At 36.1% G+C, this 130,855-nt stretch overlaps 5 protein-coding genes across 10 annotated transcripts; 3 read left to right on the top strand and 2 right to left on the bottom strand.

The window, feature by feature from the left end:
* The first annotated feature begins 4,068 nt into the window (after window positions 1-4,068).
* LOC131438850 (uncharacterized) lies at window positions 4,069-15,448 on the top strand. The gene is made up of 4 exons (XM_058609187.1): window positions 4,069-4,458; window positions 14,277-14,513; window positions 14,571-14,827; window positions 14,890-15,448. Exons 1-4 carry the CDS (start codon window positions 4,069-4,071, stop codon window positions 15,446-15,448), a joined length of 1,443 nt encoding a protein of 480 aa, XP_058465170.1.
* A 173-nt stretch (window positions 15,449-15,621) lies between these two features.
* On the top strand, window positions 15,622-17,081 carry LOC131439591 (uncharacterized). The gene is made up of 4 exons (XM_058610794.1): window positions 15,622-16,086; window positions 16,145-16,390; window positions 16,455-16,693; window positions 16,759-17,081. Exons 1-4 carry the CDS (start codon window positions 15,691-15,693, stop codon window positions 16,934-16,936), a joined length of 1,059 nt encoding a protein of 352 aa, XP_058466777.1. The 5' UTR covers window positions 15,622-15,690; the 3' UTR covers window positions 16,937-17,081.
* Window positions 17,082-17,335: 254 nt separating this feature from the next.
* On the bottom strand, window positions 17,336-19,752 carry LOC131438989 (uncharacterized). The gene is made up of 4 exons (XM_058609444.1): window positions 19,607-19,752; window positions 18,845-19,545; window positions 18,480-18,787; window positions 17,336-18,415 (listed from the first exon to the last, which is right to left on the bottom strand). The coding sequence occupies exons 1-4, from the start codon at window positions 19,680-19,682 to the stop codon at window positions 17,611-17,613; spliced, it is 1,890 nt and encodes a 629-aa protein (XP_058465427.1). The 5' UTR covers window positions 19,683-19,752; the 3' UTR covers window positions 17,336-17,610.
* Window positions 19,753-32,671: 12,919 nt separating this feature from the next.
* On the top strand, window positions 32,672-33,952 carry LOC131438365 (uncharacterized). Of its 2 annotated transcripts, XM_058608363.1 has the most exons (4): window positions 32,672-32,734; window positions 32,799-33,079; window positions 33,213-33,377; window positions 33,519-33,952. In XM_058608363.1, exons 2-4 carry the CDS (start codon window positions 32,861-32,863, stop codon window positions 33,780-33,782), a joined length of 648 nt encoding a protein of 215 aa, XP_058464346.1. In that variant the 5' UTR covers window positions 32,672-32,734; window positions 32,799-32,860; the 3' UTR covers window positions 33,783-33,952. The 2 variants fall into 2 exon arrangements, with proteins under 2 accessions (XP_058464346.1, XP_058464347.1); XM_058608364.1 differs by lacking the exon at window positions 32,672-32,734 and having other exon boundaries at window positions 32,751-33,079; window positions 33,213-33,365; window positions 33,519-33,950.
* Window positions 33,953-38,684: 4,732 nt separating this feature from the next.
* On the bottom strand, window positions 38,685-92,571 carry LOC131434991 (uncharacterized). Of its 5 annotated transcripts, none has more exons than XM_058602396.1 (8): window positions 92,002-92,571; window positions 91,363-91,834; window positions 54,354-55,215; window positions 44,242-44,329; window positions 44,019-44,104; window positions 42,335-42,442; window positions 39,729-39,788; window positions 38,685-39,628 (listed from the first exon to the last, which is right to left on the bottom strand). In XM_058602396.1, the coding sequence occupies exons 3-8, from the start codon at window positions 54,456-54,458 to the stop codon at window positions 39,542-39,544; spliced, it is 534 nt and encodes a 177-aa protein (XP_058458379.1). In that variant the 5' UTR covers window positions 54,459-55,215; window positions 91,363-91,834; window positions 92,002-92,571; the 3' UTR covers window positions 38,685-39,541. The 5 variants fall into 5 exon arrangements, with proteins under 5 accessions (XP_058458379.1, XP_058458382.1, XP_058458381.1 ...); XM_058602399.1 differs by having other exon boundaries at window positions 91,363-91,668; XM_058602398.1 differs by having other exon boundaries at window positions 92,009-92,571.
* Between the last annotated feature and the right edge of the window lie 38,284 nt (window positions 92,572-130,855).

Genomic DNA, 130,855 nt, shown 5'->3' with positions numbered 1-130,855 from the left:
AATGACCTTTGCCTTTACTTTCTGACATATCAGAGACTCGGATAACTCGTATCGCTAAGATGCCTAAGTTCGACTCCTCTGGTAGAAGGTAAAAGTTTAGATACGAGAAGCCTTCTGCTTACTTAAATGACCCTTGTCACGTCTCACTTTTCCGCACTTTATTCTTCACATCCTTGCTCTTCCTTGAGTACTATGGCTCTATGATTTCATATTCTTTCTCCTCTTATAATCTCCAGTTAGTTTGATATCGTTAAAAAACCGAAAAAAGTTATTTCCAAATATTATTCTATTTACGACGTCATTGTGGAACCAGAGAACCAACAGTTTTACTTATATTCTCGATGTATGGGAGCTGTCAAGTTGTCCACTGGTTGGGTCTGCCGCCACTTAATTTCGGGTGAAACTACCAACACAAAAAAAAATAGTCTAGATGAACAACGTTGAGTCAAATAAATGGTTACCTTCCAACATCGCGAAAATGTTAAATATATTATCAACGTAATCCAATATTTTATTGTGACGATTCATTTTCAAATATTTTGATGAAATCAGGCATCCCTGCAAGCAGCTGATCGGTGTTGACAAACGAGGGGAATCCAACTAGTAAAAAAAACTTTTACATAATACAAGGGGTGTACAGATAGTAAATAGTTCGCGCAGTACAATATAGGTGGAACTAGTGCATCACGAAAAATTATTTTTATAAGATTTTATTCATACTGTCATGTCTGTTAGTCTGTGGTGCGATGGCATTACTAATCTGAAGATTGATTTCGCTCCAATCTGACAGGGTCTACTTAGCATAGAACCGCTAGATAATTACTATACTAAAGACTTCGCTGATTACATTTTCTACTGAATCGTGCAAAAATTAATTTTTGACAAATTTTGACGGAAGAGAAATTTTTATTCCGGAGTAAGATTTTTGAAAATCAATTTTTGCTGTAAATCTGTAATCCGTGGTTCGATAAGTTTTAAAAGTCCATGAATGGTACTTTACTGTACTTTTATTAAAACTTTGAAGCTACTGCATTAAATGACGGTCCAGTTACGATGTCCAGGAAGATGCTTCAAGTTGAGCTTGACGTACGTCGTCAATCAAAGTGCGTCACCAGTTTTTCGTCGGTACACGATCAGTGTTTACTGGCTTTGCGCGACTTGTATCCTTCCTTGGCAAAGATGTCCCAGTTGTTCTCTATAGAAGTGTAAAAAAAACACATTTGAAGATGTTCGATTCCCAGTACTAGAGGCATGCCAATTTACTTTTAGCCAGCCTTTTCATAAAAATTGGGAATTCGTGAAAGGCGAGCATAGCGAAATTGGTAAGATCCAGTAAAACTTTTTCTCATCAGAGAGGTAAATGGCAAAATGTGAGAAAACCTGTATTTAAAAAAAATGGATGTCTGTTTGTCCTACAAGCAAGTTTTAGGCTCTTTTTGATTATGATATCATTATTGTTGGTAGTTGGAATTGCCCATTGCTGAATCCCCTTAAAAACTTTGTAGTTTCAAGTCAATCCACAAATCGACATAATTTTTCAATTCTTCGTATGAAGCAAAGACATTGCATCATATTATAAAGATATCCAGCTCTCACATTTCGAAAAAGGTGTCCTAAGACAAGACCTGACAACTGGCTTTTTATTCTTCCTTCCGAATCATCCTTCTCGTCATTTTCTATCTGTAGAATAAATACCAACGTATCGGCTACAGTGTAGCCATATTTACAGATTTTTTAATAACTTTATGCTAAGAAAAAAGTATTTATTAAATTTAAATTTTAGACTCGGTTTTTGATTAGAAATAAACATGAAAAATGTGTTGGTTTTTTTTCGAATCCATTGTTGACGTATTACCGGATCTTTTGTAAACCGGAAAAAGTCAAGTTTGGATAGAAATGCTTAGTGCGACCACAGTGTGGAACACAACAGTTCATTTTTCTCGTAAAATTAAACACACTTTCGAGTTTACACTAATTTAACAAATCTTTTGTCGTGAATACGACTTACTTTACTATGGGGAGCCTTTTCAAAATTTACCCTCTGAGAGAGTGATAAGTTTTTGATCGTGAATATCTCTTGTTGTATCCAACGAATCAACATAATTCTTGCTACATGCCATCGGAAATATGATCACAATTTTATGATAAAATTTTCAGTTGTATGACATAATCTCAAATAATTCAAAATTAAACTTTTCTGAAATGTTTGGTATAAACGAGTATCAAAGAGGATAGTTCAGTGATCTGTGAAAGTATTTATATAATCTAACTACCAATAGAATCGAAATTTTTCAACTTAAACGTGTATAGCAAAAGCATTGAAGTATTTCAATAGTACACTATTGAAAAACCTGTCTCATTTGACCCATGTCAACACCAGCCAATCAGAACGCGTTCTGAGGAAGAGAACAAAATATCTGCTGTTGTACAACAAATCGTTCGAGAAAAATGCTCCGAAGAGTGCTTAATATCGTAGTGAGTTCCACAATTTGGTCCTTCTGAAAGGCAGGAATGAATCCCGTACAACATCCTGATAGTTTCTTTCAATGAAATGCAAATCCGAAATGAAATAATCGACATTAAAATTCTGTATGCGGTAAAAAGAAACCTGCTAACAAAAATCGGATCAGTTTGGATTCTATCGCCAATGCGAGCAAATGTATTGTGTCGTTTGCAAAGCTAGTTTCGCTGCCGACAAGAGCGATTACGTCACAGCCGCCAGTTCTTTGCATTGGTGAAAAAACAACGGAAAGAAGACAACGGTGGAGAGCATCACACAAAATCAGCCGTTCTAATGGCTCTAAAAGTTTTTTAAAGAACTATTAGGATTTCTTCTTCGCAAATCGAAGGTAAAAAACCTCAGCTTAGTGCAAATCTAGAACTGTTTGATAAGATTTGTGCACTTTTTGCTGTGAGAAATTCACAGTAATCGAGATCAAGTGTAGCCTTCTTTGTTTTTGCGAAAAATGTTAAAAAGGGAAATGCTTGCATAATTCATACAATTGATCAACTAATTGATATTTGGAAGTGTTAAGGAACATGTCAGTTGTTTTCGTATTCACGACATCCAGTTATGTCTCTGACATTACCCACACGCCTTTTCTGGTTGCACTTTAATTCACTAAAAAGAAAAACGGTTTGATGCTGATTTTAATTACACAGTGCTGCCACTACAAACATTTATTACAAATGAGATTGAAAAAAGTGAAACATTCTCTGAAAAATTTCATTTCCATTGATGAGCTTAAATTATACATTTTAATCACTTGGCATCATTGCTCGCGTACCCTGCAAAAGTTTTTTCTTTTCACAATGTGCGGGTAGCAACATCTAATTAATTATGTAGATTAATTATAAGCCCCCTGCTGAATGACCACAAAGGTTAAGGTTGGGGTAAATAAAAAAATAGAAGGAAACTTCACCACATTCAATCTTGAACCTTTGACAAAAAAATTAAATATTTCAGAAAGGAAGTCAATTGCTAACACTAAACATAAAATAATTAGTTAAAGTTGTTGATTTCATTGCCACATGCAACAGCTTCTACTGAAACTTTCTTTTGTACCTAAGCAATTCATCCCAAGCGAACCATGACTTTCTATTTCAATACTTTTTGCAGCTTTATTGTTTAATTGCTTGGTATTCTACTTATACTAAAAGCTACTCTCGATTTGGAGCTAAAGAATACGACGACTGACCTTTGGGACTTTCAACTGTAGTGTATGATTTTAACAGTTCAATTCCGTTTTTGAACACTGATTTTTTTTAAAGCGGATGTTAATCACTTTTTATGAAGTGCAAATTGTACAAGCAGTAGGCCTGGTAAGCAAGTAAGTACTTAAAAAACTAAGCATTTAGTTTGCGGAATCGAGGAACGTGGTTCTAGTTCATAACAGCTGCAATTTATAGTCGTTTTTAGAACTAGGTCAGTTTCCATTAGGTAAAGTTTTTGCAGCTTTCGAGTTATTAAAAGAGATATACTCTGCAGTACCTCACCTATAAATGCAGTTTCACCACATGATGTTCTAATAGTGTTTATGCTGTCGTTTGCCAAGGAAATCTATTAAAATGCTTTGGAATAGAATAGTGCTGTTGTTAGTGACCGCGATCGGATTGAGTGAGAGTGCAAAATGCGTTACTGTGTGCCGAGTGAAAGACCCTTCGATAACGCAAAACTCTAACGTTCTCAGTAGTTGTCGATATGTCGTGTATCCAGTGCAGTTTACTCAAGATGTCATCAATTCCGAAAACGCCATGCTAAGCAGAAAAAGATTCGATGGCAATAATAAACTGTTTTCGTTGTACGGTGATGCAAGCTCATGCAGTCATTTCGAAGAACTTATAAGCACCCGCGGACGCCGCTGGTTACTGATCGAATCGATAGGGAATCAACTTCATGAAAGTGGATTCCAAGGAATAGATTTGCGATGTGAACCAGCGAATACAAAGGAATCACAGGTGAATCATTGTTAGCCTAAAGAGGTTCAATGCGTAGGGCGCTGGTCTTACAAACCAGTTGTCGTATGTTCGAGCCCCGACCTGGAAGGATTCGTAGTGTCAGTAGAATCGTAGCACCAGTCATGCAATGGTTCTGTACTCTCTGAATCGGCTGCGAAGTCTGTTGAAACAGAAGGTCAAATTCCACTACAGGAATATAATACTAAGGCTTTGCTTTGCTAAAGAGATAATTCACAATAAATTAGTAACCTTCACTGTATTTACTTTCATGTTTCCTTTAGTCTCCGGTTCCGGAAGTACTGGAAATAGTGATCAAAAACTTCAAAATCTAACTCTTTTCATGTTTTTGGCTGATGACTGGTTCGTTTTTCGATTCAGATGGAAGGTCCTATGATCCATAATTACAATTCGGATACAGCTACCGGCTCCGAAAATTTAGGGTAATGGGTGTTCGACATTTTTAACCTTCTTTGAAAGGGACGATGAAAAAACTGTGAAAACTGTTCCAAATTGTTTTTTTTTGCCGATTTTCACAAACTCAAACAAACGTATCCGGCTATAATATAATATCTTATATATATATATATATATATATATATATATATATATATATATATATATATATATATATATATATATATATATATATATATATATATATATATATATATATATATATATATATATATATATATATATATATATATATATATATATATATATATATATATATATATATATATATATATATATATATATATATATATATATATATATATATATATATATATATATATATATATATATATATATATATATATATATATATATATATATATATATATATATATATATATATGCTGAGGTTTTAGGCTATATTACATAAGGAAAATCCTTCGGAAAGTAGAGAAAATTTCGAAAAATGTTTTGTATGGACTTGGAAATTTTCCACTCAATGCATACTAGATCTTCGATGATTGTTTGGCGCGTATCGAGTTGTGCAACGCTTGACCGCTGGAGAGCAAAATACGAAATACTAGATTATTATAAAAATTATTTGGCGCCAAATGAGCTGATTTGTTTTCCAATTTTATTGAGCCTACTTGATTCACGTGTTTCTTTATTTCGAACCACATGTTCAATCAAAACCGTTTTCGTTTATTTATCAGAGCAGCCAGAAAGCTGACCAAGAGTCGTCCAAACAACTTTTGAAATGTATGTTTTATGTCGTTTTCGTTTTTAAATTGCACTACATCGGTGTAGCGAAAGCTGCACTGAAACCGTTCGTTATTACCAATTGCACTACACCAGTGCTACACTTTTTCTGCACCAATACCACTGGTGTAGCACTCATCAAAAGTTCGGTGTACCTCTGTGCAATGGAATCGTTTCTTGTAGTCAAGGGTTACTGTATAACATATGTTTTCAGGCAGGGTGTAGGGCAGTTTAAAAACGAAAACGATATTAGTAACCTGGGGTCACTCTAGATCGGACTCCAATCGCGTAGTTTCGCTCTGAAAATTTTTTCGGGCACCACGACATCCATGCGAGTTTGTTTATTTTTTTTCATGAGTTGTTTCTTAGGGCGGGTATTATGTGTTCGTTTTACTCGGAGTCAGAGTCGCCCGCGTGTAGGTTCAAAAACAAAAACGGCATAAGTATGGGCGTCAAATGAAATGCGCACAGGTTTCCATTTTTCACTGTGCGCGATAAAACAACTTTCACTGTTTTTATACGTATACTAATTTCTACCATTTTATACGTGTACTAATTTCTACCACTGGTCACGAAGAATCATGAGCACGTTCTTCTAAACCGACTTTTACATAGGTCTTTTGATTGTTCTAATTTCATGAGTTCTTGAAATAATTTCTATCCAAAGATGATTTTTGAGCAATTCGAAGTTCGCTGGGACTACAGGTACAAAACAAGGGGAGCAAGAGCAGAAAGTACATGGAAAACGCGCTGGAATCGTTGTATAGTTACACAAAGAGACTACTTCGACGGGTATGGTAGAGTTGCGATAAAATTTTAAAATATACGGTTTTTATGGAATCAGTCTCATTACTTAGTTGTCACACTTTGCATAATCATATATATGGTATAAACTGGTATACGTATTCCAATTAAAAGATCCCTTGTTGGTCATATAAATACTAAACTGAGCATCAAACAGCTTGTTTAGTAGGAAAATATGTGTGCTCGATTGGTATCACCCTTACAATGCCATTACTTTCACGTACATACGATATAGGGGACGCGGACGAAGTGCTCTCACCACCACCATTATCCCAAGTAACAATTTTTGTTATGCTAGCTTATTTGTGACTAGTTTGCAACCAGATATTTGAGTTATTGTTACTAACATCTAACCACTTGCGTGACTCAAAAAGCGCAGTTTCTACTAGTTTCTATGTCGGTTGAAAATAAGTTGTCGTTAGGTTGTAATGCCATACTGAAATAACTTATTTTCCATAACTTGAATATAACTTATTTTCAAGTAAACTAGTTGAAACTTTGTTACCATCGACATTATAAACATTGAATGAATCCATAATGTTTTCCTATCAACAAGACAGTATAGCACTTGAAATAAAAAATTTAATACAAGGTACAAATTTCACAACGATTATAAAACTGTCGAGCGGAATTCAAGTTTAATTAACTGTTTTTTATGCGCCATCAATCAAAATCTGTTTATAAAAATATAAAGAATGAACAACAAAATAATTCTATGTTCAAAATGCTCAAAATTGTTCCAAGTAGAGTGATTTCTCATCATTTTAAATTCATATATCATGAGAATTATAATATTATCAGAATCGATGTTTCTATATTGTTTTCTTCGAGTTTATAATAGTGTATAGAAAAAAAATTATTTGCGTCAAAAAGTAGTTTTAGAAAAAGTAATATCCTGGTTTTATTTACGTTTCATACACTTTTTGAGACTCCACATTGTGTTCGCCATATTCAAGCCAATAAAAGTTTTTTTGGTTACATTTTCGTTATCATAACGTTGCGAAAACCTACCGATAACTATCTGAATCAATGCAGAAATTATATGTTATAATCTTATAATATCAAAGTTATTGCTACATCACTTAACCGTAACGATTTACATATACGCTTACGTATTTATAATGGTTTCGCAACCTTTTTTTAACTAGTAGCTAAAACCAGAGCTGTGATTAAAGATATGTTAGAATCAAGTAACGATAACTTACAAATGATTGCTAGTTCAATGTTTACGTTATAAAGAAACACTGCCGTCACCTTGTTTCAACCAGCATAACATAAAAAACATATTCGTGCTCTTGTTGCAACATAGTTTGGACTTAGTCGCATCAGAACTAGTTACGGATTGCTACTCGGGATGTCATGTTCGAACGAATGTGATGACAAAAACAAACCATTCTACATTCAAAACGTGGTAAAACTGTTCCAATACATATGTCTTGTTGTCCAAGCCTATTGGATTAGGTTATAATGGTGCCCTGAGTCCAATTTCGGGAATACCGATAATAGTGATCAAAAACCTGTTTTAATCCACCTAGTTGTGTAATGATGCCTTTCTCATATAAATCATACTATCATATATAATACTGTGGTATTCTACAAAATAATTTTCTTCGATTCTTAAAAGAATAACCGAAATCGGTTTGTTTGACCGTCTACTGATAAAAACTATCAATTGGAAAAGAATTGAGGTCGATTTAGAAAACTTTTTACGGTTTTTCGCTCTTTTCAGTGATGGTATAAAATTTTTAACACACTTTACCTTATATTTCCGGATCCGGAAGTAGGATCTGGTTGAAATTCAGGAATTACGTATGGGACCACAGGACCTTTCTTTTGAATCTAAGTTTGTGAAAATCGGTCGCGCCATCTATGAGAAAAGTTAGAACACATATTTTGATTTTTTTTGCACATTTTACCCCATAACTCCGGAACCGGAAGTCGAATCCAAATAATATTCAGGAATTTTGTATAGGACCACAAGACCTTTCATTTGAATCTTAGTTTGTGAAAATCGGTTCAGCCATCTATGAGAAAAGTTAGTGCACTTATTTTCACAATTTTTTGCACATTTTACCCCATAATTACGGAATCGGAAGTCGGTTCCAAATAATACCACGAGACCTTTCATTAGAATCAAAGTTTGTGAAAATCGGATCAGCCATCTCCGAGAAAAGTTAGTGCAAAAAAACGTTACATACACACATACACACACCCACACACCCACACACACACACCCACACACACACACACACACACACACACACACACACACACACACACACACACACACACACACACACACACACACACACACACACACACACACACACACACACACACACACACACACACACACACACACACACACACACACACAGAGAGAGAGAGAGAGAATTTGCGTACTCAACGAACTGAGTCGAATGGTATATGACACTCGGCCCTCCGGACCTCGGTTCAAAAGTCGGTTTTCACAGTGATTGTATAACTTTTCTATATAAGAAAAGCAAAACTGAAAAAAATGGATCAAAAACTCAAAAAAAAATCAATTCGATTTCTCTGGTTTAGTTCAACCGGATTTGACAAATGTAGATTAAAAAAAAAGGTTTCATGGTTTCATAGGCGGCAGAGATTTTTTTTTCGAATCCGGCTTTGTCCGATGTAAAGAGTGCTCGTCAAAATTTGAAACCAATATTTGACAAGACAGAATACGCAATAATCTTGAAATTGATCCCATAATCTAATGGCAATACAACTTGGTTATTTGGATACCGGAAATAGTATTCAAAAACTCAGAAATGGAAGTCGGATTTTTCATATTACCGGTAATGAGAAAGGCATCATTACTTCATTGGGTTGTTTGAAACAGGTTGTATTTCTGCATTTGTAATGCAACCGATGCAAGAGTTGCACATTCGGATATTAGGAAGCAAATTTAACTACTGGAGAATTTATCTGTAATAAGTTTTACAATCGGCTCTTTTTACTTATACATAACTAATATAAACGTTTTTCAAATTCAATTTTGCATAGCGAATATATTAAAGTGTGACTCTACGAGTTTCATATAAAATTTCTCCTAAGCGAATATCACTAAGCAAGTTTTCAGTAACACAATAGCTACCAGAAGAATAATATAGACTTACTTGTAAAATGGCACTGTCAGTATAAAAATATACCGTCAACTCCGTTCTAATGATAAATTGAGTTCGCGGAAGGCAAGAGATAAAAACTTGTGATCATATAGAAGATATATACTTATCTATACTTAGGCGTTATTTCGATTTTCAAAGAAAAATGACATTTTCGAGGGAAAATGATCGGATGTTTATTTCCATTGAACGAGGAAGGTGTGCCATTTATAATGGAAAACAATATCAGTCAAAAGGCTAACACGGATCACAGTTTACAGGACCATATCATTCTCATGAAAGTTTCCTTCACCAAATCGCAAAGATGCTGCTGTATGTCCTAAATAGCTTCACGAATTCCATCTTTGAAGTCTTGTCTTTCATGTGACCTTGGTCACGTGAAAGTCGCAAGATGTTAGGTCACACGATCTTGGTGGCCAATCGTGATTATCTTTTCGAGAGAAACATTTCCCGAAAAAGATCGATGGTTGTGTGGCACGTAGCACCGTCTTGTTGAAAGTAAACGTTGTCGATATCAATAGTATCCAATTCCGGCCAAAACAAAAATCATTAAATTATCTCTCGATAGCGCAATCCATTCACCGTAACTGTTGCTCCAGTCTCATTTTCGGAAAAGTAAGGGACTATGACTTCGCCGGATCATGAACTGGACCGCACACGTTGAGGAGGGAGAGGCTTTTCAACAGTAAATCTTGGGTTTTTCGAGCCCAGATGCGACAATTTTCACGTAGTCTAGGTCTCATCAGTCTATTTGATTTTTCGATGAAATTCCGGATCATTTTCATGCATTTCAAGGATTCGATTAGCAAAGACATTACAGTGGTATCATATCATAGTATTGGAAAAGTCAAATTTGTGCATATTTTCCATTGAATAAAAAGAAGTTCTAACATTTGAAAATGTGTATTGTAACTGATAATTTTCATTCTTATTATTACATTGTGACATTCTGTAATTCGATCTAGTTTTACATATTGAATTGAAGTTTCGCATTGTGTGGTGCGACAGATTAGAACGGCTTCGGTTTGTGATTAGCATTAGCTGCACCATGTATCAATGATTAAATTACTCAATTCTTACACACACTATAAACAACATAAGTAATTACGGCGAATTGTACGTCTTATACTCGTCTGTAATCAACAACTTCGCAACATATATGAAAGACTCTAATGAGTCATCATACTTCCGTAAAGTACGCGAAGCATCATCATATTGTTTCTTTAATGTGCTTTATCCTTCCATTAGAACGCTGGAGATGGATGTAGTCAACAATGACGGTGACTATTGTGCTGGTGAGATGTTCGATCTGAGTTGGAATGTTCAATTCCCCATATCAGTGGTGAATGTCCTCTAAGACCATAGTCTCAACACAACGCAACACAATGGAACTGGAATTCGATTCAGTTTCGAATCTGATCTGATTTGCTCACATACCCGTTGTTAAGTTGTGGAAATTGTTGAACTGAAGATTCAGAAAAAAAACTCCTAAAACCAAAGTAATGAGTAACGTTCTTTGCTACACTATAGTTGTTTCAATTTGAACTGCTACGCTCTAACAAGTGAAAGACGAAACATGAAGAAAACGATACACATGGTGGGGTAAAGATGCTTTTTTTGTTAACCTTTCACATTCGGATTTTTTTTGTTTCGTTTATAGAGATATTAATGATAATGTAATAATTCACCATTTCGGGCCAGAATCATTTTCTGACCCTATGTGCAAGGTTGGGTATCGAACCCAGATGGGCAGCGTGGAAGGCATCGACTTACCTATCACACTATACCCATCTTCCGAGTTTTTTACTTCTACTTCTGGCTATACAAAATCCATAAATTACCAAGTAAAAAGATCTACATTATTGAATGTAAAAAGATCCATATGTTTGTAAACTTGCGTACCATTTTTTGCTTCATCACATATATGACAGTTTGAAATATAATAATAGATAAGTAGTTTGAAATATTATAACAGATAAGTGGCATGTAATTCCGAATTGGAAGTCGGATTCGGAGATAATTTAATTGCACTCAGAAGGACGCAGTTTACAAATTGGATCAGCCATAAATATGAGAAACCGGTGTGAGTTCTGCTTCGAAGTATTTTACCCATTACTTCCGGAACTTCCAAAACAGGAAATCATGTTTATTTAGTCATCATGAATAAATTTCAGCTACTAGAAAAGTTACTGATCAATATTAAGGAATACGCTCGGTTTTGCATCTTTACTTTAAAAAACACTATTGAAGTTGAAATTGCACCTCCCAGGTGTGTACCCAGAAAAATTGGGGAGGGGGATGGAGGTGCTTAATTTAAGAACATGTTGATCAATTTCCATGCGTATTTAAATGTATATAACTTGACAAATTTTTAGTTAAGAAGCCGTTTGTTGAGCAATATCGATTTCATGATTGACCTAAGTATAAAAATATATAATATAGGGGAGACCGGGGCTAAAGTAGATACATTTTGGGAATTAAAAAAAATACACTGAAGTCTTTTTTTATGCGAGTTTACGTACCGCATAAAAAAACCGCATAACTTTGAAAATTTACATAAAAAACCGCATAACTTTGAAACTTCGCATAAAAACGCATAACTCTGAAACTTCGCATAAAAAAAACCCGCAGAAAGGAAACCGCCTAACTCTGAAAATTCGCATAAAAAAAACCGCATAACTTTAAAACTTCGCATAAAAAACCGCATAACTCTGAAAATTCGCATAAAAAGACCTTAGTGTATATATCACAACAAGCTTGTTAACCAAGTTATCTATACCGTTGTGTAGCTTCAACCTTCAGCTGCAATTCCCAATTTGTGATTTGAAAAATTATGCATTAGATTTCGCGCCTGGACCACCACCCAATATTTCCGGAATGAGAAGTCTGATTTTTTTAACTCTTCCCGAGGGTGAGTACTTCCTGAACCAGAAGAATGATTCGAATAAAATTTAAGTTATTTAATTTAAGTTATGAATAAATTAAGTGACATTATTTATTATTTGGAGTTTTTCAACATATCATTCAATTTTAGAATCGGAAATCGGATCCAGATCATATTGAAAAGAAGTTCTATGGGACCCTCAGATGTTAAATTTTATTCTAGTCTCGTAAAAATCGGTTTAGTCGTGCTTGTGAAAATCAAGTATCATTATATGTTACACACACTGATCTAATTTATACGCGGTTTTTATGTGTTTTGTTTACGCGATTTTGTTTGCGTTGTTTTCCGAAATTACGTGGTTTTCGTTACGCGGATAACCGAAGCTGTTTTTTAAATCGAATTTTCAAAGTTATTATTTTGTCTCAGAAATGCACGAAGCTTCGAGATCTGGTGTTATTGGCTGTCACTGTTAGTATCGAAGATATAATGGTATAAGTGACGTAACCGACAAAACGTAATTTTTCCCCTTTCCGCTTGATTTTCTCGGAAAATACTGAGCCGATTTCAACAAAGTAAGGCTCGTTCGAGACGAATATTAAGTTGTAGAGATCAAGTTCGAAGAACATATGGCTACCTCTTCGAATTCAAGAGATAAAATCGTAGAAATGACGTAACCGACAAAACACATTTTTTCTTTACCCCCACAATTTTGTTCAGAAACTGACCATTTATTTGGAATGTTTTCTTCTTCCATGTAATTGATTGTCTTCCAGGATTATAAATTGAATGATAAACATCAACTATTGCGCAAGTCCGTTGATATTACGAAGTTAATAACAGAGATAACATGTATCGGTATATTGAATACATAGTAAAAAACACTTGATATTAATATTTCAAACAACAAATTAATATTTTTCTCGGTAGCCGGCTGCCCAGATCAACCAATATAACCAATTAATAATTTTAATAAATAATTAAAATAATAAAGCGGAAATAATACAGAATCAAAACGCGCGTGAAATCTTTGGACCTTTGTTTGGTGATTTAAAATGATTTTATAACAACTGTTTAGAATATGTCAATGCAATGAACTACTATTTTGTCTTAATCCTTTTCACTCGTTTATTTTGTATCACGTAATTTCATTTACAAAAAATAGGAAAGTTTTTATTCTTTACGCGATAGTATTGCAAATTTTTCTTCTGTTTCCTCGAATAAGAGCTGTGAATCAAGACTTCCCGGGACTTGAATATAGGATATTGTTGAAACGTTCACTCGGGAAGTCAGTGGGTTTAGTGGTGCGTCCGAGCATTTTGAAACCGGAACATACTGAGTCGCGCGCGAATAATACCAATACTGAAATTTTCACTAACAAATATCCTTCTCCCGTGACACTTGTGGAGTGCGCAGTAGTATATACGGCCTCTAGTAACAACAAGTGTAGGATTAACATCCCTTCCCATTCCTTAGACGATCTACGTTCGGGCCTGGCCGGCGCCGGTACTGATCAATGAGCTCTGGGATTACCAGAAGATGTACATTGAAGGATGATTTAACAGTCCCAGGTAGGATCATCTAGAAACTCCCTGAACAAGCTAATCCCGATCAGTAACGGAGTAGCCACCAGAGGTGGTCGCTCAAGCTCAAGCTCAAATTCCAAAACATTACAGTTTCAAATGTGACATCTGCCGAAATAACGGGCTATTTAAAAATACATCTCTTATTGGAAAACCCTGTATTAATTCTCAATTTTTTATCTCTAGCAAAATTATGCTGATTTCCTGCAAAAACTGCGAGGCCATTTGGGCGATAAGTACACAATTTCAGTTAGTATACATAGCACTAATCTTGAGCCTTATTCGGTAAACACTATAAACGAAGTGGTCGATCTGGTTCATATACCGCTACCTGATACCCAACTCCACTCAATTCAATCGTTCATTTCACTGGGATTGAATCGGCGAAAATTAGTACTCGATGTGTCCTTGCCAGTATCTGTGGTAGGTTGACTGAAGCTGCAAATTAAAGATCTAAAGAATTGTTGGAGTCGTTTACAGAATTGTCCGCTAGATAACCAATTAACAGTGATTCAAGCGGCCGCGAATCTGATTGACTACAAAAAATTGAACGGCGCAGCAATTCAGCTGGATCGGGATGATGTATCCGGTGTTTGTGGAACCGGTGTCTTTCCATTACTCAGTACGTTATGCACGGCGCAGAGTAGTTCCCGCGTAGGTTGTACCAAAGGCTCGAGTGATGATTGTAGTGCTGACGACCACGTTCGCGACATCCGAAACGCAGGAAATATTGCAGTGTGAGTGAGAAATGGAATATGCAGTTATTATAGTTAACTAATCGATTCATTATCCTTTTTAGGGAACATCCGATACAATGCCCTCAGGGTAATTTGTCCAATCTTTGCAACAGCACTTTTCAACCAATTATACAAGTTGCATGTAATGATACTGCCTGTACCTGGGTTGGAGCTATAGACAAATGCAACTGTATTCCGTTTCCCAATTTTGGAGGAAATAATGGTGGAATCAATAGCAGTACTAATAGAACCTCAGCAGAGGGCAACCTTGCTAGGAATGTAACTTCCGCATTGTTGGCTCTCTTAAACAATCTCAACGTAGAGATAATCATAGCCGATCTGAACGGAGTGATGCATTCGTTGAAAAACGTAATTAATAAGCTATTACCACTTCTAGAGCTAAGCAATGAAGATTCTCAGAGCATTAGCCAACTAAATGGTCTGCAGAGGACGTTAGCCAAAATATTAAACATAGAGACTATTAATAATGGTGTTCTCAACGATAAACTCGACTTAGGACTACTGAGCAGTCCAAATCGTTTCCTCTCAAATGGCTCTGATGCTGGATTACTCAGTGGTGGAAATGGTTCTCTTCTGGCTGGTATCGATGCTGTAATTTAACGTGAGATTAATAACTGGTCTGTTATTAAACTTTATTTAATAAAACAGTTATATAGTTGATAATAGTTTGAATAATAAAGCGTTCTGCCGAATAGTCATTTGCGGTATTATCTGTCTAGAATCCAAGCAACCAATCGCAGTTTACGTGCCGTATCGTAAAAAGTTTGAAAGAACTTCGCTATAAATATGTTTAAAAAACCAAACCGGTCATTGGTGGTAGAGTGAGAGTTGACATAACAACAATGTGTAGGTTACTATCGCGTTCGGCACAATTCCTAGCATGGATTGTTTGGATACAGTGCGTTTCTGCGTTCGGCCAAGTCAAGCATTTGCTCTGTCGCATCGACAGCCCATCAAAAGTTAGAGACTGTAGTGTGTTGAAAGATTGTATTTATCGTGTCTATCCACCAGAAGCATTCAGAAATTCAGAAGATCTTGCATGGATGAAGGGATGCAATGGCTTGAATAATTTGTTATCCGCCTATAGTGGTGAGATGGGTTGTAAATATTTTGCAAAATTAATTAGTACTAGTCAAGGAAGGGAGGATTTTGTGACCATTGTTGAACGACAATTGATGAAAAGTTCTTTTCGTGGCTTGGACCTGAGATGTGATCCAACAGTATACGGTGCAATTCAGGTATGATCGAACAAGCAGTAACATGTGAATGCAATCATTAACTACCACTCATACGCAGATACATTTCAATAGTTGTTTACGTTTACTCCGTAAACGTCTAAGAGATGGTTACATAATCGTGGTGCATATTGAAAACACTGTTCTAGACCCGATGCTAATAGACACTCTCAACACTGAGGTTGATCTTGTAAGTTGTTCACCGCAGAACTATAACTTCTTCCAAGGATCAAATATCGTGCCGGAATTGATTTCCCGAGGATGCGATCCACAAAAGATAATCGTCGATATACCCTTTCCTACTATTGTAAGTCCAAATGTGTATGATTAATTTCAGTAGGTCCATTGGTATCATTACTGTTGAATTTCAGACCTGCCCGCTTAACATCGAACAACTTCTTTCAGCTACGAACTCCATAAAAAAATCAAACCTTTTTGGTGTTGTGGCCCAAATAGATCGTGACGATGTGAGCAATGCTTGTGGGAACGGAACTTTCCCATTGCTTAGAAGACTGTCAACTTCGCTCACTGGTTATCATTCTTGTGAATTTGAAGGATTCAAGCCAGACCCGAGAAATCGATCCCGGTTTTACAGTTGTTTTGATGGAGTGTAAGTTATCGCAAATGAAATATTGTTTAAATTGGTCTATTCATGGTTCTCATTTCCATTTTCAGTCTAAATCTGCATCAGTGTCCACGGGGTCAACTGTTCGACCCAGTAAATAACACGTGCATCGCCTTTGTCAGGGTTAACTGCAATGCGGAAAGTTGTTCGATTCTGGGCCCTGTTCACATCACAAACGATACGAACTTTGTCCCGATTATGATCCCCGTACCGAAACCTTGTCAATAGAAACCCACTAGAAATAGTGCTGCTGGATTCAAACTGCCTAAATCAATCGACGGATCAACGGTATTGGAGAATGGATTGCCACAAGTTGTCGGGTAGAACATACGACTGCCATATCATTACATTCGCAACATATGTTACTTACAGATGCACTGATTTAATATAACCTTTTTTTTATTTATTGAACTATATTATAGATAAATTGAACTCTGGTGTTCATTTTCTTTCTTGAAAGTCCATTCTCAAGTAACCAAAATTTTTACAATTAAGGAAAACATTCACTTTCTTGCTGCTTAAAAGTACACGCGGAACTTTAAGCAACTTGGAAGTACCGAACTAGTTCAGCGTGAAGCTGAACAATGTACTCTAGAAGCTGCTTGAAAGTTCGTTCTTTTGCTTCCATTGAACTTTCAAGTTTGGATAGCTACTTTAAAAAACGAACTACTTAGATTGCTTTTCGTGATTTTAGTAAGCTACTTAAGCCAATCCCTTTTGTCCGAACGATTGGTTAATTGAGTGTTTTTTCAATTTCTGATTCAAAAACCAATACTCAGAGAGAACTTTTTTTTTACAAATTAGTGATTGTGACGGTGATTATAGAATTGGACTTGAATCATCCTATGATTCGTGATGAATGCATTTTTTTGTTGACATGTCTCTTTGTTTGGGCACTGTAGCTAGCCTAATAAATCATGAACGCCAATATTGATATCACTATCTTGATTGACAAAAAGTAGACTGTTTTCCATACTTTCCTTGACAGAATCATCTGGAATAATATCAACTGCTTCCTCTGGCAACGATCTGATCACTTCGTCATTCACAGGATCATATACAATTATCGTATCGTCATTATTATTATTTTGGTTTTCTGAAACAGTATCAATTGTCTCTACTGGCGACAATCTGATCACTTCTTCATTTGCAGGACCATTTTCAGTTATCGTTTCGTCAATATTATTTTTATTCTGGTTTTCTGAAACAGTATCAATTTTCTCTACTGGCAACAATCTGATGACTTCGTCATTCACAGGACCATCTTCAGTTATCGTTTCGTCAATACTATGGTTATCTATTGGTTTCAAATCAGATTTAGCACTGGTGTTGAATGATTCATTGCGGTTTTGGTTCGGTCTAATGTTTTCATTTAGAATCGTGACCTCATCCTCTTCTGGAAAAAGTTTAGCGGCATCCAACGCTTCCTCATTCGATTTTGGCATGCTTTCATTTTCCGTGTCTTCCAAAATGCTAATGATATCTTCAATTCCTATGGATTCGTTCGAAGTCGCCCCTGGTGGTTTTACGCTGTAGATATTATTGTAATTTACAAAGGAAGCGATTAATTTGACAGACTCGCGTATGGTTTCCAGCATGGTATCCGCAAGTTTTGTAACCATCGACGAAACCATCTTTGTATTTTCGATGGCATCATTCAAACGTGCTATTGGATCTTCATGAGTAGAGTAGTTCTGGAAGTGTTTCCTTGAAATAATATGAAAAAAATTCCTATTAGTATTACCTAATACCTCCTAGTAAATATCATTACATTCTGTCTGTGTTGATATTTCCGGTTGCAGACAATTCATGCCGGACGCCAACAATCTTCGGTTCATTGAATGGGTTAAGTACTGATTTGAACAATGAAAATTCACCATCACCACATAATCCAGTTGAATCATCATAGTTCAACAGTATTGAGACGCCTTTCAGTCGTCGTCTGATACTTTGCTGTGCGCGTTCACTTACAGTTCCAGGATCATCGTAAATTATTTTAGACGAACTATTGAAGAAGTTAGGACAATTTTCGTTCTTTCCAAAACAAAGTTGATTGTGCTGTTCGTGCAGTTGACAAACCTACCAAGGCTGGAAAGATTAATATTTGATATTACCAATGATATCCACTAGACCTACATGCCCGTAAGATATAAATCCTATTTTCGAGTTTTTCAACAGGACAGTGTCCACCTTCGCAGATGAAGAGTGAATGATAATGCCGGCAGTTTGAACTCCGAGAATGATTTTATCTCTCCGAAAACCGGATTCTAAGGCACAATTTATAGACGACTCAGAATATTGTCGATGAATGAATACTTCATCTTTTCGGAAATTGCAAAGGGCCTCACTCATCGGCAGTAATACTATTATGTCTAGATACTCATTCATTGTACGAACCAATGACCTAGAAATATTTGGTTTGCAGTCGATAGCGGTGGCGATTACCGCCGATGAACCTAAACGAACAGCTAACATTTTCAAGAATCGAGCGAAATGAAGTTGATCAAACAGTTCCAAATTCGTGGGGTCGAAGTCCAAGTCGATTCCGTCGAATAAACCTGTGCCAAGATTAGCGCGAGTTTGTTGAATTAACTGGTCACAGCCAGCTTGTGAGTGAATCTTGCTCAGATCCTTGGCCAAAGGCATCGATAATAATATTTCAGCATGCGCTGCTACACCACGGATGCTAGTTATAACATTTCTACCCACGAGAATCCAAGACGCTCGATCTAAAAAAAAATTGTCACAGCTAACTATGATGTAACTACAATTTGGCAGTTGTCCCAGAATCCTGTCATTCACATCGGACTGCATGTTCACATAGCACACAATTTCCACTGCAAATAGAAACATGGATTCGTAACCTAAGACACTAGTAAAACATGAACCATCACTTACAAGGATTGAGAAATCTTTGAGACGCGGTGAAACTAGCATATAATGCTACTAATAACCACTTCACTGATGCAACCATTGCTCACGGTAATTGCAAATAACCCGAATAAACGTTCGAAAGCACATCAATGACTATATAGAGCTTCTTCGAGTAATGCTGGTGGATTTATCTGGGCGAAACATGTCATGTAGACTAGAGAAAAATCATGTGCACTGCGGAGCTCTGGTCACGCTTAATGATAAATAAACATAGATGGGTGACGCGTTCTATAACTAATTTCACGGAATTATCGGAATAGTTGAGTTTTAAATTGTTTCGAATCTCACTTCTGTTGGATGTGCAACCGAACGAAAATTTTAATCAGTGTTTCGAAACGATAGTTTTAAGAGGAAAAATTACTTTAATTCTAAATACCGTACTTAGACCTAAAGATCGTGATTATCTAAAGAGGCTTTTTAGTACTCGGTCTAACAATATTACGATGATCGTTCCCTTCTCATATTGTTTTGGTAATTTAGAAGGCTTTCAAGCGAGTTTGTAAAAAACTCATGTTTTGTGAACTCGCATCAAACAAAAGCTCTAAACACTTAATTTTATCGGAGACAGACCGCAGAACCGATTCTCACAAAAGCAAAGCAAAGCACATTCCTCCTTTTGAAGAATTTGACCTTTTGTTTAAACAGACTTCGCAGCAAATACATGGCCGGTGCTACGGAACCTGCTAATGCACTAAAAATCCACCCAGGTCGGAGAGCTCGAATTCACAACATCTGTAAGACCAGCGCCCTGTGCGTTGAACCACCAGTCCGGGACAAATTTTACGAACGTAGACCCAAATAGAAGGTTAAAATAAGATGTTTATATGTAACTGTAGTTAATAATTGATGAAGTTTATTTAACTCCATATCCAGATGAAGAAATAATAGACCAAAGGGTTATAGACTTTTACAAATAGGTAGATTTGTTTTTTAATTTTTGACTTGACGCGGGAACGCTAGTAATTCGTGAATCATTTTTTTAAATTTGGCGTACTGCTACAAAATTGGGTAAAATATGATTTGTTTATAATTTAATTATTTAAATATATATATATATATATATATATATTTATTTCTGAATTGCCAATACTTTTTCAGTTTTTTGACAAAGTCGGTCACATTTCAGCTTGAAAACTGAATATGGTTGCACATTTGAATACCTTTTTTTATAAAAGATATATTTATTCAGGCCTATTTGCGTACAAGCTTTACGTGGCCGATTGAGCTGAGTTTTTAGCTAAAAATTTTGTTGTATTGGATCTCGTTGTCACCCTTTGTCTAGGGAGAGAGGAGCTTCCATTTCCCTCCTGCGAGGATTGAAGGGCAGTTTGTTCGTGATTCGTCTCGTCATCCATTGCCGTGGTATTGTTGTTGATTTCGTTTGCTAGTTGCTGTAGATGCGCCTTGTTGCACATTGTTTGCAGTTGCTGGTTGGTTGGATGGTAAGCTGTTAACTGCAGCTGGTGTACTTTGTTCTATAGGGGTTACGTTGGATGGTTTCGTTGAAGGGGATATTTCACTGTTGTTGGTGACTGTCACAGGTGTACTGGGGTTGCTTGGGGTTGGTGTGAAGGAAGCACCGTTGTCCTTTGGTGATGTTATCTCCTTGTCCGGTTTATCACATGGCTTACCGTAGTGAACAGCTTTTTGGCAATATTGACACGTGGCCATCTGATTGTCATAGGTAGCAAGTGATTTGAACGGGATTCTTGTATCCTGACCGAAAGTTACATAAGAAGGTATAGGCCTTTTTGTACGCCATTTAGAATACCGGGGAAAAAGTTCTTCCACTTTTCTTTTTCGATAGAGAGAATCTCTCCGTATTAGGACATAGTTTTGCGAATATAAGGATCGATAACGCTTGAGGGAAGATCATGCACAAGCACTTCTATAGCACTATCTTCCATATATACTAGAATGTTGTACTTAATGTTCTCGTGCTCCACATAATGCACATTATTATTGTCTTTTGCGAATTGAATCCAACTCTTTATAATACTGGATTTAAACAACATTATTTGTCTTATCGGATTGAAGTAAATGCACACGTTTAATGTCAAGATGCATTTGTTTCTTTCAAGTATCGAAGGTCGAATTTTGCACTGCCTGAAGTCAACAATAATTGCATTCTTTCGTACCAGCGGTAGCTTTTATTCGTTCGGTTCACTCATTTTCGAGGTCGTTCTATTGTTCACTACACAATACTGTACTTGGTTTCTTTCATCCCGAACGTAAGCGGTTTTGTTTTATCGACTGACTTGGATGAGATGTGATAGCGAACTGATTTGAATATCTTATCATTATAACAATCAAATGAACCGTAGTTTGTGTATCGATATTTTTGTGTTGTCCGCCATATGCCAATGGCAGGGGTTTTGACCGAAGCACGATTAAATGACGTTTGGAATCAAAGTTAGAATTGAAATTGTTCAATTGTGACGTGTTAGTAGTTTGCAACTGTCTTCAACTACAACCACCCAGAAAACGAAATTTTCATACCACTCAAAAAATACTGATGTGGAACGATAATAATTTCACTGCTAGGTAGATTAAGTACGTTTTTGAGTTATGTCTTTGAAAACTGCCAAGGAATTTTTGCTCATGCCTCTCTCAAAAGTAAAGCTGTGAACTGATCAAATTTTGTTTCGTCGCGTTTCGCTTTCGGATCATCAGTGCTGAGAGTGATCAATTGTGAATTTGTTATGCAATCTATACTTTTGACCACGCAAAATTTGAGTCAAATTTATACAAAACATCGACCTTCGAATAGAACGGAATTGCTCTAGGGTATCTTCGAGTACACAGAAAAAAAAATTTAATGAGCACCGTTTTTGAAATGATTGATTTTAAAATTTCAGCTGCAAAACAAAATAAGATTCAAGAATTGTTTTACGGTGTACACTTTTTCAATATAGCCCCACTAATTGTCTAAAACATTGTCCAAGACACCAAATCAATCGAACCAACTGTTTTTGGGTTAAATGTTTTTGACATTTTCTTTGTAAGTTTTGCTTAGGTCCTTCTCAAAAGTAATACTGTGAACTGATTGAAATTTTGAACTGATGATACGATTTGGTTTTTTCTGTCATGAAGAATTTTTAGCAAAAAAATTGAATCAAATCAAAAATTACCAAAAAACGACCTTCAAATTCGAATGTAATTGCTCTTAAATGTTTTCGAACGCACTGATTGGAATCATTAAACACAAAAACTGTGCTGGTGCTAATGTAGATTGAAAACATCTTTAGTGCCACAACCGGATAACATACTTGGAATGCAAAAACAGTGTACAAACTTAGCCGGTTTGCCTGAAGAAATTTTTTCTCTCCGGTTCTTGCACTGTAAATTTCTGAACCAACTTTTGCATCCAAATAAAATAAAGTTGTTCCACAAAAAAAAGTTCCCATTTTAAAACACATTGGAAGTTTTTTCATCCGATTCGTGCACTGAAAATGTTCAAGTCAGTTTATTTGCACCTAATGCGTTTATCCGGCTTTTGCCTTCTTTTTGTTAACAAATTTAAATTTAAATTTTTAATCATTTCCTGACATGGACCGTTCTGCTAGAAACATTTCTCATTTGCGAATCTGTATTCAAATTTATCGAAAGGTTCTGCTTTAGATATGATAAATATTAATATAGTTAGAGGTAAATGCTTTTTCCGCCAAATTTATCAGAGCAGTTCCACATCATAACGGATTATTTTCATTTTCCACCTAAATTACTCTACCTAAGGAAGGTCTAATTAATTACAAGTCCAACAAGAAAACAAAGATGTTATGTTCTCTATCCGCTGGCATTTGACAGGTCAAGTTGGTTTCTATCCTTTCCTCGGCACAACTATGAATATAGAAACGGAAAACCGGATACGAAACGTGCATATATTTATTGATTCTACCATTGCTTACAGTACCCAAATGTTGGCTAATCCGTTACTTCATACAGATCACGTGTGTTGCCCGGGATTTGTTTTTCTTTCGTATTCACCGGATCGTTCATGTAGCAGCCAGCCGACAAATTCTACATTTCGAGCACGTACCATCGCGAGAGTTGCTGTTTGTGTTTTGTCACACTTACATAATGTTTAGCAAACATTGCCAAATTGTGGCACAGTCGTCGAAAAAGTCAAACAAATATAGTAAATAAGCCTTTTGCATCGTGAATGGCTTCGAGTGGTATAAATCTAATGTTGCACCCCGTACTAATGTGGGATGTCATGTGAAAACTCAATTGAATTAGATGGGAAACAGTGTTGTTTCTAACAAAGACAATAATATAGTAAACTATATTTATGTATCGTTATGTTGCGTATCATATTTCCAAGATAGAACAATCGTGAAGTTGCGGCCCGTTTATCAATCGCCGTAGGCGGCGTGGAAAATAAAGCTTAACCATAGAACAAATACACCTAGAGATCTAGGTATAATAGTAATGTAAAGACTGTCCCAGAAAGTATGGACGCAACCAAAAACCGCTGCCATTTCGCAATGGTTCAGAATCTGTCAATTTTTATGACTGCGTCCTGTTGTTTACACTCTTCTCTAACCACTTGTGCAGTTGTTTATTCGTTTTCATTAGTTTGTTTCGAAATGCGTGGACTCTCAGCAGAACAACGTCGAAAAATTGTGTAAGAATGGTGCACAAAACGCGGACTGTCGCTAAGAAAGATAGATCTGATCTGATCTGAATTAAATTATTAGCTTTAAAGCTACTGTGAAATTTTATCCTGATCTGACCTCCGGTTCCGCAGTTACAGGGCGATGAGTGTCAAAGTGTATTCAAATCGCCATGTAGAATGACAATATGTACAACACCGGTGCGTGCTTTGTTCTATTTCGTACACGCTATAAAGAAAACGAAACGGTTACGGATGTCTGCTACTAGTGTGTGATATTAGTAAGAGACGATACATTTTTTAGCTATTTTATGATAAGCGCGACCGAAACAATAGAAGAATGTAAAGCCGGGGTAAAATAAATGATATAAAAAAAAGAATGTCAATGTCTTTTCATATTTGGTTGCTGACAAACGAACCAACTTCGGCTATTCCAGTCATCTGAATCCGGTTTCGAAACAATTTGAAATGGTTATTAAAAACTGCAAATCACCAAACTTTCTTCAAGATGGCCGAATCGATTTTCTCACACTTTTAGGTTCAAAGGAACAGTCTTACAGTTTTATACGGAATTCCTAAATTTTTTGTGGATACTATTTCCGGCTCCGGAACTACAGGGTAAACAGGATTTGTAGAGTTTGTTAGACTAAGTCCGAAAAAATTTCCTACTTCTATTTAATGAACAGTTGTTTTTGCGAATTCCATGGTAATATTTATGATGTTATGAGTAATATGAGAAAAGCATCATTACACCACTAGGTGGATTAAAACAGGTTATATAATTGTTATTATCATGTTATCTCAACAGTTTAATTACATTTGAACATTTTGCACAATTGTAACTTATTTCACTTATCTATCTGAACAGTGACGTTTAATTGCATACGTTATCTTCTAAATCCCTACCTGCGCACAGGCCTGTTGAAAAAGGGTAAATTTTGAAAAGGTGCCCCATAGTAAAGTAAGTCATATGCACGACAAAAATAAACTAGACATGATAGAAAAATTTAGCAGAAACATACACCCTTCGACACCATGTAGTCCTTATTCAACTACACAGTTGCCAGAAAAAGTGATATAAAAAAAAACTTTCTTTACTATTTCGGTTTTGCTACAAACATAGCCGACATTTTTAATCGATTCTGTCTACCATAATATAAAAATGGTCTAAAGGAAAAACCTGTTTTAATCCATCTAGTGGTGTAATGATACCTTTCTCATATCTCTCAAATCCTCATACTTAAACGTGTGGATTTTCGCAAAATAATTTTCTTCGATTATTGAAAAAAAAAACAAAAAGGTTTGTCCATCAACTAGTATAACCTACAGAGTGAAACAGTTCTCAGATCTATGAGACCATCTCTTCATTTTGAGGTCGATTATTGCATTTCGGATTTGAATATTTTAGAGAAAAAAAATCAGAATGCTGTACGGGATTCATTTCTGGCATTCAGAATTTATTCGTATTCGTTTGGGGCAAATTTTGCACTGCGAATAGTGTACAAAGCCAATCAAGTTATTCCAAATTTGCACTAAACTGATGACTTTTTTAGATAACATTTGGAGCCATGAGTAGGTCTGATTTTTGCATAATATTCCCCATCGTTGTCCACTTTTTGATGTATTTTGTTTCAATGCAAACGATCAGCAGCAGGATGGCGCAATAGATATTCTTTGAGGAAAAAAAAAGGCTCGGCGAACGTCCCGCAATTGATTCAATACGGAACTGAATTATTGATACTGGAACTGAAAATGAGATCTGGACCTGAACCAACAGGAAAGATGCACTTGATTTACTACCTGGTCAGTCAACTGCGAATTATTTGTGATTATGTCATAAAACATAAATTTTCAATGTTATTATTAATTGTTGATCATATTTCCGATGGGATGTAGCAAAAATTATGTTGATACGTTAGATACAACAAGAGATACTCAATATCAAAAACTTATCACTCTCTCAGAGGGTAAATTTTGAAAAGGCGCCTCATAGTAAAGTAAGTTGTATTCACGACAAAAGCTCAACGAATGTCATGCGATTGTTGAAACTATCTGAAGTTGGTTCTTTGGAGTTTTGCTTTGGGGAATCTATTTTTAGTTAACAGTTTTCCGACACGTTCCATGTCACGTAGTAAACCTTGGAAACGATATAATTTATTTAGGAGTTAACCAAATTTTGTGCTAGGGCACATAACCGTTTTTATTATTTTTACGTTTCGTCTTTGACTCATCAGTGCAGAACAGTTCAAATTGAACTGCTTAGTGCTAAACTCGGCAGTTCAATTTGAACCGCTAAGCAGACGTAAAGTTTCTGCTATTTACAGAACACTTTTTGTTTTGCAACGGAGTGCAATGTCTTTTCTGACGTGCCGAACGAAAACGTGTTTTCGACTATTTCTGGCCGATGCAGGTTTGGTCATTTAGGGGTTAGCCAAATTTTGTGCTAGGGCACATGACCGTAATATAATTTAAGGTCTGAGGACAAAGGGCCACGTGTTGAGTTTTAAATCGACCACGTGACTCGCTCAATTTCTATTGCGCATCGTATTTCTCTTGTACTCTCTCGTATATGAGCAAACTGTACCGGGTTGCCAGCATACATTTTATTATTTTGATGAGAAGTTTTATCACATTAATCTATCGTATGGGTTGGACATTACATGGATTCCAATGAACAATGAAAAAATATTCAACTTTCACAAAGATTGAATGTCTGTGTGTTTGGCAGCCTTGTCGAGCCAATTTTATTTCTCTTTCCTTTTTCAGAATGCTATCAATGGCGGATGCATTGAAACTGACTTTGTTTCACAGAAAAATACAAGACTTTATTTTTATCGCGATAACATATATGTTTTTATGTACTAATCGCATCTAAACTAAATTATCTAGACTTTGTCACGGTAGATTTATGATACAAGCCTTCGAAGCCGAGATATTCGATGAACAAGTAGAGGTATGCATTTCCGAGCGTTCCCATTTTCAGCAGTTCTTCAGTCAGATAAAAATACAACACGACCACTAAACTCAATGAATCATTCTGAAAATTTCACAAAATATTCTCAACTAAATTTCGAAGACATTGTCAGGTGGGTTTTTCTATATTGTGCACCGTTTCCAAGAAAATTTAATTTGAAACGGGAAAATAGCAAAAAATCTACCACTTTACGGTACTGTCCTCAGCCCTGGGGTATAGTGAATATCATAGTCTTTCGGTTGGCCCTTTTATATTATATTATTATTAGATTTATACTTTTAAATGTAAACTTTAATATTCCTTTTGTTTGTACATTACATTACATTCTTATCGTCAAACACCATGCACAGATCGAATATCTATTCAACAAACGAACGTTTCATATCGTTAGAGCAAATTCAGCAGCTGCAAGATTCATATGGGTGGTCTATAATGTAAATGAAACTGAAACAAACGTATCCCCAGCAATCCGTTTTAGTTTTATTTATTCGACCAGTTCTACTGTCAATTTTAGAACTGGTATACATTGCCGTTCTTTTAATGTGGAACACATTTTTGTTTTCTATATAGCGGTGCAAACTAGAAACTCAAGAAAAATACACGTAAAAATGTGGTCAGGTTTGGAACAATTACAGCTCAGTCAATGTTGAATCAATGATTAATATTATGTCACCATTTGATTGGAAATATTTCTACGTATTGATTTGAATGTTCATAGCCATGTATTTTTAATTTTATATCATTGAAATGTTGATTAATAGCTAGCAGTGTCCTATTTTGGCTGCAAAAAATCTCCCGCATACCGGATTTCCCTGCCATAGTCGACGGTTTTGAAGGAGTAAGCGATATATCAAAGGGAAAGCAGCGCTCTGATTGGTCAATCAAAGCAAAAGCAAAGCTGTTGGAAGCACGCGAATCTACAAATAGAAGCGAAATTATAGCTAACGTTTCATTCTTATGCGTAGCTTGCTAGAGGTAGGTTGTTACTACACAGCAAGATAAAAAGTGCCATAAACGATTTGAAGCTTTTATTGGTATGCTCTGATCTTGTGTCATGCAAGATTGGATGAAATCCCATGTTATGTCGTTTCGCCTGAGAAATTGACAACTACTCCAGGGTAAATTTTGAGTGCATAAGACCAATTTCTAATTTATATAAGATGAACGCGATTGATAATGAGAAATATTGTATCGCTTCAACCGAAATCGCAAAATGGTAGTAATGGTAGAGAAACGCTATAAAAATAACTGCTTGCATACAAAACTTGAACACAAGCTTGTTGAAGAGAAGCTTAAATATCGATATCCGTATCGCAAGCATGTACAAACATTCAATTGTATACATTTGGGCTATTGATATAATTTCGTCGGTTACGAAACAAATACAAATCACGATAAATAGAGTCTATATTCTGGGTTCGCGTGTTCGGTGTTGATTCCTAATAAGGATCTAAGCAGACTCTTGTGCATTTGCGGATTCAAAAGTGTGATGATTAATTGAAAATGTCAATCATTGGAAATTTTGGTTGCCTTGTTCCACATCAACGGCTCGAACAACCCCATGGGGCTGATCCTTGTAGTTTTTTTTTCTATATTTGAAACACAGATAAAACGCTGCTGAGGCTGTAATTTTTTTTTAAAAAAGTTAAAAAAAAGTTAAAGTAGTTTGTCTGTAACAAAACGATTTACGTTAAGTACGGGAGTATTGACTGATTAATTAGTTTTCGAATTTTCAATCTGTCGTAAATTACACGTCAATGTCTCCTTCGCTCAGTTGTGGTGTATGATATATTGTATTGCATCGTTATTGATACCATCGAGAATTTCGTAAAGTTGAAGAACTAGTCGGATTTACTAATCTCTTAAACTCTTCATCATATAGAGTAGTACAGTATTTTATACCAGTTTGAATGATAGAGCTCTAGCAGTATTATGATCTACACCGATGAAATGAGTTGCTTCAGCATGACACATACAGTCAGTTACATAAGAGCGTGGTCACGATTACTCGCTATCGGTGAAGTGGAATGGTGTGATTATTTTATTTGACGCAGAGGGCAGTATTGTCCTTCATGCAATGCGAGAATAAATCAGTTGACTATTGTTTTGAAATCGATCTTAGCATGCCGCATACGCGTCCCAAATGACCCAAGCTGCCGCTGCGAAATACATGCAAAAGTCGAAACAGTTTGTGAGTAAGTGGGTGAATCGTTTTAAAGAGGTGAAAAATGTGACTTTCCAAATCGCAGTTATTCCGGCGTATTGTCGGAAAAAGACGAAAAAGTGATTTGTGGCCTGTTTTTTGAAAAAAAAATTTATCGCGAAGGTGCTTCAAAATTGTCCAAAAAAGGTATAAATATATCGTACGGAACTGTTTGCAGACATTTGATCGCAAATAATTTGAAATTTCGAAACTTTGAAAAAATCGATGTTGAGTGAAAAACATGCACAAAAACGTCTTGATTCGGCCATGGTGTCGTGACCTTGGATTGGTCATCGCAGTCGCCCGATGCCAATCCAATCGAGAACGTTTGGGCTCAAATGAAGATGAAGCTTGGGAAGAACCGATCACACAATTTAAAGCAGCTTGTTCGTCGAATTAACATATTTTGGAGGTCACTTTCAGAAGAATACGCGCAAAATCTCGCTTAAATTATGTCTCGAAGGTGTCAAACCATTATTAACGCTAAAAGCGATTGGACTTTCTATCAATGTATTTGCATGTAAGTTTTTGATCTAATAAAACCATATTCAAAAATATTTTCTTGTTGAGTCTTTTCATTTTCTCACAACAATGACCACGCTCTTATGTAAAAGACTGTAGTAATACCTTTTCTAATTTGATCCGTATTCATATCTATGGATTATCCCCCTTCAATTCGTGCATGCGTGCATAGATCTTCATCCAATACCCATATCTTCCCACTCAGTTCAGTTAAAAATGACTATAAGGATCGTTAGTGTTTACTACACATCGCACCATTGAACTTTTTCTCAAGCTTCATTTGTAGTGATAGTGTTTATGGGCGGTGCTACTTCTTTAGTCGAACGTTCTAATTTGTATCAACGTATTATTTTTCTTTTGAGCACTCGTATTGCATTGTACAAAAGGCATCAGCCATATAGATAAATTTACCTACCAGACAATGCGTTTCCTAAGTGTTCTAGTTTTAACTTGTCATCCAATGGGTTTTATCAAAGATGACAAGACCATTTTCGTAACTTCAGGATGGTTTCTAGATTTCAGTTTTTATTATGAAGTAACAGTTGTATTTAAACAAAAAAAAAACAAAAACAAACGAATTGTCAAACCTACGGTTTTTGGAATTATTACGTCCAATTTTCTACACGGTTTATTTTTTCACGGTTTCCGCAATTAACACGGTTTTATTTTACACGTTTTTTTAAACGGTACGTAACCCCCGTGTAAAAAGAAACCTTTGTGTACGTTGTTGTCGTGTGCAGCCCACCATCTGCACTCAACACGTACCCGACAGGGGTCACGTAAACGTTAATTTTCGAGCAAAACCCATAAAAAATAACGCTTGTATGAATAATTCATTTGCAGTGCACATTTCGGCGGTATCAGCGATAAAAGTATACTCAGAAAAAAGTGCAGAAAATCAAACACGACGGAATTGATTTAATTTCCCTTGTCGACTGCAGTTGTAACTTGTGGGTGCGATTTATGACTACTATCAACATTGCACGAGCAATACGAAAAAAGTAGAAAATTTAAATAATTGCGAAAAAAACTCATTTATTTCTGTGTTTACCAATTCGATATATAAAACAGGAAGATTTTGGGTGTGTAATAGATTATGATTCTATCATAAGTTGATTCATAACACATATGGCAACTCAGTATTTTCTTAAATATTGAATTACGTTGCGTTTACACGGATAAAAATTCATTGCTGAAACCATGATTAAGAAATTATGAAGAAATCATGAAACGTGTCTTCTCATGAGTTCATACCTATTATTAATGATATTATGAGCAAAATGATTTAAATCATGAAAGTTCTTTTGGGATTTGCTCACAAAATCATCAGTAATAGGCATGGCCTCATGAGAAGTAATGTTTCATGATTTTCATGATTTTTTAATCATGGTACCGGTAATGGATTTGTATCCGTGTAGTGTTGTGTTATAAAACATGTACCCCATGAGCAGTTGATTGGGAACCACATAAGGTAACTACATATGGTAACTAAGAAATCGTCTACCGTCCCACTCCACCTTCTGTTATTTTGCCCTGCTCTTAATGAAAACATTTTTTCTACATTAAGAACGTTTTTTTAGGCGTCGGGGTAATTATGTTACGTGGAATTTCTACTGCAACTTGGTGACAAAATCATTCATCGTATGGATATAAGATGATATGGAAATGACCCTGATCCATACAGACCCACACACACGGACATTTGCTGAATCGATTGGTATATGGCATTCAGCCCTTCGGGCCTCGGAAAATGTTTCTAAAGTTTGAGCGAATTCTATACCTATTTTTTATATTCATAAAAAAGGTACAACGCCGTAAACTCTTAGTGGAAAATGTTTTTTGTACAGAATACAAAACAGTTGATATGAATGCAAATAACAATGTTTTTCACGTGGAACAGTGAAGTGAAGTCAAACGAAATTCGTTGTATCTTCCAACATGACAATATTGGAGCTGATTATGGTTTATTCAGCAGAAAGCTGCACCGAAACAAGAAGAATGATAAGTTTTCTTCTGTTAACAACATAGTTTTGAATCTAGAAAATAAGATCCCTTACAGTTTGCGGAGAATACTCGTAGTGGGCGCTTGCTTTTCTATGTAGCTCCTTGTTATTTTTGCTCGGAGTATTTGGTTCTTGCTTTCGGAGTGCAAAAAGTTTTCAGTGAGAAAGTCACTGTCGCACAATTGAATAAAGGAAATAGTGATTTTGAATAAAAATTATTACGCTGATAGCAGATTAACCACCTAATTTTTTTCTCGATACGAGCCTGGGTTGAAGTAAGGTCAACATTAAAAATTGTCAATTAGAGAAAGCGACGATGCCAAAACGTTAAAAACTCTTTAAAGTTCGGATCAAAACAGTATCAATTCGCGGGTTATGTTAGTTGCTACCAAACAAACATTTCTGTTATCTTGTGTGATATGAGAGAGGCATCATTACACTCTGAGTGGATAAAAAACAGGTCTCATCAATTCCCTTTACTTTATAATTATATTTATAATATTTGACAAATCGTTTACTGGTTTGAAATTACACTGATGGCGTTTTCCATTGAAAAACACTGGTGGCGTGGATTGCTCTGGTTTTGCACTTTCGAGCAGAAATCGCAATGAAACACCGTCAGAATGTTGCATTTCAATGAAAAACGGCATGACAAAAAATGTTTCTTCCAAACGAAAAGCTGTATCGACACCGTCTGTCACCGTCAGTCTTACTTCAGTCTTATCCAACCTCGTTTGTAATCAACGTTAATCGCAGTAAGCCGGAAATAAAAGCAGTTATGATTACATTTTTGTCATATCGAATTTTGATCTGAGTTTCTCTTGTTTCTCTTGAATCAGGCACTATATTCTCTTCTTAATTAGACTGATAAAGTCGATCGGAAGAAAACGGCAGCAGAAAAATGGTCACCTGTTATCGATCGGTGTGCTCCGGCCGTCAAAACGTGCCTACTCTGCTACATGAACCGTTAAATCAGCCCCAATTACCTCTAGCCAGTGCAGCTGGGCTGGTCGATGGCGTGGACAGCTTCCTGCGCCAGTTCGAGGCACGATTAAACAGTTCATGGCAAAACGCCCTTTTCATTAAGTGGTACGCCGTGCTGATCAACGTGGTCGAAGCGGTAAGTTGGTTTACGATACTGGTAACGGTACTGGCTCAGATACAATAGATACTAACGTAATTATTGCTTTTGTATAACTTCTCAATTAAACCGGGTGGTTGACGTTTGGTTTCTGTGCATTTTATTCATATAGTGTTTCACAATTTACGCAATAGTCAAGTTGAGACGAGACAGAGTAAACGGAACCGGAAACAGTGGATCTGGTGCAATTAGCAGATGTCTCTATTTGCTATCGAAACTGATGACAGTACTATCCAACGTGTTGGCAATTGTTGGGATATTGAAGGTAAAGCACTTGGTGTGTACTACGAATAGTGTGTTTATTCATAAGTTTACAGTTGTGCAGTGTGACGTTTAAATTGTTCACATACCAATGAAAAGTATTGAATTGTAAACTCTTTTAAACAACTTCGAATACCACTAATGTTCGTAATTTCAGGCCAAGAGTAACTACCTACTTCCATATTTCCTCATACATACGGTTGTTTTAGTTCTGGAGTTGAACTATTACGTAGTCGGCACGGCACTTCGTTTGGGTTTACGCAAACCTGTAACACAATCTTCCGGAATGGTAGACAGATCAATTTGGCGAGCTTTGTCGATGTTGGCGTTTATTGCGTTTAACTTGCTCATAATGATAGGAGCAAGATTTGCCACGGCGGGTTCCATAGCCAGTGCCGACCGAATGTGGAGCGAAACATGACATTGGAGGCACCAAACGTGCATTTTTGTGCTTACCTTTCAGTTCAAGTTCATACCGAACACAACGATTTTCCGGTCGCCGTTCGGTCAAGTTGTGGTAAATTGATTGTGGCAATATTATGCACATGTGAAATGTAATTTATCTTCTGAATACATGAAATTTGCTTGTATGGAAACGACGATTTTTCTTCTTTGTCGATTACACATGCTAGTGTTACTTCGCTCTGCTGCTCAGTTCATTAAAATAACAATGAGCTATAGTGTTCTTCTGACCAAGCAGACTAGTTGTTCCGTGGAATGAATCAAAACTTTGCTCTACAAAATCCATGGCATAGTCTCCAATCGTCTTTCTGAACACGGAACCAATTTTGGCATCAAGTTTATGGAGAAAGTTTCCCTCAAGGCTGATTGATAACGTTTCCGTCGTTTATCAGTCGATTGTTGAACAGACAAAGTATTGTCGGGTACGAATGGTGCGCGAGACAGCAAAGCCACTAAGCATGTCTAGTATTGTAAAACGCAAACTCTTTGAAGACGGTTTCCGCAATTGAGATTCATCTGTTGTTGGGGATTGAAAATGGGTGAAATCGATTGGCGTACGCTCGGGCTGAGATGGTGGAAAACCGAACACAAAAGATTCGCTTTGAACTGTTCGAGAGGAAATGTTGGAAGATGTTTACTTTGAAGATGGTGCGAGATACAGTTGGTTTGCAGTAGACGATGATGGTTATGCTTTTGACTGCAAACGAAAAGTTATCAATCGACCATAGGTCACCGGTTGTTTGCAGAAGCATGCTAAGCAATCAATTGAAGTGCATAGTTGCTGGAGAAACTTGCTCGAATGAATACTTGAAGCTATCGTTGAAAAAGTGAACCGAAACTTTGACATAACTTGACGAATGCTTCCAAATCGACTTATTGTCATTCAATGAATAAGGAATGCTCAACATCTCGGTTATAGAAATTTGTCATCAGAAGTTGTTAAGATACTCCTTATGGTGTAGGAAAATTGTACTTAAATGCAGTTCGTTTTTTTCTTTCAAACGTGTAACGACAGTCAATTTGTTTTCGCTCCTCGATTAGCATAAAAAAGCTCAAAGCAAGCTTAATACGATGGGTAAGACCTTTCGAATTGTATTTCTGATTCAAATGGTGAAAGAGAACTAAAATTACTATAATCGAAATACGAAAAACTTTCTCTAATCTACCTAGTGGTGTAATGATGCATTCCTCATATTACTTATATTTTCAAAAATATCACTAGATGATTTTGTGAAGAAATTTTTTTTCAATTTTGAGTAAAATAAGAAATATTTTTTGGGTATGGACTAACATAACCTTTCTAATTTGTAAACAGTTACGTCAAGTAATAAGAACTTTTCTTTATTTTGCATCGTCGCACTTAATGATTAAACACATTTTACCCTATGGATCTGGAACCGGAAGTCGGTCCACGATGAAATTAGGGGGTGAGGACAGTACCGTAAAGTGGTAGGTTTTTTGCTATTTTCCCGTTTCAAATTAAATTTTCTTGGAAACGGTGCAGAATATAGAAAACCCACCTGACAATGTCTTCGAAATTTAGTTGAGAACATTCTGTGAAATTTTCAGAATGATTCATTGAGTTTAGCGGTCGTGTTGTATTTTTTTCTGACTGAAGAACTGCTGAAAATGGGAACGCTCGGAAATGCATACCTCTACTTGTTAATCGAATATCTCGGCTTTGAAGGCTTGTATCATAAATCTACCGTGTCAAAGTCTAGATAATTTAGTTTAGATGCGATTAGTACATAAAAACATATATGTTATCGCGATAAAAAAAAGTCTTGTATTTTTCTGTGAAACATAGTCAGTTTCAATGCATCCGCCATTTTTTTCGCTTTGGTTTCCTGATAGCATTCTGAAAAAGGAGAGAGAAATAAAATTGGCTCGACAAGGCTGCCAAACACACAGACATTCAATCTTTGTGAAAGTTGAATATTTTTTCATTGTTCATTGGAATCCATGTAATGTCCAAACTCAACACGTGACCCTCTGTCCTCAGACCGTAAACAGCAACGAGACTATAGAAACTTTTGTTTGAGCCTGTTTGTGGAAATCGATCAAATCATCGCTGAGAAAATTGAGTGAGTCTCGTTTTAAACTATTTGACCACTACTTTGGTACTTCTGGAACCGGGAACTTGGAACCAGTATAGTCAAAGTCGGTTCGTTTAGTAAAAAGCAAAGTCCTGGCATTACATTCCTTTTGAGGAATTTGGCCTTTCTGTTTCAACAGACTTCGCAGCCGATTCATAGAGTACAGAATCATTGCATGGCTAGTACTATGGATCCTACTGACACTAAGAATCCTTCCAGGTCGGGGGCTCGAACATGCGACAACTGGCTTGTAAGACCAGCGTCCTATGCATTGAGCCGCCAACCCGGTTCGTTTAGTAAGTAACTAACATAGCCTACAAATTGAATTGATTTTAATCCAAATCTTGGAAATTCTTGCTGTTTTTTGCATCGTTGCTCAACATACATCGTTGTTTTTTGCATACATTGCTCAACTCCATAAACTGTGTCGAATGATATAGATCACTTCTATCACTAGTAAATTTTTCATTTGTCATTTTGAATATAAATGTTTTGACATTCATCGCCCTACAATTTCGGAACCGGAAGTCGGATCAGGATGGAATCGCACAGTATATTTAAAGACAATGAGAGCTTTAATTTGAATCATGATTCGTGAAAATCAAGATCTGCCAACTAGATGAATTTGGCAGTAAGATTTATAGAAATGTGCATCTCGTTTAGCCATCGCTTGTGAAAAAATACTCATGAAATCAAAAATTTTCACTAATCGCGTTGTAATACCGGAACCGGTAGTCGGATCTAGATCAACTTTTCGGGGACTTTTTAAAGAATGTTAAGACCTTTTATTTGCTTCTTAGTTTGTGAAAATCGGTGAGGAAATTTTCGGGAAAATTGATGGCGCATTTTTTCAAAAATTTTCACATATTTCGGAGCCGGAAATCGGATCCAAATGAAATTCAGAAAAATTGTATGAGGCTATATGACCTTTTATTTGAATCTAAGTTTGTGAAAATCGGTTCGGCAATCTCTGAGAAACGTGTGTGATTTTTTTTTTCGTTTTTCGGTGCATATCACTCTGTAATTACGGAACCAGAAGTCGGATCCAAATGAAATTTAGAAATATTGTGTGGGGCCATAAGACGTGATGTGAAAATGAACATACACACAGAGACACTTTGTGATCTCGACGAACTGAGTCGAATGGTATATGACACTCCGCCCTCCGGGCCACGGTTGTAAAGTCGGTTTTCACAGCGATTGCATAGCCTTTTTATATGAGAAAGGCAAAAACGTTATTGAACTGTGTATGAAAAAACACATGTCAGAGATATAACCAGTTTGTAAACTATACACCCAAACCTCCGTTTACGTTCATTTTTTTAAGTTACCTCTTTTTATGTAACTCTTATCACGAACCAAATCCCAAATAACGTAATCTCATTTTACGAACCAAATCATTATTATATTATATTATATTGTATTGTATTCTATATTTTTTATATTAATTTATATTATATTATATTATATTGTATTATGCTCAAGTATATCGACAACGGGGAGGAACAGGGAGTGCATCAGGGTACCGTACAAGTGAATGACTGGATGATGGAGTGGATTGCCAACCTGAGTCACGCGGGGGAAGCTTTGTATTTTTCCCTGAAGGTTTTTTTTTGTTTCAATTATAGAGGCATTAACATCTTAGGTCATTCGCCTCTTCGGACCAGAAAATCTTTCTGACCCTATGTGCGGGGTTGGGAATCGAACCCAGGCGGGCTGCGTGAAAGGCATCGACTATCCCATCACGCTACACACGTCCCCTCCCTGAAGGTTTGAAATGAGTAAGACGCACCCTTCTATCAAACAAACCATCAGGCGGGTTTAAGCTGGTATAGAGAAATTCTTTATTATATGCCCGGATGTTCTTGTTGGAAGGCGCCAGGTCCTCAAAACCCATTTTGGCCTTCTTAACAGCAATTATATGAAAGCTATTTGATAATCTAATTCGGATCTACTGTAAGTCTACCCGCATACACTGCCAATGCCTTGAACTGATGGTGGCTTCACACATACATACATACATACATACATACATACATACATACATACAAAAGCACATATTTTATTTCAGCTTTCTTCACGTTTCGCCTTCGGCTCATCAGTGCTTAAAGCAGTTCAAATTGAACTGCCATCTCCGCCTAACAGTTCAATTTGAACCGCTAATCGTTCTAGCCATCAGAAAGGATATTGCGTCTCGGTGCAATATTCAAAAAGTCGTTACATAAATAGTGTAAACTTTGCGTCTGCTTAGCGGTTCAAATTGAACTGTTAGGCGGAGATGGTAGTTCAATTTGAACTGCTTTAAGCACTGATGAGCCGAAGGCGAAACGTGAGGAAAGCTGTTTTATAAATGTCAAGAAATGCTAGCAAAATAAATTTTACTTATTTAAATATAAAAATTTAAACCGCAGATTGTCGAAAAACAGATACGTTACTTCCAAATGTTATTCTATTTACGATGCCATTGTGAAACCAGAGAACTAAAACCTTTACTTATATTCTCGATGTATGGGAGCTGTAAAGTTTTTTTGACGCGTCTTTCGTTAAGACTGGCTGAGACCATAGTAGGTCCCTCTCGCCGAGCTGTCAAGTTGTCCACGAGTTGATTACTACTTACGGCGACTGGATCCGTTTTACTACTACGAACACGATGGATAGTCGAAAATATCCATTGTAATTCAGAATAAGGGTGGTATACAGAAAACAAAGCATTTGGAGAGTAATTTATTGGCGTTATATTTTCGGCATAAGTAATGTATACTTCGTTTGGATTGTGTAGGTATTTGTCCATGGTAGCACATTCATTATATATTTTTTCTCCTTTTTCGGTTTGTTTTTCTTACTACTATATGTATGTAATATGTATACAAGATACAACGTTTTTTCATAGCTATAGTCTTGGTTTAACGGTAGCCATCGTGGCTCGCCAAATACAAAGCCAGGAAAATATCTAAAAATAAATACGGTTCCTTTTTTGTTCGTTCCCTGTCACATCCAAAGCCGCATTTTCGCACTCTCTTCATCCGCTCGTTCTTTTCACGTTGGAAGCAATTTGTACAGGAAACTCATTTTTCCGCCAAAGTATAACAATATGTCGTTCCTACACACACATCGTAGTCTAGAAAAATATAAAAATCTGCGCATAAACCTCAATACAAAATATAATCAAGAACAACAACACGGAACTGTCCGCCTGCCGCTGTAATTTTGCCGCGATCCGTACCAACTTTCGATATTGTCAAACGGATGCTACAGAGTTGCTGTCATATGCGACCAGGAGTGAATCGTCTTCTTCGCTCCCACTTCCGGCACTCTTTTCATGATCATCCGAGTCGCCGTCGTGTGAGAACTGCTTCGGGTAGCCAGTTTTAGGGCCCCGTCTCCCCCGGCTGCCTACGCTACCCGAAGCATCAATCATATTGTCATCAGTATCGTCCTCGCTTCTACCTTGCCCCCCATTGCCAACATCATCAACATCGTCGTCGTTGCCGTTGCCGTCATCATCGTTCCGACCTCTACTGATTCCGCCTCTACTGGTACCACTGCCGGCTCGGATCCGCACAATCAGGTGAGTTTCGTCACGGAGAGACGCCAGCGTTTTCTCCGTGTCGTTCGAGTTGTGTCATAGTTCGATCACCTCCGGTCCCTTCCAGGTTACTCCTGCCCGCAGTAGATTATAGAAACGGGTGACGGCCCACATTGCCAGTGCCTGCGGGGTGGGATTGATGTTGTTTTAATTACATCGAACAGACGCATAAAATTCAGCAACGAGTGACAGGGAACGGGTCCTTCCCAGCTGGAATACTCACGTTGATGAATGCTCGTGATATGAAGAAAGCTACCTCCGCTTTGCATAACGAGTCGAACTGCTGCGGGTGCCATGGAGATAGGAAAAAAATAGTGGAATTATAATTAGGAAAACAAGTTGCTATTATAATCAGAATTGCGGTAAGTATACCAATCTATCACATTATTTCCTAGATTATTCGGCAATGCAATCAGAGTAGAGTTTAGTTAACAGCCCTGTTTTCCGGATCAAGAAAGTCATATCACTGCGAAATTTGGTGTGAAAAATTCTCAAATAGTCTGCTGGCTCTTATCACCCATTCTAACAATTTCAAACGAACACACTTAGGAAAAAGCATTAAAAGTTACGTCTCGATAGATATATCATTTCATGCATGTCTTTAACCAGGTCCGTACCCAGGACTTCGTTTCGGGAGGAGCCAGTTAACTTTACCAGTTCCTGAAGCACCGGAAAAACCGGTCAAAAACGTCGGAATGGATGCAAAATAATACTATTCATGCGATTATTAGAGCTATCGTTCCAAAAGAAATTCAAATATTTTGCATAGTGAAAAGTAAAGAGAAATAAGGCGGTGAAGGAGTATTTTTGAGGACACTTCTTATAAATCATGATTTGCGAAGTCCACTGTAACTATTCAGAAGTCAACAAATGCAGAATAGTTGTAGTAGATGTTTTTCTAGGTCCCAAAGTTTTTTTCCTTTTTTTTAAATTTTTGAACTTTTGATGGTTGTTTAAAGTCAAAACTACGATTTTTCACCTCAGTTCGGTTTCACATCTCATCCAAGTCAGTCGATAAAACAAAATCGCTTACGTTCGGGACAGAAGAAACCAAGTACAGTATTGTGTAGTGAACAATAGAACGACCTCGAAATGAGTGAACCAAACGAACAAAAGCTACCGCCGACACGAAAGAATACAATTATAGTTGACTTCAGACAGTGCAAAATTCGACTTTCGATACGAGAACTTGAAGGTTTGCCTAAGGAGCAAATGCATTTTGACATTAAACGTGTGCATTTAAAAAACGCATTAAACGCATTGACATTAAACGTGTGCATTAAACGTGTGCATAGAAAAAAAATAACAATGTGCACTATGTGGAGCACGAGAACATTAAGTACAACATTCCAGTATATATGGAAGATAGTGCTATAGAAGTTCGTGTACACTTTTCATTTTCTCCAACTGACTCAGTGTTGGAAATAGTGAGCCATTTGTACACGATCTCTTTGCGCTTTTCTGGAGAAATGCTTCGCATTTTAGTGAAAACTAACTGCACCGGCACTTAAGACATCAGATTTACAGATTGAAAGAGGGAGGATTCAAGGGAAAGTTCAAGGGAGGGGTCAAAAGGGGGTGGGATTCAAGGGAGGGAGGGGGTTTCAAAAGGTGAGTTAGGTGCAAAACTTTGAAAGAAAGGTTAGGTTATTTGCACTTTCACATAAAAAGTACACAGTTTGTTCATGGAACATACTGTTGAAAAATTTTCTTTGGGGGGGGGGGGGGGGGGGGGTTAGTTGCTCTAAAACCAGAAATTTTAGTTTTACTCAGAAATATATTGTTCGAAAGCTACAACGTTCAGTTATAAAACGCATTTGATTTTAGGTACATATCCCAACTTATACGGGTGCAATCTGGCTCACCAATCTCATTATCAAAAATATGAAAACAAGTGCGGCGAAAATAGCCAGTCACATTTTGACGTAGAAAACAATCGAACATAACCAAATATTGTGTGTAAATGATGGCCTTGATGGCCTTGATTTATAACAACTTTTTCGTACATAGAAAATATAGTTTCATCTTAAAACTACTGATTTTGAAAAAGAAATATGAAAATTGATGAGAAAAAAATATGTAAAGTAAAATGCAATTGTTTTTCTAGAATATACAAGAAATTTAAATGAATAAAGAAATATTAAATTCATAATTTGATTCACTGTCTGGCTCAGGGAGTTGTTTTGTAGAACTAATTATTAAGTAATTTGGCTCAGTAAAGGTAGATTTTGTCCAAATCATTCGATGATTCGGAATATTCACTCAACTTTTGTGCGGCTGATGCTGAATGTGCTTTAAGCGTTTATCGATTCTATACTCGAAACTAGTGTTGAGCTTCATGAAATCAGTCAGTTGTTTTGTAAGAAACAACAATAAATTTTCGATTTGGATCGAGCCTAGTACTCGTTTCCGCCCCACCAAAAAGTAGCCATTTTCGCCCCACCGCTTTGTTTCGATTTTGCCAAGTTATAACACAAACAAAAATTATTCTATCATTAATCGCTCATCAAATATGATTTGTCTCTTGAACTTGAAAATTTTACTTTTGACGAAAAAATCGACACTTTCGCATTCACTGACTACTTAGACTCAACTGAGTGAACGGCATGTCAAATGAACATAAGCCCATTGTAGCTAATGCTCGGGCCCACATAAAGAGGGTTCAGCTGATAGAATGTGACATTTACTGTTCAAATTATTACGAGTGGCCAGTTTCGCCCCGGTCTCCCCTACTGTGTTGTGCAATATTGCTGACTTGCACGAAGCGATCTCTAACAACCCAAATTAATTCCTCTAACCTTTATCTCGTCACCTGCCGTAGCCACTTACCCGGTTTACGTGATCCCGTAAAACGTTGGAGTACACCATCGCCACGGCTTCCAGCGCCATGAAGGTAATGAATCCGATTATCCACGGAACGACCAGACCGATATTTTCCTGTAGTTATCGGTACCATGAGCGCAAGGAAATAGAGCGAAATATAAGCATTGTCTTTAATTGAAAATTAAAAGATTTAGATCGTATTTTGCTCGCACGGCACAAATAGGTAGGCTTGAATAATTCAATTAAAGTTAGCAACCCCTTTCTGCTTCCCACTGGGGAGAATGAAAACGAAATGAAAAATAAACTGATAAAGTTGTCAAAAGTTTCCTGGTCCGATTGTTTAATTTTTTGACCGACACTTTTGTTCCGGCACGGAAAGACTGAAATTAGCATTTTGGCGAAAAAATTAGTTGATTTTCTGATTTTAGTTAGTTATTTTTTGAGACAACTAAAAAAATCTTACTTTTGCTAATTTAGATTTTTTGATTCTAATTCTCTTAATAATAATAAAATATTTGTTGAAATGGCTATTTTTTTTAGTTGAATTCACCAATTAAACGTGCTGTCATTTCTTAGCTAAGGCACGCTTCATATCCATTCAACTAATTTTTTAGTTGAATTAGAGAAATAAAACGTTGTTTTCAACCAACATAAATGGTTGAATTGGTTTCTGCAATTAGCAGCTATATGGCGCTCGTTAACACCGTAATGACTACTAGCCACTAGATGGCACACTACTACCGACAAAAATTTCAGTCGCGGTTATCTTTTCTATATTTGCAGGTATAATACGATGCGATGTTGTATTGGAGAAAAAGACATAAGCGAAACATAAACTTCTTTTTGAAAAATTTTACTTCTAAATCGCTGTTTTCTTCATTCGACTTCGCGAAATCGACTCTCTCACTGAAAACTTTGAGCACTCGGAAAACAAAAACCGATTACAAGTAGCACACCGGACGGCGTAGCCCGGAATGAGAAGATACAAAAAACATCATTTGACATATACAATTAGAGTGCAACATTCGAAACTCACTTCACTGTTCCCCGTAAAAACATTATTACCCACAATCGCTTCAACTACGCACAAATTCTGAATAAATACACTTTCCACTAACAGTTTACGTCATTTTTACATATCGGTTTAGAAATTTATATAGGGATATATCGTAACACATTCGAAAAACATCTAAACAATTTGCGAGCAGTTTCAACAAGACTGTCCCTTTTAGCTTTTTAATTGATTGTTTTGCTTTGACACTGCTGTCCTTCAGTAATGACGGTGATAGATAAATAGAATCAAAGTTTCTGATTTTAATAACGAAATTAGTTGTCAATGAGAATTTCGTGTTGGATTGAAATATTGCTGGTTTGTGTCCAGAATATTCGCCAACTAAACACATTCTCTAATAATAAGAGTTTTTTCAGCACAGTAAACTCTAAATTTTAACTAATTTTATAGTTATTTTGGAAATTTTGTTGTTAAAATCAACTAATTCAAAAACAGTAATACGAATTAGGCGCAGAGCTAATTTCGGTCGTTCCGTGGGGGGTTAACTAGTTTGCAAATGAATGGCTGCGGGTCGTAATTGAAATTGACAAAGGTTGAATTTCGTACACAGCAACAGTAAATTCGTTTTATATAGCATTCATAATTCATGCTCGTCGGTGCGTTTAGAACTGTTCATACCTTGTAGATTCCGAACAGCAGAACTACGCTGAGCAGGATCATCGAGCACTGGGTTCCGATGATAGCAAAGTATGCAATTTGGACACCTGGGGTGTAAAAGTATCAACAGTAGTTGCACGAGCGTTTGTAAAAAAAAAAGAAGAGATAGAAATTAGTTCTAGTGAACACGCGCAAACCTACAATACAGGAAAAATGGCTGCAGGCAAACCAGAATCATACAAACCGTAGTAGACGTCCTCCAAATCGCTATACTTTTTTACGTTGACACTGATTCGCCACGAGTAGAGCAGCACCACCAGAATGGAGATGTTCTGAAATGGAAAAAGCGAACGTACAATGAAAAATGAGGCACAGAATAGGTGTTTTCACGACGACAAATGGGATACCCAAACTGGAAAACAGCTCAGTGGTTCACGTCAATTTCTTCAGCTGTGTCAGTAACAATCGAACACGATGTTGCCTTACGATACCCAAACTGATGGTTTCTTCGTCTGAAGATAATAAATAATACCTTTTTTTTATCAATCCGCATGTGTTTTTTGCATGAATATTCATCGGTGTTTTAGTACTCGTGACATTGTTTTAATGACCGTCGTTCTAAGCGGCAATTTGAGATTTCAATCGTAAATCGGAACGAAATTTATTCTAAGCGTGTGACAATCGATTGAACATTCCATGAGATGTTGAAGTAAGTTCCACTTTAGAGTTTTTTTGCCATTATTTACGGTACTTCCAGAGCCGGTATTCAGCAACCAGCATAACCCACAAAGATTCGTATGACCAAAAATTAATATGACGAATAAATTGCAATAGTTTTGAGTCCAACTGTCATTTTCTTAATTGGTTTGAATTTTAAGAACTCATCACCTGTAATTCCAGAATCGAAATTCAGAATTGGATAAATTCATTAATTTTGTATGGGATCCTTTAATTTGAATTTTTGTTTTTGAAATTCGATTTGACCTGATTTGAGAAAACGATTGAGCTGTGAGAAATAATTCAATACTGTAACCGGAATTCGAAAATCGGTGTAGCCGAAGTCAAATGAATTCAGCTGAGGAGCTGTATTGTTTACATTTCATTCAAAATGTTTGAAAATCAGTGTAGGCATCTTTGAGAAATCGTAGTGCGAATAAAATTTTTGGAATCGAAAAGTTGGATTCTGACTAAAAAGCAAGATGTATTATAGGAACTTAAGACCTTTCACTTGAATCTTATATGGTTCGTCTACGAGAAAAATGAGTTACATTATTTTAATTTCGTTTCACATATAGTTCAGGAACCAGATGTCGGATCCAAATGTAATTCAGGAACCTTGTTCGGAAGCATACGACTTTTCATATTAATCTGAGTTTGTAGAAAACGTTCGAGTCATCTCCGAGAAAATTGAGTGAAATTATTTGTCACACACGCATTTGCTGATCTCGACGAACTGATTCAAATGGTATATGGGTGTTATGTTCTTCCAGTATTTATTTCTTTCAATAGTTTGAATAAATATAATTATGGAATAACTTTCAACCAGTGTTGCTAAGCTCGCTCATACTGTTCAGATAATTCTCACTCGTGTGCCATCAATACATCTAAAACTCCCGTGTGAGTATGCTCCCCATGGTTATTTCCATGCTTTATTTTGTTGTCGCAGTGCTCTTCTGTGAGTGACGATGAAACACCGAGCACTCCTATCGTGCATATTCCACCGCTCATTCTTTCGCTGTTCCTCGTAAATACTCGCACTCTTACTCCCACTCACAATTTTGCTCCCGCTAGTACTCTTATACCGATTTTTCTATGCGCGGAGGATTAATATGCAATCTGATCAAGCTCGATCATGCTGTGATTAGAAGCAAATATAATGACAATAAAAAAAACAATAACAAAGCATGTTCCACAGGGCCTGTATTGTGAATCCTCAAACGAACGAAGCAACAAAAAACATCTGCTGTGAACACTTTGCTTGACATAGCGGAATGAGAGACCTATATTAGAGGAAAACTGGATGCGTGAGAGTATATGCTACTGAGCAGACCAATTCCCCTTGCCAAGTAAATTGGCTGTACTCTCAGTCTCAGTTTAACATGAACTGAGCAATCCATGACAATGTAATGAAATGAAGGGTTCGCTCTCGTTAGTATTGTACGAGAAAGAAGACCTTGCTTCACGGCGTGCTACAAGACGCGAAGCAAAGTCATATAGGCAATGTTTACGGTTTATTTTTAAAGTGTAGATTTACAAAATCATTTTTAACATAATGTTCGCATTCCAAGACCAAATTTGATCACATTTCAAATATACTTTAAACATTTCATGGCAGAAATTTTGCATTTGAGCCCATTTTCAAAACGATCAATTTGTTTCTTGGCAGTTTACACTGTGTATATATCCTAGAAACACTAAAAGCAATGTTCTTTAAATTAATATTCATCGGTACTAAAAGTTATGAATCTAGTTTCTTCATAGGCATCTTTAATATGAGAACCATTCATCAAATGCTAACCTCGTGAAGCATAGGTCTCAGATAGCGGGCATATTCATGAACTAATGAACGAACGAAGCAGCTTTCCTTGCTTGGGTTGCGCTGTGAATTCTACCTGACATACAAATGTGTGTGAATAGCACAGATGGTGAAACTCTTTTGTTAATATTCGTTGCTTCAATTTGCAAGCCCTGATGCAGCAGTTTCAAAAATATCCATACTTAACTTGAATTTCATACACAGAGGTAACAGAAACACAGTACTCGGCTAGAGAGAACACAAACAAGCTTTCAAACCAGCACGTTGGCAAGAATAGAGCGTCCTACCAAGTACTATTGTAGCCAACATTTCTGACGTTCGGCGAGCGATCAGACATAATTTTGAAACAGAGCGAGCTGACTCGCGGCACTAACCCACTCGCAGTAAGTGTTTACTCCTGCTGACTCTCACTCATCGTATTCAAAAGAAAACACGTGGGAAAACGTGTTTAAAATGCACCTTTTTGTGAGTGACTCATAAGCGTGCGTGAAATAGTGCGAGTAAGCTACAATACGCCTTGCACTCGCTCGAGAATGTGCTGCATGCACTGGGTTCTCGCTCTATTAGCAACACTGCTTTCAACTTGAAAATGCTGCCATCATCTGGTTTACATGTCATATTCGAATGAATATGTTGCCAAAAATAAACCATGTTAAAATCTATTCGAGGCAAAATGTCATGAAAAAAGATGCTGTACACAGTCTTTTTGGTACTTAGAAACAATTGTAAGTTACAGTATAAAAAATCGTGTTTCACGTCGCTCACAAGCATTGCTTTTTCATACCCGATCAGAAGGTCGAAACAAGTTTATAACAAATTGGGATATTTATTTCTCACAACAAAATTAGTTTTATATTAGGCTGGTTAGCTGTTAAAATAACAAAAATTATATCTAAAATTGGCTTAGATGACAACTAAATCGTAACAAAACTTAATATGGTAATATCAATATTATATCCAAATTTGTTATGAATTCTGTAGGTTTTTCAACTATTATAACCAATTTTATGGTGCGTAAGATTTCACCGTGCAATTCTAAAAATAAATTTTTATGTGCCATACAATTGCATACTTTTAGGCGATTTTGCTTGAAATAAAAAAAAGCATCCGGCAATCAGAACCAAATTTCAACCGGGAAGATTGCGATTGCCAACTCACACTTCGAGTACGCGAGACTGTGAAGGTTACCTATGAGTGGATGGAAATATCACCAATACATGATAAGCGGTGTTTAATAATAAAGTTGTATGTAGATAGTTTCCATCGTCGCACACTTCTTGCGTCGCTTCTTTTTTATCAGTGACTGATCATGTAAGCGGGTTTTTTTGCGTGGGGTGTGTAAACCTGAAATGTTTGAATGGCAATACGCTACAGATTGAAAGTTTGTTTGTCTGTTTTAAACTGTGTGGCATAAGTGATAAAGTATGATCGCAGATTGACTAAAATAGCTACTTTGTTTAAATTGAGTGCTGAATATTTCTCAAAGGCTATTCCTGGAACTGAATGATTTAATTGATAAAGGAAAATAGGTATTCATTCTAAATTTTGTTTTTCTTTGTACTCGCAGCAGTGAAAGTAATTATACATTATCCCTTACGATAATAATGAAATATACTCTACTAAATATAAAAGTGGCAGTTCAAAACTAAAGGAGGATCTTTTAGCGACGGAAGAGATTAAATGAAATGTAATTGTCATTTTTTCTTACATGGTTGATAACATGCCACTGATACCATGTTAGTGCATATTTTATCGATTCGATCAATTTTCTAAATCCAATTGTTGTGCGTGTTATATAGATGTGATGTACATAGAAATTATGTTTGCCTATGTATAAAAATATATTCTGTATGACTTAGTGAAAATTTTATATGGCTTTAAATCAGCCGAAACAAACGGAAATTATTTTGAATACAATACACATTAGATTCATATGGGATTAGTTTGGTCATTTTGTTTTAGATTAGGACTATCTTTCTTATACAAAAAAGCAATGCAGTCACTACGAAAACCAACCTAACATTCGATATATGAATCGAGTGAATGAGACAAGTATGTGCACATGATTTTTATGGAGTTGACTAAATCGACTAGTACGAAATATGAACTGTTTCATAGACCATGATTATTAGCTACTGGATGTTATACGGCCTCGATTTCCGGTTACGGAATAACGGATTTGTGAAATCTGTGAAAATAGCCACCAACCAAAAGTTTGCAAGTTTCCAGTTAATTCTCAAATTCAAGGCTCACAGTGATGACTACAAAATTGTTCTATAGTGACGAACGTGAAATTTGCAATATTGGTCTTATTGTTTTGGATTACACCCAAACCTCCGTTTACGAAAACTTTTTTTAAGTTACCTCTTTTTACGTAACCTTCCTACGAAGTGAATCCCAAATAACGTTAACATTTTTTACGAAGCCAATTCCAAATAACGTAAACTTTATTTACGAATACGATTTTTGCATACAAGGAAAAGGATTTGCGCCTCATTTATATTCTATGGAAACTACTACAATATAAGTATTTTTGGAAAGAGTTTGAAGAGTAGATGTCGGAAAATGATGTTAGAAGTGGTTCTGAAATCCAAGATAACGACTTCCGGTTCATTGAAATTTCATAAAAACCCTTACAATATTGGAACAGAATTGATGAGAAGATGTCGTTAAACGGGGTTTAAAGAGGTTCTGAAATCTACGATGGCGACTTCCGGTTTACTGGTATTCCTTGAAAACCCTTACAGTATAGGTATTTTCGGAACGGGACTGATGAGTAGATGTAGGAAAATGATGTTTTAGGTGGTTCTGAGATCCAAGATGACGATTTGGAATACAAGATAGCGACTTCCGGTTTATTGGTATTCCTTAAAACCCCATACAATATGTGCAATTTTCGGAACTGTTTTCATGGTATATTAAGAGCAATTCCAATATTTCAAGCTGCCATCTTTGATTTTGAAGCTATTTAGAACATCCTTTTCTTGCAAATACTGATGATTTTCGTTCCAAAATTATTCATTATATTATACATACCCAATATCACGTTTACATAAGAAAAACTTTTTTTACATTGAAAATTCCAAATAACGTAAACTTGTTTATGTCATTATTCGATTTACTAACCCCCGATTATAACGTAAATGGAGGTTTGGGTGTAATAGATCAATTTATGTTAATGAACAAATAAATTTGCTTCGCTCTAACCGGTCCCGGGTTCCGAAAATTGTAAAAAGACTACCAATTGCACTATAATAATGCAATAAACAAATCGAACGATACACATAAATTCATCACTAAAATATGTTGTTTTTATATTAGAGATAGGTGAACATTTTTTAAGCGAGTGCGATTGTTAAATGTAAGAATTATTCACGATTATTCTTTAATTCGATAATTCATACTCAAATCTTAGGATATAATGGCGGAGTGTTGCTCTTCTAGAAATTCATATAATTTTGATCAGTTGGCATAAGTGTAGAGTAACTAATTGTAATTCAAATATCTGATCTATATTGGAACAAAACTGTAAGTAGCATATACATGTTTCAAGAAATTTTTTGTGGAATCAGCTGTTTCCTAACATAACCTCAGTATTCAGAAATTTGCGTCAATATTTTGAAAAATTTTGTCGTATTTAAGAAAAAAGCGATTATGTTTGTTTATCTCAAGGTGCGTTTTATCTCATCTTTCCATGTGAGATGTCAAGACGATAAACTATAAAAAATATTTTTTTTTTCAAAGTTATATTTATTAAGGCATAATCCATTAAGGTTTACGATGCCAAGGGCTTGTCTATGTGGGTCCTCAGGAAACACTCTTGAGTCTTCGATCCGGCGGGTTGCCCTCATCGATGGAATAATAAATATATGACTTTAATAGTATACGTTGAAAGTAATTGTTACAGACTGTGTTATAATATTGATATTGTGCGTTAATATAAACCGACCAATATACTGTACAGATAATTCAACATATCACATTTAGATAAAAATAACAACTGTTAAAATAATTTTGTTATAATTTTATTATGTGCATTTGATCGGGTACAACGCTCAGAACTCCTACTACTGGAATAAGGCTTACACAAAAATATCAATATCTCCCTTAAAAATGGACGGATTTTAACAATCTATGGCTTGTTGGATAGTTATTGCCGTACGAAATCTAAGTCTGACCTGGCATCCCTGCTGGTAAGGTGAAAAAAAGATACGAGCTGAATGGATCTTCGGCTCTTGAAGAGCGAGTTATAAATGAGAAGAAATGTGTACATGAGCTTTTGTTTGTTCTTCCAAATGTGTATCTATCCTTCTTTGATAGATTGAATAAGCCACTGTAAATAAGAAATCTTACCTCTCACTCAGTAGGTTAAGGTACATTCAGGGATGTCAGGAGATATTCTCAAATATGACATAATAATAATTCGCAGACAAGTTAGTTCGCATAGCATTGTTCTTTGTGCATCAATGATTTCGATCGTGCATATGAAAGAAAAACGGAGTAAGAAAAACGGCGCAAAAAACGGCACTCAAAACAAACCTTCAGTTCAATCTAAATGAGCTGATGAGCTGACACATTGAATCAATTCCCTTTAGTGAGCTGATCGGTTCGGAGTTGCTCACCGGTATGAGCTGCTTCGCACATCTCTAAGTGAGCGTTGCACGATCAACATATCGTCTTAAAAAACATGTTGCTTCGCGATAACTCAATTTATTCACACGTTTAAAATGAAATCTCTTCGTAAAAGTTTGTACTTTTACAATACTTTTTCATATTTTGGTTGGAAAACATTTCCCATTTTTGCCTTTCTCATATAGAAAGGTTATGCAATCACTGTGAAAACCGACTTTTGAACCGAGGCCCGGAGGGCCGAGTGTCATATACCATTCGACTCAGTTCGTCGAGTACGCAAAATGTCTGTGTGTGTGTATGTGTGTGTGTGTATGTGCGTATGTGTGTATGTAACGTTTTTTTGCACTAACTTTTCTCGGAGATGGCTGAACCGATTTTCACAAACTTAGATTCAAATGAAAGGTCTTGTGTAAAATATGCAAAAAAAAGAAAATATGTGTTTTAACTTTTCTCATAGATGGCGCAACCGATTTTCACAAACTTAGGTTCAAATGAAAGGTCTTGTGGTCCGATGCGTTATTTCTGAATTTCATGCGGATCCGACTTCCGGATCCGAAAATATAGGGTAAAGTGTGTTAATAATTGTACACCATCACTGAAAATGGGGAAAAACCTTAAAAATTTTTCTAAATCGACCTCAAATCTTTTCCAATTTGATGGTTTTTATCAGTAGACGGTAAAACAAACCGATTTCGGTTATTCTTTTAAGAATCGAAGAAAAATTTTTTTTTCGCCTTTTTGCCTTTCTCATATAGAAAGGATATGCAATCACTGTGAAAACCGACTTTTGAACCGAGGCCCGGAGGGCCGAGTGTCATATACCATTCGACTCAGTTTGTCGAGTACGCAAAATGTCTGTGTGTGTATGTGTGTGTGTGTGTGTATGTGCGTATGTGTGTATGTAACATTTTTTACACTAACTTTATGGGGTAAAATGTGCAAAAAAATGAAAATATGTGTTCTAACTTTTCTCATAGATGGCGCGACCGATTTTCACAAACTTAGGTATAAATGAAAGGTCCTGTGGTTCCATACGAAATTCCTGATTTTCATCCGGATCCGACTTCCGGATCCGGAAATATAGGGTAAAGTGTGTTAAAAATTTTATACCATCACTGAAAAGAGCGAAAAACCGTAAAAAGTTTTCAAATCTTTTCCAATTGATAGTTTTTATCAGTAGATGGTCAAACAAATCTATTTCGATTATTCTTTTAAGAATGAAGAATACCACAGTATTATATAGGTATGATAGTATGATTGATATGAGAAAGGCATCATTACACCACTAGGTGGATTAAAACAGGATTTTTAATATGTGTTGAACGTTTGATAATTTTTCAGATTTTCAATATTTAAAACTAATTTTGAAAAGGTCTACAAAAAAAAAGCATCGAGTTCCGCTTAGATTTTTTCTAATATTGTTAATTGTCAAAAAGTAAACAAAATAAAAATCACAACAATTTGCTTAAGCTGCGCGTGCAAGCATGAGCTTGTTTATGCGTATTCATGCGCACTTTGTAGTAGATACTTAGGTAATAGAGGTAGATTCTACGTAGATAAAACCAAAAAACTGTTTTTAAAATAAAGTGAATATATCTCGAAAAACATTGCTTTTACATTATTTATATCTTCAGCAAAAATATTTTAAATATTTTTTTCTTCAAAATAAGAGAATAAAAATTTTTTTTGCGAAAAAAAAATTTTTTTTTTCGAAATTGGTACTACTTTCTTAATAAAAATTAAGGTGCCACTTTCAAAAGAAGCGTAATATAATCTTGTAAAACTTCTTCGAAGACACGTTAGCTCTTAAAAATCAGTGAAAGTCAGTTCAGATTTTTGACCGTCTTTTTCCAATTTTGGACCACTGTGTGACGGGGAGACCTTTCATTTGCAACTAGTTTGATCGAAATCGGTCCAGCCATCTCTGAGATTTCGAGCTCTTTGTTGACAACACACATACAGGCACACACATACAGACACACACATACAGACACACACACACATACACACACGCGGACGTTTGCTCAGTTCGTCGAGCTGAATCGATTGGTATATGATACTCGGACCTCCGGGCCTTGGAAAATTTTTCTAAAGTTTGAGCGAATTCTATACATATTTATATATATATATATATATATATATATATATATATATATATATATATATATATATATATATATATATATATATATATATATATATATATATATATATATATATATATATATATATATATATATATATATATATAATAAAAGGTAAAACTAGCACAACGCTCAAACTATGAATAACAGTGGAAGAAAAACTTTGTCTTACGCGCTTTGTAGTTCGGACTTGGTACCATCTGATTTGCCCCTCTCTAAATCGATGCAGAACACTACCGTGCTTTTAGAATTTTTATCTGGGCTTAATATATTGCCATCAGGATGAAACTAAGCTGTGGTTTCTGATTAAAAATGCTTGAATAAAATATATGTGACCAGATAATAAAAACACATTTAGATTGTGATCCTTCAATGCACATAATCTCCAACCATAAATTTTTCAACAATGCTTTTGAAAAATCCAATGGCATCAAGAATCTTTTTATTTTCGAGCACATTTCATTTGAGGATAGAAAAATGGATCGATAAACTAATTACTATCGGAACTATCAATTTGATAAAAAAAACATCAGTAGCAGTCTGTGACATACAACAATGTCAATTTCAATTGAAATTAGATTTTGGTAAAAAAGGATGTGGAGTGAAATTTCATTCTCTTACACAGGATCACAAGTTCGTGATAATTTATAGCACGGTCGTCAACCATGTCGCATAGTTTTAGTTCGTTTCATGTGAAATTCTATACACAAAAGGGCTGTACTTGTACAGCTAGGAAAACATAATTATCCTCATTAGCAGCTTGCAAAACAAACACTATATAATGTACGAAGCGTATTGTCAAATCCAATACCAAACTAGTCCATCGGTGAAAAAAAAACGACTATGCTTTTGTTTTAACATATGTCCATTCTTGATCAACTTGTTGGAATAACGGTTCCAGTCTGGGAGACACAAAGCTGGGATCATCAACATAGTTTAGAAATTATCACTCTTCTGCTGCGAACCACTGACTGGGCCAGTTGTGGGACATTGGACGCGACGTGAAAAATGGTGCGATTAAAAGTGTTTTGTAGTGCTACTTACCAATGTGTAAATTGCACTAGTCAACGCTAAATGCTTCGCATGCAGCATTCGGCAGCATCCATTTGCACGTAGTGGTCCATAGGGGTATAGGATGGCGGACTTCATGGCTGGTGAGAGGTTTTTAATGGTCCGTTTACTCGTTCACTGCTTCTCTACTCTTGTTACGGAAGGATTCGAAAGTGCTGCAGCAATTAACGGGTTTTCAAGAGTTAGATGATGGAAGAACTTATTATTGTTGTTTCCCTAATGACTCAACTCTTTACATGACAGTTATCTTATAGTTTTATGACAAAGTGGTTGTTCTTTTCCGGAGAATTTTTTCCTTCACTTATATTCTGATGAGCAACCAATTTCACTAGAAAATGTAATGTTTTCTTTTTCAACTGTATCAACTCTTGGATGTTCTCGTCGTTGTCCTGTGCTTGGGATGATTGAACACTATTTCACCACCCACCAACTGCTGGGACAAAAATAATTTTTTTTTCCGACGGTAATACAATTTTCTCACTTTAGGACGGCACGTATCACCATCAGGCTCAGATACTCCTGCGGAGATACCGACCGTCAGTGGAGAAGAGGATAACTTGATTCATGTCGACATTTCGTGGTACATCCTTCTTTGAAGCACCCGGTTCAGCTTCTTCGGTCTTCCTGCCTCGGTTTCTCATCGCTGATTCTTGACTCATTCTAAGTTTCCAACGTTTTCAGCCGATCCTGTGGCAGAATGCTAAACGAACGCCTGTTTTGTCCGTCGTTCTAGTGTTTCTCCATTTCGTTTCCCGGTTTCCGGTGATGCTGACTATAGTTGAAATGTGTTTGCCTCTAGAGTCGTGAGAAACTTTTGACTTCGGAAGTGAGCGAACTACAAGGAAAAATAAATAAATGGTTAGAAGAAAATCTCTAGAGAAAGACAGCCGACAGTTGTTGCGGGCAAACCGCTCTATCGTTGGAAACAAATTAAAATAATTGATCGAATTATGGAACTATACGCAGTGAGGAATATAGATAATGAATTTAAAACTTTTGCAAGTTGTTGGCAAATTGGTGAAAAGAATATAACGCTTTGAAACATTTTCTTGTGCGATTTTGTGAGATAAGAACGCTGCGAGTAGGATTGCCACGTATTAGCTTGATTATTTTATTGAATTTCATCCTGCATATGATGACGATTGGCACGAATTTGTTTTTATCTTGAATTCAAGGGATTTGTACGCGTTTCGATATCAAATGTCTTGCCACTAAAGCGGTAAGATGACAGGAAGTGAAGTAATTTCTCGCCTTGCAGCAATTATATTTATGGAAAAAATATTTAGCAAATGTAGAGAGATGCTGTTTCTAACTTTTCGGCACATAAAATCCTTTAACAGTTGAACTTCAAAAATTGTTTGTTCATGAATAACAATCATACAACTTTTGGTATTGAGCAAAAAATAGTGCGGGAAATAATATATTAATTTGGAATGTTACATAATATTTGAAAACTACAACGTTCAGTTACAAAACGCATTTGGATTAAGGTACATATCTCCACTCCTACGGGCGCAATCTGGCTTGGCGTACACCAACCTCAAAGTCGAAAACCTCAAAATGAATGGTGCGAAAATAACCAGTCACATTTTGACGTAGAAAACAATCGAACATAGATAAATATTGGGTGTAAATGATGGTCTTATTGATATCCTATAATTTGTTCGTACATGGAAAATATCATTTTATCTTAAAACTACTGATTTTGAAAAAAATATGTGAAATAAAATGCAATTGTTTTTGAGTTGAGATTGAAATTTGAATGAATAAAAAAACGTTTCTCTCATAATTTGATTCACTTTCTGGCTCAGGGAAGCAGCTGTTGCTTGAGCACACAATCCTGGTGGAAGCATTAAATGCTGATAAAGCTTGCTTCATTTAGAATTGGAACAAACTTTTGCTCATATTGTGGCGCTCCTGGTGGACGGATTTGGAAGCTCTTGGCGCCCACGTGTCGGGAATTTTGTCAGCTTCACGTATGATTTTTGACATTCCGCAAATCGACTGTACTTTGTACACAATCAACATGGAAGCCGAAAGAAGGGAAAAAATTGTGCACAGTTATTTGGAAAATCCATTGTGGTCTGCTTCTAGGCTAGCTCAACAGCTGAAATTGCAAAGAAATACCGTATGGCGCGTTATCAAACGGTATAAGGAAACATTGACGACGATTCGGAAGCCCCAAGCCAATCGCCGGAGTGGAACTGTCGACCGGAAACTGCGTGGTAAGATTTTGAAGACGATTAAGAGGAATCCTAATCTGCCGGACCGTGATTTCGCCAGGAAATTCGGTGCTGTCCATAGTACCGTGTGGAGAACTCGACTTCGGGAAGGAATCAAGTCGTATCGAGCTAGCAAACAACCAAATCGGACAATAAAACAGAATAGTGTGGTCAAAATTCGTGCTCGGAAACTATATGATCAGGTGCTGACCAAGTTCGACGGGTGTCTTCTGATGGACGATGAAACCTATGTTAAGGCTGACTTCGGGCAAATCCCAGGTCAAAAAATTTACTTGACAACGGCTCGTTAAATTTGTTTTTGCCGACAAAGGCTATAGCAGGATAACCATGTGAAATCTGCCCCCAAAGGGAATTCATATTGTTATACCACATTCGAAAGGTCATAGACTGGAAACAATTTTCTCAAAGTTTCAACCCTTTAACTGCCATATTGACGGAGCTAGGGTGGTTCTATTGATTTTTATTTTATTTGATTTTTGAAGAAACTGCTTCTCCGAAAAATTTGAAAAAAATCAGGCATGTTTAAGGCATTATGGGGATGCTTCACAATTTTTTTCAAAATTTTTGAGGATGTATTTCTTTTATTAAAAAATACTAGAAAATTTTGAAACATATTTTTTCCCTCTTCCAATTTTTGCACCACCCTGGATTTTTTAGTGATAAATAAAGAATTTTTGGACATGTTAAAATGGTATGTTTTCATATTTTTTAAAAATGTGGACAACCAAAATATTTAATTTTTTCTAAAAAATCAACAACAGTCGACCATGCGTTCCCATCATATTCTGAGAAAAGGAAACGCATGGTGCTTTATCTTAGCAGTTTCTAGTAGTAGTCGACCATGCGTTCCCATAAAGTTCTCTTAAAACGGAAACGCATGGTGCTTTGTTCTAGTAGTTTATGATGCAATTCAAGCGCAGGGCTTAGAAATCAAAGTAACGAAAAGAAGGAAATGAGTATCAACCTTTGCATAATACATACACGATCATACTTCGGGTACAACCTAGAAAGCTACAAAGCGAGAACTTACTGGTATGTGGTTCATATATGAATGGTAGTAATATATGAACGTTGCGAGTATCACACATATGCAGTTCGGTTACGGCAGTCAAGAACTAGAGCGAGTGACTGTATATAATTCGATGATTCGATAGTGTTTCATGAAATGGTCAAATCGATTTGCACTGTTGGGTCTCGTACAACGCGGTTTTCTTTTTGCCAGCTCTGTACATTTCACTAAATACATAGCGAGTTGAAACAGCAGTGAATATAATTTTTTCTTTTTTATATTGGTGTCAAACAAAAGTGGCCACTGATGAAGGTTGGAATTGATTTCTTAGAATTGTTTTTCCATAAATACGTTTATTTCTTAAGGCAATTTACATAAGTTGTTCTTCGCCGTAGCATCACTTTTACATAGAATTCTTATCATAATATAATACTAATATAGTCACATCAATTTGAGTTTAATAAAGCATATGAACGATGAACTGCTACAAATTTTAAAATAAGCTGAAATTTTTATACATTTTGTGGTTGATTTCATAACCCACTTGGAGTTTTTTTTTTATCAGCACATCATTTTTAATATAATTTTGCTATTGGATGAACTAATGGACGCAGTAGGAGTCAGAACTAAGACTCAAAAGGGTCAATTATTAAATTGAAACTTCAATTGTCTTTATGAAATGATTAAGAAGTTTCATGTAAGAAAGGTCACGAAAAAATTTTTGAAAATTATTGACTGTATTTTTAATTTAAATAGGAAATGGGATAAAAATGTTATAAAAAAACATTGCTGTTTCAATGCACCCATTTTCTCTCTGATTCTTTTCGTTTATTCTATAGAATTATCATCGTCACTTGGTAGCTGTTCTGATTTAAGCATTTCTGACAATATTTTCGCCGGTCTCACAATTCTGGATAAAAACCGAGCATAAGGAAAGGTAGTGAATAATAGCGGCCTCGTGTGAACAGCAACCAACAGTTCTATTGCCAATAACGCATTTACAGCAACGGCGCTGGATTCCCAAATATCCAGTCGAATTTGTAGTGTACTCGATATAGTACTTGTAAGCTTTTAAAAATGAGACTTATTACCGGCCCGAATAGCTTTTTTGTGATCTGTGTGTCTCAATTGGGTCATCTCGTGATAAAGCTTTAAATCCAAAATTACTTGGCAGAACATCCTTTTCAAAAGCTTCTATTCCAGAGCTACTATATTCCGATACTTGTTGCACTCGTTCCAATCCAAGGATTGATAATATTATCTTATTAGAACTTCCCGTTCGCAATTTGAACAAAAATACGAATAAATCTTTCTCATTTACACCAGCATATCACGAAGCTCAATGATATTTGACCATATTAAACCTGTAAAAACCTGGAAGCGTTCCTCTGAGAATGAAAATCACTTACTGAGTTAATTATGTATTCTCAGATATTTTCTGGAAAATATGGAGCTTTCTACACAATATACCCAAAAATTAAAGAGATCGATTCAGCGAATCAAGTTTTTTAATAGACATGGTCGATAAATGCTTGATTTGAAATTATGCAAAAGTTATAACTCAAAAATGAAAAATAACGCATCACTATTTTTTATATCTGTTGTTGTTTTAAATTTTCGAATAAATAAAAAAAATATACAGCGCTCTCAGTCTACAAACCATGAAAACCATCATAAAGATATTCGATTGAAGTTTTCAAACACAAAACTCCAACTTTATCTTTATTATACATTTTTCCAGAAAACTGTACACATCCCTCGATAACATATCTTTATGATCTGACACGAATGCCACAAAGATGGTAAAGTGTCATTAATAAAAAAAAAAAAAGATATCTTTATGATAACTTTTGACACTAATGAAATTTTCATTCTTTCTTTCATTATTCTTTCTTTACATCCATCAGCAACACGTAAAAAACTGACACTCGCCCTAGTTCTTGACTGCCATAACCGAATTTCATATGTGTGATACTCGCGACGTTCATGTATTACTACCATTCATATATGAACCACATACCAGTAAGTTCTCGCTTTGTAGCTTTCTAGGTTGTACCCGAAGTATGATCGTGTATGTATTATGCAAAGGTTGATACTCATTTCCTTCTTTTCGTTACTTTGATTTCTAAGCCTTGCGCTTGAGTTGCATCATAAACTACTAGAACAAAGCACCATGCGTTTCCGTTTTAAGAGAACTTTATGGGAACGCATGGTCGACTACTACTAGAAACTGCTAAGATAAAGCACCATGCGTTTCCTTCTCTCAGAATTCGATGGGGACGCATGGTCGACTGTTATTAATTTTTTAGAAAAAATCAAACATTTTGGTCGTCCACATTTTTAAAAAATATGGAAACATACCACTTTAACATGTCCAAAAATTCTTTATTTATCACTAAAAAATCCAGGGTGGTGCAAAAATTGGAAGAGGGAAAAAATATGTTTCAAAATTTTCTAGTATTTTTTAATAAAAGAAATACATCTTCAAAAATTTTGAAAAAAATTGTGAAGCATCCCCATAATGCCTTAAACATGCCTGATTTTTTTCAAATTTTTCGGAGAAGCAGTTTCTTCAAAAATCAAATAAAATAAAAATCAATAGAACCACCCTAGCTCCGTCAATATGGCAGTTAAAGGGTTGAAACTTTGAGAAAATAGTTTACAGTCTATTACCTTTCGAATGTGGTATAACAATATGAATTCCCTTTGGGGGCAGATTTTACATGCTTATCCTGCTATAGCCTTTGCAAGAAAATTTATGATTTGGCAGGGCATTTGCAGCTGTGGCAAAAAAAACGAAAGTTTTCGTTACAAATAAGACAATGACATCGGAACTATGTATACCAAAAAAAGTGTCTCCAAAAACGAATTTTGCCGTTCATTCGATCCCACGATCATCCCGTAATGTTTTGGCCAGATTTGGCAAGCTGTCATTACAGCAAAGTCGTTCAAGAATGGTATGCATAGAAAGGGGTCCAGTTTGTTCCGAAAAACCTTAACCCACTCAACTGCCCCCAGTTCCGCCCTATTGAGAAATACTGGGCAATCATGAAGAGGAGACTCAAGGCAAAGGGAAAGGTTGTCAAAGACATCAATCAGATGACGACCTGGTGGAATAAGATAGCTAAAACGATGGACGAAGAAGGTGTGCGCTGCCTAATGAGCTGTGTTACAGGAAAAATTCGAGAATTCCTTCGAAACCGTAACGAATAATTTTATCCGTATTTTTTCTTAAAAGTATGATGGAAACGCTACATTAGTATAATAAAAGATCTTGAATTCAATCATAAATAACTGAAATACAGACAATTGTCTTTGTTCCAATTCTATCTGAAGCAAGCTTTAAATAGGTAACCTGCTCGTCATTCACGTCGTTCACGTCATAAATAATATAAATGATTAGAAATCTTCGGTCATATTGCGGCCAGGTACAATTTTTGTAAGATCAGCACTCTTGCGTGAGCGGTCAAATCTCATATAATTGTTTGATAACAATCATATCACCCAACAAGATTGGAGATTGAACTGAATTGAGATAATCAAATTCGGGAAAAATGCATTATTCGGGTTCTCGACTCGATCCCACTGTTATTCTACAATTCGTAATACTGCTACTGTTATTCAACTGTCTTGGAAATGCTGTAATTTAAAATCTTCAAACCAACTCGAGCAAACAGAGCACTTCACATGTATACCGTGCCCGATCGGTGAAGCTGTATTTTTATCTTACCTGTTATGAGTGTAGCCCACATATATAATATATAGTAGGCCATAAAACTCTTCGAGATAAATTGGTTACTAATACGGATGATACAGTGTGGTCTCGTATCGCCTACTACATTTACAGTTATATACAGTCTTCGACTAACCAGAACAATTTTTTTACTCCGTTTAACTGCTTCAAAAACAAGTTGTCTCTTTACTTTTATGTAATTTTTCTGTGACTCCATAGGTTGAACTAGTTAGCAACAAAAAATAGCCACATAATTAAGATCAAGTGCATTTATACATCAGAAATATCATCTGTTTCCTTCGAGGTGTCAAAACGGGTATTTGAACTCTTGCAATTCATTATTTTCGCTTCACTTTACCACTTCAAATCGATAGGAAAATAACCGATTCTATCACTTTCGTAACGTCAGTATCATCTACCGAGAATCAAAAATAAGAATGGCAAAAATATTCCGGAATGGTAAACCGCAAACGAAACACAATCGTTGTCCTACATTTCTAGGAGTATGTCTGATACCATTATATATTTACGAGACATGTGAAAAAGGCAGGATGAGCAACTGTTACGAGGAAAGCAGACGGAAACTTTTCGTTCCGATCTGTCGTTTGCGACTTATCGTGTCAAATGTTGCTTTGTGAAATAACGGCATTGTCATTCATTTGAATCGTCGGAGTGGCAGGTCACCGACACAGTAGGCTAACAACCCAAAAGGGGAATAATGCCGAGCAAGTATGCACGTATCATTTTCATCTGATTTGGTCGTGTGTGGAAAAGCCCGATCTGAATCGTACCAAAAAAGTAAAAGGTTGAGGGTGATTTTTGCGGCCATAATCTATCCTTAAAAGCGTTCCTGTGTTGGAGCATTAAAATCGAATGCAGAAAATCCGTCACGTAGTTCATTGACTGCAGTAGAATTGATAAATCGCCGGACATGTGACAAGCATGTCAGTCCCTCATCAAACGTTAATTGTCAGCCAGACTCGGGACTCGATGCATGACATTTCGTTTGCGTGATTGAATACCAACTGCGCAATGTGTTCCAAGTGATTGATCTCGATTATTTTTTCTGTTCAGTCCTTTTCTAGCAGTTAATCGCAAAGCTATCGGCATATTTGCTTTCAACTCGACTAAACGTCAGTTCCGAACGCTTCGTGGTACTTCACCTTCGTCAATGCTTGCCAACTGCTTTCTCTGACAGAGAATGTCCAATGGAAAATTATTTTCTCAACGGGAAAGGGAAGCTTTTTCGTTCCAATGATGCAGGCATGAATACGTCTAGATTGCCTTCACATCTGATGATAGCAAATCGAAAACATTTGCAGCTGCTAACAGTAAATGCCACAAAAAAAAAATCAAACAGAAAGTGCGAGCTTTCTCGGTATTTTTACGCAGCTATAAGCTTGATGAGATTTTATGGATTTTGCAAATTACTTGCAATTTATTTGAGTGATGCTTTCAACGATATATAAAAAATTATGGTCCGCTTACTGTGCGTTGCCAAAAAAAAAAGGAATTGTGTGAATCAATGAAACCGATTTTAATAGAATCCTTACAATCAAAACTCTTGCAAATACAATAGCGAATTTGACAAATGAGAGTATACTTGAAATATAAAATACCCATATCCTGTAGTGCCGTTTATTGAAAAATGTATCTGCAATCCATTTGAATGATTTTGTAAATTAACTTTTAGTATAACAGATTTATATTTAAGGATCTGAGATAAAATATTCTACCAAATTCATAAACAATTCATGGGTTTTATATGAAATATTCAACTGGTTTGTTTGATACAAAACCTGCCCATTTTTCTATGCTAATTTCACTTGACCTCATAAGATACAAAACTATTAAGTAAAAGTTTTTCTTGTCTCAAAGCGGCATCTGACAGTGTATAACAGAATTACGACAGAATCACTTAAAGCTCACCGACAAGATCAAATGGGTTCCCATGCCAATAAAGTTTTATTTTATGGTTTGCCTTGCAGCAAAAGACTGCGCGCCGTTCAACCACTTCTACAAATACACGAGAACACGATAAAAACAATTGAATTGTAAAACGGAAATTGATCCTTATTCATTCCACTTTGTATTCACAGCCTGCCGAGCGATTCGATTTTATCTGTTTCCCACTGTTATGGGTTTAATTGAAATTTCTCCCGGTCAAGCTACTGATGTCACATCAGAAGCCAACCGACGTCAGATTCGTTAATTCAATTTCCGTTCGATCGAAGAATGAAGCACGGCAAACTTGGCGCTCGAACGAAGAATTCACCTTATAATGGTTTTATACGACCTAAATTCATGGTACTATATTTCAACTAAGAACCTAATTGTCCTTCTTGAATGAGTACAACATTTGATTCCAAGAGTAGGAAAATCAGCCGTTGTGTTGGTTGGAAGCTTTGTTTTGTTCGAAACTAATTAATACAGTTAATTACCTCGAAACATTGCTATATAGTCCGGTTTGCGTGTTGATTTGGCCGAAACGATAATACGAATAATCAAGTTTGTATATAGAAAAATATGTTGATTACTGTGCTTGGAAAAGGGACACACATTTTGCTTAAGTTAACCGGTGCCAGTTTTGAGCATGAATGCTCGTGATTCCCAAAAATCACAAATTAAGAAAAGTACATACCTAGAAATTAATCGTGTAAATTTACGTCTTTGGAGAACGACATATACGAGTGTTAAAAACAATCTATTCTTACAGTAGATCTAACACATATTTAATGCAATATGACATATTTTTAAATGCTGAAACCTGTTTACACGCACACTTAAAAAATGTTGCATCTTAGATGCACATAAAAGGAGCGTCGCGATTCACATACATTCACAATACTTAGCATGTAAAGATAAGTCATATCATTACCTTCGCAGTTAATTAAACTGAAGTTTACATCGATACAGACGCAAAATTTATATTTACATGTTAGTAGATGTAATATTGTGTCATCACCGAAGAAATTACGGCATACTTGAATTTACGTCAAGCGTAAATTTCATTTTTTCTAAGAGTTCGCCTACTTGATAGGCTGAGTATGTTACACACATGTTAAAATCAAATGTAAAATTTAGTCGTTGTACGAATTACGTTCTTACAAATTGAGTCAAATGTGGATTTGCGTCACCAGTAAATTTCATATGTTTTGCTGCGTAATTGAAGCTTTTAATAAACAAACTAAACGGCTTATTGATCCTTAAAGAGTCGCCATGTTCCTACGCAAACTTAAATAGTAATATATTTAACATATCGGAAAGGGACTCTTTGATGATTATACTTTACACAAGTATGATGTAAAAGCAAAGTCCTGGCATTACATTCCTTTTGTTGGATTTTTCCTTTCTGTTTCAACAGACTTCGCAGCCGATTCATAGTGTACAGAAACATTGCATGACTAGTACTACGATTCTATTGACATTAAGAATCCATCCAGGTCGAGACTCGAACATACGACAACTAGCTTGTAAGACCAGCACCCTATGCATTGAACCGCCATCCCGATAAGTATGATGTACGATGTTCAAATAAAAAATAACTAGATGATCAAAGCAGACGATCCAGTTAGAAGCCGCTCATTGCTTCGAGCAGAAGTTGCTTAAAGATTTACCATCACACAAAAACATTTGAAAATTTACGAAATTTCTATGATGATTTCGAGGGTGCACGGGCAAAATTCCGATTCAAGAAATGAGCAAAACGAGTCATGATTTGAGGAAAATAGTATATTTTCATGTTATGATAATACACCATGATTAAAAGTTCTCGGATCATGATCCATTTGGACTGATTTCGTTGAAATTTAGCGTAACGCATTTGACGTTGATGGGTATAACTTCAGGCGTGTAATCTTTGCAACATAAATTCAGGCGTTTTGTTTTAAAATATGAAGATTTTAAATATGAATTAAACGGAATGGTGTGAAAGTGTGTGGCGTATTGTTCATACGATCTCAACTAATGTCTCAAATAATGTACATTTGAATAGCAAAACAGTGAAAAGCACAACGAATTTCTTTTAATCTGAAGCATCAACAATTTAAATATGTTTTTGAACAACCACGACACCTAAAATAAAGTGTTTACTTGCGTTCATTGCTCCAGATTTGATTTTTTGTTTCAGAATTTGGAAAACATAAACGAACTGCATGAAAATACACGTGTCAATCAAACCTCTTAAAAAGATACTCTATGTTGAATTCTTGCAAATACCGCGGATCGATTTTTCCTTTTTTGTTTTCAAAACATCGTTTGCAATATCGTCTTATTTGAAATATTTAGGTGAATCAATACAGCTTGTGTTCTTATATCTATGAAACAAATTAATCAAACTGGTTGAACAAAAAAATCTAATTTTCGTTAGATGGTGCTCCTAATTTACAGTCGAAATTATTTTTCGGTTTACTTTATCTCTCGGAATAATATTTTAACAACAACAGTCACATCGAATATGTAAGAATACATTCAGAATGTGAAACTTATAATGTCAATTTTCGGTTCATTATCTTTATGTTGTCAATTCTCTGTCAGCCGGTGGGTAAACCAACACAATTATAAAATGAATATGCCTCAGGATCAAGTAAAAATTTTCAATAGTTCATGCTTTTCAATGTCTGCTTTTTGTCTTGCCTTTAATCTATTAAACAATCCATCACATCACTTGAGGCAGAGGGATCAAAGTGATATCCGGATAGAAAATTGGAGTTACGAGTTTTAAAAGAAATACATTCCTCAAGTAACGCATTTTCGGACCATTAATAAGTTTCATGGGAGAAGATTTTTGCTCATGGTTTCATGAGAAGTTAAAATGATTGGTTTCATGATTTTCTAATCATGACCGCAGTAACGGATTTCTTTCCGTGTGAAGATAGAAATTCTTAATCGATAATTTAATTAAAAAAAATCCATCGGGAATTTTCTGATTTGAGGTTTGACTGGAAGTTTTGTCCAATTTTGAAACATTGCTCCGAGGTATAGATAATGGTCCTTCTAATTCAAAATTCAGAAAAAATTATTGCATCGATAATAATGTAGATCAGCCATAGAATTCGTAACCACATTTATGATAACATTAACTGAGCTCAGCGTTCTAGGTTCTAGTAAGCTAGTATATAGTAAGCAGCAATCAAGCGTTCTAGGTTCTTGGAAAACGTATACAGTATCAAATAATTAATTAATAATGAAAAAGAAATAGAAATTATCCTTTGCTAAAAATTACATATCAGCTACACTGAGGTATTTTTTTTACGCGGGGGATATGAACCGTAAAAAAACCTGTTTTAATCCACCTAGTGGTGTAATGATCCCTTTCTCATATTACTAATTTTTCCAAAAATTTCACTGAAAGATTCTGTCAAGAAATTTTGTTTTCTATCTTGAGTAAAATAAGAAACTTTCTTTGGGTATAAACTAACATAACCGTTTCAATTTGTAAACAGTTATGTCAAGTTAATAAGGATTCTAATTTATTTTGCATCGTCGCACTAAATGATTGAACACACTTCGCTTAATATATCTAGATCGGAAGTCGGACCCGGATGAAATTAAACAGCAACCTATGAGACTATAGGAACTTTTACTTGAGCCTAAGTTTGTGGGAATCGATCAAATCATCTCTAAGACAATTGAGTGAATCTCGTTCTAGAGTTTTTGACGACTATTTCCATTACATGGAACCAGAATATCCGAAGTCGGTTCGTTCAGTAAGTAACTAATATAGCCTACAAATTGAATCAGTTTTGAGCCAAATCTAGAAGAATTTTACCCTTTCTTGCATCGTCGCTCTAAATGTCGGTGTGCAATTTTAAACACACTTTACCATATGAAAGCATGATGAAATATAATAGCAACCTTTGGGACTATGACATTTTTTATTTTATGAGTGATATTATTTGACACATACTCACACACACATACGCACAGACACATACATTGCTTAGCTTGATGAACTGTGTCGAATGATACAGAAAACTTAGCCTTTTGGGTTAGTTCATTTTTTCAAGAGACTGCACACTTAAAATTTCTTGCTGAATCTCGGCAAAAAAATGCCGAGATTTGCACAGCCGAGTACTCGGTAATCGTCTCGGCAAAATGTATAATTACTGAGAATCTCGGCAATCCAAAATTTGTCAACTGTCAATTATTGCCGAACTTGTCAGCAGAACTTTTGCTGTCAGTTCGGCAAAAGTTATCAGGATGGAATCATGAATTGCCGAGTCATCAGTAATCGAAAAAGGGAAAGATATTTTTTTTTATTTTTGTATGAAATTAATATCACAAAAGCTAATGTTGGTGAAAGGAGTATTTTATTGATGTTCATTTCAATTCAGCAAACCAAAAAAGCGCAAACACCATAAGAAAACATCACGGCTAAAGACAATTGTTTCTAGTGCTCCTCACGCCTTTACCTGTAAATAAGCGGATATAATATGCAAATTAAATAGTTTTCGATTTTACTTATTTTTTAACAAAATATACAAATCTTTTTCCTTCATCCAATTAGGATGTTTTCCAGTTCCACGAGGAATGGCAACGTGATGCTTGGACAATCGAAAGGAAACATTAGATGACAAGTGTTTCAGTAAAAGCTAAGTCGCTGTTCGAAATCTCGGCAAACGGTTTTGCTGATCTCGGTATATTTGTTGTTAATTGACACGTTCAGTATAATATTTTTCAGCAAAAGAACTCGCTTTACCGAGATATCGGCATAGTACTTTAACGATTTTCGGAAAAGAGCATGTTAATTACTGAATAGTCAGTAAAACTAAGTGTTGCCGATATATTTTGGCATTTCATTATGCCGAGCTCGAGAATCGGTTTTAAGTGTGAGCATAAACTTTCTATATAAGAAAAGCAATAAATGTACTTTGATAGAAAACCATCGTTATAACACTAACAAGTAAGTACAAATTGAATAAAATAATTAGAAAATTTACATTTTTTTTCACCTGAAAAAAATAAATTTTATTGTGGCAACCCTGCATGCTATACGAAATTGAACAAAGCATGCTGCGACCGGAGCAAAACTGCGCATACCGTCGCGTACTAGTTTTGCATCGTCATAACGATTTGAATGTTTTGACACTCATCTCCCTATAATTTCGGAACCGGAAGTCGGATCACGATGAAATTGCACAGCACGTTTAAAGACAATGAGAGATTCAATTTGAATCATGATTCGTGGAAATCGGCTTAACCGTTGCTGAGAAATCGAATTGAGTTCCGTTTTTTTTGGAGATTTTCTTCACTATTATCGGTGCTTTCGGAATCGGAAACCGGGGACTAGTAGTCCCAAAGTAGTTTTATATATTCACTAACTAACAAGATCTGCCAACTAGATGAGTTCAGAAGTAAATTTTATATAAATGTGCACCTCGTTTCGCCATCGCTTGTGAAAAAATACTCATAAAATTGAAAATTTTCACTAATCGTACTGTAATACCGGAACCGGAAGTCGGATCTGGATCATTTTTTTCCTTTGTCCATTTATTTGCTTCTTTGTTTGTAAAAATTGGTTGAGAAAGTTCCGAGAAAATAGAGTTCGCATTTTTAATAAATTTGCACATATTTCCTTGTAATTCCGAAACCGGAAGTTGGATCCAAATGAAATTCAGGAAAATTGTATGAGGCCATAAGACCTTTCATTTGAATCTAAGTTTGTGAAAATCGGTCACGCCATCTCTGAGAAACGTGTGTGACTATTTTTTTCCTTTTTTAGGTGCATATCACCCTGTAACTCCGGAACCGGAAGTCGGATCCAAATGAAACTCAGGAACTTTGTAAGGGACCTGAAAACCTTTGATTTGAATCTAAGTTTGTGAAAATCGGTTCAGCCATCTCTGAAAAAATTGAATGAGATTAGCTTCAATAAATTACAATAAAGAAAAAAAAACATTTGTTTCTGTATATACTGTTCATGATCTTATAACTATTTCAAGTTTGTTTGTATCACGACATCATTTTTATTCAACAGTGTGCGTTAGGCACTCGGCGTGTACGGTCGATTTCTCTGATAGCTCCGCGATTTTCGATATGTATTTGCTAGTGCTGCGCCATCCGGATTGCAATACTTGTCCGGTCTCTGCCTCTCGGTTTTCCGAAGGCTCTTCGTTGGTAGTGTGTGGTAGTGACGCGAGTGGTAGAACATGGAGAGTACGTGGCGGAGGAGTGCATTGTTGCTTTAATATAAGTGGTGTTAGAGTTCATTTCGATATTCAAACGCGCTTGCTAAAGGAGAGGAATCGCATTATAAAGCTAAACAGGTCCGCTAATGGAAGGGCCTCGGGTGCAACGTTGCAATACAGTGAGTGACAGAAAATAAAATCAAGGAAGTGGTTGGAATGTGTTAATTTGAATCGGCGATAGAACCACTACAGTGAAAATAGCGTGTACATCAGAGCATGTTTTCCTTGAAAATTCTAAATGGGTGAGAGAGTTCCATATCATTATTCATAAAGAATACAATGCTTTTTCAATAGTCATGTTCTCTGTTTTTTAATGTAAAATGTGCTTTGATCTTGAAATCTTGCAGGATATTATATTTCTGATTGTAAGTTCGTATGTATTGGTGGGAGGTGCAAAAATACGGTTCGATGTTTATATACAACACACACTATAGTAACTACGCTCAATCTGGTAAACTAATTCGATGGTCCCGCGGCGGAGGGGCCAAGCTGCGGGTGACGGTTTCTCTTTGGTTGCATTTTCTTTAACGATTTACCAGATTGATTTTATATATGACGCCTTACTTCTCGCAAAATATTTAAATTAAATCCACAAGCTTCGATACATAATCTGATTACTTCATCTAACAACATGTCAACACTGCGAAAACAATGAGCCCTGTGGTAAAAAAGAGTACAAGTTGCACCCGAGCAGCATTGCCAGGTCATTTTTCTAAATCTATTCGGCGCAAAAATCTATCTGTACCATATCGGTTTGGCGAGAAAAAGAGGGTCTCGTAGCAACCTTTTCTCCTGTCTATCTATGCTTTCAACGAAAATCGGTATTTATCTGTACGATCCGTGAATTATCGGTATTTTGGGAATACATATCTGTATTGCAACGTTGCACCTGAGACCAGACTACAAAGCCGCAATGCGAGTTGTCTCATCTTGATTAGGGTTTTTACCAGAGATGCCAGATCTGCAGATTAGTCTGTATATTTACAGATTTCATATATAGTGCTGCAGACATTTTTTACTGATTCCTGAAAATCGAGTTTCTCGTAGACTTTCAACTAAATTTACCAATACCAAAAATTGCCATAGGTTCTATATTAACATATTGATTGATATATTAGAGCCTAATGCATTCATGCAGTATTATACGACATTTCAACGAGGCGTATTATATAATAATGTACTAGATTGGATTATAAGTATTCTACTAAATTTTATTGTATTATATTATGTTATATTATATTATATTGTATTATATTGTATTATATTATATTATATTATATTATATTATAGTATATTATATTTTGTTATTTTACATTATATTATATTATATTGTATTATATTATATTATATTATATTATATTGATATAAAGTATTCATCATGGGGACGTAATGGGAGGTTGCACCAGGGCATCGGACGAATTGATGACTGGACGAGGGATTGTGGATAGCCAGCCCAAGTCACTTGAAGGAATCTCGTTTCCTTCTGAAGGTCTGACATGAGCCTGACGCGCCCTTCTCAAACAAACCATCAGGCGGGTTCAAGCATGTAAAGCGATATGCTTCACCCATGCATTGGATATTATGGCTGGAAGAGCATCTTTTATTCCCGCGGAATACGTGTAAGTGACTCTGCTGACATATTCGCCCAACCCTTTTTGTTCGCTCTTCGATAACAGCTGTAGTAAGAAGGTGAATGAGTGAACCATATCGGGGCTACTGTAAGTCTACCCGCATCCACTGGCAAGACCTTGAACTGATGGTGGCTTCATTTCACATCACATCACATCACATCACATCACGACATCATTTTTATTCAAAGTAAAATAGCTGGCTATTGGTTGAACTCATGGAAGCGGAAGGAGGTAAGCTGAAAAAAATTGAATTAAAACTCCAAAGATAAAGAAGTTTCATGGAAGAATCTTGATTAAATCCAACTTATTAGCTTATAGTACTGCATTATATACTTTCGAATGAATTTGAATTTGTGAAAATCAGCCTAACCATCTCTAAGAAATCTGAAGTGGGTTCCATTTAAGAGATTTTGACCACTATTTCTAATGCCGTTTTCGCTTGAGAAAACTGAAGCAGGGCAGTTTCATCGAACAAACACTTTTCACGAAACTGTGTTGGGTTCGCACTTAGCAACGGGGATTGGAGAAAACCTGATGGTTTGAAACTGACTCGATTTTCAGTTCAACATCGTTGAAACTAGATTTGAAACTAGAGCTTCAAACAAACGGTTTGCCAGCAGCCCAAGCAGCAAACATTGCTCTTGTATTGTATTTCTTAACTCTTCTCGCAACGATTGTGAGATTGGAAAAGCGCACTTTGCATCATACAAGCAAACAAGTTTCTTGTTTGATATGTTTCACAGTAGTAGTATTTGTTATGAAAAATCCGGATGTGGAACTGTTCAAATGAACATAGTGTACAGTCAGTAAATAAAATCGAGTTAGAACATAATGCTTTCAGGTTTTTTGTTACAAAAACACGTGAAATCACTTGTCTAACATATCCAACAAAAAAACCGTTCTGTAGCAATCGTGAAACATACCAATTTGAACATGTTTTAATTGCTACTTGGGAGTTAGGGTGGAAACTGAGTTAGATTTGGCATCAATCGAAAACGACATAATACTTCCGAAACCGGAAACTGGAATCGGTGTAACTTCAGTGAGATCATCGGTTGATAAACGGACTTACTTATGTCGTTTTTGCTTGATGTCAGACCTAACCCAGTGTCTACCCTAAGTGCTGTCAAACCATTTGTTTGAAGATAGTTTCAAACCTAGTTTTAACGTTGTTGAACTGAAAATCAAGTCAGTTTCGAACCTGGGTTTTTATCAGGTTTGCTCAAACTCCCGTTGCTAAGTGTGAAGCCAACACAGTTGTGGAAAAGTGTTTGTTTGTTGAAACTACCCTGGGCCAGTTTCAGTTTCCTCAAACGAAAACGACATTAGTGATCTGATGAATCTTGAGTCAAATCCCAGTAGCGACCATAATTTTCAGTTCGATCATATGATTCTGATATATGGGATATATGATATTTATTAAAGCTAATTCGACGAATGCAATAAAACTTAGAAACACACAATCACACACCGATCGTTATTTTCATTGCCTTGATTTTATCAAACAGAACAAAGTATTGCGACTTTCCAAAGCTTTCAATATCCATGCATGCTTATCTAATTGTCATTATAATCATTGTTTATCTACTTTTCAACCATTCTCCATAAATAATGTGTTGTGGTAAGCTTTAGGTACAGAGGTACAGAATGTTCAATTAGCTCGAGCGATGTTCCACATGTAGGGTAGTTTAGTTGGCAAAACGATTTCTATGGATAGGAAAAGATTCGGGTTCAAGTCTTATCTCTGGGCTAGTTTTTCGCAAATTTTATAATCTGTTTTTCCATTGTGTAAAAGTTTAATTTAGTTCAAGGGGCCTTTCGTCTAAACAACCAAATAAACCAATTATTAATTTCATTTCAAAGGCATATTTAAAGTCGTCTGTAGAGTTTATCAATGCTGACATTGCAAAGGAACATTTTGCAACCGACTGGCACTAATGGAGCCCACATAACGTAGTGTTAAAAAACACAGGAAGACAGTGCAACCGCACATAAGTGTTCTACTTTACTCGATAAGGGAATGATTTAAATTTTTCCGATGTGCAATGCATTGTTGAATTAAATCAAATACAAAACACTGCCCTGATAATCGAATACTTGCAGGCCGGTGGCACAAAACAAATTGTTTAAGCATTGACAACCGTACACAGAAAGAAATAATGAAATTTACACGAGATGTAAGTCAATAGTAACATGGAATAGATATGGGTTGAATCGAAATTTTGATTGATAACCGTCATAGATGCAAAACTAAATTGGATTGTATTTCAATGAATATAACTGTATCTTTCAATTAACGCTTAGTTTTGCGATTAAACTATATTGAAACCTATAGAATTGTAAAGTAATTTTATGTTTAATTACCTGCTCCAAATATGTGCACGAAAATAGATGTAAATTCACAAAATATTTTTATCTGTGTTCGCCCGTTTTTTTCTACGGGTTGAGTATTCAACACATTTCAGAATACATAAGTGTTTCCTTACCCAGTTAAGTAAAATTATGAAATAATAACATTGCTGTGATGCCTGAGAACTGGCATCCTGCCCATACTTCAAACTTAGACGATGATAGGAAATATAAAAGAATTCTTTACTCGATCGTCTAGAGCTGCTTAAAGATGAAGTGTAAAGCAGAGAATAACGATGAAAGCTTACAGCTCAAGTGGGTATTGATTGGAAAACAAGAGAGTGAGACCTGATGCAATGGGTTGTACAGCCGATTGAAGTGAAACAAGAGTATCACATAAACTATGTACTTGAAGTTGCATGAATTGAACTGAATTCTAACGCCATCGTGTTTACTCAGAATTTATATTTGAAGCAATTCTCGAGAAAGAATTAAAAATCAAAACAGTTATACTGATTACACGACATATGAAGACCAACATAGGTCAGATGGAAAATAAATAAATAACTAAAAAAAATAAAATTACAAATCAATGACACTAATTCCGCAGTACAGTTTATAACACAGCTGATTCAAATCGCGCTGTCGAACATGTACCTGCGTATCATCTTCAGCTGTCGCCAAAGCTTCCTTTCGAATGGAGTCGGCGCGCCGACAGGGTACAGAAAATATTCAAACAGCTGCAACGAAATGAGCAAATCACTCTTCCGGCTACGCTGAGGCATTGTGCATTGTTGATTTTTGTCCCAGCCAGTCCCCGTTCGTTCTCGTTCCGGTGGTAGGAACTACGAACTATGTACAATCTGTCTTGGGTGACATGCTGCAAAAGAACTCGAAGCTACTCTTTAGCGGCGAAGTGGGCTCTCGTGTCGAGATAAGATTTTCTTTTGTTAGTTTTTCTGGCACGTTTTTTTTTCCTATCGTGCCGAAGTGTTCTATTCCTTAGGGGAACCTGAACTGAATTCGAACGTTGATAGTTGTTCGGATTTATCTGAGGCGCCATTCCGAAAAACAGTGAGCGTCGAGAGACTTTTCCTAACTTGTTACTTGTCAATGGTAATAACAAGACTAGGTTTTATATTAAATTTCTTCTATTGTGTTGTATTCTAGAGGGGATGGTGATGTCCTCACTTGTGATTTGCAATTTAATAAAATTCGTAAGGACGAGGACAGCTCAGTTGATAGTGCCCAGTACATGATAAGTAAACTTCGTTATGCTGCTATACTTTTAGGTATTAGTAAATAGATAGAATGTTTAAAAAACACGAATCTTTCATACTCATCAATAGATAAACAAATTATATTAATCACTAACTTACTTTCCGCGAGCAAGATAGGAGATTTGTCGATTCGATTTGGAATTGCTTTGTACAAAAATGATCTAAAAACAATGTCAATGTCAATGTCAATGTCAATGTCAATGTCAATGTCAATGTCAATGTCAATGTCAATGTCAATGTCAATGTCAATGTCAATGTCAATGTCAATGTCAATGTCAATGTCAATGTCAATGTCAATGTCAATGTCAATGTCAATGTCAATGTCAATGTCAATGTCAATGTCAATGTCAATGTCAATGTCAATGTCAATGTCAATGTCAATGTCAATGTCAATGTCAATGTCAATGTCAATGTCAATGTCAATGTCAATGTCAATGTCAATGTCAATGTCAATGTCAATGTCAATGTCAATGTCAATGTCAATGTCAATGTCAATGTCAATGTCAATGTCAATGTCAATGTCAATGTCAATGTCAATGTCAATGTCAATGTCAATGTCAATGTCAATGTCAATGTCAATGTCAATGTCAATGTCAATGTCAATGTCAATGTCAATGTCAATGTCAATGTCAATGTCAATGTCAATGTCAATGTCAATGTCAATGTCAATGTCAATGTCAATGTCAATGTCAATGTCAATGTCAATGTCAATGTCAATGTCAATGTCAATGTCAATGTCAATGTCAATGTCAATGTCAATGTCAATGTCAATGTCAATGTCAATGTCAATGTCAATGTCAATGTCAATGTCAATGTCAATGTCAATGTCAATGTCAATGTCAATGTCAATGTCAATGTCAATGTCAATGTCAATGTCAATGTCAATGTCAATGTCAATGTCAATGTCAATGTCAATGTCAATGTCAATGTCAATGTCAATGTCAATGTCAATGTCAATGTCAATGTCAATGTCAATGTCAATGTCAATGTCAATGTCAATGTCAATGTCAATGTCAATGTCAATGTCAATGTTATGTACGTCGTTACGCTAAAGATCATTATTCTAATCATCTGAAATCATTTCTGAGTTAGTAAGAGTTTAGATTAACTTGCTCACTAATCGGAATATTTTTACTTTTTTCATAAAAAAGGCTATGCAATCACTGTGAAAACCAACTTTTGTGCCGAAGCACGTAGTACCAAGTGTCTGTGAATGTTTGCTAATATGCTCTCGATATTCTCGGAGCAGATTGGACCGTTTTTCACAAACTTAAGTTTAAATTGAAGGTCTTATTTTTCGGGGTAAAATAAACGATATAAAAAAGGTCTCAGAGCATGCTTTCTTTATCTGGACTGAACTACTAGTTCGGGAGTAACGGGATAAAGAGTGCAAATAAAATCACTCAATGTTTGGGTTCAAATGAAAGAGTCTGTAGTCATGTGACTAATATTTTTTTTCCCGAATCGAACTTCTAGTTCCGGAGTGAAGGAGTAGAATGTGCAAAAAAAATAAGAAAAATGTACTCGATTTTTTCAGAGAACGTTGATTTTCTAGATAAGTATGAAAATTTCGATTTCGTTTTTCTGTACAATGTGCTAAAAAAACGAGCACAATATTTTCATTTAGCCGTATGAATTTTTCAATTGTGTAGGTCTGGTTAGTTGATGGTAGGAAATATTGATTTCGGGTTTACTGGATCTCAGTTCCCGATTCTTGTAGTACCGGAAACAGTGGACGAATACTCCCATCATTTTCTCAGACAAGGCTTGACCAATTTTCACAAATTAAGATTCAAATGAAAACAAAAATGCGAAAAACGTAATATATCATTTAAATGTGACTCTAACTAATTCCAATTTGAGTTCATACTGGTCGATAGTCCAACGAACCGATCTCGTTCCGGAAGTACCGGAAATAGTGGGTAAAAACTACGAAAAGAAACTCATTTCATTTCAACAGTGAGAGAAACTCGCGAATGATTCTCTCATACTAAGGCTCAAAATGGAAGGTATTATGGTCTCATAGATTACTATCGAATTTCATTCGAATCCTACTTCCGGCTCCGGAGGTACAAGTTGAAATGTGTTAAACAATGTTTACCGTTATTTAATATGACGATATAAAAACCGTAGAAATTAATTAATTACTGTAATATGAGAAAGGCATTGCTTCACCATTAGGTGTATTGAGACAAGTTGTTTATATGACGATTCGTCAGTAATGTTAACATAGCTATCATTTAAAATGTTCCAGTAATGTGTGCAGCTTACCTAATTTCTTCCTACTTGCTTTTTGGAATATCTGTTATTTCGATATTAAATTCAAATATTAAGATAGTAAACAGATAAATAAGGTATGAAGACTGAATATCCGGAAAAGTTCCTACTGAAGACTACCGTAATGGTTGCTGATTGTACAAAGAATGAAGTTTTAGGACGCCTTCAATTTAGAAGTAGCTGTTAAAGTCGATATACTAAATGAATATATTTTGTGAAATTATGCTTTAATATATCTAATAAATTGACGACTTAGTAAACCTATATTGTGATTTCTTGCCAGACAATCCTGTTTTTATCCAACTTGTTGTGTAATAATGCCTTTCTCATATATAATACTGTGGTATTCTTCAAAATAAATTTCTTCGATTTTTGAAAGAATAACCGAAATCGATTTGTGGTCGATTTAGAATTTTTTTTACCAATTTTCGTTCTTTTCAGTGAGTGAATTGGGATCCGGATGAAATTTAGAAATTCCTTATGGGACCAAAGGACCTTTCATTTGAACCAAAGATTGTTATAATCGGTCGTGCCATTATGAGAAAAGTTAGAACACATATTTTCTTCACTATTTTCACTATTTTTTAAAACCGATACACTGAAGAAGGATGTAAATAACATTCCGAAATACGCTTATCTGTAAGGTAACGTTTGTTAGGCTTCATTAAAGTGTAGTGACTTTGTGAAAGTGTAATAACGTGACAGTGAAATAGTGGAATTAAATGGTACATAAATAGTGCAACTATTACAAATTTTCTTTTTTTTTTTTGCAATTTTTACCCCATAACTCCGGAACCGGAAGTCAGATCCAAATGAAATTCTGGTATTAAGTATGAGACCTAAAGAACTTTCATTTCAATCTAAGTTTGTGAAAATCAGTTCAGCTATCTCCGAAAAAAGTTGGCGCACTTATTTTTACAATTTTTTGCACATTTTACCCCATAATTCCGGAACCGGAAGTCGGATCCAAATAATATTCAGTAATTTTGTATGGGACCACAAGACCTTTCATTTGAATCTAAGTTTGTGATAATCGGTTCAGTCATCTTCGAGAAGAGTTAGTGCAGAAAACGTTACATACACACATACGCACACACACATACATACATACACACAGACAGTATATGACACTCGCGTACAGCGTACGCCTACTCTTAAATGAATTTGACACAGACAACTATCGACGCTAATAGATCGCTGAAATTTTTCACAATCTATCAATGCAATCGAATTTCATACCAAACTATTGAATTTCACCTGGATTCGGCTTTCGGTTCCGGATTAACAGGATAAAGAGTGTTGAACATGTCCGGTTTGGTCACAAACTCTAACATTGAACGAACTCACTTTTCTCAGCGATGGCATGGCCGATTTTTACAGACTACTAATGAACTACTGATTCCATACAAAACTCCTGAATTTCATCCGGATCTGATCTGATTTGAACTTTAATTAAAATAATTGTCTAATTATCCTGTTGCATGAGGTTGAATTTTATCCGGATCTGACTTTCAGGATAATAAAAGCTAAAAATGTCTAACCTTCATATAGTTGACGACACAAAAGTGTACGAAATTTTCGAAGTTGGATGTGGAACTATTCCAACTTGTAGGCCTGGCTATTTCAAGGCTCTAAAAACTTAGTGCAACTGTGACCGTCTCCCGATTCTGGTTCAGGAAACAGTTATCCAAAATGTCCAATATTTCCTTGTTCGGCAAGCTATCTGTAGATGTCACAAAATTAGTCAGCAACTCACCGCATCGAGCTCCATAACAAGATAACTTTACTAGTAAGAGTGATTCAAAATCATCTCCTCTCCTTCCTGAATACAAACGGAAATCACTCCCTTTTTTGATGCTACCTAATATTTTAAAAGATGGAATGTATTCTGATTTCATTACTGTTGCGTGACTGTTTGAATTAGTAAGACCAGGACACCTATATGCAGTCGAATGGCTTGCTACTCATTTTCAAGTATCACACTCCATCGCATATTCAATCGTTGCTCTATATTGATACCCAACTTATATTTGTTAATGAGAATAAATTAAGTTTTCCCAATGAAAATCAAAAGCATACAATCCGGGGACGGGTATAGCGTGATGTGTAAGTCGATGCCTTTCACGCAGTCTGCCTGGGTTCGATTCCCGACCATGCACATAGGCTCAGAAAGTTTTTCTGGTCCGAAGAAGCGAATGACCTTAAGGTTGAAACCTCTATAATCGAAACAAAAAATAGCATACAACAACTTTTCACTAGCCTTGTAATTAGCAACATTCTATCACTCATCACTCATTCCATCGAACATTCGTTATCACAATTCAACACTCGCATTCGTTGAAGTTTTCATTCACATCTATTTTCTCTTACTATGGACAACTGACCTTGGTTTGATTACTCGTCTTCGCCCGTACATCAACTGATTAAATTTTTGTGTAACTTTTTCTCTCTCTTTCATCACCTTTGAACGACATTCCCATGTTATTTTTACTTTCCAGAATCTACTTTCGAACGAAATATCACTATATTGAGTAAAAAATGTCCTCGGTTGTTTATTGATTTTAAAACGATTGCCGTGGAAGTCGCGAGTATGCAAGTGGAACGCATGAATCAATCCATTGCGCGAAACTCCAAAGTGAAAATTACCATATTCAAATCGACTGCTACAGCCACGGATCGGAGCACAGAGCGTTGGACTCGTTTGCTGGATCTGCCGTTTTCATCGGAGTTTTATTTTCATCCGACGATAACGTGCAAAAGTATGGCTTCCAGCATTGACAGCCGCCCTCGCAGACGTGAGCCGTGCTAAACCGCGTCTCCTCGGCATCATTTTTCTTCGTACCTTTACCTCTGCTAAATCCGTGATTGCAATGAAAAGAACGTGTTTACAGAAGCTCTTTTTTCGTCATGATTTCACTCAATGTTATCGCGATGGTAATGAAGCCGTCTTCATGCTGACTAGCTAACAAACAATATAGTAAAATTTCAGTAGACTTGGGCTATTTAGTCCCTCGAACTTCAGAACAAACAATCCAGCATGTGTACTCAAAACAAGCAGGGGCCCGTAACCAGGATTTCGTTTCGGGAGGTGCCTAAAGAGAAAAAAATAATGTAACTGAAGATTGCTGATGTACCTAATTCTCGGTGTGCCTTTTACGGGTGTTTTAACAGACACTTTAAACTATTACGCTGGAACTGTTATTGTATTACATTTCTTTATGTTTACTGTCTTGTTATTTCTGTAACACATGTCTGAGACCTTCTAAATAATTATATATCTGTTTTTGATTTCGGGAGGGGCCAGGGCCTCCCTGGGTACGTGACTGCAAGCAGACATGTGAGGGAATGATTTCAAATAAGCACAATGCCTATTGCGATCAATAAAGATAAACAGTCAGTGAGATTTTTTCGGAAACTTTTTTGTCAGAGTTAAAATTCTAGCAAAATGCTGTTATTTTCAACTAAATACCAAGTTTTTATATTGATCGTGTATTTAAAACATATATCATCTTTGGTTATCATTTAAATTGTTTACTTGACTTCTACCAGACCGAAGAGGATCAATCTTAAAAATCAGCCGGGCTGAATAAGAATTGAATTTAAAGCTTGTAGTGAGACGAACGGTTTAACTTGCTTATCTGAGCAGTCTGTGTGGATTCTGCGAAGTTTTTTGATTCATACTTCCGAAGCGTTGGAAAAATATCCATATTGTAAGGGTTTCCAAGGAATATTAATAAATCGGAAGTCGCCATATTGGATTTCCGAATGACCCCAAACATTTATGTGAACAAAGGCAGGGCCGCTGAGGAAAAAGCGGGTCCGGGGAGATTTTAATACGGGCCCCTTCGTTAATGAGCAAAAATGAGCAAAAACAAACGATCTGACTCTATTTTGGAGGATTGAATGAGCAAAACAAAAGGTCCTAAAACATGATTTGATTATGAGAAATAAGAAATATTTTTATATCTTCGAATTTCCCCTAAAAAGTCCATGCCCGGGGAAATTTCCCCCTACTACGCACCCCCATCCGTCGAAGGAGCTTGAAAATGTTTCAAAATATTCTTGGGATATAAATCGAGCGTTGGTGATCCTGCATCAAATATATTATTTGATGTTTTTTAATTCATTGCCATGAAATAATTTTCCCATTTCCTAGACTAATCGAAAGATATACTGCCCATACTTGCATAAAAGTCCCATCGGCATGTTGAGAAAAAGACGATCAAAATTTTATTTCGGATTTTTTTCATTTATTTTGATGCCTAATGCTAAAACATGGCAATTATTACATGAAATATCGCTAATCAGGCCCGTACCCAGGATTTCGTTTCGGGAGGGGCCAGGTGACTGCACCAGTTCCTGAAGCATCGGAAAAAGTGATCAAAAATGGAATGGAACTCGCACCAATTTCTCAGAAATTGCTTGGCATGTTTCACGAACTAATAATCAAATTAAAGGTGTTATTATTCCGTATGACATATTTTTCATAGAGATCCAACTTCTAGGTCCAAAATACAGGGTGATGAGTGTTGAAAATTTCAAACTAGAAGTAACGGTACAATAAAACAGAAAAATCTTCTCCACTTTATTCAAAATTGTTAGTTGCTTGTTAGTTGGTTCTTATATTAACATGGCTTAACCGGTTTTTCGGTTCTGGAAGTAGCGGCCAATTCCATTTCTTTACGTTTACTGTAATGCAATTTCTGTCACACATGTCTAAGACCTTCTAAATTAACATTTATAGAGCACAGCAATCCATAAGACTTGTGATGATGGATTTAGAGAAGTGGTCCGAGATAGTTCCCTTACTCTGATTGGTGGAGAACGGAAAACATCTTCTAAATTGGGGGACGAGTATAGCGTGATGGGTAAGTCGATGCCTTTCACGCATCCCGCCTGGGTTCTATTCCCAACCCCGCACATAGGGTCAGAAAGTTTTTCTGGCCCGAAGAGGCGAATGACAATAATGTTAAAACCTCTATAATTGAAACAAAAAAAAAAAAAAAATCTTCTAAATTTTTAGGTCATATTAGTTGATGAATATTCCTCATCAATACACGCTAATACTTGCACACTTGAGTCGAACCCGTAGCTAGCTCCTAAACGGAGAAATGACTTTACCAATTAAACTACCCTGCATATGAAAACACATGAAGAGACCGCCTAAATTACTTGCATTTCTAAAAACCTACATCATGATCTTACCGATCCATGGCGCTTTCTTTGAGGAGCTCGTGCCGCTTGGAAGAACTTGTGCTAACTTCAGTCCATTGTCGGGTAATCATTCTGCTCTGGCATATAATAATGGATCCAACCAAACATGTATTCCAAGTGCGCTTGCGTTCGTCTTTCTAGTCCTAAATAAATGTGTACGGGATCCAGCGCTAGGATATTTTTCTCATCTGTAGAATCTTTCCCAATTAGGACATGCTAGCGCATTTTCTCTTCCCGGTCATCCAGTACAATTTTACGTAATTTATATATTATTGTCATTTATTTTACCCCGATTTTATTCTCCATTTTAAGAAGTTTTGACACTATCAGTGGTAGTGAAGTTTTGACTATCACGAAACTCTGAAAACCACTATCCAAACTTTTTTATTATTTCTGTTTCAAATTTCGGGAGGGGCCAGGGCCTTTCGAACCCCCCCCCCCTCCCCTCTGGGTACGTGCCTGTCGGTAATACACCTTTGCTATTGCAATATTGCAATAAATGAAATGATTGAAATTTGCACTGAATGGGAATGATATGCGGGTACTTTGCATTTGGGACAGACATTAATTTATATTTTTTTCACATTTTACAGAACACGCCCTAAACTTTTATTGCAATTTCTGAGAGTATATTGAGGATAGATTTGATTCCTCAAACTAACTCAAAATTGGCGAAAATAGATATGGGACTGATATGTATGCCAGTATGGGCAGAATAGGCTTCCTTTCTCGATCCGAATGGTGTGCTGCCCCTTAATACCTCCACAACGTTTTTTGATCGATCATAGCATCTGTCTTGGAACTGAACTAAAATTTTTCTTTACCTGGTTTCGTCTTTGACAAAAGGGCTTCTTCTTTTTTAGAACATTCATAGAACATAAATGAACACCATAAAACAAGAGTTTCAAGTAATTTTTCATTGATTTTTAGAAGGCAGAAAAAGTTTTCTCAGGTATAAGTTGATTTGCTATAATCTGCCTGCAGTTAGTCTGATGTGATATTTATGATTGTTTGAACGCCAGAGTGATAATCATTATTATGACGTACAGTTTCTTGTGCACGACTGCGGTATTCAGTGGTAGGTAATATAAAGTAGCGATACGCGTATTCGTCTTAGATTCTCGAGTCATTCCAGTGAGAGCGATATTTTCCATCCCCATTCAAGAGAGTCCCTGGTGCCCCGGTTTCGAATTTCCGTTTCACATCGTAACAAGTATTACATGGCGAAGCAAAACAATTTGGCAGTGATATTGTTCCTTATAATGGTTTCAAATATTTCGGCAACAATTACAATTTTGAGTAGACCGAACTGTCAACTACTGCAGTTCCTCAACTAATGATATAAGTATAAGTACAATTGTCCTATAAAATGACAGTAATAATAATGCATACTACGTCAATTGGTGTCGCACCAGTTAGTCATAATCACACAGATTGGAGAGATTTCAAAGCACACACAAAAAAACATGTTGACATAAAAAGGCGTACCGTCGAAAGTAACTTTAATCATAATGCCATGAAAGCACCACCGTCAGACGCAAAGAACCCAAACTCCCAGCAGCATAAATGTGACTGACGGTAAATGAATTTTCGTTTAATCCGTCAACGTTATTTGTTTCCCACCATAGACGGACCGGAGAATGCCGACGAATGCGGAAATTCGCACCGAATGAACGTGTCAACACAGACAGGATCCGGTTCTCTTCTGCATCACCCAATTTTTAGGTAGGTAAAACTCTACGCGTGAGCTTCAACCCAAAAGTAGAAAGTGAAATTGAATAATGTGAGCTAAATTAAAACTGATGCACGGGACATACCAAGCATGGAGGGCTATTCGATGCGGTGTTCCAATTGATGATCCTGGGTTTTAAGGTAATTCAACGAAATCCAAATCCCATTTAGTGTGCTATTATTTGAGCATTGTATTCTGCCTATGGACGAATTTCATCTACATAAATTTTACATTTCTCATAATCGTTGAACAGAAACATGACAGAAACTGGCCGCAGGCATGGTTCTCGAACAATAATTAAAATACCGTTTTTGAATAAATGATATGCAAATTAACTATCAGAAAACTAGACCAGGAAGAAGCAAAAGCCAACAGAGGGTGTGATGGACAACAAGCCAACAATGAAAAACTTCGAAAAATATTAGGCAAAACGTACTGGAAACGAAAGTACTGTTGTTGAAATTTGGCCCTAAGGGCAGCGTGTCGCGTATAGACTTTGAATCGACCACGTGGCTCTTAATACCCCTTATGTATGTGTGTTCAGGAACTTGTTGAATCTCTTTTTTTTTCGAATGCTACCAGGAGATTAAAACGGATAAAATGGCGGACGCATTGAAACTTATGAAGTACTTAGAAAGTTAATCGGAAAATTATCTAGAATTATGAAGTTTACAGGAAAATAAGAGCGAATAACTTTCTTGTTAATCTCTTGTACCCATATCTGGGTAAAAAGTATTTCAATAATTTACCCAAACACTGAGTTTGTGCACTTTTGTTGAATTCTTAGTAGGATGCACCTAGGATCTAATAAAAGTGCACGAACTCTGAATTTAGGTGAATTAACTAACCAGTTATGGGAAAATGAATCGACAAGATGGTGATTTGTTCGTATTTGCTAGTACATAAATGTAATCAAATTCTCAATAATTTTTGGAATAACTTTCGCAGTATCATATAAGTATTTATTTCTAGATGCATCCAGTTTACCGTGTAGATGGTGAGCGATCCAGGGATGCCATGTTTGCAGATTTGTCTGTAAATCTTGCGATTTCTTATAATGGCTGCAGATATTTTTACGTCTGCATCCGTCGACTGTATGGAAGTTTCATAAAGAGTAGTTCGTACACGGAGCTTTTCGAGACAAATTATCGCCTGTTTCTTCGAAAAAAGAAACTGAACATATCGCCACCGGTTTCTTAAAAACAACGTAAAGTTATAAACTCAGGGTGGCTTATGATCATTTTTTGCGAAGAATTTTCAGAAAAAATAGGAAAATGAACAATCAAATAAGAATTATTCTGCAGTACGACACGAAAGTTTTGATATTTTCGATTACAAGTTTGACTACATCACATAAAATCCAATAAAGCTATCGCTTGTTTGGCAGCCTTGCTGAGCCGATTTTATTCTTCTCTCATGTTTTGTTACGTTACCAGGGAACAAAAATGGCGCCGACATAGAAATCGACTTACATTTACAAAAATAATATTCACTTCATTTTTATCGCGACAACATATATGTTTTTATGCACTAATCGCATCTAAACTAAATTACCTAGACATTGCCAGGATAGATTTTTGATCCATGCTTTTGAAGGTGAGATATTCTATAAACAAGTTGAAATTTGCCGTTTTCAGCTATGCAATTCTTCCTTCAAATAAAAGTCTTCCCCGACCGCTAAAGTCAATGAATCATTATGAAACTTTCACAGAATAATCTAAACTAATTTTCTAAGATATTGTCAGTTGTTTTTTTTATATTCGTCACCGTTTCTGAGAAAATCAGATTTGAAGCGTGAAAATAGCCCTCTAAATCACCCTAAAACACACTGGTCTCAGCCCTTAAACCATGTTGTAACAAGAGCTCGAATATGTTTTTTTATGTTATACTGGTTAAAACAAGGTGACAATGGTGTTTCTTTACCTTGTGATAAAAAAAGAACAGGAATTTTCATTTTAAAATTCCCGCGTTTGTCCAATCGGTAAACTTTTATTCTCGCGACGTTGGTAACACTTTTATAGACATTCTGTCAACGTGCGTGTATCAAATTTTGTGTTGCAAATGGGTTTAAGTGTTCCGAAACGTTGAAAATGTTAGAAAAGGCCTTTGGTGAATCGTGTCTAGGAAAAACACAGGCATACGAGTGGTATAAACGCTTCAAAGGTGGTCGTACAAGCTTGGATCATGATGAGATCCCTGGCCGCCCAACAACATCTGTTACTGAAGAAAACATTGAATCGGCGAAGCAAATCGTGTTGCAAAATCGTTCTGTACCGATTAGAGAGATTCCTGTGTTGTTGGGCATCTCTTATGGATCAGCCGAACACATTTTAACTGATGTTTTGGGTTTGAAACGCGTCGCTTCTCGGCTGGTGCCAAAAAAGCTGAAATTCATTCAAAAACAGCGTCATGTTGATGTGGCTAAAGAGATGATTTCCAACGCAGATAGTGACCCCACATTCATCGAATGCATCATAATTGGTGATGAGGTGTGGATCTATGAATATGACGTCGAAACCGCACAACAATCAACCGAATGGCGCTTCGAAGGCGAGCCGAAACCATTTTTATAAAAATCGCCACACGAAAATTTTTCAACTTCTTTATATAGACGCCAAACAAAAACTAATCGTACGATATGTGTCAAAATTTGACAGAATGTGTATAAAAGTGTTGCCAACGTTGAGAGAATAAAAGTTTACCGATTGGACAAGCTCTGGAATTTTAAAATAAAAATTTCGGTTCTTTTTTGATCATAAGGTATAACATAATCATTAAGAGTTGTAAAAATAAATTTACCTTTTTTTTCCTTATTCTTTCGCACACACACAAGAAAACAAAGTGTTTAACAAAACTCGCACGAAATCTCGCGAAAGAAATACTTTCTAACTGATATTATTTGCCAAATGCATAGTAAAATCTCTTATCTACAATCGTATGTTTTTTATTTTTCGTGAATCGGGTTAGTATTGGAGAAATTAGCAATTTCGGCGACAAATCAAGAGGAAGCTTTGGATTGTCTCGCTTCGACCTGACCACGGCGAAGCGCTACCTGAACATAGGGTTATTGTTGTTTATTTTTCATAACTTCATAAACAGATTTTTATTGAAGGCGCATAAAAAACCTGTTTTAATCCACCTAGTGGTGTAATGATGCCTTTCTCATATATCATACTGTGGTATTCTATTCAAAATATTTCTTTTCGATTTTTGAAAGAAAACAAGAGATTGTTTGTGCATTAACTAGTATAACATGATGAATGAAACAGTTCTCTGATTGCTGTCCGCTAGAAAACGAAATGGGTTCACTATTATATGTACTTCCAGCACCTGAATCCGAGAACCGGTATGTTCGAAGTCGGTTCGTACGGCCACCAACTAATATGACGTACAAACTCTACTAGTTTTTATTCAAATTTGAAGATTTTATTCCAACGTACTCTAAACGACGATTTAAATTTTCGTTGTATCCAAAAATATGCAGCAATTTTTGATAGGGCCATAAGACCTTTTATTTGACCCTAAGATTGGGAATAACGGCTTTAAGTCCAGTTTAGATTTTTTTTACGGTTTCTGTTTCGCCGGTTTAAGTGACGGTGTACAATATTAAACACACTTTACCCTAGAACTCAGGAACCGGAAGTCGGATCCAGATGAAATTCGGGAATTACGTATGGGACCGGAAGACCTTCTTAGTTTGCCAAAGATCGGTTCAGCCATCTCCAAGAAAACCTTTTGAGATTATTTGACACATACACAAAGTTTCCGGGCCAATATTTACTAGTCGGTTTTTCAAGTGATTGCATAACCTTTCTATATGAGAAAGGCAAAACAGTTAATTAAATTTGGATTCTTCTCGACAGTTTTAGAATCGTTGGTAAATTTGTACCTTGTATCAAGTTTGTGATTTCAAGTATAGCCTTTTTATTGCTGATAGAAAAGTATTTTGGATTCATTCAATTCATTATTTTCAAGTTATGGAACGATAAGTTTTTTTTGTTTCGCTTATAGAGGTTTTAACCTCAAGGTAATTCACTTCTTCGGGCCAGAAATATGAGCGAGGTTGGAAATCGCACCCAGGTGGGCAGGCTGCGTTAAAGACATCGACTTACCTACCACGCAATACCCGCCCCAATAAGTTTTTTCAGTACGGTATTACAATGTAACGACAACTTATTTCCAGCCTATTTAACAACTACTTAGTAGGTACTTCGCGTTTTGAGTCACGCGAGTGGTTAGATGTTAGTAACAATCACTCAAGTTTCTGGTTGCAAACTATTCACAAATAAGCTAGCGTTACAAAATGTGGTCACTCACATCAAAAATTGTGTTCATCTTCATGCAGAATAAATTGAAGAACAATAGAACCTTTTTATTCAACAAGTTTTAGTTTTTACTTATTTATTCAAAAACTTATCAAGAACCCTTCTTCTCAGTTCGATCATCGGCTATTTGCACTTGGTATCTAGGAATACTTTTTTCTGCAAAAGAACTGTAATCTAATTGTTCTTTAGAATTTTTACTAAATATAGTTATTATTTGATTTGAATACAATAAATGTAAAATGACTTATCAATTCATAAATAAAACCTTTAAACCGTATATTATTACCTAAATATTTGTCAATTCATTAGTTCTGATTCATGTTTCTCTCACTGGTCCTTCCTTATGAAAAATCTTTGGTAAGCCCCAAACTCAAGTTGTAGATAGAAACGCATGGTATTTAGCTCTTTTTGATTAGATTTTAGAACTAAATACCATGCGTCTCCATAGGATGATGACAATTTGATGGATACGCATGGTTTTCGAAAAAATCTATTTTTTTAAAGTCTGATATTATATCCGTTCACATTTTTGAAAAAATCTGAAAAAATTACAGCGTAATGTACTCATAAACGATTTATTTTTGATGTAAAACCTAGAGTGGTACCAAAATTGTAAGTGCAATTAAAAATAAAATCGAAAATTTTGAACATTTTTTTGAAATATTCGGAAAAAATCTGAAAGGTTTCCCATAATTCCTAAAATATTCCTGATTTTTTTTCAATTTTTTTGCTAAAGAGGTTTTTGAAAAATTTAAATAAAATGAAAATCAGAAGAACCACCCTAACTCCACCAATAAAAGGCAGTTAAAGGGTTATTATTTTGGGAAAATCATCTCCAATATAAACCCTTTCAAACACCGTATATTAATTTTTTTTCTGTTTGGGGGCAGATTTTATATGAAAACCCGGCTACACCCTTTCTTTTATTCTCTATACTATACTCGGAGCTTTTGTTATGTATAATTGTTAAGCATTTTTAACAACATGTAAGTATCCATCTCAGTTCATTTATTCATCCTAAATACTAGATTTATCAGTTGGAGTTAGATCCACTATCTACGTTTTATGCATCGTCTTAAAATATAGGATGAAAATTAGTGTTTTCGATTTTTTTGTCCACTATAATAGCCACATTTAGTATTCAGTTACAACTAATGTCGTTTTCGCTTGAGAAAACTGAAACTGACCCAGGGTAGTTTCATCAAACAAGCCCTTTTCACGAAACTGTGTTGATTTCGCACTTTGCAACGGGGGTTTGAGCAAACCTGATATAACAACCAGGTTCGAAACTGACTTGATTTTCAGTTCAACAACGTTAAAACTAGGTTCGAAAGTAGCTTCAAACAAACGGTTTGACAGCAGTTAGGGTGGAAACTGGGTTAGGTTTGGCATCAAGCGAAAACGACATAAGTTGCATCGATTGCAGCGCAATCCGCAATCAGAAATCAATAAAATGTTATTGTGTTTTAACGAATAAGAGGGATACAGGCACAAATTGCCATCCTTGTATACCCGGTTTTACTGTGTCATACCCGTTTTGTTGGCTAAGTAGGCGACGGCAGAATGCACACGGCATTTGCAACGTGTTAACATTTTTCCTGCTTGTGTAAGCTATCTTTATAGTATGACTACTCAAAAGCTAGAAGAAGAAAAATTTCTTCAATTATAGAGATTGATAACATAATTGCTCTGAAATTGGTTATGCAAATGTTTGAAAATGAATATTGCTGGCAAGTTTGAAAAATTTGTTAATACAAAAACATCATGATCAATTTTTGTGGTATGTGGTATAAGAAGAATGAGTCCATGTAAGTGAACTTGGTTGGAATGTCGAATCTTGAATTTAGTTACAATAAAATTATTATGCGAAACTATTTTTCAATATACACTCTACGGAAAGACGACGACTCACCAGATTCTTCCATAGGTGTCGTGGTGATGAGAATTGGGATTCTTCCTAAGTTAGCAATGCTACTAGTGGAATAAGTAGGTGTTTATTGTATGTTCAAGCTCAAGGGTCAATGTTTAATAATTTATGCATATCAATACACAGTGCATCCAGCTACCAATATGATAATTTAATCACAACTACCATTGATTAAATAAAGAGCATCCTAATAAACAGAAACCGATTCAATCTACCGCACGACAAAGGTTAGAAAATCCATTGCAGCAACTCCTGGTTAAATTAAGTTTTACTATAGCTCCAAATCATCACTCGGATTCTAAGCTAGCGATAGAATTTCGTATCAATCAAATTCCAATAATTAAATAACTGAAGTGAATTCCGGACAGTATTTTTATAAGAGTCTCACCCCAAAACTGTATGTTGGTCGAATCAAAACATTTTAATCGAATGCGATACTTCCATTTTGTGTGAAAAACTTGAATTCAATCAAAATATAGATACTTATACTCAATCGAACCATCCAGGCTCGATTGAAACACCGTCTCGTGGAGTTTTTTTTTATGTTTGATGTATATTTTTAAAACAACCAATGATAAAGAAAATCCGGTAGTGGTGTAAAACCCAAATACTTGGCTAGATTACGCACGCTGCCCAGTTATGCGTTGGCATCCATTTTCGTTATGAAAACAACACTACTTCATTAGGAATATTCCTATAATTTAAAATGTCGACAAGAACACATTCGACTCCCACGAATATGGTCCGTATTTCACTTTCACAGCCAAACAAGGTGTTTTCACAATGTTACACATTGATTGAAACACTCATCGTGTATTATAACTACGAAACTTCAATGAAAAAATGGAATTTTCTAAATTTTCTAAAGCGAAATAATAAACTCGAATAAACTCGAAGTTTTTATTCATTATCAATAATCCTAGGTTAGAGAACGATCTACTTTATTATAATCATGTATTGATTTTCAACGAACTTTTATAACACCCAAAAACTGTTCTAGTTTATAAATAAAAATAGGTAGTACATAGATTATACATATATGAAAGAAGCGACTGTTTTTAAATCTTACTCACCTAACGTGATTGTTTAGTACATTTCGACAGATCACATCATTTCTTAAGTGAACACTATTTCTATTAGCTCTGTTTGCACAGATATGTTGACATACTGAAAATTTTCAATTGAGCAAGTATAAAATAGATATAGTCACCGACCGACTTGTGCACATTCTAAGACGAAAATTCCAACATGAACACAATCTGCTTGCACAAAGGAACACTTTATCGTCGCCAGGTACTGGGCTATTCAGAGTTAATCAGTTTATCTAAATGCCTACTGCTCAGTATATTCACTTCCACTGCCTATTGAAAATTTGTTTCCTGTTGAAAATTTCACTCACTTTTATTCAGAAACATTGCTCTTTCGTAGTCTGTTAACAGCCATAAAGGCTGAAAGAATTGTACAATGTCTTAAAAACCAACCGAGTCAAAGTTTGCAATAATCATCATGTTCAACTTTATTATTGGCCTAAACAGATCTTCAAAACTGGTTTAGAAAAAAATCAAATTTTAGCGAGAAACTTATTTTCTTATACATTACGAGTGAAATTAGGAGCAAAAAATCAACCCAACGTTCAAAAAAGGTCTGAATAGAAGCACAACAAATCCTGCAAAGGATTAACTAATGAATAAAAATTTCTAAAGTAAACAAACTTTCCACGAAGTAAACCGTTTTAACCTTCCGGGATCACAAATCTCTACGGCAAACAGCGAATTCCGAGCACAGTTTGACGTATTACTTTCATGTTTCTGATTGGTTATCTTCCAATCGATCAATCCTGCCTCGACATTCCGGATGACTAGCTACTGCCAAACGTGGCTGATTACGATACAATGTGGCAGTTCGTTTGCGAAGGTAAAACTTTTCCCATCGTTTCCAAACAGCACACAAACTCTCCTTTTTTTCAGCTCGACAAAATCTGCGGATATCGGTTTCTCTTCCTGCCTCTGTCCAACTATGTTCAATCCAAACGGATCACAGCCACTTTCACACAATGCCAAGTCGCAAGCTTAGAAAACGTTAGAACCAACGAACAAAACGGAACCACACTCGCCCCGTACAAGCCTCTTTCCTTGGCACGCGGCTGCAATGTATCCTTCTTGTTACAGGAAATTCAGCTCCGGCGTTTGTTGTGCTGCTTTGCTTCCCATTCTGAAATTCTGCGATCAAATTTCCACCGGGTTATCTACTGATGGTTTGCCAGGCAGTACCCATTTCGGAATTCAGCTACTCACTGAAACAAACAACATCGTGTAACAGGATATTTATCTCTTAGAAGGCTTCGAACCATTCTTGTACTAAACAAGAAATGAGTGTATTGTTTTGCCTCTCAGTATGTCGCTGAGTGCCGGCAAAATCGACGAACATGCGTACTAGGTTGCAACTCTGCTCACCACTAGTACCATGTGAAAACGCGCGGAAAGTGCAGACATAGCACGCGAGTCGTCAACGTAACAACAAGTGGCATCGATGGATTGACGAGACAGCTTTTTCAATTTCACTTCTCATCGCGAATATCAGCGGCTGTCACATCGGAGTGACAAGGGTTCGTAATTTTCTGATAAGAGGTCGCTGCTTCTAATCGTGGAACATGCCCTATAAGTTTCCTGGAGACAATTTTCGTTAATCGTGAGATTAGTGGTTTGAAACTTGTTTATCTAATCACAATTATTTTCAATTAGGACTCCTTCAACTATTCTAAAGACAAGTGTAAATCGCTTCTTCCGTAGTACATGTTTCCAACGGTGAGAGCCCAACCGCGATGGCAGTATAAAATTAACCATAGTGACGATCTTCTTGTTTTCCATCATTCCGCGTTCGAGAAAATGTTTTCCTAGTCAATAGCATTACCACGACTTTTCTTGCGAGCCTCGTTGCGTTGATGTGTTTTCATGTACAGCCAACTGTAAGCTAACGCCAAATCAGAAAAGAATCAAACCGAAAGCAATTTCACTTCTCGTGCTCGAGCCATCAATCACTTTTTAATGGTGTTTTTATGCCGATGAAGGTGTCCCGTGCTTCCGGCGGCATAGAGCTGATCCAAAACCGACCGGTTCGTTAAAATTTTATCGAGCCGGCGTGATTCAATTTTGTAGTAGACGTACCGCACAAGTTTGTGGGGCCTCCCGAACCAGCACCGTTCGCTTGAATTCCAAATCAACTGTGCCGGTTCACGTAATTGTAATGAGTCGATTTGGCTGAGTATGACTAATAGATGGAATGGTATCTTAAAAATGTATGCCGGTATTTTATGAACTCTCACCGAGCCTATATAAAATAGAAATCTGATATGTTCTCTAGATGAGCCGAAAACAAAACGAGTCTAGAAATAACTTATAAAATTGAAGTATTGTACATTGTATTGGTTAAGTGTTTTGCAAATCAGTCGTGTTGAACTGTCGTTCGCACCGCACGCGAATAGCTCTTGGCTCCTGGAAAATTTATCTGCTACCAGAAGTTTCATTGATTTAAGGCTTTAGTCTTTTTCAAGGCTACCTGAATCATTAACAGTCTTTTTGAATACTAACAATTAATCAGCCTTTATTAAGGCTATACAAAAAGTGAGATTGTAATATAATCAGTATTTTTCAAGACTAAGAAATTTGTCAGCCATCCAAAGAATTATTCTTCGAACTAATCAGTTTTTATTAAAACTACCACAAATCAGTCTTTATCAAGACTTAACCATACTAGGAATCTATTCAAAGACTAATTTAGACTAGTTAATTCATATTATTCAAAAATGCTTGCGTCCAACCAGAAAGGCAACAAGCCTAAGGTTAAAAATAATACAATACGGAAGAAATCCCAATTCGCAATTACAAATTTTTCTAACAACATTGACGATCTTACAGCATCTGAATGAAAAAATAAAAGACAACGGGCGGACTCCCCTTCCGTTTATCCTATGCCGTCTAACAATATTTACGATATCCTTCCAGAATCTGATTGAAGAGAATTCTTCGAAAATTCCCAAAATGGACCCTTGTCATTCTGGGAAGAAACAACAATCTATGCCTCCAGTGACGGTGATGATCTCCGACTTCAAAGCATTCCGTACTGAGCTTTATACTTTTCTCCCGGAAGTAAAAGTATCATTTCAAATCGGACGCATTTCAAATCGGATGGCAATTTGCAAATAATATTATAATGAATTTAAAATTTAACAGTGATGTTAAATAACTATTCGAATATTTTAAATTGGAATGCTCGATCTTTAAAATCGAGTGAAGATGAATTTTATAATTTTCTCAAAGTTCACAAAATTCATATTGCTATTGTGACACAAACATGTCTGGAACCAAATGTCAAATGGAAAAGTAATCCACATTATTTTCATTACCTTAAATTCAAATGAAAGGACCAATTGCCTCATAGCCTCAGGATGAAAAGTGCTGGAGCGATAATCGCAAACTTAGATTCATATAAGAGATTTCTTAGTATGATAGCCTGTTTCTGAAGGTTATCCGTTATGAAGAAGTGCACTCTATTTCTCAGATCCCACTTAACCGATTTTCATAAACTTATATTCAAACGAAAAGTTTCGTAGTTTCATAGTCTGCTCTTGAATTTTATCCATATTCGACATCTGGCTCTAGATGGTCGAGATAAAATGTGGAAAAATGAAAAAAAAAGTACACTGGATTATCTCAGAGACTGCTCAACAGATTTCCGTAAACGTTGCTTATCCAGATCCGGGTTCCGGTTCCGGATATATGGAGTAAACGCAAAAGAAAGAAAAAAAACTGATTTTTTGAAAACTTTAGTTAAAATGCAAATGCATAATGGTCATGTAGCCTGCTTTGAAGTTTTTTCCCTGCTCGACTTTGGAAGTCTCAGTCCGGTTTCCAGTTCCGGTGTAACGGGGTGAATTGTGTAAAAAAATAAAAAAAGTTCACTCGATTTTTTCAGACACCGCTGAACTGATTTTATAAACTTTGAACCACGGTCCAACAATCGATCACATTTCACATTACGTTTATGAGAAAGGCAAAAAAACAAGTAATATAATTCTAGAACATTTACCACATTTATGCTATACCGAGCATGTCCGAAATCTCGTATTTCTTCCTAATGCAATTTCCCTTATTTCCTGATTGCGGATCGTTCAGTTGTGTAAAAGTCAGTAAATATATGACTGAGTTCAGTAAAGCAAAATAAGAGTGCAGCTCAGTTTTTCGTGGGTCATGCGATCATCTAACTATGCTATGTTAAAATTTTCTTCAACAATAGTTTAGTTACAAAAAAAACTGATCTGCTCCTCTCTTTTGATTCATATTTAACCTAAATAAAGATTCGATTCAGAGCTGTTTTTTGTTATATCTCTTCTCAATTGTGATATGGATCCCAAGCACGCAGAGAAAAAAATGCTTATTCTAACTCCTTATATTGAACATTAATCTTTGTATATCTACTGAAGCAACAAAACGATCGCTCGCAGGTCTTTAATGCAGGAAGTATGATGCATACCAATCGTAGTGCAACTGTTGTGCCGTTTGGTCCAGAGCCGAGCGATATGTTCATCATAAGAAGCACTACGTTCCGCGCATTGTCATCAAGGTCGTATCCTTTTCGGATGAAGTTCTCACTCGCGAACGGGTCACGTCTAGCTGGGTCACGTCTTATATTTGGTGTGCTCATGTTATTGGTGGTACGTGCCATCAGGTGCGGGTTCGTGATTTGGATACACCAAAATGGTTGCGGGAACTGGAAGGATGCTATATGAAAATCTTTGTCAGAGAGGTACTATTAAATGACACTGCCACTCTAATCTGCTCTGTCGCCATCGGATGTTCGTGTGGTTGATTTTATGCTCATTGCAATGAATCATTTCAAATAAAAAAAAACATTGTTGATTCTGCCCTCTGCGACAACAGTATTTGATGTTCATGAGTGAGGACCAACTACATATGTACTACGCAAAATAACATTTCAATTGATTGATTTGCAGTCGATAGTTACATAGAGGTTTAGGGATTTTAGTACAGTATGGGTACTTGTTTGTGCTTAGTGCACATGACTATTATCTATTTCTACTTTCCATCTTCGACTCATCAGTGCGTTAGCGCTAAGAAGACATAAAGTCGATGTTATTTGCATATACGCTGAATGATAAAAGTTAATGGTTTAGATTAGAAAACAGAATAGAATTTATTAGTATAATAAACTTAATTTTCTTGGGGACACTGCATTTTCATCTAGAAAAGAAAAACGGTCTTCCATTTCGTAAACTATCCCATCACTGATCAGTTTATCTTCATGGCATTTGCTTGAATTCTGCTATCAAACCTTTTTTATTACGGTTATATTCGATTATGCTTAGGTTCGAAGATCGAAATCCCCCCTTCGCACTATTTTCGGATGAAGCAAGTAGTCCAATAGACAATGACTGGTCAAAATCGGGAATGGTTTTATTAGGATCCATCAGCAGCTATGTATAAAACAGCAACACGATGAAAGAAGAACTTTTTCTCAACTGCCATTCTCCCGCAAAGCTTTTGACAGTTTTTCCTAACATTCGTTAAAACAACGCTTTTTCGAAAACATGAAATGTCTTGATTATATTCTGGAGCCGATGGTTGAAGGTAGTAGATAAGTCAGAACTTAGAAGGCATTTCGACTAGCTGATATAAGAGCAAAAAAGTTGTCGCTGATGGCTGTTGAAAGATCGAAAATTTTGCATATCTTTATCATCCGCTAATAATTAAAAAGCCGTCCCGACCAGAAGATCATAGCACGGTGTTATAAAAACTTTTGTTAGTCAGCGGAGTATTTGGGACAAGTGCACATCAAAAAATATGTTACGTATTTGAATTACACTCTATAGTCTATAATTCGACGGCCAGGAAGCCGTCACTAAGTCCTATTTTTTCGACACCTCAGTAAAGACACGGCGCTTCGGTGCAAAAGGTGTTTTACAAAGAACGTTTTCATTTAAAAAAAAGTGGACATACATTGCCGATTTTTCATAGGTTTATCTTCACCTGCACTGACGAAACTATCCATGCAGCATCAATCATAGTAACCCATGAGTCAGTAGACAATAATTTAAACAGCTCGATTAGTTGACCCGATGACACGACCAGGCACTCCGAACAAAAATCGGGATAATAAGTGTTTATGGGTGATTTACCGCCAGTTACCACAAAAATAGCGACCCCTTGAAAATGATAAAAATAATCTTTTTGAGCAACACTGTTCTGGTTGCTATGCGTTTTTTGTCAACTAACCCCAATAATATAAATAAACAAACAAATCGGAAAAGTATTCCGTTCCATTGCCAGTACCCATGAAAATGTAAGAGAAACAGGATTAAGTTCAGGATAAAACGAGCTATTTTTCTGTGAGCGGTCATGTATCTCTAAATCTCCACAAGACGGATTGACACAAACTGCATTCCAGAATACGAAAAAAAAAATGGTACAGTATCGCAAAGTTTATTTCATATGTTATGCATTCGATTAAGACTAAAAAATTCATTCAAAATTCATAATCGTAAAATTCCCGGTAAGAAAAACCTTTCAACGGAAGTCCTCCGTTGATCTAATACGTTGCGTTGATTGAATGCAATGCGACTAAGTGACGTATTGTAATGATCTATTAGATGACATTGATTACCTAATTGATTGATTAGGTTGTGAAAAGTAAAGGAAAAGTTACTTATTTAAATGTTATCTTAAATCCAAAAAATACGTAGATAAATCCAAAAAAACTGTTTTTAAATAAAGCGAATATATCTCAAATTTTTTTTTTGTATTATTTATATCTTCAGCAAAAATACAACAAATGTATTTTTCTTCAAAATGAGATAGAAAAAAAAATTTGTGGAAAAAACTATTTTTATTCGAAATCGGTACTAAACCCTTAACAAAATTAAGGTTCCACTTTCAAAAGAAGCGTTATATAATCTTGTAAAACTTCCTCGAAGACGCGTTAGCTCCTAAAAATCAGTGAAAGTCAGTACTGACTTTTGAACGTCTCTTTCCAGTTTTGGCCCACTGTGCGTTGTTGCAAACTCAATTCCATTTTGAAAATTGTTCAAATACGAGAAAACACACAATCGCAGATGTACGCAATACAGCGTAACTTTTAAAAATGTCCAGATATCAAGCTGAAAACTTGATACAGATGTGGCAATAACAGATGTGGCAACCTAAAAAAAATCTAACCGGGTGACTGAGATCACAACACGATGATGACTCCGGGAACTTTATGATCAAGGTAGTAAACAGGATGTCTTCCAATGATGCGTATTTTATGGACGCGTTGAAGGACAATTCTTCTTTAAGTTTTTTCAATTGTGGATTGAATCACAATGGAATTATACTATTATGAGGGTTTTCTTCTTCTTTTCATAGGGACAGCTTAGGAGATTGAATTGCTAAATATTGTCGTATTTATTCAACATTTCTTTCACTACTAAATATATTTCAAATCGTTAGATGCACATCTCCTTCGAATTGGACTTTCCGAGACTAATCATTGTGCTTGTGGCGAAGGTTATCGAAATATTGATCATGTCGTTTGGACATGCGTGGAGTATCGTGATGTCAGATCTCAACTAATAAATTCTTTGCGTACCCAAGGTAGACTATCCAATATCCCAGTTCGAGACATTCTTGCTTGTCGTGACCTTTCATACATGAAACTTATTTATCATTTCATAAAGAAAACTGGAGTTTCAATTTAATAAAGGCCCCTTTCAAGACTTAGTTCTGATCCCAGCTGCGTCCATGAGTTCAACCAATAGCTAAATTAGAATAAAAATAATGTAATGATACAAACAAACTCGAAACAGTTTATGAAATTATTAACAAAATGTCTGAAAATAACAGCTTATTTTATAATTTATAGAAGTTAATCGTTTGGTTCAAATAATATTTCCGAGTAGATTTCATAATTAATGACGAGTTACCTAAGATGATATTTAAGTAATAAGAGAATATGTTTTAATAAATGCAATACGTTGTGACTATGTTAGAATTAAATTAGGATAAGAATATTATGTAAAAGTGATGCTACGGCGAAGAAAAACTTATGTAAACTGCCTTAAGAAATAAACGTATTTATGAAAAAAAAAATATATTTCAAATGAATTTCTATTAGTATTTTCTGGTGGAAAATCGCTGAAAGCGAGTGTTATATTTTGGGACTATAAATTCTTTAGAGATATGCATTTATGGTAACTCATTCAAAGGATTTTGTTGGCATTAAAAATGCCTTACTAATGCCTTAGAAGGCGGGTGGGTGATGTCAGAGGCATTTTTTTTATTCAATAATATAATATATTTTTAGGCACACTGCTTAAGCTCTAAGATGCCAATAATAATAATAATAATAATAATAATAATAATAATAATAATAATAATAATAATAATAATAATAATAATAATAATAATAATAATAATAATAATAATAATAATAATAATAATAATAATAATAATAATAATAATAATAATAATAATAATAATAATAATAATAATAATAATAATAATAATAATAATAATAAAAATAAGGCCAATGTCACACAACGATAATATAGGAAATAATAGAAACAGTTCTTTGTAATTACTCATGCGCTATCCAAAACAATAAACATTTAAACGAGAGTTGTTTTACAAACCAGTGGAAACATTATGTAAAGAACATTGTTCCTTGTATTTAGAACGTAGAATCGTGACCTCTACCATAATATGTGTTTGAATTTCTGCATTTTTTATGACATCCTAATCGGTCGTGTCTTGTATACAACTGTTTAATTTTTACTTTCAGTTACAGTCTGACGGATAAATTTTTCATGTATTTTGTTCATTCTTAGCGAGCTTTTCATGCGATTGAAATTCTGACAATAAATCAGGCTTTCAATCGAATTCTGTTGAGAAAGCGAAGGTACGTTTGGATTATTAAATTACATTAACATTGTTAAGTTCTTCCTTTACTTTTTCGCTAGAGTATGTCAGTACATTTCAAACTTTGGCTGGTAGAATTGTTCTGTATTTTCACTGATGCGTTGAAAATATTGAATTCGTTGGTTTTAAAGATGCTGATACTTGGCATTCTCCTGAGCCACAGTTGAGATCAAATTTGGTCAGTTTCTTTCATCATTTAATTTATTTTGTTTCTCCTATAAATCAACCCCGAACAGAGTACTCAGTCAAGCCCACGTCTAATGTCTCCACACCGACCGCATTCATCCCGTTCCCTGTATCAATGACTGCAAAACTCGTACAGCAGCAGCGCTCAAAATCAGTCTTCTCGAACGTATCTACCTGTATCACACCGTTTTCGACAAACCTCTGCCCGCACTCCAACGAGGTTCTTGCTGGAACAAATGCCTTATCATGCAACAAAAGAAATTTATTCTACACTGGGTTGAACTTTTAATATCAAAATATTAGTGGAATGAATCGTACCCTCAATGATTATTATCTCGCTTGTTCTGATGCCGCTTACGATATCTATGTGTTTACTGAAGCCTGGCTGAACAATAGCTCACACTCAAAACAGATTTTCGACAGCTCATACTCAGTGTATCGGCAAGACCGTAATAACCAAAACAGCAGCAAGAAGAGTGGAGGTGGTGTTCTGATTGCTGTTCGCTCTAGAAAAAAATTCTCGCTTGCTGCCCCTTAATCATTGTGCCAAAGTTGAACAAATTTGGATTGCTCTCACGCTTACACATTTTACACTATATTTATGTGTTGTGTACTTTCCGCTCGATCGTATTTGATGACTTGAACTTGATTGAACAACACTTGAATCCATTCTCATTGATAACAGATTAAATGAAATTGAATGACAGAATTATTGTACTAAGTGATTTCAATCTTCCTGGAATTAAATGGATAGTAGTTCAAAACTCATAGATGACTATAATACCGCAGGCTTAGTTCAGTTATATGATACCTACAACATGTTATGGTCTCATATATTATCCTATTCTATTGAACAATTCGTACCCAAGAAAGTACTAGGCGCACCGGTGCATGGTCAAACAAAACTTTAAAACGCTATAATCGAGCCAAGCGATCGGTATTGAAAAAGCTTACAAATCGTCCCTCATACCAGCTGCGATCTTATGATCTGCACCTCAATAACCGCTACAAACGACTGAAAAAAATATTATATAACTAGCTGACCCGTCGAACTTCGTCTCGCCTGAAATTATTTTTTTAAATTTGTGTTTTCGAACAACAGAGTTGCCAAACGTTAATGTTTCTTTCCATTATTTTACTGATTACTTGGCTTACAATAAACGAATTACAACAAATTCATATCCAACACAATAACTTCGTCCCGAAGAAGAAATATCATCAAGAATTATTGTGGATATGTTCAATGCTTTTGTTACGCAAAAACTAAACAAATGCACCGTTTTCCATCTCATCCTTCGAATCAGTGTATTGAACAGAGATTGTAGATCTATCTCAAACTAAAGGTTTGACATATGGGATGATGGATTGGATTTAATCATATCTGACTGGTCGTAGTACGACCGTGAAAATTGGCGACTGCGTCACTCCATCATTCATCGTGAGCTCTGGTGTTCCTCAGGGAAGCCATCTAGGACCATTCATATTTCTGCTATATCTAAATGATCTGAATTTCGCATTGCAATGCATGAAGCTATCATTCGCCGACGATTTCAAACTGTTTCATCTCATCAAATATCTGAAAGACTCAAACTTCTTGCAGTCACAGTTGGATGTATTTTCTAACTGGTGCAATGTCAACAGAATGGTTATTAACGCCTTCAAATGCTTCGTTATCTCTTTCTCTCGTAAACGAACCACGATCATGTATGATTACACTATTTCGCAAGCTGTACTAAAACGGGAGACATCAATTAAGGATCTAGGAGTGTTATTGGATTCAAAATTTAGTTTCAAAGATCACATAGAATATACCCTCTCTAAAGCATTAAAGATGCTAGGATTCATCTTTCGCATCTCAAAAAATTTCAATAACATATACTGCCTGAAATCGTTATATTGCGCTCTAGTTCGCGAATATGCTGTTGTTGTTTGGGCACCATATTATCAAACAGATAAGCTACGCATTGAAACTGTTCAGTGCAAGTTCATTCGTTTTGCTTTGCGTCGCCTGGAGAGATCCATTTAATCTTCCAAGCTACGAAAATCGTTGTAGACATACACTTCGATTTGCTATCTGTCCGCCGTGATACACAAAAAGCTGTTTTCGTCGCGGACCTCATCCAATCTCGAATTGATAGTGCAGATCTCCTACAACAGCTAAGTTTTGACATTTTTCGGCGTAATTTGCGGTTTAATCCCTTTCTCAGAATTCCTCGTGCTAGAACTAACTATGGGTTTATTGAACCGTTTTCGAGTTTATGTCGCGTATTCAATACTTGCTCTGATGGATTTAATTTCAATTTATCTCGTAACGCCATTAAAACCCGTTTTCTCCAAATCTTTTCCCTCTAGTTTTATTAGGATAATTAGTCAATATGAATAGTTGTTAGTTAGCTTTGTAGTTTAAATAAGCGTAATTAAAGATTTCGTTATGTATCATTTGGTCAAATGTTATTTGTTGATACAAAAGATGAAAAGGTTTTATGCCTGCTGGAGAAGGACAACCAAAATCTCAGCTCCAGCAGGCTTTTCCCTTGCTCCTAAATAAACAAATAAATAAATTAACAGATGGATGAAAAAGAGATGACCAAGATAAATACTTTAAATTGACCCCACAAATTTCCAAAAGCAGCCCTCGGGGATTGTTGTTTATCATTGAATATTAAGACTTATTTGTACTGAAGACGTTTAAAATTTAATAGCAAATCCTTAGGGATTATCGAAAGTAATAAACTAATTTTGAACGGTTGTCCATAACCTACTTCACCGCTAGTGATATTACTTAGTCGTGTTTGATGAATGTTCGTAGCAGGATAATGACAGGATTAGTTTTCGATTAACGAATTAGCGATAAAATGAAAAATACTTGGACATTCGAAAGTTCAAATTACCCTTTTATCAAATATTGTGTCCATTAACTTTGACATGAACGCTATATTCGTTCAAGTCGAGCCACCACATCGGTTTGCTTAGTATTCAGTCCTGATAATCAATATTCTGTTCTAGCGGAGTGAACATGAGGAGTGATTATACCAGTATTCTTCTTATCGTTAAAGCCAATGTATAAAACAGCAGATCTCACAACTAATGGTTCTTACATGCCACGATTTCTCCTTCAGATATGATATTCACGATTCACATATGGTAATTCGTCAAGTAATCCAAAGTTCGGAAAATGAAATGATTTGGCTTAAGCAGCTTACAAATGTCATGAATACCATCCGTTTTGAAGTAAACCACTCTTGAAAACTCACTCGAATCGGCTGAACAAACGTCAGCATGCTAAATGCAAGGAAAATATTTTCATCTGAACTCATTATTTCAACAGCAGAATCCTATCATTGATACGTAAAAAAATCGTTACATAATTTGATTTGTTTAACTCACGGCCACGATGGCCAACATAATTCATCTAACTACATCTACTGGTAAATGACATTAGAACTTGTGCTTCTGTTTACGGTATAGCTAAAACAGTCATTTGGCAAGTAATGATTTTGATACCCTATTGAGCACGTGTTTCCAAATGACGAATCAATCATGCATGTAAAATCTCCACCCAAATCTACTCGTTGCGCGCCAAACGATTTTCCAAAGATCTAGTATTCTTTTCTTCAACGGCGAAATACTGAGCATCTCCTTGCGCGCCAAACATCAATTGTAGATCTAGCAATCATTGGCGACTTTTGCAGTGGAAAATTCCATTGTCCATACAAAATAACTTTATTGGTTTTTCCCACTTTTCCGGTAAGTTTTCCTAATTTTTTTGATGTACGAACCCGGTGGGAGTAAAAACTGATCAAACAAAAAAAAAGCATCTCAATCCGTCCATCCGTTCTTACGTGATGCGATTACAATGAATGATCTCTGCATTTTTATATATATATAGATAATCACTTGCTTCGCGTTGAAAACAATTTAAGAAACAACCCGAAAAGCTTCTGGAATCACGTAAACGAACAGAGGAAAGAGTCAGGACTACCAACTCACATGTTTCTAGGAGATGTCCAATCATCAACGCAACATGATATATGCAATCTCTTCCGAAAACACTTCAGCAGTGTTTTCTCCGACGAAACTCTATCGAATCATCAAATCTCTGAAGCCATCAACAATGTTCCGCACCGCTCTCCTATCGGCCCTCATCCTATCATATCGACTTCTATGATTGAGTTAGCGTGCGTCAAGCTGAAGTCATCTTCGAACGCCGGACCAGATGGTATTCCTTCAATAGTGATAAAAAAAGTGTTTTAGAAGCCTTTTAGTCCCACTCTCATTGCTATTCAACTCATCACTCACCTCAGGAACGTTTCCTGATATTTGGAAGTATATATTCAGTATATATTCAAGAAAGGAAATAAATCTGATACTTCCAAGTATCGTGGGATTGCGGCATTATGCGCAGTTTCCAAGTTACTCGAAATTATTGTCCTAGATGTTATCACTCACAATTGCAGTAACTACATCTCCGAAACGGATCAGGATTATTTCGCCGACAGCCGTTTCACCGAAAGGGTCATTTCGCCGAATGGGTCACTTCGCCGAATCCTGCAATTTTTCTAATATCGTAATTGGAATTAATTTGAAATAAAGACAAATGAAAGATGAAAGCGTTATCGCCAGGTGTATCTACCAAACAAGTGTGTGTGTGGTATTTTTCCGTTTACTTAGTGAAAATGAAAAAATATCTAATGCGGCTTCGCCACATTCGTTCTGGTTTGTGTGCTGTCCGACCTCGCTACTGCTCGTTCGGACCTAACTAAAGCAAAGAAACCTAGCTTTGAGTGGACCGGGCAAACGAGGCGGTTACAGGTTTGTATGCAAAAAGTCGCCGCTTCCGAAGGCGGGTCGGCGGTCAACTCAGCTGGCGTCGCCAAAGGCGGCTTTGTGCCACCGAGCCATCTAGGCTTCGGTTATGTGGCTGCGCCACAGCATTTATTCAGAAGACATGATAACACAAAAAATAATATGATGTATTTGAAATTACCCTTTCGGTGAAATGTTCAATTCGGCGAAATGATCCTTCCGACGAAATTACCCTTTCGGCGAAATGATCCTTTCGGCGAAACGACTTTCGGCGAAATGACCCGCTCCCCTCCGAAACTCAGCATGGTTTTATGTCCAATCGTGCAACTTCAACGAATTTACTCTGCTACACATCATTTATCATCCGTTCTCTTGAAGCACGTCTCCAAGTTGACGCAATCTATACAGATTTCTCCGCAGCCTTCGACAAGATAAATCATCAAATAACAGTAGCTAAGCTCGATATGCTAGGTTTGAATGGATCCTTACTGAGCCGGCTCCATTTATATTTAACTGGCCTCGAAATGTCTGTAAAAAATTGGAAACTGCTCGACGACACCCTTCGCTGTTAGCTCTGGAGTACCCCAGGGCCGTCATTTGGGACCATTCATATTTTTACTATACCTTAATGGTCTCAATATTTTGCTTAAATGCTGTAAGCTGTCCTTTGCCGATGGTTTCAAGTTATATCACCTGGTTAAATCTAAAGAAGACACAATATTTCTACAATCACAGCTTGTATCATTAGCCAAGTAGTGTCAAATAAACAGAATGGCATTAAACGCCTCAAAACGCTCTGTTATTTCCTTCTCTCGCAAACACTCGTTTATAAGATACGAATACAACATTACGGGAAAAGGGCTGGAATGTGAATCATTTGTAAAGGACTTAGGAATTATTCTTGATGCCAAGTTGAACTTCAAAAACCATATATAATTTCCAAGGCTTCAACGCTTCTAGGATTTATTTTTCGCATAACCAAAAACTTCGTCAATGTACACTGCCTCAAGGCATTATATTGTGCACTAGTCCGTTCGACGCTTGAGTGTGGCGCTATTATTTGGTCACCTTACTATCAAATTGACGATGAGCGCGTCGGAGCTATCCAGCGAAAATTTGTTCGGTTTGCTCTACGCAATCTACCATGGAACGCAAATCTACCTAGTTACCAAGATCGCTGTAAACTTATAGGTTTGGATCTATTATCTGTTCGTAGGAATGTCTCAAAAGCAGTTTTCATAGCCGATTTGTTACAATCAGGTATCGATTGTCCCGAACTCTTACAATTAACTAATTTCGACATTCATCGTCGTAGTCTGCGTTATAACCCCTTTTTAAGATTACCTTCCGCCAGAACAAACTATGGATTCAATGAACCATTTACTAGTATGTGTAGTTTATTCGTTAACTTGTATAATGTCTTTGATTTTCATGTATCTCGAAATGTAATCAAACGATTGTTTCTTAGTCACTTATCATGTTAGTTTTAGAATCAAAGATTGGTTCAAAGATGAGGAGGTTTTATGCCTGCTAGAGGCAGAGGCTTAAAAATTCTCAACTCCAGTGGGCTTTTCCCTGCTTCACATACATACATGCATACATACATTATTGTATTTTCGTTCAACCCCCACTCCTCTCCACCATCTCCATTGGAAACTAACTAGATTCGCTCGCCGAAATTAACCCGGTCGTCTCTTCTTCTTTCTCGCTGTCTTCAACCATGCATTCTTCGATCACTAATTAGATCTACATGCTGATTTTAAACCCGTCGTTTTCTCTGCCTTCCACCATCTTTTTGGCTACTAATTGTCGATTCTAACACAGTTGCTAGCCCACGCTCGTCTACTACCTTCTCCACCAACCCTTGTATACCATTCCCACTTTTTTCTTCTCTCTCACTTTTTAAGTAAGAGTACTATTACTATCATGTAAGGCTTGGTGTCATCAACTAGTTAAAGGGTTATAGATTTAGTTTTAATTGTTAGTGATTAGTCCAAATGTATCTGTTGGATCATTGTAATCTGTTGATACAAATAATGCCTGCTGGAGAGAGAGATTACCAAATTTCATCTCCATCGGGCTTTTCCCTTGCTCCAAAAATAAATAGAAATAAATAAATAATTTTTTTTTTTCATAAACAAATTAAGGTATCGCATAAGTAGAAAGAAATCGTACTTGAAGTAGAGTCAATGCCATTTCGTGAACTAAATGATGCGGATGAAAAATAATGGTATTCGTTGTTTTTACGGAGATTGTGCAATTTCTCTAAACAAAGATAAATATTTGCGTTGCAAAAATAAATTGTGCGATTTACATTCTACCTTCGGCAGTACTCACAGAAGACAGACCAAAAGTGCTATGCTTCACATTTCTACTAACAAGAAATACCAATTATTCTACTCCATGCCGTCTCAATTTAACGAAATACATCAAGAGAGAAATGCTTTTTTTCTAGTGCCTCGTTCTTTATTGTAAACCTACTGTTCCAAAACACTCTGTGGATTATTTCCTCCAACGCAATCATCATTATCTCCGCAAGCATCTTTCCTGAGCCTCACAGCCGGAAGGCAACATACCCCGGCCTGAAAGCTATTCCATAAATCATGCTATTTATGATATATCCCATCGGTAGGCACGTCTTGTGCCAATATTGATACTTTCTTCCTGTATGCTTTAGGTGCTATCGGCGCAACATGACATGATCAATCAAAATTCGCCCGTTACGAAGGAAATTAATTTCTTCTCGCTCCACCGCCCACATCCAACACGTTCCGGTTGGTATCTCCATGGGAAAGAGAGGATTGGAATCCTTTTCCTACTACGTCATTCAATCATTTGTTGCTTCCCTCATGGCTTCATTTGCAGTTGCTAGCTAACTTATGGTTTTTCGTTCACATTCTGCATGATAGTGATTCTGGATCAAGTTGTAATTCGATACCACTTGTATCTTTCGTTATGTCTTTTCCATTAATCTCTAGTAGAACGGCAGTAACATCATGTCGTTTGTGACCTGCACTTGAAAGCAAAAACCATCGATGAGTGTCTGTTTGGCTTCATTTAGTCACTGTAATGACCTAATCGTGGGTATCGGAAGCGAGGATTGATGCTTTTAATATTTAATGTGCACTCCCTCATACAATCACTTTCCACAAAACATTTTTTTCATTTACAAAAGTCCTTAGGATGAAAAATTCCATCACCAAAATCAACCCTGCTGCTATCTATGGTAATAAATCTTGCTTTGTTCTGCTGTCATTTATCAGAAAGTTAGCAATAATTTGAATTATTACCCTATTTGTAGCAGAAACGATTGGGATGGTTCATTCGGTGAACAAATTGGCAAATCGAAGTTACAACGCTATTTATTGGGCTATCAGTTGGCCATGTCGGATGCGAACAGGCCACGTAGATTGGTCTTACATTATTTATTGTCTCCAAGTGAAATGCTTTGATCTGTGAAATTGAGTTAGAATTTAATTTTTTTTATCAGAAGACTAGCTTCGGGGGCTGCTTCGAAACTGTTACCAGCAGCAAAAATAGCAAATATTTGCTAACGTAAACTTTCAGTAAAATGTTGAATGCTTTGTAAACGAAAAATCGCATTTAGTTTAGGTGTTTTACAAATATATTACCGTTTTCTTCACTCACCAGCTGATTCAAAACGTATTAATTAAACCAATATTACAAGAGGCCATTTGAAGTGCAAGCAGCAAAGTAGATGTTTAACGAACTAATTACGAGAAATTCATTTTAGCAACCACTTCGGAAAAGTTTATTATCAATTCACATTTCCACCTGTCGATGGCATAACTGCGGCCGCTGCTGGCCAGGAAAGTTTAGTGATTTGTATGCAAATTAGAAGATTATCCAGGCACCTACAATCATGGTATATCGCTATAGAGCAATATAATTGTGCTTGGATAACGCCTTTCGAGAATCGGACTTTTTCTTGAATCTCATTTAACAGATCACTCAACCAGGTCGATTAAATAATTAAACATGGATAAGGGTCACCAGCCTTTGTTGAAATTTTTCATAATCTTAGTTTACTCATAGCAAACTGAATCCCCGCCTGCCTGCCGGCATAATTTCATTCATAATCGTTTTTTATTAGCCTTGTTAGTGATTATGCATGCTTTTTTTGAGTGTTCAAGGCCACTTCGTACCCGATGAAAGTCGAAAGACATTTAATATTCATAAACCGGACGTCGTTCCATCTTCTATCAAAAGATTAGTTAATTAAGAATGCCTGTATTTCAGCTTAGCTTATGTGACGGGTATTAGAATGGTTATCAAAGAGGCATTGGCTGTTCAGATTAAGTACTAGGCCAAATTCAAAGACGAAATTATTACAGTTAATTTACTGTAAAAAAATCATTTATTTATCGGATGAAAAATTAAATTCTTTGATTAAATTTGTAATTATTAGCAAGTATTAGGCTCACACACGAATATCGTTTTCACTAGAGAAAACTGAAAACTGGAACTGACTCGGGTTCAGGTTCGAAGCTGACTCAAATTTCAGTTCAATAACGTAGGTTCGAAACAGGCCTCAATAAACGGTTTGAGAGCAGTTAGGGTGAAAGCTAGGTTAGCAAAAGTGACATTAGGAAAAATGAAAACTACACAAGACGTAAATCCAAGCAGGCCGCGTTTCTTAGTTGATTAATGAGTCGAAAAAAAACATAAATCTAAAGATTTTCATTGATTTAGATTCTAATGAATGGGTGAATGCAATGTTAAGATAAGGATTACTTAGTTTAAAAATCACGCTAAGTATTTTTGAATGAAAAATTCTGATAAAATGTATTGTAGATACTCTATTTTTGATTATTTTCTGATTTGTATATTTAGAGTAACACTTGACGTGTACCGAAGCTAATCGCATCAAATTACCAATTGCGGAAGGGTTTTTCGAAGATATTACAACATTTGATGGATTTTTTATACAAGGTGTGCCAAAATACCTATGTTACCCGAAAATGTAGCTCACTTCACTTTCTCACACATGATTGAATAGATTTTCACTAATTTAAATTCAAATGTAGTATATCAATGTTGCAGTATTATGCAACAGAAATCTTTAAAACTATTTTCTAAACTTTTTTAAATCATAGTATTCCGGGGAATTTCTGCTGTAATATACAGGAGAAAATGGAAATGAGAAAGGCGTCATTACACGACTAGGTGGATTAAAACAATTTTTTTTTGCGGAAAAACACTGAGAATCTCGTTGTACGCCGAATACCTATCAAAGGTCTAGAAAGTATTAGCAATATTTTTCAGCGGAAAATTCCATTTCCATTCAAACAACTTTATGGATTTTCACGAGTCTTCCAGTGAAATTTTCCTTATTGTTTATGTACAAACTCGGTTAGAGTCGAGACTGATAACATAGATGGAAAAGCATATAAATCCAGCCACCCGTTATTAAGTGATGAGATTACAAAGAATTAGAGTGCCTAAAACCAGAGTAACGACATCTCATCCGTAATGTTGGTAACCATTAAAAACGTCCATTCTATTTTGTTGACAGTTTCGTGGGTTTTTCATTGTATTTGGGAAGTCGTTTGAACGTTTGGAACAAAGCTGTCATTCCAAACGAACAGATGTCATCACTATTCTACAAAAAATGATCAGTCCACCTATCAGATCACCTATCTGTGAGGTGAGATTTTCTCATGTTACTCAGCATTAGATTTGTTGCTTTCTCATTACACAATATTTTGAAAATGAACCAAGAAATGATTCTTATTATGAGAGAAATTCAAAACATCGTACTTTTTTACCTATAAAAATATAGCGAATACATGTTCTTCGGGTGAAAACAACTGAGCATGATGTTCGAAAAGACATTTCTCGAGGAAATTGAAGTGTGGAACATTTCACTTCCGGGAATCCGGAAAAAATATACTTGTGTTTAGGATGCCAGTACCTTCTAAGGTGGTCTAGTCTACAACTAATTGTATCAGTTTAACCTTTTACCTTTTTTAATTTTTTTATATATATAAAAAATAAGTATAGAATTCGCTCAAACTTAAGAAAAATTTTCCGCGTGTGTGGGTCTGTGTGTGAGATCTCAGAGATGGCTGAATCGATTTCGATCGAGCTAGTTTCAAATGAAAGGTCTCCCCGTCACCCAGAACGCTATTGAATGGTTTTGAGATCGAATGTTTAATTTTGAGTTATACGAAGTTTTATGTCAAATTTTTGTTTACAGTATCTGTCACACTCGACCTTGAAAACAGAATATGTTTCCTGACTTAGATTCCGCACGGTAATAGCTAGCCAACAAGTCATAGATTGTTAGAATCCGCCCATGTTTAACGAAGATATTGACGTTTCTGTGCAAGCTACTTTTTCCTCTATTCCTGCAGTAGGAGTTTTGAGTGCTGTATGACAAAGCAATGTTTGGGAGCAACGTGAAGCACGATTTTTTATACTGTTACATACGATTGCTTCTAAGTACCCAAAAGACTGTGTACAGCATCCTTTTTCATGACATTTTGCCTCGGACCGATTTTAGCACGGCTCGTTTTTGGCAACATAATCGTTTGAATATGACATATCTAAACCAGATGGTGGCGAAGATGGCAGCATTTTCGAGTTGAAAGCAACTCTATAATTATTTTTATTTAAAGTACTTATAGCAATAAATGCTGCAAGAACATAACACTCATATACCATTCGAATCAGTTCGTCGAGATCAGCAAATGCGTGTGTGACAAATAATTTCACTCAATTTTCTCGGAGATGGCTAAACCGTTTTCTACAAACTCAGATTCATATGAAAAGTAGTATACTCCCACATAAAGTTCCTGAATTACGTTTGGATCCGACTTCTGATTGCGGAACCACAGGATGATATGTGAAACGAAATTAAAATAATGCAATTCATTTTTTAGTAGATGGCTGAACCGATTTAGATTCAAATGAAATCTACAAACCATAGTCGACAACCAAATAAACTTACTTCAGTTTTAGTGGTATTCAGTTTTCTATTCGGAAAGTACCTAAAAATTTCATTTGCGCTACGATTTCTCAAAGATGTCTACACTGATTTCAAAACATATTGAAACGAATGTATACTATACAGCTATTCTGGTGAATTTATCTGACTTCGGCTACACTGATTTTCGAGTTCCGGTTCCAGTATCAAATCGTTTCTCAAAGCTCAATCGTTTTCTCAAAAAAAGCCAAAAAAGCCGATTCTGGAATTACAGGATGATGAATTTTTAAAATTCAAACCGATATAGAATATGACAATCAAAACAAGATGAAGATGACAATCCCAAAAAGCAAAAATAATGACGAGAAACTCCAAAGTGGAATTTACTTCGACATCTCATTCATGTTCATTCGATTGTCACTCGTTTAGATTCAAATTAGATCAGATTTGCAAGTTTCGACACTACGGGGTAAAATCTCAAAATTGCCGATTAAAACTATTAAGTATCTCTATTTTGTTTTCTCAGAGATGGCTTAAACGATTGGAGAACTATTTCATTTTGTAACATAGGTAATACTAGTTGATGCAGTTGATTTTGTTTGAATAATCAGCTGTACGTGGATCAAAACAGATTTTTTTATGTTGATAAACTTTGAGATTATGATCTCTTAATTACTAAATGGTTCCTTCCATTCTCCGCGAAAAGTATTTTGACTGAATACAGTAATTAATGATTAAATAATCTACTATAGCTATTGTAATATTCTTCGAAATCCTCATCCATTTTTTGTTGAAGCTTCTATTTCAGTTGGGCGTCTTATGGCCGAAGCTAAAAGTGAATGATGCTTGAAGCCAAGTGGTGCGAATCCAGGTTGAAATAGCTTCCACTGTAAGTGAACGTTTTTTTTTTTCAGATCACCATAATTTGCATAAGTTCAGTGATTCTCTATGCAACTTGAATAACTGGATTCTTTCAGGCAGTGATTAACGTTCACTCTAAAAAAAAGATTACTCGTCTCTCCGAGGGCGCTCGTTGGCAAATTTAAAGAAATTAACGACAATGTCTAGAGAAGATAGCGAATACCATCGTGGCTGACGGATTCCAATATTAAAGAAATTGGAACTTTTATTTCTGAAAGCTACCGTTTCACAGTATAGAAGAAGGAATTTTCATATCACGCTGTTGAAATTCTCGCCAATTTTTGCTGGACTGGTCGGCTTTTTAGATTGGATAAAAGATTGATCGCTTTCTACTCAGCATGAGAACCCTGGTTTCATTTAGTCAATATGTTGATTTCTGGTTTCATTTCCTATGAACGTTAATTCCTGGTACCAAATAAATGATTCAACAAATTGTTTCTCTTGAATTTCAGTTTTACAGCATATTCTATTATCGTTGAATTGATTGCGCAATTAGGAGCTTTTTCAATTATTCTTGTTAAGTTTGTTTTGCACTCATGTCAAAATTTGATTCGCAATTAAATTGATTTTTATAAAATTTTACATCTTCTAGACTTTCGTGCTGGTTTTCCTGAAGTTAAGAAAATATTCGAATTGGAAATGTGATCGCCTAAATTCCTTCACAAATTATCCACTTCCACTTTCGTTACATAGATTAACGTCGAGGTTAATAAACTAATAATAGTCAGATAAGTGGAATAAAAAAATTAACAAGTGTTTAAAAATCGTGGTTAATTCAATCTATCGATAGATTGTAGTCGCTTGAAGAAGTATTAATTTAATCCTAACCACTTTTGTGTTCCATCAAACGATGTTGATATCTTGATGCGAACTGCTTCTGAAAGCATCTCAAATTGACTTAATTTCATAAAAACAGGGTAGAACTTTAATTAATTCAATCCGCTGCTACATTACGGCAGAAACAAGCAAAGACTGAAAATAGAATCGGTAGGAGCCTCTTTTCCATCACCAAGGGTAAGTCTAGAATAACAATTTTACGAGCAATTATTTTTACCAGGAGGCACGAGAATGAAATTAGTATTTACAGCGGTGGAAAACGGAAGAAAAGTTTCTTATCGATCATTAGTACCGACATTGAAAGAAATTCATGTGCCAGCACGTCGACAAAATTGAAATTTTCATCTAGTTTTCACCGCCATTGCAGAATCCGAACAAAATTTATGCGCCTCACTCAGGAAACCAAATGCGGCAAAATTCGAAATAACTGGCCGCCAGCCGGAGATAGCCGGACTTTAGCAATATTCGTGTAGATCATAGAATTGCAAATCATATCAATGAATTATTCGTCTGGTTTCCTAAAGAAAAACATTTATTTTCCAGTATCTACTCGGAATTCGCCTCGACTATGCTTACTTGCGTGTATGGAGAAGATGCTGAGTCCAACGTTTCCTACTTTTACCACGCTACTAGCATGAAAAGCAAAACGAATGTTCCTAAACGACATCGTTTAAGGGAGCATATATCACTTTCGGCTGGAATAAATTTGCCATTAATATAGTGCTCTGTATGATGGCCCTGGGCGATGATTTGTACTCGTTGGAATTACAATATTTGCAATGAAAATATAAGCAATTTTTTTATTCCACAGTATATTTAATAAGGCACACTGCTTTAGTTCTAAGATGCCGAGGACATCTTAAGGTTAGAACAATTTCTTGATTTTTTAATATTGTTTTTTTTTTATTTAAAAGATATTTTATTCAGGCCTATTTGCGTACAAGCTTTACGTGGCCGATTTAGCTGAGTTCTTAGATAATTTTTTTTTGCATTGTTGTCACCCTTTTTCTAGGGGGAGAGGAGCTTCCATTTTCCTCCTGCGAGGATTGAGGGGCAGTTTGTTCGCGGTTCGTCTCGTCATCCATTGCCGTGGTATTGTTGTTGATTTTTTTGCTAGTTGATGTAGATGCGCCTTGTTGTACATTGTATGCAGTTGCTTGTTGGTTGGATGGTAAGCTGTTGACTGCAGCTGATGTACTTTGTTCTATAGGGGATACGTTGGATGGTTTCGTTGAAGGGGATGCTTCGCTGTTGTTGGTGACTGTCACAGGTGCACTGGGGTTGCTTGGGGTTGGTGTGAAGGAAGCATCGTTGTCATTTAGTGTAGTTGCCTCCTTGTCCAGTTTATCACATGGCTTACAGGTTTTTGGCAATATTGACATGTGGCCATCTGATTGTCACAGGTAACAAGTGATTTGCCCGGAATTCTTGTATCCTGACCGAAAGTTACATATGAAGGTATAGGCATCTTCAAGCGCATGCGTAACAAACGTACGCCATTTAGAATACTGCGGAAAAAAGTTCTTCCACTTTTCTTTTTCGATAGAGAGAATCTCTCCGTATTGGGACATAGTTTTACGAATATAAGGATCTATAACGCTTGAGTGAAGATCATGCACACGCTCTTTTATAGCACTATCTTCCATATATACTGGAATGTTGTAGGGGAGAGTGGGGCTACTCGAACCACTTTTTTGTTAATTGATATATCTTTTAAACTATATGGGGTAAAATATGTTTCACCTACGATTAAACAAAACAATCTTTTCTTTTCGATATTCAATGTAATCAACAAATGTAAACTCGCTTTTTGACATAAATAGCAGCTTTTTACAATATTATGTCAGATGGTTCTTGTATCCCCATGCATGGGGATACTTGAACCACCCCATCGGGATAATTGAACCACGTTCAAGGAAAGAATAAAAATATATAGAACTATATGAAAAAAATGTTATATTTTTGTTTTAAAAAATAAATATCATATTTATTTAGTATAATGTATGAAATGACTTTGTCTGCCTTTGTTTGCGAATATGTAGCGATAATACTTTTTCCTCGAGTTTTACACTTTCTTGGTTTAGCCTTTGGGAGCCCTCGTATGTTTTCTCAGAATTGTCCTTGTAGAAATGTACACTTTTTTAGCATTCTATTGCCTCTTTTGGCACTTTGGATGCCGGAATGATGACGGATGACGGAATATTGTCAATGTTAGAGAACATGTCAGACTGAATTGAATCAATGGTAGCAACAATGATCGAATTTTCGACGATGTTCTCGTTGCTAAAGCTTCTATTGGTAAATTTACTTCCTAGAAAGTCTAATATAGAAAATGTTTGTGGATTAAAAGGAAAAATTTCTATCTTTTGAAAACCAGATTTTATATTCGTTGGAGTAATTGCAGTGTCATGCGCAGCATTCACGCATTCTGCAACCTCGTAAATTGTAAATGGATGCTGAAAAAATCTGCATGCAGAGAATGATCGTAAGCTGTTTTAAATCAACTGTAAGTGAAGTTCTATCTAATGATTGCATCTTATGAGAAGTGTGTGGTGGTAAAGTTAAAATTAAAATGCCATTTTTCTTTGCTAAATCCAAAAATCCGAATGTACAGGTGGGCTTCGTGACTATCAAAATTTAATTATTTCAGATATGTTTTCGACGCGTTCGAAAATTTAATAAAATGATTCAACACCTCTAAAAACTATTCTGCATTCATGTATCCTGTTTTATTTGCAAGGCCAAGTGTAATCGGCACACTGTTTTTCAACATTTTAGGAATTAAGTTAACCCGTGTAAATACCATCGCAGGTGGTAGAAAACCTCCAGCAGCATTGACGAAAGTGGTTCATGTAACCCCACAAATCATTATCAGATTGAAAGTGTTTTCAAGACGGCAAGAAATTTTTCATATTTTCAAACTTTTTGTGAAAATGAATGAATTTGTATGTATTCACGATAACAATTAATGTTATGTAGTTATGTACCACAGGTGGAATACAATAAACATTTTCCAGAATAAAGTGAGGTCGCGATTCGTGCAGTTTCATGCAGAGAATAACTTTTATAATTAATAACAGTAACAACAAACGTCAGAAGCGTTCACAAATATGTGTGAGGTTAGGTTACCGATAGGGTTACCAGTACATCTTATGATCGTAGAAAGGTTTCTAGTCAGTGAAGAAATATCCCTAATGGTTCATGTATCCCCGTGGTTCAACTAACTCCACTCTCCCCTACTTAATGTTTTCGTGCTCCACATAGTGCACATTGTTATTGTCTTTTGCGAATTGAATTGCATCCAACTCTTTATAAAACTGGATATAAACAACATTATTTGTCTTATTGCATTAAAGTAAATGCACACGTTTAATGTCAAGATGCATTTGCTCCTTAAACAAACCTTCAAGTTCTCGTATCGAAGGTCGAATTTTGCACTGCTTGAAGTCAACAATAATTGTATTCTTTCGTGTCGGCGGTAGCTTTTGTTCGTTTTTTTTCACTAATTTTCGAAGTCGTTCTATTGTTCACTACACAATACTGCACTTGGTATCTTTCGTCCCGAACGTAAGCGGTTTTATCAACTGACTTGGATGAGATGTGAAAGTGAACTGACGATCCTATTGACACTTATACCGTTTTCGTTTATTGATTAGAGCAGCCCGAGAGCTGGCCCAGGATTGCCAAAACAACTTTTGATGAGTTTGTTTTAGCAACCTGGGGTCGCTCTAGATTGGACTCAAATCGCGTAGTTTCGCTCTGAAAATTTTCTCGGGTCGCACAACGCATCCATGCGAGTTTGTTTATGTTTTATTTTTTATATGAGTTGTTCTTTAGGGCGCGTACCACGTGTTCGTTTTACTTGCAGTCAGAGTCGCCCGCGTGTAAACGGTATTAGAATCTTTTCAGGTCTATGCTCGAACTTCCGACAACTGACTTGTAAGACCTGTGGCCTATGCCCTATTGGTTTGTGTTTAAAGGAAGTCATTCTCCATGATGTTGAATCGTAATAATCGGCCGATAGTTTTTAAGCAAAATTGCACCTTTTAGAGTAACGTAAATCATTGTTACACCATTCTAGAACCACATCAAATAACAGTCATTTACATACATGCAAATGTTACTCGGTCGTACAAATTTCTCTGCAGCAAAAACAGAACATGTCCCACAATACCCATTCGTGCACTACTCTAACAAAACATCGATTGATACACTGCCATATGGAAAGTAATTTACATTCGCATTGGTTGGCTGCATCTGCGTCAGTTCTGCTCTTGATGGTGAGCCACAAAAAGTAGACTACTCAAAACCGAAACACAGAACTAGCTTCTTTTGGCTTGACACGAGGGACATGCTCAAAAAGCTATCAGAACAGTGCTAAATCGAAATGTTTACATGCAACATGCTCTGCACAAATGCAATCAGTGGCAATCCTCTGGGAAGCAGTCAGTGTGCAATGCGATAGATAACGGTTATTACAATTAAAAAATAAAAGCTAAAATACAATAATGAAAATATGCCATTGATGAAAGTCACAAAAAAGTTGAACAATTCGGGTTTACTCATGCCGCAGGGTGTAAAAAATTATTTTCATGGTATCGCCAAACTGAAACCCTGCTAGTATGAATAAGAAAAGTTTACTGAATCCGAACGGAAAGCAAATGGAATTAATTTCCCGTTAGGAACTTTCTTTTCGAGGGACTTTTCGTTTCTATCCGGGCGGTTGACTTTCAGTCCTTCAATAGGCGATAAATAATAACATCGTAACAGCCCGTTCAATTAACACTTTATCAAACTATTTAAATTATACGGATACATATTTCAAAAATCTCAATGGAACGTAGCTACCAGGTGACCAGGTCAAAATTATTCCCATTGTACATATCTCCTATTTAGCGGACAAAAAAAAATGTCAAATTGCACACCTTCCACAGGTGTATCACACAATGTCAAGCATTTCAACCGCTCAATTATGACGTTAATTCTCTTTGCTCGTGCACCTGTTTCACAAACAGCAACTACAACATTTCGAGAACGAAGAGCAACATAAATTACACAAATGACCATATTTCACAACTTCTCATCCAGAACCAAGTGGTCGTGAAAATGGATGAAAAACCGGTACTATTGCTGGTTTATTTTGAGTTTTCTCGACGGTAGCATCTGTTTGTCTTGGTTCAGTGACTGTAGCGGATATCCTGTTTTGAGAGAAATGAAATTTCAGATAATTTAGTATGAATACCCAACGGTGTAACACATTGTTTAGATTTCCATTTCAGGTGGAATCCAAACTTGCGAAACAACCGGTCACTTCCATCGTTGTTAGCTAACAACGAGATCCGATTCTCAAAATACACAATCTATGTCTATGCTTCATTATTAATCAGCATAACGAAATGCTAAATTCCTTTTCAAATCAGCATAACAGATTGGGTTTCCTCCAACACAAGAACGAGAGTGCGTGCCGATTTCACAAACGATCGAATATTCGTCGATAAGAAGATTCTGTCGAATGATATGCATAGGTACTCACTTACTGCACATCATCAACAATTCGATCTCACTCCACTGGTCAAAACGGTGTCCAGTTCCGAGGGTTAGATGAGGTGCCGTCATTTCGAACTAACCGGACGGCATCGCGAAGCAGATTGTGGTGGGCTTTGTTTTGAATTTGCAAAATCAAGGCCTGCTGTATTCGTAAGAGGATTGCTACCGTGCAATGAAAATTCATTTCCGCCCCAAGTGTCAAAAAAAAAGAACCTGTACAATCAGCACACCTGCAGTTTACACTGAAAATCTAGTTTATTTTTATTTAAGAAGAGTTACCCAAAATTAGGTAGGGAAAAAATGGGTAGGTTTCGATCCAAAATTAGGTAGAGACTGGTAAGCGTGTACATGGTCTATGCTGGTGATGAAATTGTTGAAGGCGATTGTTTAATTAACAATGAGAACTACACCAACGGTTTATACTCGTAATGAAGAAGAGCTCCAGTAACAGCATTCTGTTTAATAATAGAGTACATGAGCTTTGTTTCACTCGAAAGCCAATCGATAATTGATCATGACATTTCTGGAAAACTCAAGCTCACTGTGGAACTTTCAGGTTTTGGTTTCAGAAGGTCTCGATATTCCAACCAAAAAAATTCCGTAACAGGACTTTCCTTTACTTTCCTTTAGTTATTATAGTTATTATAGTTATAATAGTTATTACAGTTATTATAGTTATTATAGTTGTTATAGTTATTATAGTTATTATAGTTATTATAATTGATATCTAGTTAGATCTCCTTATAGATTAGAATCATATAACTTCATATGTTCCGTTTCCGATAAGTTTGAGAATACATAAAACAAAATCTATTTTCATCAACCTAGTGGCATAATTAGCCGGATTTGCGGTTTAATGCATAGAATCTTAAAAGCCAGTTGCCATAAGTTCGAGTGTCAGTACACACCTAGAAAAAATCGTGTAAATTTAAGTCTTCTGAGACCGACATATTCGAGCATCAAAAATGACTCAATTTTACAGGTAATCGAACACAAGTTTAATGCATTTCGATGTATTTTTAACTGCTGAAACATGTAAGTTAACACGCCTGCTTTAAAAGTGGGGTATGTTTGACGTACATTTAAATCATTCTTGAGAAATTCAATCATTTTACAAATTACGTTCTTCTGAATTGTGTCATATATGGATTTATGTCACCTGTAAATTTCATAATTTTTTGCTGTGTAGGATCGTAGCATCAGCCGCCGCTCTAAATCGGCTGCGAAGTCTGTTGAAACAGAAGGTCAAATTCCACAGAAGGAATGTAATACCAAGGTTTTGTCTTTGGTATAACAATACCTTTTCTCTTATAACTGATATGTTTATAAATATTACTAAGAGATTTTACAAAATACTTTTCATTGAATCTTGAAAATAAAACAGGGAAATGTTGTTTGAGTCTAGACTAGCATAACCTCTTTCAACAGTTTTGAGCTAAGTTTAGACAAATGTTTTCATAGTTTGCATCGTCGCTCTTAATGCATGTTTGAAATGTTGTACACATTTTACCTGTAGCTCTGGAACTGGAAATCGTATCTGAACAAAATTCAATAGCAGCCCATGAAAGTCAAGTGTCCCGGGTTGGCGTTTCAATGCATAGGGCGCTGGTCTTACAAACCAGTTGTCGTATGTTCGAGCCCCGACCTGGGAAGATTCGTAGTGTCAGTAGAACCGTAGCACTAGCCATGCAATGGTTCTGTACACTCTGAATCGGCTGCGAAGTCTGTTGAAACAGAAGGTCAAATTCCACTACAGGAATGTAATACCAAGGCTTTGCTTTGCCATGAAAGTCAGGTCCGGATGAAATTCAATAGCAGCCAATGGGACCATAAGACCTTTCATATAATTTCAGTAGGCTATCCTTTTTTATACCAATTATTTTACTCCGGCTTTAATCATTTTGGTCATTCACGAAAAAAGTATTAATAATAATAAGATAATTTAGATTATTTATACCATACCCAAACAGTGACTGTTACTTATAACATATATTTCTGTTGTTGAATTCTTTACGGACAATATAAAAAAAATATTCATTATAATTCACACGTACCTTCAATGGAAAATACATGAAACGCTTCAAACGGTTCGTATGGAAATCAATTAGCAAGTTGGCGGTAAATTAAAATTAGAAAAAAATAGTTAGAACCATTTTTTTTAAAAAAAACTTTGAAACGGTATTGAATGCATTACAGTAACACGACGGTAAGCCAAACTACTTAGGTTATTCTAAGAAGTTTTATTGAATTCACAATTTCAAATCGGTTATAACGTACAATCGAATTCATAACCCCTCAATCTAACACAGAAAGCGGTAGCACCCATCGGACGCCGTTTCATTTACCAATTGGCATCATATACACACGGGGAGACATGAGGTAGGAGCTTGTGAGTTAATTATTAATATTTCACTTTTTGGCGATTGGTCGTCAAATACAAGTGATACTAGTGAATGACTGGATGATGGAGGGGATTGCCAACCTGAGTCACGTGGGGGAAGCTTTTTGTTTCTTCCTGAAGGTCTGAAATGAGTAAGACGCACCCTTCTAACAAACGAGCGGGTTTAAGCTGGTATAGCGAAATTCTCTATTATATGGTCGGATGTTTTTGCTGGAAGGCGCCGGGTCCTAAAAACTCATTTTTGCCTTCTTAACAGGTATATGAAAGCTATCTGATAATCAGTGTTGGTGATTGCTGAAAATTTGACAGAAGCTGCTCGATTTTTATCTATATTGTATACAACATTTTCAATCCGGTAGAAGATGCTACAAGAATTCGAGTCTCTCAATGTATGAACCTCGAGAGAATTTTTCTACATTTCTTCGCTCCACTTCATACTCTGAGTATTTCATGGCCCTTAAAAAAAATTTCAGTCTGATAATGATCGACGCTGTGTGGAATTTACCAAGAGAGAATCGCAAGTTGACAATTCGACCGTCCCACGACAAAAGGGCCCAACTGCAAATGACAGTTTCTCTTTGTTTACTTTTTCTTTCACGATTTACCGAACTGATTTCATATTTGACGCTTTACTCTTCGCAAAACTTTCAAGGTAAAACTACAATCTTTCGATTTATATTGGAAATTTTCAAGAAGTTGTAATAATGGCTCCGTAATAATCAAAAGAGAAAGTAAACAAAGAGAGGCTCTCATTTGCAGTTAGGCCCTTTTGTCGTGGGACTATCGAATTATCGCAGAAAATCGAATCGATGATTCGACTTGATGATTCTCATACTAGGTTGCAATATTTAAAAACACTTGTGTGGGCATTCACATACATTTTCATAGACACAAATTATACAAAGGTTATAAGCACATAGTCAGAATAAGCGGCAATAGTAAAATGATTCTATCGCAATTATCCACTGCCCATACAGAATCGGATCGCGAAACAAGAATAAGCGACCATTTGTTGCTTCAGAGAGAATCCCCACAGCAGCGTGCTAGCCGTTGATTCTCAGACGGTTCACCGAGAGAAATTCGCTCTCGCACTAGTGTCTATTCTATGTTAAATGTACCATGCCGGTTTTTTTGTTGTTGCGATGATTTCCGATTCTCTTTGATGGCACCGATTTCATCGTGGAAGAGTTGCGAGTGAGCATTCTTTGATACGATAAAAGCAATCCTTGCTGATAATCAAATTCAGATATACTTTAAGCCATATATACATACATACATACATACATACCTACATACATACATACATACATACATACATACATGCATACATACTACATACATACAATATTTCACCTTTTGACGATCGGTTCCGTTCAGGTTTGTAAATAATACGAAATCTACCAAAATGTTAGCCATTTTGATTAAGATTATATACCGGACAGAAATCTTTCCGAGTTGAACTAAAATACACTTTCGAATCCAATAAAAAGTGAATGTTTCGGTCAATAGATAAAAAGTCTCAAAACTGTCAGCTCGAATGCGACTCTCTTCAATTTTTTAGATCGAAGTACAACATTGGGATTTTACATCATTATTACGTTATTCGATAATCAAATCCCGACCCTTGGTTTTTCAACTTCTCATTAGATTTTGAGTAATAATAAAGGATGTTTACGAAATTATTGCAACATACTTATTCTAATATAAAATTTCATAAAATTACCACAAACAATTTGCGAGAAAATTTTATACCTGCACTTACATTTAATTATTGAAGGTTGCTTACCCGGGTAGATGGGAATAGCAAAGAAAGATCAAAATAATTACAAATTTTACCATCATTACATGTCTTGATGTTTCTGTTATAGCGATATTTGACATTTTCTTGATATTTCATTCAAGGAATCAAGAAATTGTACAATCCCTGTTTACCATCAAAATTAGTTATGATGCCTTATTTCGTTATTGATGAGTTATTCAATGTCATTAAGTAAATTGATTTCGGAAGCAAATAATGTCCTCATAGTAATAACCAAATCATATATAAAATAGGGCTGAAAAGTCACCACTTGTGGCTGAACACCCAATTTAAATCTTAATAATTTAATTTTAACTCATATTCCAATAAATAGTTATTTTTAAAAAAAGTAAATTGATTTAATTGTATTGATAAAACTGCATCAGAATCAGATTAGAGAAATACTTATGATATAACTCTATTTTGAATGATAGAATATAAAATAACTGAAAAATTTGTCTTCTATAAATATTTTGTTCTTGGTTTGATATTGCAATAAAATAATTTTATATTTTGTTGTTATTTTCTTATGAAGGCTTTGTTATGATTTTTGATATATTAATTCTTATTTCAAACTAAGTAATGTTAATTCTAACCATTGAGATGTTTGGTTTTACCTTTATATATATACGCCGAATGTGTGTGTGTGTGTGTGTGTGTGTGTGTGTGTGTGTGTGTGTGTGTGTGTGTGTGTGTGTGTGTGTGTGTGTGTGTGTGTGTGTGTGTGTGTGTGTGTGTGTGTAATATGTATGTTGTCAACAAAGAGGTCGAGATCTCAGAGATGGCTGGACCGATTTTGATCAAACCAGTCGCAAATGACAGGTCTCCCCGTCACCCTGAATGCTATTGAATGGATTTAAGATCAGATGTTTACTTTTCGAGTTATATGAAATTTTATGTCAAAATTTTCAGTTTTTTGATAATATCTGTCACAACCGTGAAAACAGAATATCTTTTTTGACTTATATTTCGCACGAAAATAGCTATCCAACAAGTCGTAGACTGTTGAAATTCGTTCATTTTTAACGGAGATGTCGATATTTTTGTGTAAACGACTTTTCCACCTATTCCTGCAGTAAGAGCTTTGAGTACTATATGACAAAGAAATGCTTGGGAGCAACGTGAAACACGATTCTTTATACTGTTACACATAATTGTTTCTAAGTACCAAAAAGACGATTCGTTTTTGGAATCATGTAAGTTTGAATACTACATATATAAACCAGATGATAGCAGCATTTTCGAGTTAAAGTAATTCCATAATTATATTGATTTAAACTACTAACAGCAATAAATAGTTTGGCATGGCTACCCGGCCATCCCTGGAAGTTGTCCATCAACGTCAATTTCCCTTTCTGAGCAGCCTAGATAGCCGTGTAGTGTCGGTAGCGGTTTCCCAACTGGCTAAGAATAATGCTACGGTCCACCTATCCCGGTGGTATAAGTTCACCAAACAGGTAAGCCGTGTGGAATCCGGCGGAATTATTTTCTACCAAGAATTGATCCACTGGTTTCCTGTTCCATGTCGTAAAAGGCCACAAAAATAGGAGCTCCTAAGTCAAGGTGTATTTCCGTGCCGAGGACTGAATGGCTGAAGGAGGTTAAACAATGCAGTCGTGAACGAAATATCTTTGGTTTTTCCCTTACTGGATACACGAAATGCTCAGCAATCGACTTTTTGCCTTTCTCTATAGAAAGGTATTAGAATTGCTGGAAAAACCGACTTTCGAACGGAGCCTCGGAGACCCATAGTGTTATATACCATTCGACTCAGCTCAACGAGATCGGAAAATGTCTGTGTGTGTGTGTATGTGTGTGTGTGTGTGTGTGTGTATGTGTGTGCACTTTTCGAAGATATTTGAACGCGCTCAATTTTCTCAGAGATGGCTCAACCGATTTTAACAAACTTGGGCTCGTTTGAAAGCTACTGTCGGGGCATTGATCAAGTTCGAAGATAAAATGGCTGTGACTTTTGGTTCCGGAGATATGATTGTATAAGTGACGTAACCGACAAAAATCGTGCTATTTGAACGCGCTCAATTTTCTCAGAGATGGCTGAACCGATTTTAACAAACTTGGGCTCGTTTGAAAGCTACTATCGGGCCATTGATCAAGTTCGAAGATCAAATGGCTGTGACTTTCAGTTCCGGAGATATGATTGTATAAGTGACGTAACCGACAAAAAGCGTTGTATTTGAACGCGCTCAATTTTCTCAGAGATGGCTGAACCGATTTTAACAAACTTGGGCTCGTTTGAAAGCTACTGCCGGGCCATTGATCAAGTTCGAAGATCAAATGGCTGTGACTTTTGGTTCCGGAGATATGATTGTATAAGTGACGTAATCGACAAAAAGCGTTGTATTTGAACGCGCTCAATTTTCTCAGAGATGGCTGAACCGATTTTAACAAACTTGGGCTCGTTTGAAAGCTACTGCCGGGCCATTGATCAAGTTTGAAGATCAAATGGATGTGACTTTTGGTTCCAGATATATGATGGTATAAGTGACGTAACCGACAAAACAAATTGATTTTTATCGCTCTTATATATAAGGGTACCAAAATTTTGGGATCACCTCTATTTTCGTTAAGCTCTAGTGCTCAAAAGCACCTCGAAAAATCCTTCATGCAAAATTTGAGCTAAATCGGACATGCGTAAGGGGTGCTGCCCGGTGGTAAAGGTTTGACAATTTTCGATCTTGAAAAAGCACCATAGTGGGAGTACATGAAATTTCCAAAATCGAAAATTTTTTTTGATGCCGAAACTCTTAAAACTTCATAAAACATTGAAATTTAGTGTCATTTAAAAAAAATTTTATTTTGAAAAAATCTACTTTCTGGGACATACATTTTCATATTTTTTCTAAGTCCCAAAAAGTCGATTTTTTCAAAAAAATTTTTTTTCGAGATGACACTAAATCTCGACGTTTCATGCAATTCTAAGCCTTTTGGCATCAAACATTTTTTTTCGATTTCGAAAATTTCATGTACTTCATGTACCATAGGGGGGTATGGTGATTTTTCAAGATATATGAAAATTTCACTAAGTGGACTAAGAAGGCTTTTTTTTTAGATTAGCATCACTGTTCTCATACAAATAGGCAACGCAAATGTCAAGCACTAGTTTGGAAAAATGATGCTAACTGTGTGACATAAACACTGAAGCATGCTTTTGTGAACTACTCGAATCAATCTGAATCAATTGGCGTCTAAAATTATTTAATAAATGTATGAAACATATTTTCATGAGACTGTTATGAAAGAAGAGAAAGGCATTATCACACCACTAGGTGGATTAAGAAGGGTTTTTGTTCATCGCTTCGGTTTGTTAAGGAAATAATAACCTTGGATTTCCGACTTATGGTTTTGCCGACGATTATCATATATTGATGACCGGTATAAGCATTAACACTCTCTTTGATTTAATGCAGCAAGCCCAGCGATCTGTTGAACAATGGTGTTGTCAGGTTGGATTGTCTGTAAATCCGGGCAAAACATCAATGGTGCTTTTCACTCATCGTAGGATAACCACAGGAGCTCGTCCGTTGTAGTTCTTTGGTTCAGAGGTCACTGTGGTCGATCAAGTTAAATACGTCGGGGTTATTCTTGACTCAAAACTGAATTGGTCTGCTCACATTGACTTCAGGATCAAAAAAAGCTTGCATGGCTTTCGGCCAATGCAGACGAGCTTTTGGAAAATCATGGGGACTCAAACCCAGATATATTCATTGGATCTACACAACTATTGTTAGACCAATTTTAGCATATGGATGTCTTGTATGGTGGCAGAAAGGAGAAGTCGCGACAGTTCAGTCAAAGCAAAATCATCTCTAAAGGATGGTCCTAATGGCGATGACAAGAGCATTCACGACAACTCCTACTGCTGCTCTAGAGGCGCTACTGTGCATTAAACCAATACACGTGTTCCTAAAACAAGATGCATTATCTTGTGCATACCTTCTTGAGGTTACAGGGTTTTGGAACAGTAACCCCATACACTATGCTACTAGCCCCACTCGCTTGTGGTCTCAAATGGTTACCTGAGATGAGTATTTACTCGCTCCTAGTCACCTAGCTCTCACATGCAGTTTTCCTTTCAAAACATTCAATGTGAGCTATTCTCTTAGTGAGAAATGGTTGACTGGTTATTTTGAACGCCAACTTGATGAGCACATAGTTTGTTATACGGACGGTTCTCTGTTGAATGGTCGTGCTGGTGCTGGTGTCTACTGTCGTAAAATGAGGCTCATTCACTTGGTAAATACTTACTGTGCTCAAAGCAGAAATCTACGCGGTTCTGTGTGGAATACAATCGGCACGGCAGAGGATCTGTGGTAAACGAATTTATTTTTGTTTCAACAGTCAGGCAGCTTTAACAGAACTCAGTTCGAATGACTTACGGTCGAATCTAGTGATCGCATGTCGAACTCAAATTTAAGATCTTAGCATCTCAAATGCTGTTTACTTCTTATGGGTATTCTTGTATTACTGGAAATGAATAGGCTGATAAGTTGGCTAGAGCTGATGCAACGAATCATTTCGTTGGTTCTGAACCAACTTTACCACTTTCAACTAGTTGGATAAAACACAAGATTCGTTCTTGGGCTGCATCCAAACAGCTTGCAAACTTGATCTCAGACAAAAGCATTATTACCAGATTTAAATCTGAAAATGTCAAAGTGTCTACTGCATTTTTCCAAGCATCATTGCAGTATTCTGGTCAGAGCTCTGACTGGACATTGCAAGCTCAATTATCACATGGCTACTATTCAATGTGCTGAGTATTATTCGTGTGATTTGTGTGAATGCGATTACGGTACTTCATATCATCTGATATGTAACTGTCCCGCATTGACGCAACTACGTATCTGGGTTTTTGGTTCTCCATACATGATTGAGTCTGTGTATGCGGAGCTAAAATCAAAGGATATTCTCTCGTTTCTCACCCGATGTGATAAGGAGCAATAGTCAGAAGGGTTCATCGTTCTTCCTGGAGTGAATGAATCCTTTCTGTATTCACCTTAAATAGGGTTTAGCAGATTGTTTAGCATCCTTAATGGAGTACCGAATTTACTTCTGCTCGTACATACTGTGAATCGTTCTGCATTCTTCCGGGAGTGCAGAATGGTGTCGCTTTTGTAAAATCTTTAAATCCTCTCGGGGGTTGGAGGTTTTATTAACTGTGCATCGTTCATCAGAAAGAACGCACATAGTAACAAACCTAAATAGGTTTTACAGTAGACTGTTCGGGACCTCGTAGAGGTTCAGAATTTTATAGGATTGTTCAGCATCCCTTAGAGGTGCAGAATTTACTTCTGCTTTTTTGTGTTTTTGTGTCGTCAATTTTCCCATCCTCTTAGTCCAAACCTCACCATTTCCCTTCAATCCTTCCCTCTTATATATCGGAAAAATGATGCTAAACCAAATTGATGGTAGGGCACAAATCACCAAATATCGAGGGGAACTTGCCATTTGAGCCAATTTATTCTGATCCCTGAAGTACCAAAAAGACTTTATACAGCATCCTTTTTCATGACATTTTAGCACGGTTCGTTTTTGGAAACATATATGTTCGAATATTACATATGTAAACCACGCATGATAGCAGCATTTTCGAGTTGAAATCAATTCCATGATTATATTGATGTAAACTACATACTTACAGCAATAAATGCTGCAAGAACATAACACTCATATACCATTCGAATCAGCTCGTCGAGATCAGCAAAGGCGTGTGGGACAAATAATTTCACTCAATTTTCTCGGAGATGACTCAACCGTTTTCTACAAACTCAGATTCATATGAAAATTTATATGCTCCCAAACAAGATTCCTGAGATACGTTTAGAACCGACTTCTGGTTCCGGATCTACAGGATGATATGTGAAACGAAATTAAAATAATGCAACTCATTTTTCTCGTAGATGGCTGAACCGATCTAAGATTCAAATAAATTCTAATAACCATCTAAGATTCAAACGAAAGGTTTTAAGATCTATATTAAATTTCTTGCTTTTAGTCAGATCCAACTTCCGGTTTAGGGGATACAGGGTGATTAGTATAAAAATGTCTGTTTCACATAAATTTATCAGGTTTATCGAGTTTGCAGATTTGGATAGTCGAACCAAATAAAGTTATTTCAGTTTCATCGGTATTCAGTTTTCGATTCGAAAGGTATTCTAAAATTTAATTCGCACTACGATTTCTCAAAGATGTCTACACTGAATTTCAAACATTTTGAATCAAATGTAAACTATACAGCTCCTCAGGTGAATTTAACTGACTTTGGTTACACCGATTTTCGAATTCCGGTTTCAGTATCGAATCGTTTCTCAAAGCTTAATCGTTTTCTCAAAAACGGCCAAATCTAATTTCAAAAACTATAATTCAAATTAAAGGTTTATGGTCCCATAGAAAATTAATAAATTTTATTCAATTCTGACTTCTGATTCTGGAGTGATAAGTTTTCAAAATTCAAACCGATATAGAAGATGACAATCCAAAAAAGCTGGACTCAACACTATTGCAATTTGTTCGTCATATTTATTTATGGCCTACGAATCGTTTTGTCTTATGCTAGTTCCTGCATCCTGAATACTGGTTCCTGAATACTGGCTCTGAAAGTACTTTAACTTGTACTATGCTTGCACGTGCGTGTTAACAATTCGCAAAGCGCATCCACTCTGGTAACGACCTAATTTGAAGCAAAGCAAGTCGTATAAACTTCTATCTCCAAAAACTACAAAATCATAGATTTATATATTTTCGTAGTTTTCGTAAAGTCATGATATTTAGCTTGTAACACATGGATCAATAAGCCCCGAGGCTAAAGCAGAGATGGCGCTCGTAGTAAACCAGTAATCACGTCTGTCTAGAGTACTAACCTTTGCTTGAAACAGGTCAAAATTTTAAGTCGATCCGACCAGAAACAGCTGAATTATCGAGGTTGGAGTAAAATCGTTTTGTAGTTTGTTTAAAAAATGGAAAAAACCGAGTTTCATGTTTTGATAAAACATTGTTTTTAATGGGTAAAAACACCGTGCAAGCGAAACAATGGATTGAAAAATGTTATCCGGACTCTTGACCATCAAAAGCAACGATTTGTCGGTGGTTCGCCGAGTTTAAACGTGGTCGTACGGACACAAATGACACGGAA

Source organism: Malaya genurostris, chromosome 3 (genome assembly GCF_030247185.1).
Source record: "Malaya genurostris strain Urasoe2022 chromosome 3, Malgen_1.1, whole genome shotgun sequence".
NCBI lineage: Eukaryota > Metazoa > Arthropoda > Insecta > Diptera > Culicidae > Malaya > Malaya genurostris.
The sequence above is the reverse complement of the archived record's forward strand: the minus strand, read 5'-3'. Positions and strand labels throughout refer to the sequence as shown.

What these genes read in the sequence shown, in the direction of transcription:
- LOC131438850 (XM_058609187.1), top strand. Translation starts at nt 4,069, where the DNA reads ATGCTTTGGAATAGAATAGTGCTGTTGTTAGTGACCGCGATCGGATTG. An exon ending in CGAATACAAAGGAATCACAG is followed by an intron (nt 4,459 to 14,276) that starts GTGAATCATTGT and finishes TTTTATCTCTAG; the next exon opens with CAAAATTATGCTGATTTCCT. An exon ending in TGTCCTTGCCAGTATCTGTG is followed by an intron (nt 14,514 to 14,570) that starts GTAGGTTGACTG and finishes AGTCGTTTACAG; the next exon opens with AATTGTCCGCTAGATAACCA.
- LOC131439591 (XM_058610794.1), top strand. Translation starts at nt 15,691, where the DNA reads ATGTGTAGGTTACTATCGCGTTCGGCACAATTCCTAGCATGGATTGTT. An exon ending in CAGTATACGGTGCAATTCAG is followed by an intron (nt 16,087 to 16,144) that starts GTATGATCGAAC and finishes ACTCATACGCAG; the next exon opens with ATACATTTCAATAGTTGTTT. An exon ending in TACAGTTGTTTTGATGGAGT is followed by an intron (nt 16,694 to 16,758) that starts GTAAGTTATCGC and finishes TTCCATTTTCAG; the next exon opens with TCTAAATCTGCATCAGTGTC.
- LOC131438989 (XM_058609444.1), bottom strand. Translation starts at nt 19,682, where the DNA reads ATGGTTGCATCAGTGAAGTGGTTATTAGTAGCATTATATGCTAGTTTC. An exon ending in TCAAAGATTTCTCAATCCTT is followed by an intron (nt 19,546 to 19,606) that starts GTAAGTGATGGT and finishes TTCTATTTGCAG; the next exon opens with TGGAAATTGTGTGCTATGTG. An exon ending in GATTTATATCTTACGGGCAT is followed by an intron (nt 18,788 to 18,844) that starts GTAGGTCTAGTG and finishes CAGCCTTGGTAG; the next exon opens with GTTTGTCAACTGCACGAACA.
- LOC131438365 (XM_058608363.1), top strand. Translation starts at nt 32,861, where the DNA reads ATGGTCACCTGTTATCGATCGGTGTGCTCCGGCCGTCAAAACGTGCCT. An exon ending in TGATCAACGTGGTCGAAGCG is followed by an intron (nt 33,080 to 33,212) that starts GTAAGTTGGTTT and finishes TTATTCATATAG; the next exon opens with TGTTTCACAATTTACGCAAT. An exon ending in TATTGAAGGTAAAGCACTTG is followed by an intron (nt 33,378 to 33,518) that starts GTGTGTACTACG and finishes TCGTAATTTCAG; the next exon opens with GCCAAGAGTAACTACCTACT.
- LOC131434991 (XM_058602396.1), bottom strand. Translation starts at nt 54,458, where the DNA reads ATGAAGTCCGCCATCCTATACCCCTATGGACCACTACGTGCAAATGGA. An exon ending in CTAGTGCAATTTACACATTG is followed by an intron (nt 44,330 to 54,353) that starts GTAAGTAGCACT and finishes TTTCCATTTCAG; the next exon opens with AACATCTCCATTCTGGTGGT. An exon ending in TACGGGATCACGTAAACCGG is followed by an intron (nt 39,789 to 42,334) that starts GTAAGTGGCTAC and finishes TGGCACCCGCAG; the next exon opens with CAGTTCGACTCGTTATGCAA.